The sequence below is a fragment of the Periplaneta americana genome, chromosome 13 (assembly GCF_040183065.1).
Source record: "Periplaneta americana isolate PAMFEO1 chromosome 13, P.americana_PAMFEO1_priV1, whole genome shotgun sequence".
NCBI lineage: Eukaryota > Metazoa > Arthropoda > Insecta > Blattodea > Blattidae > Periplaneta > Periplaneta americana.
The window spans coordinates 102,688,978-102,810,873 of NC_091129.1; the positions used below are offsets into that span (position 1 = coordinate 102,688,978).

The 121,896-nt window shown below is 34.8% G+C and overlaps 2 protein-coding genes across 3 annotated transcripts; one reads left to right on the plus strand and one right to left on the minus strand.

Annotated features, from left to right (window-relative positions):
- Positions 1–5,605: 5,605 nt before the first annotated feature.
- On the plus strand, positions 5,606–71,809 carry LOC138712181 (angiomotin-like protein 1). Of its 2 annotated transcripts, none has more exons than XM_069843677.1 (13): positions 5,606–5,745; positions 48,805–49,015; positions 51,393–51,612; positions 52,969–53,236; positions 54,647–55,092; positions 56,316–56,463; positions 57,907–58,189; positions 58,344–58,489; positions 59,656–60,032; positions 61,845–61,979; positions 62,484–62,686; positions 64,427–64,668; positions 70,501–71,809. In XM_069843677.1, exons 2-13 carry the CDS (start codon positions 48,937–48,939, stop codon positions 71,227–71,229), a joined length of 3,276 nt encoding a protein of 1,091 aa, XP_069699778.1. In that variant the 5' UTR covers positions 5,606–5,745; positions 48,805–48,936; the 3' UTR covers positions 71,230–71,809. The 2 variants fall into 2 exon arrangements, with proteins under 2 accessions (XP_069699778.1, XP_069699779.1); XM_069843678.1 differs by lacking the exon at positions 5,606–5,745 and adding an exon at positions 35,661–35,786.
- Positions 71,810–79,894: 8,085 nt separating this feature from the next.
- On the minus strand, positions 79,895–116,828 carry LOC138712189 (putative inorganic phosphate cotransporter). Its single transcript, XM_069843696.1, has 10 exons — positions 116,765–116,828; positions 112,750–112,940; positions 109,037–109,273; positions 107,037–107,121; positions 100,530–100,753; positions 96,077–96,226; positions 92,078–92,210; positions 89,816–89,971; positions 86,764–86,849; positions 79,895–85,128 (listed from the first exon to the last, which is right to left on the minus strand). The coding sequence occupies exons 1-10, from the start codon at positions 116,796–116,798 to the stop codon at positions 84,991–84,993; spliced, it is 1,434 nt and encodes a 477-aa protein (XP_069699797.1). The 5' UTR covers positions 116,799–116,828; the 3' UTR covers positions 79,895–84,990.
- Positions 116,829–121,896: the final 5,068 nt, after the last annotated feature.

Sequence of the window (121,896 nt, forward strand, 5' to 3'; positions counted from 1 at the left end):
GCGTAGAACATGTATGATCGTGTAAGTGATGTGTACAGTAATAGTTTGGTTTTGAGGGGAATGAAGCTTTTAAGTATTGGATATAATCCTAAGAACCTTACGTCATGCAATTTACAAAACAACTATATTGCGGAGACCTCTGTTGAGAAATATATTAACTCTCATATCCGTGCGAGTAGCACTTATCTACAGATAGCGCTACAATCATAAAATTACTAACTCTATGGCTATAATCGATTACAAATCTTTATACACGAACTGTAGTCGCTTATTCGTCATAAGGGCTGTAACCAGGGACGTTTCAGGGGTTGTTCACCCCATATACTTGTTTTTTTTTTTTTAAGATGGGACATGACAGTTTAAGGACCGAGCTTGGAACTACAGTACCATGTTGCCAACATGGACTACCAGCTGCCAGCTGATGGAAGCTAGCAATTGTCGTTAAGATGGCTGACGTTAAAACATTGACAATTGACGCGAAGGTAAGAAAACAATACAAAAATCGAGAGAGAATCAAAGACGAAACATACTAATGCTAACATTGTGTGCACAATAAATGTTTCCAAGAGAGCTATTAAACACTCGCCATGTGGGACCTGTAAGTTTGGAAACTCAACCGTTGTTACCATAGCAACAGGCCTACCACGCTATGTGATATTCAGTTGTTTTTCCGGTCGCAACGCTCCTGTCATGTCCAATCTTTCAAAAAAACAAGTATAGCTATGCTGCGAGTAACTTCTAAAATTTTTCTTAACCAGGTATATAATGTGTAATTTAACACGCAGTACTACTGTTGTCACGCCAGGAGAAGGCGGCTGAAGTACTTAGACGGGGCGGAGGGGAAACAGTCGCGCATGCTCACCGCGTTGTTCACTGCAATATTCCTGTTTCACAAACATCTACTGCACGTGTGTATGAATCTTTGCGACTTTGTGAAAATAATAGTGGGGTTTTTACTGTAGTGTTTTATTAGTTTCAACAAGACAATTGTTTTCAGTATACCACAAATCTTGTATTGCTTTAGTTATCCTTTGCTTTTCGTGTTAATAGTGTTGATAATAATATAGTTAATAGAATTTATGTTGTCGTATACTGTTATTTAGGTTTATAGCAGTTTTTTGTTTATTGTAAATATGTCGACAAAGAGGAAACAAGGATTGACAATCTATAGCGAAGAAAGGAATATTATTCGAAGTGCAAAATAATTCTGTGATGAAGAAAAAGAACAACAGTGCCTTTGCATATCTCTTACGAAACCTACAGCAAAGGTAGAAAAGTACTCTAATATATCCACAAGAACAATACAGCGTATAAGGAATGAAATGAAAGACTGCACAGAAGAAAGTGCGTTGTCGACATCTGAGGAAGAAAAAAAATGTAAACGTCCAGACTACCGAAACGCAAATGTAGATGACTTCGACGGGAGATTGACAAAAAAGATATAATTGAGAATTTTTATTTGAAAAAGAAAGAGGGCCACCGGCGTAGCTCAGGAGGTAGCGCGTTTGCCTGCTGATCTGCAGTTGTGCTCGGGAGTGAGTTCGATTCCCGTTTGCGCTGACTACCTGGTTGGGTTTTTTCCGAGGTATTCCCAAGCGGAAGGCGAATGTCAGGTAATCTATGGCGAATCCTTGGTTTCATTTCGCCAAATACCATCTTGCCATCATCAATTCAATCGACACTGAAGAAGCTAGTAGTTATTACAGTGTCGTTAAATAACAAGTAAAAAAATAGTACCAAGCTGCAACAAACGTCTACCCTTTTACAAGAGAAAAATTGATTTAAAATGAAAGACAACATTAAGACGAATACTGAAGAAAAACGATTTCAGGTGGAAGAAGTGTGCAGCAAAAAAAAAAAAAAAAAAAAAAGAGGAAAACACTGTAAATTAGAATACGTGAAGATATCTACAGCAAATAAGAAAGCTTAGGAAAGTGGAAAAACCGATTTTGTATCTGGACGAAATGCGGATAGATAGGCCTACCAATTTAACGTTTCCCAAGTTCTGGCACGATAAAAATGTTACGGGAGTTTTGACTACCGTAAATGTGTCCAGAATACTCATTGTTGTTCATCAGGATGGGGGCGGTGGGGCTAATGGCTTTGTTGAGAGATTCGAATTAATATACACAGCTGGAACATAAACAAACGATTATCATGGACAGATCATACTCCAGAAATTTTGAAAAATGTGATAATAATAGTCATAGCGACAGCACCAAAGATGCGGAATCTTTTATGTCTGACTCCGTTGCCGTGTAGCCAAGTAAGTGGACGAAGTTTTCAGGTCAGAGTGTAGCGTGAAGTTCCCCCGTCCCGCCTATCTACTCCCCGCGCCAACTCGTAGCGCGAAAACAGTAGAAGAACTTGAAAGAAGATTCAGCGATAATCGAGAGCTTAATTCAGCTATTACAGACCGATTATTTAGTCCTGACAGCTCGACGACGCGAAAGAGGGAAAGTAATAGGAGTAGTAGAGAGAGCTCCGGAGTAGAGATAAGGGCGAGCGGTCAGTAAACGAATGCAGTAGAGCTTAAATGTATTAGAAACATACCGCTCTACCGCACTTCTGACATCCGATCGCTCTGAAGGCAAGTGACTGACTAACCCAAACATCCCTTGTCGTAACTAAATGCACTCACCTGACTCAGACGCACATTGCTGGCGACTGTCAGGCCTAAATCGTACTTGCACGTAGCAGAAGACTTAAAGGAAGATACAGTAAATTATGACAGTCTAGTAGCCTACAATTGGGCATAAACATGCTACCGGTATCTAAAGAAGCGATGATGATTGCAAAACGTTATTTGGATAAGTTTAAGTGTGAGGAAGCTGCTATTCTTAAAACTATGACATGAAAGCTGTTTTCCTTTAGTTTATGATTTTCTGGCTATACCTATGTAGAATTTTTGGCTGCAGTACAGTAGTCTGCGAAAGCTCCTTTTCCATCCTTACCAGAAGAACAATAGTCAACGTGAAGCGAATTTGGTGTTGTTGGGCTTCGAGAAGAATAATCGTTCAGCATTTCTTCCAATCCTTTCCTGGATCTGGCAAACAGAACCACGTCATCAGCGAAGCGTAGATTGGTCAGTTTTCTTCCATCAATAGATAAGCCGTGCTTGCGACCCCAAGGTAACTTAAGAAGGACCTCCTCCAATACACAATTAAAGATCTTCGGTGACAAGGGATCTCCTTGTCTCACCCTTCGCTGATGTTGAATGGTGTTCCTTCTGTATCCAGTTTCACTTTTGTTGTGTTTCTTTGGTATAGCACGCCAGTAGAAAATAGTAATAATAGGCTATAAATAATTATTAAACACTTACCAAAACTACAGAAGTAGAGATTCTACATAATCATTACCATCGTCTTCTTCTTTTTCAATTTCAGCCGTATTTGTGGAAATGAAGCACCTGCAGTTACTGGTTTGTATGTTTCCATTGTTCCAGTTTTTTTAACAATATGTTCAGGCAAGTCAAAATCATGGCAGCATTTACCACACCGTCTCAGTGCAGTCTTAACTGTCAAAATTACCCCCCCCCCCTCTCTTGACACTCCATGTTCTTTAGACCACAAATAACGGAATATTTTCCGAAAATAAACTAATTAAACAAGTCATTAAGTACCGTTTGCCCTCTCTTTCATTTGTTCGAACTGGTTTGCGCAAAGCATCTGCATTGCGGATAACTCTCTTGTTTGATAAGCACAGGAACACCATATAGTAGCACTTTGTAAAACCACTCGGATAATGAAAAGGAACAGCTCCAGTGACCCACGGTAATGTATGCTTAAATTATTTTACCACAAATTTGGTCTACGTAAAATTTCAATTTTTACACATTTTTTTTTTCTTCTGGTGAGCATAATCACTGTGAAATGTTAAAATTGTAATGATGCCGCTTCTTTTGTTATTCAAATAGAGTGGAATAATATAATTGAAGACCTAACATTCTGAATGTGCCAATTCAATCGAAGGGAGGATCATCCATATGAAAATATCATACTAAATTGTCTTTGTCGTAGCTCAACTGTAAGTAATTCATTCGTGCGCCAAAAGACGGTTTTATTGGTAAAAGCGGAAACAGATACATTTCAATGAAACAAGACGATAGCTTGACATCTAGGGACAGAATTTTGAGACATATATTCTCAAGTTTATTATTATTATTATTATTATTATTATTATTATTATTATTATTATTATTATTATTATTATTAACAGAAATTTAAAATTAGATGTAATAACGTTTGCAGATGATCTTGTTTTACTGGCAACATCTGAAGATGATTTGCAATGGTTAGTACATAATTTAAATTTAATAGCTCAAAAATATTCAATGGAAATATCCATTAACAAAACAAAAATAATGGCCTTTTGTGGTAAATACCCAATACCAAGCAAAATTTGTTTAAATAACACAATTTTGGAAAGAGTTAATGAGTTTAATTATTTAGCATATAAAATTTCTTTTGTTGAAAATTTTGATTTATCAGAAAAAAATTGTAAAATTCAACAAATCAATGGGCATCATTAATAGAGTTTTAAAACCTTCATTAGTACAAAAATCAATTCGTACTCGTCTTTATCAAATAATAGCTCGACCAGTCCTATGTTATGGGAGTGAAGCGTGGACTATATGGACAAAAGATGAAAGCAGACTAACAGCTTGCGAGATGAGATTCATGCGCCGAACAGCTGGCTACACTAAATGGGATCGAAAGAAAAATGAAGATATCCTTCAAGAACTTAATGTGTCATCAATACTGGACTATATCTCCCGATATCAGTCAAACTGGAAGGAACACGTCTCAAGAATGGTTTCATCCAGGATCCCTAAGGCAATAATGAAGTATCGTCCAAATGAGAAACGGTCGACCCATGAAAAGATGGCAAGAAAATCGCTTTTTCAGGCCGTAACAGTTCTTTTGGGACGTACTTGACAGGATGATGATGATGATGGTGATTATTATTATTATTATTATTATTATTATTATTATTATTATTATTATTATTATTATTATAAATCTTGCTCAGGATAGGAACCGATGGCGGGCTTATGTGAAGGCGGCTATGCTCCGGGTTCCTTAAAAGCCATAAGTAAGTATTATTATTATGAAAGTGATGATGATGATGATGACGATGATGATGATGATGATGATGATGATGATGATGATGATGATGATGATGGTTACCAATGTCACATATACGGAGTTATTCTTAAAAGTAAATATTTTTGTATTATTTTCTGAGTATGAAATAAACTCTGCGTAATGTCGATATGTTACAAATTTAATATTGACATTTTTCGGCCTTCGAACTCGGCAGAAAAACAAAGATTTTTAATCATCGTCTTATGTTTTCCTACACAGCTATTCTGAAACTTCTGGGTATACATACTCGTATAACAGAGCCGCAATGTCGGCAAGGGGCTTTTAATTTAAAACGTAACTACAGACTATGGTACTATGGCACTCTCTCTAAGCAGGACTATAATTTCATACAATCAAACCTCGCGCGCAACAACGTGGAAGTAGTCTGTGGAACTGGAAGCACAAGATAGCCGTTGTGTGGTTTGAAACACGTGAGACTTCATTTCTGCTCGAGCACACCCAATGTTATGTTAACACCAGTGCATTCTGTTAGAGGAATTTCGAACTAAAGTATTTCATTCCGTTTCTTAATTCATACAAGTACGTTGATGAGTGTGGCAAGAGTTGAAAGGATATAAACGTTTTGGTTCTGACTTTTGTAAGTATTAAAACATAATTTTACTTAACTAATAATTATACAATAAGTTACAATCGCTATAGCAATATCGGTCACTGCAGAATTTCTCCACATTCCAAAACAACTCTGCCATCATTGCAGTGTAATAACAAGATCGTTGTAAATATTTGTGTTCCCTGGTCAAAGTAATTTATGTTGTTAACTTTTTAATTAGGATATGCGATTCACCAGTGTCATATTAATTACATTTTAAGAAAAATATGCGGCCAGTAGTGTTTGTAATTACGACATACATCTTGGAATGCAGCCCCTACTTCTCTCACCTCTCGTATGTGGTCGAAATATTTTGAGTGGTCTAAACCTTTTCAATATTCTATACGTTTTAGGCTAGTAATATTAATGAATGTAGTTTACATTTCGGTTGTGATTATTAAGCGCCTATAGTATAATTATACATAATTTACTATAGTTACGTGTTATTAATATAGACACCAACTTTAATTATTCCTTGCATAGAAATTTGGAAAAAGTAATTGTATTTACAAGATGTTTTAGACGAGTTTATAATTTTTACCGGTTTTATATAAGCTATATATAAATTATACATAATTATATGTATTATATATACAGTATATTAATATTATGCATGTGTTTAGTGTTTGAACTGTCATTCGGTTACATTTTATATTATTAACAATATGTTTAAAAAGTTATTGAACGTAATGTAACTTCATAAAAATATAGACCTAAATAAGTACCCATCCCTTTGTATAATTGGGATTAAATTTAAGTTTGGCATTATATTTTTTTTCTTCATTTGACAAGTTGACGATCTCTTCAGTCCCAACATGGCAGGATAGGATTGAAATTAATAATGTGATAGTAATTCCATATTTTAATAGTGTAGCCTGAACTGTAGAACTTCTGAGTGTTAAATACATTCTCTTTTACAATGTAGACCCTAGTCCTAAAAGTGTCATCTTCTAACTGAAGCGTTGGTAGTAGAAAGTTTATTCCTCATTGTTAACTTGTTTTTCTTTCAAAAGTATTGGAGACTAATATTAATTTTCAGAATATACGTGAACTCACTTGATAGTTACATTGAATATAGGCCTACTATTAGCTACAACTAAAATTTGACCTACTCATAACTGATCAGTTGACGGTTTCTTATTAGATGGTCTTGGTTTCGACCGCAACACATTTTGTAATGTAGATATTGTTTTAAATTATGCTGAATGTACTTTGAGATGATTTCATAATTCATTGATGTTTTAAACATATTTTCTTCACTTGATGATAAAATGTGGATTACTTTGTTACATCGTATTGTGAATGTTATTCATTATTTGAGGTCCAAAAATTAAATTATGCAGAGGGTGTAGTATCTTGCCATTCGCCAACTAATGTAGTAGAATTTGGATTCCAAGTAAAAAAAAAATAACTTAGAGAAATCAAAGCTGACAGGTAACGCCTTCTTTCCTGAAGACTAAAAACACACGCAGCGATATTAAACACGGAGATTAATTGAAAGATTTGTACGCTTCACACTCTTCTTTGAAAAATGACTAAATGGGGCACGTTAAATTCGATCGTGACGCATGTTTCATGTATGACAAAGTCATAGATAAATATTCAGGGACGTTTTAATAGACTGTATTTGGCTCGACCATTGAGTTAAAACTCGAAAAACACTAAAAGTAACATGAAGTAAAAAGTTATTATCGGCCCCTCTCGTCCTTCCTCTTTTGATTTGGCTCCCTCCCATGACTAAAGTTAGCTGCGGGTTCCGTCGCGTAGATCAGCTGAACAGCCGTTTCACGAGGAATGCGTGACTGATAGAATGTGGGAGGGGTCAGTGCGACACACAAGAACACTTATCACATGTTTTATCACTCTGGAATGTTGCCTATCAGTGTTTGTTGAAATGCCAATATGGAATGTCAAAGATATTGTGTGGAAAAAACAAACCAATCCGTCTTCCTTTAGCAGTCTTAGATTCTCTTTTGTGTTTCGTATTTAACGGTACTAAAGAAGTACGGCAAGGATTGTCATCATATTTAACATAGCTATTCGTAGACAAACAGAAATGGGAAGGAAGAGCACAACATGACAAACATATTGCCTCATGAAATGTTCAGTCAATTTTATAGGGCTATTCAAAAGCCATAATCGCTGACATTTATAAGTTCTCTTTTTTGGCCTAAGTGACCGGCATCCCCGTACTTTTTGTAGGTACTCTCAAAAGTCCCGTATTTTAATTTAACTTTATTTCATAATGTAAGAATCAATACTTTCTTTAACGCCATAAATCATTGTTGAAATATTTGTTTTATTTTTGTTTGCAAATGTTTTATTTTGAAATCAGCAAACATTAATGAACTTTGTAAGAAGGCTACTATTAGACAAAATGATAAGTGCAAAGTATTGTCAAGTGATGCAAATAAATGGACACAAATAAATGTTGTTTAACCCTTAAATTGACGAAGTATCCTATAGGATACAACAGGTTATTAGGCTATAATAATATATTATGTGATATAATTTTAATAGAAGAATAAAAAAATTGGTAGGAAAATTAAAATTTCACAATACTATAATATTGTACAACATATAAAATATGGACATTGTGATAGTTGTTTTCTTTACGGTCCGACAAGGTTTAATAAACTAGTGTGAAAAAAATGAAGCTTTGCCAATTTAAGGGTTAAAGGCAATACTGTTCTTACTTTTGTTAACGTCTTTATTTCAGTCTTACTTAATACATTTTTAATTAGCTTCTAACTTCAATTTCCTTACAAAAAAAAGTCGATAGTAAAAATGTCCCGTTTTTTCGTGAGACTTTCGTGGCAGGCTTGCTGAATTTTTATAGAATTTTAAAAAGAAAAGCATGAGACGTAACAGTACTCGTTTTCAGTTGTTTCGTATCGATCGCTTTCGTAACGTTTTGTTTTGCGGACGCAATTTGATCATATCGTCGGTTTACAAGCAAAACACATTAAGTAAAAAATATTACTTCTGAGAAAAATACAAAATCTTGACAAAACTGAATCCTCAATATATTAAATAAGTAGTTTATTTTTATGTGTATTACATTTTTCAGTTCTAAGTTTATAAGCTAAGTACATACATTATATACCGGTACCCCTTTTTTCTAAGAAGCAATATTTTTTACTTAATGTGTTTTGTTTGTAAACCGACGATATTAGACCTAACTTATAAATATTTAGTATCATCATGAATGAAGTAAAGAACTTCGCACGATTTTCGTCTGAATGCTGTATACTGTAGATGGAAAGAGAGCCTAGTTATTATTTAAGACCAATTGACGGTCATATTTTAAATGTTTATTATTCACTTTTTACATAAGCTTAAATAAATTGTATTATTTTGTGAATGAAAAACTAGGCACATTTGTTATTTTTATTTAAAAAGAAATTCAGCGATTTCAAAAGTGTTCTGACTTAACCTCATGTGTGCATATGAACAAATTTTTCTGAAAACTGATGTCTTAAGGAGTTACAGAGTGTAATGCATGAGTTGAACAAAATATTGATAGAATATTCGTAATAGAAATACTCACTTCTAAGTCAAAAAACCTGCGGGTTTTGTGGTAAAATTTGGGTAATTAACTTATTAGTATAAGAGAGTAAAATTAGATTTTATCCACAAGAGCATAAAATCTGTTTACTCTCATGTGCTATACCGCCTGGGCGTTAATACTCAATTAGGTAGCTTACTGCATTCCCCACTCCACATTCTCCGGCAGAGACAGTTATGTATCGGACTGATACGAGTAGACCCGAAGGCAAGCATTGCTGAGTGACGGATTGTATAAGGCATGCATCATAGCTTTCAGCTCTCGCTTGTCGCCTAAAATCCACTACTGATGCACAGTCCTTTACTATGTGTTCGTTTCTAAAGCTGTGAAGCGGAAAGGACATGAGCGGGGATATCTTCTTTCGTTTATCCTTCCCCCTTATGCCCAGGGCTGTGCTAAGTATACAATATTTTATCCATTACTGGTATCTGAATTTAATTTTAAATTTTAGGCCTTTTTCTTTGTAATGTGTTGTTTGTGAAGAAGTTACGAACGAATGAATGAATGAATGGATTTTATTGTTGTTAATGTGTTAGTTATCATGGAGAGAGTGATTTAAAAAAAATAATTCACTGCTATGATTAGAGACTGCTAAATAAATACTGGTTTAGATATCAGCCATGGTTAAAATTTAACTAACAGATTATAAGTTTCGAGAGTTATCGGGAGAATTTGGTTTCCTTCGATAGAAATAAAGTTTATGCGAAATTACGAAAGTCTAACAAAATATTTGGAGTAATTGGAAGTAATTTTGGACTGAGTATGTTTTACAAATTGCAACGCGTTAGCTAAACATAATTATGAAACATTCGGAATAAAAATATAACCTCGTGACGAAAAGAAAAAAAAATCTGAAGGATATACAGTATACATACGCCTATATTGAAAATCAAATACTAGGACAAGTTTCTTACTTTAATTATTACGTAGTAAGTTTGCTGTCATATTATAGAAATGGCGTTGATGCGAAATTACGTAAGTACCTGCAGGTCTACAGTAGAATAATTGAACGTGATTTTGGAAAGTACATGACAAGAAAGATAAGATTATAGAATATCTCTTCATAAATAATAATTGATGTGGGAAAGCGGAGTTTAGATTGTACAGAAAAGAGATGTTCAATAACTCATTAGCAACGCAGTTGAGATTCCTAGACCCACCCATTGGCTTTGTATGACTTTTTCTTCTGGGAAAGCGCATCCATTAGAAATAATAATAATAATAATAATAATAATAATAATAATAATAATAATAATAATAGTAAATTTAGGCCTACCTTATTTTTCTATGCTTCTATCTGGTTAGTGATTTTGTGAATGCTGAATTACAAACTTTGCGTTTTGTGCACTATGTGGGTCTAATGAAGACTTCCGGAAACAGTTCACTGCTTTGTCTAATTAGTTAGTAGTGATGAGTGCTATCCAATTAGAACTATCGAATAATATAGTTATTCACTGTTGCTTCAATCGATATTCTGAGAAGCTATTCGATGTTTCATTTAATTTTGAAGTGGTTTGAAAACAACTAAGTAGTACGTGGAGCTGATTGCCTTGACAATGTTACTAGCCAATCGTGTCATGCGGTTATACTATGCCTCTTCTTCTTGGAAGCATGCATTCAAATGAGATCAACATTTTCATTCACATTAATAATTTATTGTTGTCATGAGAGAAATGAAGTTTGTGAATTATAACAATTTCTCTAATTTCAAATATTTTTTCCTTTACTGTAGTCTCTTTTAAGTTAGGCCTTAAGCAGTTACAATATTTATGATTTAACGCTTTTGTCAAACTGTAGAGGGTTTTATTAATTGAGTAATAGTAAATGATCAGAGATAGTAGATTTTAGCAACTTAAAATTAGAAATTTAACACTCTAAAAATCAGTGTACAGCATCTTATAGCATTTTTATTGTTAAAATTTTAGCATTTTGTAATGTTTTTAGACGGAACATTTTTCATGGAAAGTTCGGTGCTAGAAATTGAATGTTATGAATGTGTTAACAGGTGCATTTTCTAGATTTTTCAGTTAAAATCCTCGAAAATAATAAGTAAAGGAACATACAAAATGACAATGAAATTATGAACATTAAAAACATGCCAAAAGATACAGTGTGATTTCATCCCGATCTATCTTAGTACTCAATCACAATCACACATTATCACATACAACTTGTCTGGGAGTGAATACTGGGCCTAAAGATATCGCATAGGCAACCAGCGTTCTACCACCAGCACCAGGTAGATTAGTTGAAAGCTTGAGATAACAGTACAGATAACATCAAAGAGTGTAGGCCACATACCTGTGCGGTTTATGTTGTAAAAGCTAACGTCTGTGTGACCAAACTTTGAAAAGTGTAAGAGCCTGTAGTCTATGTTATGGAGCTTTTTAGATTGTGATTTATTTTTTACAAAAGCACAAGTTTCATAAAATGTAATTTCGCTTTTATTTCGCATTTTGTAATCAATTTCGCATTTTATCGCTGATTAAAAAACTACACTAATGTACTTAACATGCTTTTAAACAAAAAATTATATATATTTTTTTTTGGCAGAATTAGCAAAATTTCGCATTTAGCTATTATGATTGCGAAATACCGTTTCTAAATATGGTACAATTATATCGGATGGTCAGACGGAAAAAAATTGAAATATAGTGATCATAAATCAGTTTAAAGTACTTCCCTGTCATTTTTATGGGAACACTAATGAAAACTACGAAAAAATTGCTACAATATCATCTATATTAGACCCGAACTCAGGACTTCCCTACTATCGCACTACTCTGCTGTTATCTTTGTTAGTAATTTAATTAATTGAAATTATAGTTTTTATTTTAATTTAACTTCTAACTCGACTTCATTTGTTGTATTGACTAGAATAAAATTTTAACAAGTTAATTAAATGTGTAACAACCATTATGAAAGTTGCTGTTATACAATCATTAACGTACTTATTTCTGTAGTAATGCAGGAATTAACGCAATGAAATAATATGAAATTGACAGAGTGATTCCAACTATAAAAAGCAGGAAAAGTAGTTAAGGTAAAGCTGTTCCCTACATACACCATGAAAACGCGTGCAGAGGGGGAGGTGGAAGTAAAAATCTATGCTTTCTTTACTTCGGCACTAGAATGAACAGATAAACTGCTTCAATAGTAATTATTGTTATGTAAAAGCCATATAAAATCGAGAGTTTTGCTGAAACATTGTCTAAAAGCGGTCACGGGCTCGAATCTTGATTGGGATGTTACCTGCTTGAGATTTCTTTCCAGGGTTTTCCCCTCAACCCATTAATAACAAATGCTGGCTAAATTTCGGCGTTGGACCCTAGACTCATTTCACTGGCATTATCGCCTTCATTTTACTCAGGCGCTAGATAAACATCGCATTTAATAATGGATCGTAAAAGAAACCAACTATAAAACACTGTAGTGTTAAAAATTAATTGAGGCATTAAGAAAATGTAGTCCACCGGCGCGAAGTACCTGCTAGCATATCTGATCATGAAACGAGCGGGCCCGGATTCATGTTGTGGTTGGGACAAGTTCCTGGTTGAGGTTTTTTCCAGGGTTTTCCCTAAATCCATTAAGAGCAAATGCTGTGTAACTTTCGGCTCTGGATCCTGCACTCGTATAGCTGGCATTATCACCTTCATCTCACTCAGCCGCTAGGTAACCATCGCAGTTGACAAAGCATCATAAAATAAACAAAATAATAAAAAGAAAGAAAAAACATAAGGGTTAATATGAAAAAAATTAACTTAATGGGAAACCTGAGCATATTTTTGTGAAATAATGTGAACAATTCTTGGCTTAACTGTTCTTATTACTATTTATTATACATTTTCTGAGTTTAAACGGTTTCGTATCTTACTTTTCATTTTAGTTAATAAAGTTAAAAAACTGGGATCATACAAATTATTTAGAGGCAAAGAGAAGCATTTCCGTCAAAGCGATGATGCACTGGCAACACAAAGTAAATTAGCAATATCGGGGTTCAAAACTCGTATCTCCTCAGTCCTGTCCAAGTAACCCCAACGGTACGCTTACCACTGGTAGAGAAACACTTGACTAGAATGTATTTAAAATTATTCTGAATGCCATTCTATTGAGAAGTATGCCATGCTTTCAGCTGTTGTTTGCAAGTGACGCATCGAATAGGCATTACAAATTGGGTATGTTCCCAGTTGTAGTCTACTTTTTGGCTTGTATTCATCATCCTCTTGAAGGCTTGCACCCTTTGGTGCGTTCAGTCTTCTTGTCAGGATTTTGAACTACCATGATAGCAGTGGTACTCTTTGGTTTTGTGGTTAGTATGGTTCAAAGCTATTGCTTAACACGTCACGCGATAAAACTCAAGGTAAAGGACACACTGGATTCCTGAGGGAGATAAAATAATCAAACCAGGGGCTATTCAGTAATGAATTCAAGAGGTGGTCTGGTGTGGAAATTTCTCTCTCCGAAGCTCAGAAACCTTTACTCAGAAATTTAACCCTTTCCGATGTTCAGGATCCGCCCCACGGAATTTAAGTTGCGACTAAGCCATTTTAGTTAAATTTTAGTCTGTTTGTGACATGTTAATTAAACAAATTGAATAAGGTTAACAAATACCTTATTTTTAGTCATAAGTGGATACATCAGCCTAAATAATATCGAGTTAAACAAAAATAAGCTCTCTGCTTTAGAAACTTGTGCATTAATATAAATTATACCCATCGGCGTAGTTCAGGTGGTAGACGCGTTTGTCTGCTAATCCCGAGCTGCGCTCGGGCGTGAGTTCGATTCCCACTTGGCTGATTATTTGGTGGTTTTTCTCCAAGTTTAAGGGGAGTCTGTACACCGAATTTTAACAAAAGAAATGAAATTTTGATTTTTATCGTTTTTCGGTAGTTTAATATGTGTAAAATGATAATATTAATTTATTTCTTCTAATTGTCAGCTTTTAGCCCTATCTTCAGCAAAAATATTGTAGTAATTCTTAATGCAAAAAAATATGATCAATGAACAATTTTTTCTTGCCACTCGCTCGGTGGAATTTTAAATTTATTTAGCCGATTGTATACATAAAAGTATGTTACATAAGCCCTATTTTCTCTACATTTGTATATTTTATAATTTTTATAACCTAAAATTGAGGAATTTAACATTGCAAGCTATGGAAACTTTGACATCATTTTTCTGCACTTATTTTTGTGATATTGGTTCACTTTTCTCAGAAAGTATTGTACCCAGAAGGTTGAAATTAATGTATAATATCAACGTGGTGGCATTTTTCACAGTAGATTAAAATAATTAAATTAATTTTTATATTCAGAAAAAACAAAAAAATAATTTGCAGTAATTCTTAAAGCAAAAAATGTTATGAATGATTTTTCTTTGCCAATCGCTCAGTGGAATTTTAAATTTATTTAACCGTTTGTATACATAAAGGTATGATACATATGCCCTATTTTTTCTACATTTGTATCTTTTATAACTTCTGAGAAAAGTGTACCCAAAATTGAGGAATTTAATTAACATTATAAGATATGGAAGTACAGACTCCCCATAAGGCGAATGTCAGATAATTATATAACCAATCCTTGGACTCATCCCACTACAAACTATAAACATTTCTATCGACGCTAAATAACAAGGTAGTGAATACGGCGTCGTTAAATAACCGATCAAAAATAAAAAAGTATATTTATAGAAACTACCGGTATTATTTTGCTTAATTTTTAATTAAAAAGTAGAAATAAACGTGACTAATTTAGAAAAGCGCATGTGTTATAATTACTACCGTATTATCATTGCTACTTACACTACAAATAATCTATACTAATAATAAATCTGTAAGCGAAATTTTTCTGGTAATTTTCGCTTTTCCAAAAATAATTGGTGTTAACATGTATAATTAATCATCCTGAAACCGAAAATCGCTTTTTTGAAATTTTTGTTTGTATGTCTGTCTGTCTGGATGTTTGTTACCTTTTCACGCGATAATGGCTGAACGGATTTCGATGAAAATTGGAATATAAATTAAGTTCGTTGTAACTTAGATTTTAGGCTATATAGCATTCAAAACACTTTATTTAAAAGGGGGGTTATAAGGGGGTTTGAATTAAATAAATCGAAATATCTCGCTTATTATTGATTTTTGTGAAAAATTTTACATAACAAAAGTTTCTTTAAAAATGATTTCCGATAAGTTTTATTCCAAGTAAAATTTTGATAGGACTGATATTTAAGGATATACAAGAGTTTTAAACAACAATACAATACATTTCCACCGCCGCCTCAGATTATAGTGTCGTTGTTCCGTAACTGCTATGTGCAAAATATTAAATTATTTAGTAGGAAGATAAATTTATTCATTGTATGGCAGTAGTGCATAGGAGATCGTGAATTCTTACATTTTTACACAATCAACTCTATTAATTTGGAGTGATTTATTAAAGGATGCATTCAAGACTAAGTTAGAAAAATATTAAACGAATTATATTTGCACCAAATGAGTGGTCTCTGGTCCAAAATGAAAGCATTTTAATTATTTAAATACAATTTAAATTAAGTAGCATATTAAACGATTTATTCTTCTATCAAACACGAATGTTCCCTGGACCCAATGTTCTATTTTAATTATGTAATTACTTTATATTTATTTCTAATAAGTGCAGCGGAGCGCACGGGTACAGCTAATAATAATAATAATAATAATAATAATAATAATAATAATAATAATAATAATAATAATAATAATAATAATAATCTGCCTGCTGAAGGATGCACTAGAAGAAATGGTGAATGGGAGAAAAGTTCGGGACAGAAGAAGAAATCAGATGATAGTATTAAATTATTTGGATCTTATACGGAGACTAAGAGGAAGGCGGAAAATAGGAAAGTTTGGAGAATGCTAGTTTTGTATGTGCAGAAGAACTATGAGTAGGCCTAATATTAGTAGTAGTAGTAGTAGTAATAATAATAATAATAATAATAATAATAATAATAATAATATCTAAATGGAATAACAAATTAATACCATATGTAAAATATCCTACGCTCATTAACACCATTTAGTTTCCTCCCTCTCTCGCTGTTTCATTCCCCTCTTTCCCGGAGGAAAAATAATCTAAAGTCATAACTGAATCGTATTCGTCGTTCGTTTTGTTTGTTGAATTGTTATTCTAAATTTATACATAAGATTTCCCGTTGAATATTTCCGAAGTTTATGATTTCAGTGTCAAGTCTTATCTTGATTGATGAGTATTTATTTGGCAGTGATCTATCGATTAATTTGAACGTTTCGCAATTTCTGTAGTACTAAACTTCAAGAGTGTAGGTATTTTTTTCAGATCTATCTTGATTGATACATATTTATAAACCTTCAAATCTGTTTATTCTGGATATATGGAACTGTTAAAGTGCAGTTCTATTGCTGCGTGGTAAAGCCTTGTTTTTTCTGAACCGACGCATGCGACGTGCAAGGCGGGCCTCGCACCTCGCACGTCGCATGTGTCGGTTCAGAAAAAACAAGGCTTTACAGTTGTGTCTCTAATCCCATTTATGGTAAATGATTTGACTACTATTAAATTTTGTTAGTAGTCCAGTATAGGCCCTAATATAATTTATTTGTTCTTTAGATGGGAGCGTGGCGTCATTCCAATTCCTTGTCATTAATAATTGAAATTCGATATTGTGTAATGTGTGCCTATAGTAAATCTATCGTATTGTACAGCGAGTGAGTTTACAGGAGGTCCTTAGTTCTTATCTCCCAAATACCATTTCACTACCACAAATTCCATCTACGCTAAATAACCAAGTAGATAATATAGTGTCGTTAAATAACCAGCTTAAATACGAAATAATTCAGCATTCAAAATAGTATCATTTAACTACAACAAGACTTAAATTTAATTAAAATGCATGTAATTTAGAGCGGATGTGGAAAAGGTTGGTGGGAAATAGGTTATGAATTCTTTCGTGCCGGGGACTAAGAGTATAAGTAAAAAAAAATTCAATTTTCATTGGTCCTCACAATACAATTCACTTAACAATAAGTATTACGTATAATTAAAAAAAACATACTATGCAATGTAAATTAATCAGATTCACAAAATGTTTTGTTTATTCTTTTTAAATCGTCGCGCGTTTATTTTGTCTAAATTTGGATACTTCAAACCCCTGTCCAGAAAACTAGCTATTTTGACTTACACTCTTACTCCTGGCACGAAAGAATGTGAGGAGCTGAGGGATTCTGTCCGCACTCAGATATCAGTGTATCTAAACTGTTTACTTTTAATTTTAAGCTATTTGTGATAAATTTAACTAAAACATTAAACTGAAACATTAAATAATCTCTTGTTTTTGTTCATATGCAATTTTACGACTTTTTTAGTTATTTAACGATACTGTATCAACTACTAGATTATATAGCGTCGATGGGATTGGTGGTAACGAAGTGAAGTCGAAAATTCGTCATAAATTATCTGACATTTACCTTACAGTTGGGAAAAACCTCGGAAAAAATTCAACCAATTAATTAGCCCAAACGAATCGAATCCGCGCCCGAGCGCAACTCCGGATCGACAGGCAAGCGCTTTAGTCTACTGAGCTACGCCGTGGTGTTTACGATCTTCGGACTACAACATGAAGAGAATAGAATAAAAATGTATGTTTCAATAATTGGGTTGGACAGAATTATAGTTGAAAAGTAATTATTTTCTAGAACTAATCTTTAGTTTCCATAGACAGCGTGCAGATATGCCATGCACACTCGGAATCTTCTGTGAGCATTTTTTCCCTCTCTGATCGCTCTTTTTGTAGCAAGAAATGATTACGCTATCTTACTACTTTTTGCTCATTGTCAGAACCAGATCGAAGTATGAGAGGAATGCGTTATCCACATTCTAATAATTTCATCATTATTGTCATAATTTATCCATCTGATACCGTGTATCAATTGGGTTCTTGCGGCTACTATAGTGAATCAAAACACCTATTTACTTCAGAATTACGTTTATCAGAATGACCGTTTCAGTAGAATTGTGAGATAAATGTAATTGTCATGTTACAATCTCTGGTAATTATTTAGGATTTTTTCTCTTTGTTTCTTCCGATGAGAATAGTACAGGCAAATAACGATTCGTCCACCGTGGACGAAAGAACTGAAAACGTAAAACATTACAGTACAGAAAATATCTGGCATAGCTGCGGTCGAGAAATCCCCATGGTCTCTCGCATGCCGCAAGTGAAGAATGAGTACATCCGTTAGCATTCGCGTCAGCAGGCATGAAAATGAAAGTGTCGTTCGGTTACAGTCGTATTAATGTATGCTACATAGTTTATTAGCAGACGTCACAGTCGATAAGCCCAAATACAGTTTATAGTTGTTGTTTTTTGGACTTAACATTTCCCGTTAGCATTTTTGCCTACACCCGAGCACATTTTTTCTTCCAGTGACGTAGAACGTCCGGTATTTCTTGCCTCCGGTTTGAAATATTTCTTTGTTGCGTCATGCTTCCAAGCACGGTAGAATCAGGCTTGTTATCCGAAACACATTGACCTTGGATTTTTTAAGAGCTGTTGTGTCTATGAAATAGTTGCATAATGGGCCTATTGGATTTTAGATGATGGGTTTTGATCTACAGCTGGCGTACGGCATGCGGGCACCAGACGGTATCCCCCAAGACCTGAATGATTAAGGACTGGAATTCAGATAATTGCAGCACAGTACACGTACGTTCTACGTGTAATGAATGGTCATGTGACGTCTTTCCACTGTAATTACTTCTACCCACATGGTCGATATTCTTGGAGTTACGAAATGTTACCATTTGTTGAAAATTCCAAAGCCGTTTAATGCATTAAATCAGTATGTTGAGAGTGTACCCACAAGATGATTTCCTGTTACGGCTGCGCCAACCATTTTATACATACCAGCTTATTAAGTTACAATAATATGGTTGATTTTCTAACTTTTTATCGTCCATATTGGTCCAATCCAGGGAATGCAGTAAAATCCAGCTAATCCGAATTAATTGGTACCGTGACATGTTTTATTGATTTTGATAAGGTCTGTGATACTCTATACCGAGAGAAGTTATGGACAAAAACAATTTTAAAGATACCGATATCTCTTATAGAACGGATAAAATAATATATTTTATAAGGACTGTGTAAGTTGTGTTAGGACGCCTTTAGTCACTTCAGGATGATTCTATACAAAGAAGAGACTCTAACAATGTAGCGTATTATCATCAATTCTTTTCAATATTGTGATGAATAATGTATGTTTGAAACTGTTGAAGAATAGAAGGAGGTCTGATTTAAAAACAGTTATACAATATAATGCAGATGACATTCACATTTGGGAAAGAGATGTCTAAGAAATAGAAAATATATTGTAACAAGTTGAAATGAAAATGCTAAAACTTTTGGCGTAAAATTAATTTTGAAAAAAAAAAAAAAGTAATAATAATAATCTTTATTAGCCATTAAACAATGCAATTATAATAGGCTTCGTCATTATTGAAATACATCAAATAAACAATCATTATGTATTAAGAAACTCATCTATGCTATAAAAACTACTTTCAATTAGAAAAGTCCTAACAGATTTATTAAAATTAATAGCTTCTTTTGAGTGTCTTGGTAATTTGTTATAAAATTTAACACCTAAAAAAAAAAACTAAACTAAAAATAGAAGACAGAGATATTCAAGAAGCATCCTTAGAACATTTTATGTAGGCTGTCTGTGAAGCAAAATTAGTAAATATGGTAACATTGAACAGGAGATTGGCAGAAGAATTTAGTCAAGTGTTCAACATTTTATTAGCTGATATAAGATTTGTTATGAAACAAATATACATCTGTGAACTTACTGTATAAGATCTATTACAAACTCTTTTGATGTATGTCGTTGAGAAATGGACATTTACAAAAAGACAAATTAATAGACTTCAGGCTGCAGAGATGACATTTTTAGAGGAATCGTAAGACATTAATGGATAATATAAGAAATAAAAAAATAGGGAAGAAGTAGGAGTTGAAAATTTACAGAACTCTTTAGAAGAACTACAGTTGAGATGGTTTGGCCATATGAAAAGGATGATGAGTGATGACAGATGACCCAGAAAAACGTTGGAATTAATAGAAATAGGAAAGAGACCAAGAGGAAGACGAGGAAGCAAATGGCTGACCAGATTAAGAGGAACGTCGAAAGAATAGGAGAAGAATGTCATGAAATTGATGGAAATCAACTGTGGAAGATAGGGGAAAATGGAAACTGTTGTCGAAACATAACCCTCTAAAGAGGACACGAGCTAGAAGAGCAATAAGTAGAAGACTTAAATTCTGATATTCATAAATAGGAAAAATATTGTTGGGAATGATTACAATATACAAGTAACTGTTTTATGTAAGACTGTTAAAATTAAATAGATATACAAATTATTAGCGAAAACACGGGAATTTTACTTGAAGCAAGTAAAGAGATAGGTTTGGAAGTAAATCCCAAAAAGATAAAGTATATGATTATATCTCGTAACCAGAACGTAGTAGGAAATGGAAATATAAAACTTGGAAATTTATCCTTGGAAAAGGTGGAAAAGTGCATATATCTTGAACTAACAGTGACAAATCTGTGGTGTTTGGGTAAAGGGAGATAAGTCATAAAAATGAGTTCGGAGATAAATAAAAATTAAACTTGGAACCCTTATTACAAATAATTTTCTACACAAATAAAACACGTCAATTGCTAGTATTCTTTGATTTTTGCACACCTACTTGTATAATTTAACTTGTGTGTTCATCTGGGGAACAAAATTCCACCTGGACAAAAAAATGACTTATACCCCTTTACCCGAACACCACAGAAATATAAATGACACTCGGGAGGAAATTAAACTCAGAATAAATATGAGAGATGGCTGTTATTATTCGGTTGAGAAGCTTTTATCATCCAGTCTGCTCTAAAAAATCTTAAAAGTTAGAATTTATAAAACAGTTATATTACCGGTTGTTCTGTATGGTTGTGAAACTTGGACTCTCACTTTGAGAGGAACAGAGGCTAAGAGTGTTTGAGAATAAGTTGCTTAGGGAAATATTTAGGGCTAAGAGGGATGAAGTTATAGGACACTGGAGAAAGTTACACAACATAGAACTGCACGCATTGCATAATTAGAAATATTAAATTCAGGTGTTTGAGATAGGCAGGGCATGTAGCACGTATGGGCGAATCCAGAAATGCATACAGAGTGTTAAGTTGGAGGCCGGAGACGTAGATGGGTGGATAATATAAAAATGGATTAGAGTGAGGTGGGATATGATAGTAGAGACTGGATTAATCTTGCTCAGGATAGGGACCGATGGCGGGCTTATGTGAGGGCGACAGTGAACCTCCGGGTTCCTTAAAAGCGATTTGTAAGTTGTATGGTAATTGTAGGCCTGTATATAAACTATGCAGTTTATAAATTAAGTGAATTTTATTTAGGCATGTTTGCCAAGAAAATAAACTATAAAAGAGGCAACATCTTCGCAACATTATAAAGGAACTGAATTGTTACTGAACGCATGAAACGTACGAGGAAGTGTGTGTTACCTTCGCAACTCTTTATAAGTAGTTGGGAACTCACTTTCTTGACATGGCCAGAAGCAGGTGAAGAAGGGTCCGTATAATATTTCAGAAGGGTAGGAAAGGAGGGAAAGAGAAATGTGTAATTGCTTAACGGATAGACCTACTGCTCAGTCGTGCCAAAGTAACGCAGCAATAAGTTCATGTGACATAATCATGATATGCTCAATAGCTTGATTGCCCTAATACAGGAGCAGCTGCTGACTTCAACTGACCTATGGTCTAGTCTAGGCCCCGGCCCAGTTTCTTCTGCATAAATTTCGTACCTACTATAGATTGGAATTTGCTCTTTCATAACCTGCATGATACCTTGTTCTCAGCATCTGCTGTAAAATTTTGACATGAAATTATGTTTTTATTTGATTCACTTTTTTGTTTTATTTTATTATCTTAGCTTAGTGTATGAAATAGTCGAATAGCTAGGGCGATAGTTTTCCACGGCAGGTTCGCATCTCGGCGAGAGTAAACTGAATCGGTGGTGTACAGAGATGGCATTGAATGCAGGTTTCGACGTGAACACGTTTTTGAAATCAGATCGAGGTACCAGGACGGAAACGGCAATGTAACCTTTGCAGGGTGTTCCATTCCGACACCATAACTTCGTGACTAATAATACAATTTGAAATAAATGTGGTCTCTTTCGATCGGGTATACTACTGCTACACGTAAAACCCATTTTTATGGGCTACTTCTGTTACCTCTACCATAATAATAATATTTCCCAGTCATCATTGCCATGGAAATCATAGGCACTGTTATCATCAATTTTATCATCATAACCACCACCACCACCACCACCTTTCTTGGTGCACCATGGTAATAAAAACCATCATTATCCCTTACCGCCATTAGCATTATCACCCTATCATCATCTGATCATAATCGTCTTAGATTTATAAATAACACCACCTTCACATTATGCAGCGCGGGAATGATATGAGCCGTTCTGCTCTGAACGGCTCAAATAAATAATATACAAAATACAATTCCTACTTTCTCTTTGTTTTTTTTTTTCTCTCTCTCAATCTCTCTGTTATTCGTATATACATTTACAGGCAAAATATATATTCATGTCATTTAAATTTGTATAATAACGAGCGAATCATTAGCCTAGTGTATATGAGCCGTTCAGAGCAAAAGTGGTGTAAGTCAAAATTGACTTACACCACTTCTGTTCTGAGCGGCTCATATTTTGTGTGTCATAATCAGGGGGCTTGCTATTTGCCGATTTGTTGAGGTAATGATTTTTCTCTGAGTGTCAACGTAAGTTCAAGGCCATTTTGTTTTCTTTTTTTAATTCAAAATAAATACTTGCTAATTTATCACCACCACCATTAAAAATGGGCTGAAATAGAAGTTACGAAAGGCATTTAAAATGCAGAGTATGAAAAAAGTATAAAAAGATTCAACTTGAAATTTCGTAGGCCTAAGGTTTAAATGTTTCTGAAATTTAGACTGAATTTTAATTGTAAGATTTTATTTTTAGTGCTTTTTAAAATCCCCTCTTCGGTTTTAGGTTGGCATTATGTTTTTATTCTCATCTTTATGAAACCTAGTGCCATCCTGAAACCGAAAGCGATATGAAATCTTAGAATTAAGAATCTTAGTCCAAATTTCAGAAATATTAAACACCCCGAAGTTTTAAGTTCCCTCCCCCCCCCCCACATTTTAACTTCTCTATGTCAGCCCATTTTTAAACTACAATATTTTCTTTAAAAAAATGCAGCTCCCTGTGTCCTTAAAAAATAGTAACTCTTGAACCGTTTCAACTATAGGATCTGTTCTTCCAGCAAAATCTTTCATTTGTAACGTAGATTGCGATAGAATTATCAGAAATTTGATATGAGGAGAGCATATGATCAGTAGACAAATAAAACGATTTGTAGAAGTGGTCTTAAACCTTTTTCTGGTACTGTATATGTGTGGAAATTTTAGAGTACTTTTAAATGAATGTGTCATTAACACCTCTCGCATTTTTGCACCCTTGAGGTCCGTGTGTGTGTGTATGAGCTCGCAAATTAATAAATACTCAGTACAAAGTGTACGATCTTTCTCCTCATATACTGTATTAGGAAGGAAAGTTATTTATAATAACATAGCGTGTGTAATTTCCATACTTCAACCTTTGACTGCTACGATTTTGAACATCCATTTCACTTTTAGTATAGTATGAGTACGTGCTCTTTACGTAATATCTGATCTTTGATTTTTTTACGAGCTGATTAGTAAGGTGACCTAAGAGGTTTAAAGATCTAAGTTCCGTTATCTTTGAAACACGAGGCTTTAGAGTAAATAGTAGTAATTTGAAGGCTGTAGTGTCAGACCTGTTTTACTACCGTTTTATAGCCAATGGCTGTTGAACAGTAAAGAATGGCACGTGGACTCCAGACAATTAAATTACGTACAAAAAGTCACACATGGACAAGAAAAATAGGGGTAAAGATGTGGAAGACAACATTTATTCCTTTTTTATTTGTTTACACAGCCGGCAACATTTAAGGCTCGCATTTCAACGTTACGTCGAAGGCACGGTTATGGGTTCAAATCCAGCATGGGCTAACAATACTTCTGTGTACAGAATTTAGGTTTAGAGCCGGTGTCGTACTGACGTCAAGGGATTCCAATCCTGTCTGTAGGTATGATGAACACCGCTGAGAGCCTTTTATACTCCGTCGGTCATTGTCGCTTCTCAGCATCACAACTACTAGCAAAACATAGGTTTAAATGCAGGCATTCAAACTTATGTATAGTATCGTGCATTACAGGCGGTATATTCGGTTCAAGTTTTTCGAGTATGGTGAAGTTTGAGATTCGCCTATGTTCGCTCTGCAGAAGCAGTTCTGCAGTGTTTGTTTCCCCTTTGATATAAAAATATTCGCTCTCCTCCGTTCCCATCCCTTCATGTTTTAACCGCTTAAGGATTTTAGCATAGATCTTGTCATTAGTTTTTCATATGAAATAAGACGAAGTTGGTAATGTCTTGGTTGCCTCTCTCGTGTTCGAACATTGCAGGACACTAATCTGAGCTACTGTGACTGTTGGTGACGGACACTTGCCATCAGCAGCGTTGCAAGCTTTGGTTTAGAAAGTATTCGAATTGTTCATGCAAGGCGATAAATGAAGTTCATAAGATAATCGCTGGCGCATTTAAGCCACACAACAGTGTCACTCGGAAACGCTGCTAAATGTCCGTTAGATGGCAACGAGGGTTGTAGAAACATAGATGAACTTATTTAATTATTATTGAACTATCTTTTTATACTGCTGAGACTGTTCAGAAGCATTATATACTTCGATACTTCTATGGAGATAATGTCCGTCATATGGGAATATTTAGCACGCTACGTACCGACCAGATGGCTGATATATCGCAGAAGACTGATAATGTGCGAAGTATGCTGATTAAGGATTATATAGCAGAGGTTCATAAAACTTTAGAATTCGAAGACCCCTTTCTTATGATGTGCATTTTATCGGACCCCTCAACATGCAGTATTAACTTCATATTTTGCTTAGTATAAAGTAACAAAATCTTCCCATGTATAAAAAAAAAGTCATTAATTACCACATTTTTATGAAAATTAAGATAAATTCAATGCTGGGATTGCATGGTATTTTTATTTTTAATTTTTCATAACGAAATAAATTTTAGTTTCTAAACTCACTTGTGGACTAAGTTCTCGGAGCTTCAGGGTTCCGCGGACCACAGTTTAAGAATTACTGAGTTGTAGGTTTGGATAGGAAGCTGATTGTGATTCTCTTGTAAATTGTACTGTCCCTCTATTTTCTTGGAAAGATGTGGGGAAAAAAAAACTCAGGATAGCTAGTGCATGGAATCGAACTCCGGACCTTCCAAGTACAAGACAGGTGTGGTAACTACGACATCACTATAAAATAGTTTTAAACAACATGTCTTATAGGCTGTAATATGTGCATAGTGCTTACTAATACCTTGCGATTGTTTTAGATTTTACGGAGAATTGAGGATAAATCCAGAAAATGCTGGAAAGGTAGCTACTTTAATTATGCCAGGAATTGAACCCCAAGTCGCACAATTTAGTGCTGAACTACCGCTTCCGTTAATTGTGCAGTTAAAAACGTTACCGCGTGGGTAAAAGCGGAGGATTGTAGTAAATTTATATTTAAACACGCACTTGTCCGGGGTTCGATCCCAGGATCTTTCTCGTTGCCAAACTTCCAGAACGGCCCCGAGGTTCACTCAGCCTCCTATAAAATTGAGTACCGGGTCTTTCCCGGAGGTAAAGGCGGTCGGAGAGTGGTGCCGACCACACTACTTCATTCTAGTGTCGAGGTCATGGAAAGCATGTGGCTCTACTTCCATGCCCCCCAAGTGCCTTCATGACATGTGACGGGGATAACTTTACCTTTTACCTTATTTACATAATATAATAATATATTGTCAGTGTTTCCTTTTGTAATTTCATGTGGCTAAAAATATACAGCATTTCTCATCACCGTCGTAGACATTTTGTTGGATTTGACCATTTTTGACGTCTTCCGTCAGCAGTCTTTGAAGTTGTTCACGCGGACGTCATCTCGGTATGCCATTGTTCCTCCTTCCCTTCGGTTAGTATTAGAGAAGTAATGGAATGCCATTCGGCTGCATTCTTAGTAGGTGAGAGTGCCAGTTCGTTCTGTGGTTGTCTGTCATTTCTCATACGAATGGCATTCCAAACTCAGGAACGCACACAGTCACTTCCTTCACAATCGCTTAGTGAGTAACCTGATCTACTGGGTTTAAAGTACGGTTCCGAGTTCTTTGTCCCAACTCAATCGCGACAACCGTTCGAACAAGGTAGCAAACAAAGACAAAGCGAAATCTTAGATGAAATGCTACTAGAGATAATATTAACGCAAGAAGCATGTGTCACTCACCTTATTCGCATTCTTTCAAAACAATTTTATTTCAGAACTGCAGCGCTTTCCCGATCACATTATGCAGTAATTATTATTATTATTATTATTATTATTATTATTATTATTATTATTATTATTATTATTATTATTATTATTATTATGCCACGGTGGTCTAGTGGCTAGTGCGCTGGACGTACAGTCCTGTGCACCCGGGTTCAGTTTCTGGCATGCCCCCGATTTATAACTTGTGTTGGGCAAGCCCGTAGTCCCAAGTGACACAGGTGTTTTCTCCGGGAGCTCCGGTTCTCCAGTGGCATCCCAACAAATCTCCATGATCTCATCTCATCGCGGGTGTAACGTAGACGAGTATTGGTTTCATTTGGGTAAATGACAGTCAGGTACCCGTCATTAGTAAAACATAGTATTATTATTATTATTATTATTATTATTATTATTATTATTATTATTATTATTATTATTATTATATTTGGGACTAAGAGGGATGAAATTACAGGAGGATGGAGAATGTTACACAACGCAGAACTGCACGCATTGTATTCTTCACCTGACATAATTAGGAACATTAAATCCAGACGTTTGAGATGAGCAGGGCATGCAGCACATCTGGGTGAATCCAGAAATGCATATAGAGTGTTAGGTGGAAGACCTGAGGGAAAAAGACCTTTGAGAAGGCCGAGACATAGATGGGAGGATAATATTAAAATGGATTTGAGTGAGGTGGAGATGCTAGGGACTGGATTAATCTTGCTCAAAATAGGGATCGATGGCGGGCTTATGTGAGGGCGGCATTGAACCTCCGACTTTTTTAAAAGTAATTTGTAAATAATAATAATAATAATAATAATAATAATAATAATAATAATAATAATAATAATAATAATAATAATAATCCATTATTGTGTATTTCTGTCAGTAACAAAATTACAAATATCGACTGTATCTCAAAGTATCATTTGATTGAAACGAAAATTACAAGAATAGACGCCATTGGTAACGCTCTAATGCTCCTCCTAGGGGTCATTAATTTTTCAAGTTCGGCTGCAATCTATAAAAACAAAGTGTGATATCATCTGCTAAACTTAAGTTGGTGTGTACCGATGGTGGCTGTGGAATGATTCGTTGGTAGTGCAACATTAAACAGTGGTAGGAAATGCCCACAGTAAATTCGGAAGTGCATATATTATGTGTAAACACAATTGATTCGTCCATCAATTATGAAATTGCCGTGTATGCACAGAGGTTGCAATTGCTAAGCTAATTGCTGTACATAAAGAACATACTAAGTAACTAGTCTTTGTCTCGTTGTCCTACCCATAATAGAGATTAGAGCACACAATATCTCGCAGAATACTCACCCAGTTTGGGAATAAAACTACATTTGTGTTGGTTTGAATGTTTTATTTTTTTTCGGTTTACAAGTGAAAAGTATAGATCTATAATAACAGAAGTAATTAATGAGTATACAATAAATATTTTCTCTTTATATTTTTGTACAATGAAGCGGCATTACGAAATTAGTCCCAGCTCAACAAACTTTTCAGTACGGATCACTCATAGTGTGTTGTACGTGTCTATTACTTTAATATTTCAGAACTCGCGATTGCAAATCAAACGAATGGTCGCACAGGTCTGTAACTGCTCTCGATGCCGAGATATTACTGAGATAGGTTGTGCGGCACTGCTAATTTTATACTCAACTTCGTCATTACGCGTGGTCAAACAAGTTACATTAGTTCTTGGACTAACTACTAATAACATTAGCATTCGACTCTGGCTTATAATATTGTTACAGAAAGCATTTGAAATTATTGTTATTTTTTTTATTCACCGCGGATACGGGTGCGGGAAAAGACGTACTGTATTCTACGTAAAAGAATCCTTACATGTTATCTCACCTGGCAACACTGAACTATTAATATGAGATGTCTGTAGGCTATTTTGTTGCGGGATGAATAGGAATGTATCACACTGTATTGAAACATTGGTGTTTCCGTAGCAAATGAGTAGTTATGTGCAAGGTCGCATCACCCACTCAAAAGCTACCGGCCAGACGTAGTCTTTGGCGCCAGGATAGCGGAGCGTAGCGAGGTGAAATTCGAAGGAAGTTGTTTACGAATTCCTTCCCACCTCAAAAAAAGTAAACAGTTATATATACCGGTAATTAGTTTTGATAGACTGAACAGTCGTACGGTATAACGAAAACTGCGATAATTATTGTGTTAAAACTAACCATTGAATGTTAGACACTAAAAATAAGACTTAAAGGTCCCTAAAAATACACTTGTAATAGTAAGGGAAAAAAGGACTGAAATTTTACAGTTTACTCATGCCTTTTACCGCAGTCGTTTGAAGCACTTAATAACTTTCTTTTTTAGTAATTTGCATTTCCGTTGTTTACAGTGTAGCCTATAACAAATAACTTTTCAAAAATTGTACTTTTAAATTCGTGATATCTGTTCGACGAAATGAACCTCCTATAACGGAGTTTTGCCAATTGTTAATATGTATAATTAAACATTATCGTGCCGTTGTCAATATTTAACAGAAACACACTTTTTCCCGTTCCTCATAGAAAGTTACGCTTTGCATATTTTAAATTTCAGTATTGTCACATACACACATCTGTTCTCGGAAGAAATCACTATTCTTTATGGTTCTATGAAAGTAAAACACATCGCCGAGTGGATTAACGCAGTGTTTCTTGGCCTTCTTGATGATGAGGTCCCTCTTTTCCTCACATTACTGTAATGCGATGCCCTGGCTAAGTTAACAGTTAGTGTGTCATGCATTTTAAATTTAAAATGTTTCGGTCGGTATTTTATGTCAGTTGTTTGATAAAGAAAGAATGCGACGTAATCAAGAGTTACAGTCTTATAAGACTTCAAACCTAAAGTATGTGATAAAAAGTAAGTCCATAGGCTTAATAGGTATCTCGGTTCTATGGAGCAGTTTGTATCTACATTGGACAATCTCTTGCGTTGGGCAAGCCTGTGGTCCAGGCAACACGGGAGTTTTCTCCGGACATTCCAGTGCCCCTGTGACATCCCAGTTCTCCATCATCATTAGAGATGGTAAATTTTAGCAATTTAAAATAAAAAAAATCGCTTTTAAAAATCAAATGTAGCATTTTATAGCATTTTTAATGTTAGAATTTAGTGTTTTGTAGAGTTTTTGGCTGGAAAAAATATTTTATGGAAAGTTTGGTGGTAGAAATTCAATGACTTCATTATGTTAACAGCTGCACTTTCTAGATTTAAATTATTCTTGAGAATAATCAATAATAAGAAAATGAAAAATATAAAACTACAGTGAAATTTTGAACATTGAGAAACATGCCAAAAGATGTGATGTAATTTTATCTCGACCCATCCTGTTACTCAGTCACCCGCTGCTACATAGGCTACAACCTATTAAGTGAACAATGAGTTTAACAAAATCGCATAGGCAGCCCATATTCTACCACAAGCACCAGATTAGTTGAAAATTCGAGATAACGGTACATATAACAACAAAGAGCGTATCAGGTAGGTCACATTCCTATGCTGTTTACACTGTAAAAGCTATTTGAAAAAAATATAAGAGCTTATATATGACTGGGCCTTTACATAGGTACTCAGTTTTTTTACAAAACATAAAAAAGTCTTAAAAAATGTAATTTCGCTCTTATTTCGCACAAACACGTACATTTCGCATTTTATCGCGGATTATAAAGGTACAGTAATACATTTAACATGCTTTTATATATAAAATTACTTATTTTGACATCTGGGCACATTTCGCATGTTGCGAAAATCTACTATGTCTAATAATAATAATAATAATAATAATAATAATAATAATAATAATAATAATAATAATAATAATAATAATCATTTATTACCAGCACAATGTAGATCTAGTGTGGTGAACTCTGGATAGTGTCTGACGAACTAAATAATCTACGCTTCCGGTATTAGAGACATATTGGCCATATATAGTAGATTCCATGTAATTGGTCCTGCGGTTAGTAGGACCAATGTTAGAGGGAGAAATACAGTATACGCCAATATAAATATAGCTTATTCCAGTTAGGAGGACCAGCCGCTTTATTCGATCCAAACGCATGGTTTCAACGTGGTCCTATTAAGCGGAATTCACTGTATATAATATAATATTATATATACATATATGTATAAAGGTAGTGCTAGCCTTCTGTACCGAGGTTGCGTGTTCGATCCCGGCCCAGGTCGATAGCATTTAAATGTGCTTAAATGCGACAGGCTCATGTCAGTAGATTTACTGGCATGTGAAAGAACTCCAGCGCGACAAAATTCCGACATACCGGCGACGCTGATATAACCTCGGCAGTTGCGAGCGTCGTTAAATAAAATATATTTTTAATATATAAGTTAAAGGTCACTCGAATTTCAAAGTTCACCCTCCTCCAGCGGGATAAAGACTGTTACAAATTGATACTATTCTCTCTACACCACCTTCGAATGCTTAGTAAGAAATGGGAGTTCTACCTACCTGATCTTTTCCCAATAGTCTTTCTAGCGTTATACCGTCACATGTTTGTGTGTGTTTTAATTTTGAACCTTGTTCGCCGTTCTTTTTATTATTAGTTTTACCACAAATTCTAATGTTTTTTTTTAAAACGATTGTGATTCATTAACCATTGATCTCATTCAGTTGTAGCAAGTAGTGATATGCGAGTATTAATAAATATTTCAAATATTAATTTGCGCAGATAATTTTAAGTTGTATTAAGTACACAGAGCTGTAAATATGAAATAATGTAGCAGATGACCCTGTTTCAAAATGGTTAGGAATTAGGTTTCAATAATTATTATCTCTAATCATTTATTTACTAAATGCTATCAGTAAATTCCAATGGAAACAGATACAGATAACAGGGACAAGAATGTGCAATGTTGTAATCATAATATAGTGGGCTTGGCTATTTGCTCGATTAAAACTGTTCCGGATTCTTCATTGATAGTCAGCTTCTTAAAAAAATTGTCCCTATTGGTCTAATGGTTACCACGGGCGATGGTATAAAACCTGGAGGCCCGCATCGTAAATTTGTGGCATATAGAATATACCTTACTGACTGACAATTGCAGACGAAATACTGGGCTATTGGTTGTCATGCTGAAATCGCGGAATTGCGGATGAGAAATGGCTTGAGACTCCGAGCCCCTGGGGCTTATCAGGCTACTCGTTTGTGAGTGGGACCTGGATCTTTAAGACGCTGAAACAGAATGGTCCACCTGTCAACGTCGAATTCACGATTGCTACCCCACAATGAAAATTAAACATAACATAAGCGTTAACTTAATGTAAACGTTACGGTAAAATCACATTATTCATGATGGGGACATAAACATAACCGCAAAGATACTTGGTAACCATGGAAACATAACAACGATGCCATTTCGTCATATTCTGTCGTATACTTCAGCGCTCCACGATTGTGTACTGTTTGCAAATCACGTAAGCATAAGCATGAAAGTTTGGATTTCGCAAACTTTCATGTTAACGTCTAACGGCAATGTTAATGTCAGTGTTTATGTGAATCATTGTGAATGATTCCATTTGGTATCCTGGGCGCAAACTTCTGTGTTTATGTTACGGTTATGTTTAATTTTCATTGTGAATGGGCCTTCGAACTTTGACAGTCATCGCATTGTATAGGACTCATTCGTACCTAAGTGTACCTGTCCCGGGACTAGCCCTCGCAAAGCCAAGACATTACTGTTTTCTTGCATTAGTAAAAGTTCAAGTTCTTTGTTTTATGATTATGCTAAGATGATTGTCATCAAGCAGTGACACGATTATTTGAAATCATACAACCACCAACCACTTAAACGTTCTACGCAAATTATAGAAATTTAACGAATCCCCTCCCGTCTTTTTTTTTTTTTTTTTTTTTTTTTGGGAAGTTTTTACTGTATCTTACTGTTCGTATTAGCATCCAATCTGTTGTTTAACCTTTCCATTACGATATCTGTATCTGTATGTTTGAGGAATTTCGACCTTATTTCTCAAGACTCCCTTATTAGATGGGATTCGAACCCATGACTGTGGCTTCTGCACAACGCTACAACTACGCCTTAGGCATCGCATACAACTTTCCTTTATATCAATAAGAAAGTAAGCAAGAATATTGTTTATCCTATAATTACACGTTGAAAAGCTACGACATTCCTCATGATTTACAGGGAGTGTAGTAGTTCCATTTTTTTTTTTTACTGGAATATGTATGTACATGAGTACATATAGTAAGCCTTGTTTACTCATTAATGAATATGATGCTGTGTGGAAGGGTAATTTTGTAACCACGCTAGTTGCTGCAAATTTGTGAGTCATAGTGACAGTAAATTGTTGCGTATTAGGTCAGCAGCGTAAATTGTTCTCGAGCTCCCGCTCAGCATTAGAATCACTCTCACTGTTTAGTACACCTTTATAATCATTACCATTGCGATAAACATTGAAATTTCAATGGAAACAAGCCATATGCATATGTCCGAGTTAGATATTCAGTCATAAAGAAACTTGCGCATTAAATTTGTTTTTATTTTTTATGATTGATTTATTTACGACGCTTAATCAACTGTGATGGTAATCTATTTTTAGTGAAATGAAGATGATAATGTCAGAGAATTGAGTCCAAGGTCCAGCGCGGAAAGTTACCCAGCTTTTGTTCTTAATAGGTTGAGAAAAAACCCGAAAAACACCTTAAACGGGTAACTTGTCTCAGGCAGGATTTGAACCCGGACCCGCTTATCAGACATGCTAACCGTGAAACGCTAGTAAGCTATACAGTCCAATTCATTATAAGTTGTGAAATCATCAATTTGATGTTTGTATGTGTAAGTGCGTGCTTGCATGTACGTAAAAGGGAATTATATTCCAGCCACTAACTAATTCTAAATATTTTGTTCCACTGTGATGAATATTTGGGATTTTTTTTTTGCCCCTTCCTCTCAATTTTACAGTCGGAGTGGGTTTTATACTGGCCATCTCTGAAGTTACTTTCAATGCCCAGCGCAAATCCGGAATATACAAGAGATAATGAGTGGTTTCTCTGGCTGCGACCTCTCATCTCGCAGTTACAGAAACCACTCACTATCTCTCGTGTAGTCTGGATTTGTGCGAGATGGGCCTTGCACCTCGTACGTCGCATGCGTCGGTTCAGAAAAACCAAAGCTTAGGAGAAACATTCCGCAGTATTTGGATTACTTCTGTATCTTCTGCTCTCCAAAGGCTATGAATTTCTCCTTTTAAACAAATATTTCAGAGCTAAGGAGACTGGAGATCTATCAATTGAAGCTCTGCACAAGGAGCCATATTATTCTGTTGAATAATAGTGATTTTTCTGATTTATTCCACACTGAATTAAAAGGAGTTACGTACCATGGAATACTGGAAGGCCCATCAGGTCTCTAAGATATTACAATGAATGGATAACACTATTTGTTCTGGCTTATATAACAAATTGAATTGAAAATGGACCTCTGGAGTGTTCGTGCTCGCGAGCACTTTTTTAATCTCATGACGAGAGCACCAAATGTCGTTGAAAGAGCTCCAGGTTGAGAACGCCTGTTCAAGAGCAAAGTTAAAAAGTAAAGGTGATAGAGGCAGTTTCTTCTTAGCCAGTATAATAACAAGAAAACAAACTGTATACCGAAATATCATTCACAGAATTTAGAAATGAATTATTGCGAAGCGCGTAATATGTATAATGAGAAAGTATGTGTTTTTTTTTTATCATTGAACAATACTATGTAGAGCATACCTGCACAAACAGCGCTCTTTCGGAGCGGGAGAGCCATGTTTACCGCTCGCCGGAACGGAGAGGAAGATAAGTCAGAATGACATAGACTTGCTTTGGTAGAGGAGAGGGAAACGACCACTCAGTTATCTAGTGGAATGCAGTGTGTAGGCCTATTCTCAGGAACTGTTTCACGTTGCTTACCTACTGCTACAGTACAGTATGGAGGAATCTAAAAGACGGAACATAACATTTAACGATTTACAGCTCGAACTTATTGATCTTCAATGTGACCTAAGGGCTAAAGATCGTTTGAATAATACTACTAGCCTGGTTGAGTTTTACAAGACTAAACATTAGCAATAATATCCACGACTACACAGGCTGGCTGTAAAAATGATTGCTATGTTTGGCTCAACATTTATGTTTGTGAGCAACTGTTTTCTGTAATCAACTTTAATAAAGGCAGACATCGAACATCTGTAACTGATATTTCATTACGATCAGTAGGCTACTGTTCCTTTCAGCTGCCAACAGCATAAAACCCCGTTTTGATGTATTGATAAATAAAAATATAACAAAATGATATTGTACATTTAAGTAGCTATAGAATTTCTATTATTTCTGTAAAATAAATATTTCTTTATTAATTAATAATAGTCCAAGATACAGTAGTTTTGCAAACACTGAACGGGAATTCATTTCATAAACACTCTTGCTAGTACTGTATTTCCTTTTGTACGAGATCACCCCTTCTTCCAGTCCACCCTTATACAGAGCACAGCTAACATCTGCATTCCGCTCATGAGCTGTGAGCCAGCTCGGAGAGCGCAAACCTTGTGCAGGCCTGATGTAGAGGATATAATATATCCTATACTATAACATTGCAAGGAGATACTGTGGAATCTGATCAATACATTTCAGTCGCCCTGCTCTATCACATGCATTTCCAAAGAGAACACGAAGTGCAAAATCGAAGCTCTGCGAATTCTGCTTTCGCGAGTGGCAGTCACGTGCTTCGCAAGGTTGTTAGGTTATCTGACACCGTGTTATCTGTCTCGCATAAGTGATGTAGATCTGTTAAGCTGAACTGTGTTTAGACTGGCGGTTATTTCCGTCTGTGGAATGTGCCGATCAAGTGTATGGTGTCCAATTGCAGGCAAGAATTTTTAAACAGGAAGGAAACATTGCAGGTATATAGTAACAAGATACAATGCAAATAGCGTAATATTATTAACTCTTAAGTGCTAAGGCATTCTTGTTTGAATCATGTTAACAAAATGTTTTTTCTTCACAAGAAAGAAAACTTTTGCTATCAAATTGTTTGTTTTCATCACTTAGGGTTGTTGCCATTTACATATCAATTCTTAGAAATCTGAACAAATTCTAAATATATTTATATAAAGAAGGTGATATACAGTAGGTTCTTCTGTTTCCCCTTACGATATCATCATCATTATTATCATCGCATGAACACAATCACTTCAGTCATCTTCACTCTACGAAGTCTTCAGCTAGGACTCCAGAACAAAAACGATACTAATGCTCTCTATCAGGAATACACCGACACGTAGAAAGTCTCTTAAGTTTCGCGAATGAAACTACAGTTGTGTTGGTTTGATTGTTTTATTTTTGTTTCAGTTTACAAACTGGGAATATGGTTCTGTGGTAAGAGAAGTAATTAATGTTGAAGGGCATGCAATATATTTTCTTTTCATATGAAACAACATTCCGAAATTAGTCTCGGGAAACAAAACATTTTTCACTATGGTTCACTAAAAATGTATCGTACTTGTCTATTATGACCGGGCAGCGCATTTTCGTTCCCAAACTAGTTAGGGAAGTTATCGATTAGTACATCCTAGCCATTTAGGATTCAATCTCTGACGCTAAATGCTTAGTCAGGACGCTACGAAAGGTATAACCTAGTTCGGTACATAATAATAATAATAATAATAATAATAATAATAATAATAATAATAATAATAATAATAATAATAATAATAATGGATCATGACAACTGTAAAGTGGGATTGCTACTAAATTGAAATGGTCTGTCCAGCTACTTTTAACCATATGAACGCACTAAAACTTCAAAACTAGCGCTCTACAAAATATTAGTGCTACATATAACAGAAAATATAATTAGATAATAATACTGAACTAGTATGTAGAATATTATACAACATAATAGTAAACATGATACACATTAACTGTATACAGAGTGTAAGGGGTTTAAGTGTCATTATGAGACGTTTGCCAACGTTGCTGGATGGGAAGGAGGGGGTTTATAAGTACACAGTACAGTTCAAGCGGGTATAGACATAGCGGTATAAAGCAGATGCTCTGTTCTAATGCAGGGGCGGACCATGATGTTGTTTACATAAAACTAGCAGCAAATACAAACTTTCAATCTCATTAAAAGAACATTATGGTAAATTTACATTTTATGTAACGATATTGCTCCATTTTTTTATTGTACGTCTAAAATATAAACAATAATCGTTTTCTGCACAAAATCACACGAACTTTTTTCTAATGCAAAATTTTAATCTCTCCCTCTTCCGTAAAGCAGTATCATTTTTAAACAAATTTCTGGTTGTATGATTTTCAAAACGGGGTAAGAGACTCGTAGTTTTTAAAAATCGTTGACGAACTGCTACAAAAGTTCGCCGATAAGGTAACCTTCTTTGAGGAAAACGTTGACGGCACATCCTTCTTGTCTCACTTGAATTACGACGACTTTCTCTATAAATTACTAACATGTCGTCGTTCCTGCAATAACTCCTATGTGACATATTTATCGATTTTCAGATTTTTGCTCTATTAAATAACTAAAATAGCGCTACAGCAAACAATAAAATATCCTATAAGTAATTATATTTCTTTCGAAAATGTAAGAATTCTCTTATGTAGGCCTACCACTGCCGTAGAATGAATAAAAGTGTTTTTCTTTCTACTGAAAAATTGTATATTTTGCACATTGAAGTTATTGCAGGAACAACGACGATATGATATTCCTAAACTATAAATGACTTCGTAAGTTGTTTATCGAATACCCTGTACTGAACTGTCATCCGCTCTGCAGTAGACCTATGGAAGGGAGCTTGAACTCAGCTGACTCGTACTTACGTCTGTATAGAATACTGCCTGCTGAACACGGTGCCACGTCTCACGCAAGAATATTAACAAATTTAAGCATGCATTTTTATTTAATTTCACGAAAACGTAATAGAACACACAAATATTTATTTAAACTAATATTAACTCTTTGTTAGATATACCTACTGATGTAATTGTTTTCGTAATTTTACTAATGATATAAGCAGTATAACGTAAATAAAATAAGAAAAATATTTTTTTCTGGGAAACTATCAAGTTTTGACCCTATGTTGTATGGGTATTTTTGATCCTGTAGACCGTCCCCGACGACTGTGAAAAGGACGGTACTTATACCCCCTACAACTTGTATACTCTATATACAATATATGCAATTAATTCATGCAACAAAATCAGTTGTTACGGTGAACAAAACATATATTCTGAGATTATGAAATTCATATCTTTTACCATAATTGTCGGTAAAAAATTTCTTTAAGCTAAGAAAATGTTCTTCCTACGTTACATGATGTTGCAGGGACACAATTATGAGAACAAAAATCAATATACGAATTAACAATATTTATATTTTACACAATATATACAAATAATTCATTTAGAGAGAGAAGGATTTGATTAATTCATCAGCCCTCCAGTAAGGGTGACCACAAGGATCCAGAATACAGAACAGTTATGTTTTTAAGTCGATTAATTAAAAAAATACTAAATTTTTGATTTGGGATTCGCTTGATGCCAAAATGTCATATTGGCAAAATTACCTTTCTTGAAAATATACAACCTATTATGCGTTGTAGTGAACGAAAACATACATTTTGAAGTTATTAAATGCAAATCTTTTACTAACGTCACATAAAATTTGTTTAAATTGAGAAAATGTTCTTTCTACGTCACATGACATTACAGGGGCATATTTATAATACATTATATCACAGCACAGATCATCATTTTACATGAACCAGGGTATGTTTCCATTTCTTATGCTGAAATAGTCCTTCCCAAATTCGAATATGATCAACTGTAACGTAGATCTTGCTGGAAGTATTCTTTTGAAAGAAATAAAATGAAAAAATAAAGAAATATTGTATAGTTTACAAATTAAGTTAAATTAATTTAGACTCTAGCGACATTGGAATAGGACAAACTTGAGGAGCAACAGTAATTACAAATTATTTATTATCAGCAATTCCATAGGCTACTTAGATATTGATAAAAATTAAATTCAACAAAATTAATAAGAAACAGTCTATTCCTCGTCCAACCATTCATTCCACGGGCCCACTTACAAAATTATTTAAAAATACAGTTCAATATTAAACACAATATAACATAGATTGATAAATTAAAATAATATTAACACAAAAGTCTGAATGAAAATTCAACTTACTCAGTATTAGAATCAGATTACAATGTAGTCGTAACTTGGTGTTTTACATATACATCATCGACGATGAAGCGTCTGTATTGTACTATGATTCATAGTCTATGCGTACCTGCTTGCAATTCTACCCTACTTATGCATTCACGTGACGTAATAGATATACTAGAAGAAACTATTCTATCCGCTGTACGTATGGGAACAAATGCGCTGTCTGATTATCACTTTAATATTGCAGAACTCGCGATTATAAATCAAACGAGTTTCAGCACAAGTCAGTAACTGCTCTCGATGCCGAAATATGACTGAAAGAGACTGCGTGGCACTTCTAATTTTATACGCAACTTACGCGCCTCATGCCCGTAGCATAGGGAGGTGGCTTGATCACGCTAATTACATCGGTTGATGATCTAACTATTAATAACATTAGCATTTGGCTGTGGCTCATATCTTCTTACGGCAAGGATTTGAAATTCTGCCATTTTTTGTATCCCCGAACGGGTGTGAAAACAGAAAAGATAATTTACGTAAAAAAGTTACTAGAAAACTAACAAGTTGTACAGTCTTAGACACAAAAAATTACCGATCTCCTGTAGCGTGAATGTGTCATAAGTCCACTTTGGACAGCGCCTGGTTTACACGACTAGGGAAAGGATTTTTTTAAGTTGGTTATTTAACGACGCTGTATCAACAATTAGGTTATTTAGCGTTGGTGAGATTGGTGATAGCGAGATGGTATTTGGCGAAATGAGGCCGAGGATTAGTCATAGATTACCTGGCATTCACCTTATGGTTGGGGAAAACCTTGGAAAAAACCCAACTAGGTAATCAGCCCAAGCGGGGATCGAACCCGTGGAAAGGATGTTTATTTGGCACCTAATTTACCCTTTGAAGATATCTTTATTATAGATAATTTATAACACTTGACAGAAGAAGCAAAAAGAAAACAAAGGAAAGATAGAGCAGAGAGCGGGACCGTGCAGTATACATTCTGCGACCTTGTCAGTCACAAGTGTTACTGTTCGGGGGTTTATTCTAATATTAGGCCTATGAATGAATTCATTAACAGGACTTTTTTGCTATAATTGAATTGTTACAGTTGGCCAATCAAATTTTCTAAACAATAATAAAATACTCCCATCTTATAATGTATTGACATAATTTGAATCACTCGGGATAAGGAAATTAGATTGTCTTCTGGCAAAATGTAACCAACCAAAACAAAATTTTACAGGTGAAGGGGAAAAACATGTTTGATAATTTATTATAATATAGATTTTGATGGACACAATTTAATGAAATTACCTCATTTTCCTTTAATCTGTACCTTGCAATCTTAAACCAGTGTGTAAAGAGGCTCAAAATGCATTAAAATAAGCGAAAAAGGAATTTTAGAAAAACAAAAAAGAGAGTTACGAGTTTTTTTCAGTATATCATCGTACTATTTTTCGTACCATTTGAGCTAATCAATGTAAACGTGCAGATCTAGCTTTCAGGTATAGTTCCCTGTGAAGCTTATTTGAATAATTTCAAGGGAAAAAATTGTTCCGGGGCCGGGTATCGAACCCGAGACCTTTGGCTAAGCGCACCAACGCTCAACCGACTGAGTTACCCAGGAAATCTACCAACTCAATTTTTCCCTTTATATCCACATACCTCAAAGTGGGTTGACAAACCGTCAAACATCCAACATTGAGTGCACACAAACTCTGTGTGACTTGAATTGTGGTTTTCTGTTAACGAACAGTGACTTGTATTGTGCAAATCTAGCTATCAAGGAAGCTGATTTGAATAATTTCAAGGGTAAAATTGTTCAGGGGCCGGATATCGAACCCGGAATCTTTGGCTAATCGCACCAACGCTCTACCAAGTGAACTCTCCAGGAACTCTACCATACACCGACCGATTAGCCAAAGGTCTCGGGTTCGATACCCGACCCTGGAACAATTTTTCCCTTGAAATTATTCAAATCAGCTTCATAGGGAGTTATACCTGAAAGCTAGATTTGCATAATACACATCACTGTTCGTTCGTTAACAGAAAATATTTTCATTTTATCTACTCTGTAATTACATTGTTGAGTGGATTAAATAAATAAATAAATAAATAAATTAATTAATTAATTAATTAATTAATTTATTTATTTATTTATTTATTTATTTGACGGTTTGTCAGGCCACTTTGAGGTATGTGGATATAAAAGGAAAAAATTGAGTCTGGATCTGGTAGAGTTTCTGGGTAGCTCAGTCTGTAGAGTGTTGGTGCACATAGTCAAAGGTCCCGGGTTCGATACCCGGCCGCGGAACAAATTTTTCCCTTGAAATTATTCAATGTAAACGTGTTAAAGAAACACACGCACGCACACAGGTAAAAAAAAATCATTGTAGAACTTCTTCTTGATACAACCTCGGCAGTTTAGGGGCAAGGGAATTGTGAATCCAAAAAGTTTGAAAGCCATTAATTGAAGGGCTGGTGTAAGAGGGAGGTAACTCCAAAATTTACAAACTGTAATTTATTCTGTCTACATACAGAGAAAATTAGTGGTATGTTTAGTACAAGAACGAGGTAGATCAGCTGAAAATTGAGCGTGTTGCAAGATATTGAAACTTACCTCGCTTATGTGTTTGGCGCGAGAGGGAAACAGTTAATCGTCTGTCCTGAGAAATGTGGTATCACCTCCTGTACCAGACTCTTCAGTTCCTCCTGATATTACACCTCATTCACAATAGTATAATGGTAGTGCTAATTTAACCCTTGTTATAATAAAATCATTAATGTTGATAAAGCGTCGTAAAATAACCTACTTAAAAATAAAAAAATAAATTAAAAATATTAGTGTACAATGAAGTCTGAACACTTACCTTTGCTGCAGGTTCGTTACTGTAGAGATGTTTCTTTTCTCTGGAAAGTACTAACGCTCGTCTGGGTCTAAATAAGTTAGGCGTCTTCCTGTCTGACAGTGTTGTTTCATGATATTATGAAGAACAGTTCTTATTTCAACATACAATTCTTTGAAAAGAAGTGACTTGGATAAGTTGGCAGTTCGTTAGTAGTAGAATATCTTACTTCAAGTAGCTGATGGTATGCTTTCTTTCACCACTGTTGTGTGTAACCAAAGTTCCGAGTCATCCTTCTTTAGAATTGACAGACAGATACTCTGCTTTGTCATCGAACTAATATTTGCAGTGCAACAGGTTGGCCACTGTAATCATTGTTGGGAAGTTGAAGAACCGTATCACTATTCTGTTCATACACATGTGCGGATATTTGAAATAATTTGTTTAAAAAACAGTGCCGACATTTTTGCGGAATTACACGTTTTTAGCATACGTGAAAAAGTGGTTTTGATCATTTCGTCTGTATGTCTGGCAGCCAGTCCGCATTTTTGTCTGTGTACAGCGATTTCTGTATATTGTTGGTCGGATTTGATTCATACAATCAGTATGTACGAATCAGTTTATCGAAGAACGACGCGTATGAAATATAGTGATTTCAATAAAAGTTAAATGGGCCAATATTTTAAATGAGAAAGACGCTATGGCACCCAACTTCGAGAATCGTCTGACGATTTTCTTTGGTTTTTATCTATTTATTTTACGATGCTTTATCACCTGCTGTAGTTAATCTAGAGTCTGAGCGAGATGAAGATGATAATGTCAGCGAAATGAGTTCAGGATCCAGCGCCGGAAATTACTCAGCATTTGCTCTTAATGGATCGAGGGAAAACTCCGGGAAAACCTCAACCAGATTTGAACCCGGGTCCATTCGTTTCACGGTCACACATGATTTTCTTTGTGATTTTTGTAGTGAGAGAAATTCATGTAGACTAATTATTACTACTTTCAGTTGAAAATTATGAAAGCCCATACTGCTGAGCAGGTAGAATAAATAAGAAGGTACCGCCACTTGTCCTCGAATTGATTGATGATAGTTGCGAGTCGTGAAAATAGTTATTACTCGTAAACGAACCTCATATCTATCAAGAAGGTAGGTTTATGTCTAATGAGATTCATTATGAACTACTAATATACAGGGCTTTCATTTCAAAACTTCCCAGTATAAATAACTATTTATTTGAATTAAATTAAATTTAAACAAAAACACGTCAATTTAGATATTGAGGAGGAAGTTTGAATCTAGTGTTAATTACATTTTAGATTTCACCTCATCTCTGTATGCGTTTGGCGCGAGAGGGAGATACTTAATCGTCTGTCCTGAGAAATGTGGTATCACCTCCTGCACCAGACTCTTCAGTTCCTCCTGATATTACACCTCATTCACAATAGTATAATAGTAGTGCTATATTAATCCTTATTATAATAAAATTATTGATGATAAAGTGCCGTAAAATAATCTACTTTCAAACTGGAGGTGGAGCTGAGGGGATGAAACCTAAAATGCAATTAACACTGGTTTTAGAATTTCTCCTCAGTATCTAAATTGATGTGTTTTTTTTTTGTTTAAATTAAATTTAATTGAAATAGTTATTTAGACTGGGAAGTTTTGAAATGAAAGTACAGTGTTTAGCGTTCTTTTGAAATGTAAGTACTGCTTTTCATAAATAAGGAAAGAACATTAAAATTAATTACAGTATACTTGTATATGTAGTTGTTTCATGTGAATCTAAGCAGAATTAATTACGTATGTACCCAATTTAAACGAAATTCACCATCTTACTTTAGGGGTATTTTTCTGCCTATTAACAGAGTTAAAAGAAAAGCTACCGTATAAATATTGTAGTAAAAGGAACAGAATTGTATCTAAATGCGTAAAACGTATAAGAAGAGATGTTTATGTATCACATTCGTGTCACTTAATTGTCAGTGATGAAATAATTTTTGTTTTGTTGTTTCCTTCTCTCCCCTCAATGGTATGATGTTTGTGGTTTTATATCAGTTGTCTTGTGGTTTTTAGATATTTTCATTTCTGATGAAACTGCGTTTGTTAGCAGGTGTTCCGTGTTCAATGCTGTATTAACTTTTCTATCCAACTTCTACTCTAAATTTTGCTAGTGTTTCTTTTCTTGATCTGTACAGATACCATGGACCATAGTCTCTCCCCTTCCTTGAGATGTTTCTTGTGCAGCTTATATAATACAGGGTGTTTCTAAATTAGACAAACTTTGGGATCGGATAGATAACTTAATTTAAAACAGTTTTCGTTAAGGAACCCATGGACTGCGACACTTCCTTTCAGAGCAAGAGGAGTTTGTCATTACATGGTTCGATCGTACAGGAAGGTATTGAAGTAATTTAAAAGTGAATAAACAAATCATTAATGTTACAGGCACAATTTATTGACCCAAACATACAGAAAAACATAAACAAGGCAAAGGGATGTAAAGGAAAAGCACTCACTTCAGTGTTAAATAAGAAGGATGGATCCATTGCTTTACTGTCTTATCACTACAAGTGTTGGAACACACGTCCGTTGACTTTCAGACAAGCATTGCATCGAAGTGACATACTTTTTCGTACTCTTTCAAAGACGCCAGGCACCGATATTCCCCTGATTTCAGCTACTACCCAGACAATGCGTGTTGTAAGATCTTCTTCAGAGTCAACAGGGGTTTCATAAATAGGCTGACCAGATTTTTTATGGTCCAACAGGGGGCATCGGCAATTTCAAGAGAAACCACAAACACTTATCTAGTCACTATACGTTGAACTGTTGCAGAAATTACATGTAACAGTAGATACAAGAACTTTGCACACTAAATTTGTAGAGTATCTTAACTTTCTGAATTAAATGAATAAACACACATAACTTCTATACATAATTATGGCTACTAAGAATTCAATTTCAGTACTGACGCATGTATCGAAATCTTTCACATGATATTGTACACACTGAATTCTAACACACATTTTATAAGTACTGATCTGAAGAATATATCTTTTTAAGGATCTGTTCATTCCCATACAGCTTCACACTAAGTTCTTCACATGAGAAATGAAAGTTTGTTTTCACTTGTAACAAAGCTGTTTCAACTTTCATTCTTGATTTTTCATCAGTCCAGATTAAGTTAATTGTGGGGAAAAGTCTTTCAGCTGACGAATTACTAACTGAAAGACACATGATTAATGACACTTTTGAGAAGATTTTCAAATGGAATAGAATTTTTTTTATGTTGGAAAACATCACACCAATTTTCACCTGTTGGTTTTCACAAAACTTTTCATTTTTTGAACTACTTAAAAATGGACGCTGCGGCAGTTCTAACACTCCCATGCAACGCGAATGAAGACAAAGTTGGTATTCGTATGTTCTTCTCAGAGAGTGCAGAATATCTCATACTGTGCTTGCTGGTTCTTCTGTCTCATACTGAGAACCGTTGAGAAATGTGCATGAATAACAGTAGTTTCATCACGATACTTAAATATTCATGTGTGAAATGTCATTGAAACAAAATCAAAATTTCTGGGGACAAAATTAATTTCCGGGGACAAAAAGGGGACATTTGCTCCCTGGGGACAGCAACTCAAAACCGGGGACTGTCCCCGGAAATCGGGAACGTCTGGTCAGCCTATTCATAAACTACAGATAGTAATTAAATTGGATTAATGCATGGTACCGAGCTCAGGGAATAAACAAACGCGGTCGAAGAATGATACTGCACTGACGGAGTAAACATCCTGTATGGTAGCATTAAACTCCTCTTGTACTGAAATGAAGCGTTTGAGCCCATGGGTTTCTTAACGAAAAGAGTTTGAAAGAAGGTTATCTATCCGATCCAAAAGTTTGTCGGTCTAATTTAGAAACACCCTTTATAATATAGCTCTTATGACATGTTTCTCCAATGCTCTGTTAACAGTATTGATTTCTCTCTTTTTCCACACCTGCTTTGTTCAGCTTGCTTAATACTCTATGTAGAGACTGGTACAATGATACTGATTACATAGTGTCGCTGCAGCTACTGCACATATTTGCTGCCATATTGTCTGTAGGAGATGGAGGGTGAACCATCTGGGGCTCTTTATGGGTCGTAAACTATGAAGGAAAGAATGCGCCATAAACAGCGAAGGGAGGAATCAGTTATTTATATGGCAACTTGGACGTCATGGCGAATGTGGAGTTGTAATAATTGGATATCAACCTGCAATAATGAATCAACTCAAATGTAATTCTGGAACTGAGAAAGACGAAGTCAAATCTGAATAAATAGCAAATAATTCATAATGGTTTTCATATCAGACATCCACAAAAAGCAGTTGTTCTGAAAAGAAAAATTATTTTTAGATGTAGTTTGAATGTATATGAGTAAATTATGTGAGTGATTCGTTTTCACGTGACATTATACGAAGTCTGAAGAGAAAGTTGTGTAAGGCTGAAATTGATTTTAGTTTTTCACGAAAATATATGAAGACTTGAAGAGTATAGGGGAAAAACAATCAAAGTTACAGTTTTCATAAAGGTGATGCCATCATCTAATTCAGTATATTACTGCAAACTTTAGTGTTTTTTTTTTATCAAAACTGGTAAAGAAGAATTATCACCATGAATACAGTCATCCTTTCCTACTTTTTTTTTTTATTAGAAACAGCAATACATTTTGCAGTAATATACTGAATTAGAAGATATCATCACCCTTAAGAGAATTGTAACTGACTGTTTTTCTCGTGTACTCTTCATAATTATGTTTTCAGCTTCCATGATAACGAATAAGTGGTCTTCGAAATGCCTTTCTTTTTGCTTGTGTAGTGATTTTTCCAAAATTATTTAACAGATTTTGTTCGTATTGAGCATAGGGTCAATTCATGAGAGACAGATTCATATGAAACGTAATACCAATAAAAAGAGTAATGAAACTTTATTTTAAAAGTACACACAAATGTATTTACCCAAAATCTGTTACGAGTTTATTTTTTATTATTATTATTTTTATTTGTTTAAGATAATGCGCTAAATGAAATGGTATAGAGCATAAACCTTCATTTTCTTCTTATTTATTATTATTATTATTATTTATTATTTACGTAATTATGCCATTAGCCGAAAACATTTTAGACAAAGATTTCAGAGCTTTAAGATATCTATAAGAATGAGTTTTGAAGTTTCATATCCTTAGCTGTTACGAAATTGAGCAAAGAGAGGTACTGTACTATGTTATTTATAGTATCTCTTCAAGAGCTGGGTACAGAATTGTGCCTTCACTTGGAACTTCTTCAGACAGCGTTTTAGATCAACGATTGAATGAATGAAAGGGGAAATGGGAGGAGAAATATTTAAAAGGTACATGGTAAGAATCGCGTCTTTGCAAGGACACTTGGGATTCATCTTAACCTTTATGTGAGCTCCTAGCCTAAAGGTAATTTGTCTCACTTCGTTCACACAATCCCACTGAAGGGACTTCAATAAATTTTGCAGAGGAAAAAAGTCGAAAAGACCGTCAACTAGTAGAACATAGTGACGTTTTAGGTCTTGAAATTACCGAAAAGAACAACTTTTCTGAATTAACGTAACACTAGCATTCGCAAAAATGTTATATAGAAATAAAAACCGTGTTTTAACTTTTTTTTTTTGGGTAGACTAAGTTGAAAATTAATTCTCAGAAATTTAAACTTGTGGCAAGAAGCAAAGCAAGGTAGAATGACGAAACCATTCAAGCTCACTCTTTTCTAAATGAATAGTCTTCATCAAAATGTCTAAAATAGCCTATAGTTTCACAAATTCAATGGTCTTATCCCTCAGTACATCTCGTTATTTGACTACTAAGTAAGCAGTACTAATAATAAACTTGTTATAAACCACTGATACTTTAATATTTGTATCAATTTTAAATATTGATTTTTGTAAGTAGCAATAGATGTATACTTGCATACTTGCTTTTTTTTTTTTTTTTTTTTAAGATGGGACATGATAGGAGCGTTGCGACCGGAAAAACAACTGAATGTCACATAGCGTGGTAGGTCTGTTGCTATGGTAACAACAGTTGCCAAACTTACCATTCCCGTGTGGCGAGTGCTTAATAGCTCTCTTGGCGACAATTATTGTGCACACAATGTTAGCATTGGTACGTTTCGTCTTTGATTCTCTGTCGATTTTTGTATTGCTTTTTTACCTTCGCCTCAATTGTCAGTGAATGTTATAACGTCAGCCATCTTAACTTAAATTGCTAGCTTCCATCAGCTGACAGCATGGTAGTCATATTGGCAACATAGCACTGTAGTTCCAAGCTCGGCCACTTAACTGTCATGTTCCATCTTTCAAAAAAACAAGTATAGTTAAAATACACGAACGCTTGGTTTTGTTAATTTGTGCAAGATTAATTATGTAATCTGCATAACTGTACAATTTACAAATTAAGTTAGATATCTCACTTTGTGGATTATAAAAATTCCTTGCACTTATGTGCTCTCCAGAAAACGAAAGCAGGCTACGAGTATATCATCTTATTGAGTGCTTAGTACATGATTTAAATTATCTTTTGAGTTATAGTTAAAACACTACTCGTATAAACGAAAATGTTATCTGCAACATAACAAAATAATTGAATTGCAGCAAAACTCGTAGGACGTAATATAATGAGAAAATATGTCAGACATCTCCATGGCACCAACTTTTATCACAGGTTTATTCCCTTCTCCAGAATATCAGTTGAATGTCTCGAATGGTTGCCATGTTAATGATGTTACACTTTCATTTATTCACTCTGTTGCTTTAAAGTAATTTTAAGCATATCATGTGATAATGACGTCTGTTCTCTTTATTTTCAGATGATTATTTACATAACAGTTTAAGAGCCATACATTTTGAAGTGAACTCGTGACGTCCATTGCCATGGTGTACTGACGTGTCAGCTGAGTATTCGTGTTGTTACATCGTATTCTTCCAATCCAACCTCGAAAATGAGCTCTCTGCAACAGTCAAGCCGTTTCATCCCATTCACCAACAGTGCACAGAGGGCGCAGCTTATACAAGGACAAGGTAAGGAAGTACTAATATAAAGTTTTTATTTGTTTGTGTGATTATATGACTTAACAAGAAATGGGGTATGATATTCTTATCAGAAGTCGCGGGAATGGTAATACCACGAGCATAGAATGCATTTCACAAAAATGTACTTGTTATTCAGGAAACATTGTGTCTTTCTCTCCTTCTCCATAGAATCACCATTCTGATCGAAGTATATTTTCTAAAGTTTAAAAAAGTCCTTGTAGTAGAACTTCGTTCTAGAATTCTGCAGGCATTGCAGCCCATTGGACTTACTCATTGGTTTTGAAGTTGTGCTGCGTGTTTTCTTTTATGAAATAAAACAGATTGTTCCAGATCTGGACTGTATGATGGATGGGATACAAATTTACATTCGCTGTTGGAAATAAATGAATTAATATTATGTGACTGTCTTAGAAAAAAGTATGTTATTCAGATATATAGAAGTAACAAAGCATTTTTAAATGACATTTCGTATTAATTTTCAAGTATTTGAAATTTGCGTTAAATTTTATGTATCAAAACGTAAACATATTTCATTCATGTCACTGAATATTCTTTTAAATATTAATGAAATTTCTTCCATCTATACAAAATAAGTAGATGTATTCTTTTACTGCAGTCCCAACAAATAAAGGCCCCAATGAGGGGTAGAATTAAAAATATCCGTTCTCTCTGTCCCTTTTATCTTTCTCCCATTAAATAACGTCAGCTTCGGTCAGCTTTCTTTTACTCCTTCTGCTAGAACTTACAGAAAGTAAAGTCCATTACTGCTTGTCTAACAAAAAAAGTTACTGGTGAAGCTTTTGTCTGTTGAGAGGGCAGAGTGGTGTTCGAATGGGTTATAGAAAGTATTAGAGGGGGAAGAAATTCAAGTAGCATGAAATGGTACTTTAAAAGTGATGGTGCTCTCACAGAAGAATAGTTGGGCAGACTGGAGTACTAGGTCATGACACTAAACAAAACACTAATAATATGCACAGAAAAATAACTAAAATGAACAGTGAACGTTTTTCATTCATTAGCTGAAAATAGTTCTTCATGGTTTTCCTCTCTGAAAGGGAAAGAAATATAATTGCTAATGATAGGTGGTTTTGGGGATAGAATGAGAATCTACGAAAGGTTTTTGATTTGTTTAATGAAGTACACACAGATAGAAATGTAACATAATATACATTTTCGAAAGTAGTGCAAACATTCAATGGAATAGGAAAGAAAGAATTAGCCAAATGGAAAAGACAAATGAGGTGCTCAGAATAATAATGGCAGATCCCAACCGACCTTCAATTTTGAGATAGATGTATGACTGTTCTCCTGCCATTTACCTTTCATACGGTGAATATCATATTAATTGGGATATGCCAAATATCTCATATTCCACATTGAGAATTAGTCTTTAGTGGGAAAGAAAGCTTTCTCAGTGAATAAATGGCATATCCCAACTGTGTGGGCTTTTGTTTGAGTTCACTATAAGTTCATGGCGTTGTAGTCAATATGATGGTGCCACTAACACTTTTACTATACATTCATATTGTTCTTCTTTAGATATACTTAGTAAAAATGAAAGTTTTCGATTTGATCATATATAGATTATTCGTACCAGGACATAGAAATAAAGAAAACTAATCATTATCCTGTCCTGCACGGTGGCGTTGCGGTCTAAAGCATCCCGCTTAGGACTCGCATTATGGAATGCGCGCTGGTTCGAGTCCTCATGGGAGAAGATATGTTTTCATGAAATTTCGGCCAGTGTATGGGACCAGTGCCCACCCAGAATCGTGATGCACTTGGGGAGCTGTGATAGGTAGCGAAAATCTGGTTTCGCTATAATGGCTGGGGGGATCATCGTGCTGCCCACACGGTACCTCCATTCCAGTTGGATGATCGTCCACCTCTGCTTCGGCATGTGGACGTGAGGCCAGCAGCTGGCTGGTCGGTCTTGGCCCTTCAAAGGGCTGTAGCACCATGGATTTACTTTTGCATCATTATTATTTTTTTATTATTATTTTTTTTTCATTTCCATATACCATGTTTAACTAAACCGCATAAAAACAGACAAACTACTAACGACAAAGGCTCAAGAATCTACAGGTAAACTTCAAGCACCATATTTAACAAGTCCTGAAAAAATGAAGTCTTAATGTTAAAAATTCGCAGAGCTTTAAAAACAAACATAAAGTGTCATTTTTATCAAAATGAACTTCAGTTGGGATTTGCCGTTATTATTCTGAGTGCCTCAATTACAGGAGGAGAAATTTAAGTGGGAAATATTTTAAGGGGCATGTATATGATTGTGGCCTTGATTGCTTTTGGAAACGAACCAAATGCCTATTTAAGCACATTATTTGTAAATTGTTAACTCTCTGTTCAGGTGGTGGGTTCTCTCAGAGCTTGAGTGGCAGTGAGACAGATGTGTCAACATCAAACGAGAATCTTAGTCATGAGGAGCGCTATGTTATCCGACACACAGCACGTCAGGAACCCCAGGGCCAGGAAAACCTCAGCTCTAATCGTAGTAGCCTTGATGTGTCTTCCTCTTCTTACAACACACTCATCATTCACGGAGCAGGGGATGAACCCTGGACTGGCAGGTAAGCAACTTTTATATTGAACTAATTTTAGGAGACTGAGTAGGCTTTTAGTTATTCATATTTGGTATGAAATACGTGGTGTAAGTGTACAAGCAAAATTTTAGGGGTTCTGTGGAATGTCAAAAGAAGTAATTTGACATAGGGAACCCTTGATTGAACTACTTTCTATATTCTCCTAACGATGGGTTGTTCGATGCTTTTTTTTTTCCTCTCTGTTTTTGTAATAGATTTATTTTGCTTTATTTTGTCTGCATTAATTAATTTTCCATCTCTTACTTCAGACCTGGGAAACTCAGCAAGAACACTCACTGAGTCTGTTGATGGTAATGTGCAGAGCACGAAGTTGTTGGTTTAAAATTAGATAATCACTTGAACTGGAAATCACATATAGAATATAGCCTATTACTCCTAAATTAAGCCCTCCTCTACTGGCGATATGGAACACACTTAAAATGGCGTAGTTTGTATACTTTCATTCTGTGATGAAATATGGATTAATATTCTAGGACAACTCATCAATGCTAAACGAATTTTTGTCTTACAGAAGAAAGCTATAAGAATAATGGCAGGTGTGTATACCAGGATACCATGTAAAAAAATTTTCCAAAATTTAAAAATTCTGACTTTACCTTGTGAGTACATTCTTTCTCTGATGATGTTTTACATTAAACGAACATACTTACTTACGTACTGGCTTTTAACGAACCCGGAGGTTCATTGCCGCCCTCACATAAGCCCGCCATTGGTCCCTATCCTGAGCAAGATTAATCCAGTCTCTATCATCATATCCCACTTCTCTCAAATCCATTTTAATATTATCTTCCCATCTATGTCTCGGTCTCCCCAAAGGTATTTTTCCCTCCGGCTGCCCAACTAACATTCTATATGCATTTCTGGATTCGCCCATATGTGCCACATGTCCTGCCCATCTCAAACGTCTGGATTTAATGTTCCTAATTATGTCAGGTGAAGAATACAATGTGTGCAGTTCTGTGTTGTGTAACTTTCTCCATTCTTCTGTAAAACCAACATACATTTATGGGTAGTACTAATCAAAACATTCATAGCATAAATGGAATGGAAATCTCTAAACTCAGCTGTAGAAAGGTTGGTGAAAGAGATTTGAAATATGACATCCATCTGTCATTGTCAATTGATAACTGAGATTTTTAAAGAAAGTGCCATCACAAATTTTGTAGTTGCTATGTTGAACTGGTACCTGGTATGGTATTTGTTCTGTCCTGGTTTATAGATATTCGATCTTTTCATTGTCATGATGGATATATACAGTTTAAAATTGCGAAAAGAGCACTGTATTGTTATTGACAGACATTATAAAGTTGATTAAATTTACAGGTTATCAGGTATTCGTGATCTTCAAGATTCAAATACACCAGGTTACTTGAACTCCCATTCTGGGAGCTATTCTGGGTCCAACACAACAGACACTGGAAAAACTGGTGTTCAAGGACAGAAAATGGGTTCTCATTCCCCCTCCCCGTCTCTGGGAGGGAACAAAGAGACTTCAAATCGTGCCAGTTTTGATGCTACCTCAAATAGGCATTTTGATCCCAGTGTTCGCGAAATCACAGACATTCCTGATGACTACCTCAATCAATCACAGGTAAGAAAATTTGTAGCAAAATGTTAAAATTACAAATTTATCTCGTACTTCAATACTCCCCTGTCAAGAATGCCAGGCCAGTTTATGTGGAAGGGCAGGAAAGAATTAACAGATGTTATGTGTTGAAATACAGACACAAATTCTTATGTAATCTACAGTTTAAAGTTCAGAAATATTTGACGCAATTCAATCATAAATGAACTTACGAACTTAACAAAGTATTTTATAGAACTGACTATATCAGCCAAAGCAATCTGTAAGTTGAATGTATCCAGTCAACAAGATTGATTGGCAGTAATAAGGTTAAGACTTTCAGTGATTTAAAGTAGTATTGTGAGTCCATGGTCATTTGTGTGTTTAATTCAGACTTTGGTAGTCAGTTACAAATTTTGAATATGCTGACTCATTTACAATATGATTGCTTGATTTGTATTGAATTAGAAATTTTATACAAATTAACTACAGTATTTGAAAGCATACAACAAAATATGTATTAAAATATTATAGTTAAATTTTTTTATTACATTCGGTTTTGTGTGAAACTCTTGGGTAATTGCACTGTTTTGGAAAGCATTAAACCTACATTTAAAATAGAATTTGGCCTTATCTTAAAAACGAAAGGGGTTGGTGTAATTGAAGATCCACAAAATTGAAATGCTGATGTAATAGAACATTAAGACCTCGGTTTTGTTTATATGATGTTTAAAAAACAATTGTTAGTTCCATCAAGAAGCTACTTATTTGAAAGTAATGTGTTAAACAACTTCCTTCTCACTCATAATTTAATTAATGTGTATGAATTACAAATAAATGCTTTAGTTTTTACTTTTAGATTAGTTTCTTTCTGCGTTTATTACATACATGCTGTTTAACATAGCTTCAATTGGTCGGCCTAGGTGGCGTAGTCGGTAGAGTGCTGGCCTTCTGTGCGGGTTCGATCCTGGCCCAGGTCAATGGCATTTAGCTGTATAGTTAAATGTGACAGGTTTATGTCAGTAGATTTACTGGCATGTAAAAGAACTCCTACGGGAAAAAATTCCAGTACATCGGCTGATATGACCTCAGCAGTTGCGAGCGTCGTTAAATAAAACATAATTAATTAAAGCTTCAATTAGTCAGACATTTTACAGTTTCTGTGGTAACTATCCTTCTTTCCCACATACTCTTTATACATTGTTAAACTCTATTTTAAAGCATTTAACAAGCTTATATGATAGCGAACATGTAATTCAATTTACTAAGTAATCATCTTCAAATTATAGTGACTTACACTGTAACTTTGCTACTGAAATTAAGCATACCTTATGACATCTTGGTCATATTACGAAAGTCGTCAGAAATAATTTCTTTTGCTATTTCAGTAAGGTGCAATTATCATTTATTAGGATTTTTTTGCTGATTTTATTGTAGGTGTTGAAGCACTTAGCAAAGGAAGTAAAAGTTGTTCCATCATCAACCAGTGGGCCTGGCGGAAGAGATTCAAATGCTCCTCTAGTTGAAGATGGAGAACCTTCCATTAATGAGAATTCATGCTTGTCAGACCAGTTGAAACGGTTGTCACTCTCCCGAGTCGGCCCAGGTGGCAGCAGTGTGAAGGAAATTCCTACGAAATTGGATCAAGAACCTTTCCTACCTCTCGACTATGACCTTTCCAACCTTCCACCTCCACCTGAATACCCGAAATGGATGGATTCGACAGCGCAGGCATTTGTGCAGAAGTATAGAATAATGACTCGTAACAATAAAGCAGCAGAAAAACTCAGTCTCTCACGTTCACAACCAGATCTGTCACGCCTTGGCACAGGAAAAACTGTGGGGGACATGACTGGCTGCCGTGGAATTGCTACTAGTCCAAGGTAGGATTAACTCTCAATTACCCTGACCGAGACCAAAATGGACTATGTGACTTTTTTTAGAAAATGAGTTATTGACGTCATTGGCAATTTTGAGTTGAAAACTTTACACAGTGAAAGGTTTAGTTTCAAAATGATTTATTTTAGATGTATAAAATGCATACAAAAAATCAGTACATAGATCAGATGTAGGAAATTTTTTCACTTTTCTTAAAATTTACTTTGGATAACATAGCTCATTTTGATCTCGGGTGCCTCAATTAGTAGTCATCAAGATCTGTATTTTAATGCCCTAAGAATTTCCAAATAATTACCTTGGAAATAATCCTAAAGTTCAAAATCATCTATAATTATTTATGTTAAAAATTACCTTAAAAGTTGAGTAGAAGTACTGTTTCCCATTCATTTCAAGACAGTGTACAAAACCTTATTTTTGTATCAAGGACTTAACCCCACTTTCTATGTTTTTAATGACAATTCTTAATATGAATATTTCAACATTTGTCCTCATACTATTTGGTATTGAAAAATGTAGGTTTTTTATTGTTTTGCTTTATGCTCCCAGGTATGCATTATTATTATTATTATTATTATTATTATTATTATTATTATTATTATTATTGTTATTGTTATTCTTATTGTTATTATTATTGTTATTATTGTTGTTGTCAGTATCACTACCAGTCAAATTATCATTGACCATTACTGCCAGTCTAAAGTTACAAAGCTATGTAAAATAATAGTTGGCATAGATATGGTTTGTTAATACACAATTTTTGAAGTTGAAAGGTCCCTACCTGTGGGACAAGTCATTAGGTTGGTGTGTGACTGAAAACAAGGGATTAGTTAATTTTTAATATAGATTTTGTAAGCTAAATTTATCATGAGTAAATTAAAATTAAACTAAATTAATTTAGGTGAAATCTCCTGGGAAGAAATTTTCCTCTTGAGCCACTCTCTGAATACATCACTGTTTAATTTTATTATTTAGCTTCTAGCAATCTTTTGGGGTTAAAAATAACAAATGGAAATGGCATGCATTTGCATTATACTTTGTTGGAATATTCTGTAAGTGGAATAAGGAAGAAGACACAGTTGTTCGAAAGATAGTTTTGTTTGTTGTGAAACATTGATTTTAATACTGTATCATTAACGTTAAAATAAAATTTACACCAAAAATTTCAAGAATAGTTGTCAAGATCTAATATTGTAAACATAATTTTCAGGCCAAAGACTCATGGCCGTGAGGATGTTGAATCTGAAGGAAGAGAGATATGGCCTCCAGCTGAGATGGTGGAAATATTAATGCACGAAAACAGCTCATTAAAGGCGGAGCTTGAAACTTGTTATCAGAAAGTTTCCAAGTCTCAGAAGGTATGTATTGAATTAATAGAATTGAATAAAATTTATCGTACTTTCTCCTGTAATCAGCAAAGCCTCTCTGTTTTGTGGTATATTGTGGGATGTCAGGGAGAGAAGTTCTTAATCTGCGGATTAAGTGTTGATATATATTCTGAGATTGAGGTGAAGACAAGATAGACGTAATAATTCAGTTCTTGAACGTTGGAAGAGATGTAATTTCGACTCTGTCCATTGCTAGTGACGTATATACCCATAGAAACTCGAGTAATTCGAAGGTTGAATTTGCCTTTATCTTTAGATGAACAAAATGTTGAAAAGGGTATCTGTCATACTGGTTGGGGTCATTACAAATGGCTAAATAACTACTGACTATGTAAATGATAATCTAATTAAAGGAACTTTTAATGAGCTGATGTCGAAATTTTCCCACAAAGTACGTAGAAAGATCTCATAGCAGATAGACAACTATAAAAGAAAAAGTGACATGGGATTTGAGAAATCTCTGTGATTGTGTATAATGTCTATTTAGGAATTATGGCAGTGGAATTAAATGTGTACAATTTGTTGTAAGATTAAAGTGTGCAATGAACAGAACAAAATAAGCTATAACACTCGATCCTTCAATAACAATAATGGATTTATCTATTTATTACCTTAAGTTTTAAGGTAGATCTTAAAAAGTAATTGGCATGTGTCTTGCTATTGCCTTCTGTAAGGTTGGCAACATACTGCATCAGACAGGACAATTTCGTCTCGGACCATCCGATACTAGACAAGATTGTTTCGGTCTGTCCAGGACTTTCGAATGGTCTGAAACAGAATTTCGCCACGATGTACATAGTTTATTTTCCCATGCTGCTACTCTCAGTAGTGACGTGACTGTAACCAATGACGAATTGTACCAGTGATCTATTTTATGTGTTTAGAAGACAAAAATGACACAAATAGAGGTTGTTTGATTCATTCCCTGAACCAAAAAATCAATGTACTTGGCTTTATAAATGCATTAATTTCTTTCAAAACTTCTTCGCTCAGTTTATCTGATAGGTCCTTCTTATGCTGTTTTTTTTTTTTTTTTTTTTTTTTTCAATTTGTAAAATAAAAAGTGAGGAACTAAATCGAATTAAAAATACTCGTAAATACAATGTAAGAATAAAATTATACCACTGAATATAACCCACACTGGGCAGACAGTATCGTGGTTGTCCAGGCTGAATGTCCAACGCAGTATGCTAGTCTCATAACAATGCATGTAATCACAGTCACATCGGACAGTCCCAGATAAAACTGTCCTGTCCAAGCAAGATGGAATGTCTGATGCAGTATGCTGCTGGCCTAACGATTTTCCCAGATAGTTTTCGAAGTTAGCATCAAATTTTGGTCGCTTATATGTTCAAGAATGTTTTAAATATGTTTCTTACCATCTGTTGAATTAATCCTTGTTGTATGTTGCAGTTGGAGCAGGAGATTGGGAAGGTTCATCGTGCACATGAAGAACTTGTCCAGTCTTCCGAGAGACGTGAACGTCTAGAACGAGCCGCAAGGGCACGCCTGCAAGGAGATGTTAGACGATTACAAGACTTGAACAGGAGTCTACGCGAACAGTTAGAACTTCTATCAACGCAGCTGTTGACGGGAAGGACTCAGAATCAGAGTGATTTGCCAGACATGGCAGCAGAGAATCTCCGCAAAGAACTTGGCAAACGTGAAATTTTTATAGCACAGCTTATAACACAAAGTAAGAACCTCCTCATAATGCAGAATTCTGTATGTAATGTCAGTTAATTAGACGGAATAAAGGATAAGAATAAGCTAACAAATACACGAATTCTTGTGTTTGCTACGGTTCTTATTAATGGACTTAATTTTTTGTAATTACATTTTGTCTACAGATAAGGAACTCGGAGCTGCAAAAGAACGACAGGAAATAGAACTAGCAGCTCAGCGTGCAACACTGCAGGAACAGCGGACACACATAGACATCCTTGATACTGCACTCACAAATGCTCAGGGCAATGTTGTTAGGCTGGAAGAAGAGGTAAATTAATTTTGTTTTTGTCTATAATCTTAAGGAATTTTTAAAGCTCCTACACAGGATAAGGAAAAAACTTCTTTCCTAAGTTACTTTCATTCTATGCCCTTCTCTAACATCGGAGATGTACTGTGATCTATTATTAAGAATACTTTGTTTACTTCAATAAATCCAATTAAAAGAAATAAATCAAAAGTATTTAAGTAAAAGAAATTATTGAAATAAGAAAAATCTTATTTAAATAAAAAAAATAACTGATTATGATTCTAATTTAAAAAAATCCTGATTTTTTTTTTTTTTTTCACCCTGATTTAGACAGCATTAAGGAAAACAAGTCATGTTTTACAACACCCTGGCTCTTCGTACTGTTTTATATAGCAGTGAATCTTGGACCATCAAAGCAGCAGACACATCAAGAATTAGAACAGCAGAAATGAGATTCATGAGAAAAACAGTTGATTACTCTTGGTCAGACTACAAAACTAATGCAGAAGTAGGAAAGAATTGAAAATAACCCCAGTTTTGGAAAAAGTTGCAAATCTTGAAACAGAATGATTTCGGTATGAAGACACAGTGGCAAAGGACAGCCTGCCGAAGATTTAAAGAAACTATAATTCAGTAAGAAGAAGACTACGAAGATGACCTAGGAAGAGACTACTGGACTAAAGCCTCAAGTAGGACTGGAACAGATTGTTGGCCAGACTTTGTGATAGATAGATGCTGTATAAATATAGATGATGATAATGATGATCATGACGAAAGAGGAGGAGGAGGAGAGGGAGAAGAGAAGGAAAAGGAAGACGAAGAAGAAGAAACTCCATCTGACAGCATTTTCTTTTACTTTTTCAAATATTATGTTTAATTATAATTATCTTATGCAGGGTTGTAATTTGCAAACTTCTTTCTAATAGTAGTGACTAAACTACTGAAGATACTAAGTTTTATTAAAAATAACAACTGTGTTCTGAACTTACAAAAAAAATTTATAAAAAGTATATATTGTCTTTGTAAACAGGACTAATTGATACAAATGTTGGGAATATAATAAGTATAAATTAATTGCTAGATAAGTAATACTAAAATGTATGAAAATATGTCACAATTTAAAAGAATATTGAAATACAATAGGTTAAAGATGTTCGTTAATTGTATTGTTTCATTTATGCTTACAGTGTCGAAAAAAGCAGATGTATGTAGAACGAGTAGCACAGTTGCAGAGGGCTTTATCGTCACTACAGCTGGCAAGTGATCGAAGAGAACAAACAGAACGTAAATTGAGGCTTCAGTTAGAAAGAGAACTTCGTAACGAACGAGCAAGAGCTGGAGGTGGAGGGGCAGAAGAAGGCGATACAAATTCTGGTGGGAACGGAGCAATTGGTTCTCAGAATGGAGTGCAGCAAGGGGAGACAGCACCCGAACTCAAACGCAAGCTTCGTGAGCGTGACGAGAAGATCATGAGGCTTGAAGGAGAAGTAGCCAAGTGGGAACAGCGGTACCTGGAGGAGAGTGCGCTCAGGCAGGCAGCTATTGACGCGGCTAGCATTCCTAAGTAAGTTTGATATTATAAGCATTGAATGTTTGGACTTCCTGCAATCTGTTCCATGTCCATTAAACTAAACCATCTTTTCAGCTTCTTCTAAGCCTTCCAATTTCTCTCCTTTCAATTGGGTGGTAATCAAATATAATTCTCAGCTGCATTGCACTATCCATTCTTTCTATACGATGTTTCCAATTTACTTTATTTCCTGTTTTTTTTTCTTGTCAGATTATTTATAAGCTGCTCGTTTCTTTTATCCTTCCTTACTGCAATTATGGTCCAGCAAGGAACATCCAACGACCAAATGTAGGAATTTCATTTCTAAATTCTCGATTCAGTCCTTTTTTTTATTTCTGCCTAGAATCCACGTTTTGCTTGCTTAAAGCAACATTAAACTACCATAATACATTTTATCATAATCATTTTCATCCCTCCAAGTATTAGGCCATGTGGCCAATTTTATAGAATGTAATTTAGGTAGCTTTTCTTGTTTTACGATCAATTCGTTTTATTGTTTCATACGTGTTGAAATTTGTGGATTTTATTGTATTTTAGGTAGCTTTTCTTGTTTTACGATCAATTCGTTTTATTGTTTCATACATGTTGAAATTTGTGGATTTTATTGTATTTTAGGTAGCTTTTCTTGTTTCACGATCAATTCGTTTTATTGTTTCATACAGTCATGTTGAAATTTGTGGATTTTATTGCATTTTAGGTAGCTTTTCTTGTTTTACGATTAATTCGTTTTATTGTTTCATACATGTTGAAATTTGTGGATTTTATTGTATTTTAGGTAGCTTTTCTTGTTTCACGATCAGTTCGTTTTATTGTTTCATACAGTCATGTTGAAATTTGTGGATTTTATTGTATTTTAGGTAGCTTTTCTTGTTTTACGAACAGTTCGTTTTATTGTTTCATACATGTTGAAATTTGTGGATTTTATTGTATTTTAGGTAGCTTTTCTTGTTTCACGATCAATTCGTTTTATTGTTTCATACAGTCATGTTGAAATTTGTGGATTTTATTGCATTTTAGGTAGCTTTTCTTGTTTTACGATTAATTCGTTTTATTGTTTCATACATGTTGAAATTTGTGGATTTTATTGTATTTTAGGTAGCTTTTCTTGTTTCACGATCAGTTCGTTTTATTGTTTCATACAGTCATGTTGAAATTTGTGGATTTTATTGTATTTTAGGTAGCTTTTCTTGTTTTACGAACAGTTCGTTTTATTGTTTCATACATGTTGAAATTTGTGGATTTTATTGTATTTTAGATAGCTTTTCTTGTTTTACGATTAATTCGTTTTATTGTTTCATACATGTTGAAATTTGTGGATTTTATTATTAATATTATATGTCACAAATAAAGCAGAATTCACTTACTGGATTTGAAGAGAGTTGGAGTTATAAATACATTTTACATTATGGTTTTAGGAATATTGTCAGATTTCTTGAACTCCATTCACATTAAAAGGAATCATTAGTATTTTTACGAAAGATTTAGCAATGAGTCCCTATTCTGGAATACATAGCTTTTGTCCTGTTGAGAAACATTTGGTTAAGATGTTCCAACGAATTTTGTGTCAATAGTTCGTTTCTGATATGTTTGGGGAACATAGTTGTTAACATAACTCTTCTGATCCATAAGAGTGTATTCTACCACGTCACAAAAAAATCTCATAATAGTTGAATCAATTTGTTTTGCTAGGTTTTTTAGCTGGAGTTCATTTAGTATAAGCCAAAGCTTTGTTAAGTGTTAAATGTGTTTAATTCCTAATTGCTTTCAGTGTATGTTAGATCTTACGTGTATGATATTTGTTTGCAGGGACGCTAAGATTGCTGCTCTAGAGAAGACAAGTCAGGAGACTGAGAAATTGATTGCTGAGGCCCGGTCAGAAAAAATTAGGCATATGGATGAGGTCCATGCTGCACAGAAGAAGGTTGCAGATCTGGAATCGAGGCACGTATACTGTCATCTTGTTTTTTATGCTATTGCACCAGGTGTTCGAATCATCTCCAGGATTTTATGAAGTTGAAAGTGTCCATTGATACTTAAAAAAAAAAACTGGATGTACAAGAGTTAGGTTTGTGCCAGCAAACAAGTAAGTAGGTCCAAGTAGCTCTAAATACTCTTCTGCTCTTGTTGCTGCTGTTCTTATTTTTATGATGATGGTGATGATAATGAGAGATGACGATGACAATGACAACTATGACAGTGTTAAATGACAACGACGACAGTGTTGAGAAACAAGAGAGGAATAGAGATGTAATTTTGTCAGTGCAATATAAAGTATTGAGCACTTAGTAATGTTTTGCTTATTTATTCTGTTCAAAACAGACACAGAGTAAGATAAGAGTATATAGTTCTGACACATTTAATGATCAAAAGAAAATAAATTACATTTCGAAATCAATTCTTGTATGAAGTAATAATATTTGTGTTATGATTGATTTTATATTTCAGAATGAAAGACCTTGAATCGAAGCTTGCAGAACGTGATGCAATGATTCGAGTTCTTCAGAAACATACCTATGAGAAGGATGTCTCCTCGTCTTCCTATCAAAGCATGTTAGGGCGTTCGCCTCATCACACCCCTCACCCTAGTTTGCATGGTAATTCAGACCTAGGAACTGTACTCGGAACATCTGTTTCTAGAGAAGAGTTAGGTAAGATACATTCTAAATACAAGACAGTAAAGAAAAATTATTGTTACTTAATATTGAAGTGTATCATACAGCCCATCGAACATTGTCAATAGAATGAGTATGTGATAATGGCTTTGATATTATTTTTACAGAGGTAGCATTTTTTGTAACATCATAAGAATGTAACTACGTACTTTTATACAGTAAGAATGTGAGTGATATATTTAACATAGGAAATATGTTACGAATACATTGTTTTAAGCTAAAGTAAAGGTATATGTTGATTTTATATTATATGTCTTTTATTTACTTATGAAACTATTTCACAGTTTTGAAATTAAAAATAAAGTATAGAACCAAATTCACGAAACTATAATGAAACATATATTTAACCCGTAAGTGGTGAGGTATTTTTCTAGTCACGTAACTGGTGAGGTGGGGATTGCACTTACCCCAACTTAGAAACTTGTATCGTAGCACTCAGATAATCAAACTGAATTTTTATTGTATATAATCAAGTACTTTTATTTGTTTTAAGTAGGTTTTCTTCAAAATTAGGGAAGCAGGCAGCATAATAAGCAATGAAAAAGAAAAAAAAATATCTCTGCACATCCATCTGGCACAGGCTTATTTTCTTACAATGGCTGGGGTATTCACAGTCACCACCTCACCAATTACGGATTAATGAAACTTCCTTCCTGACAAATTATATTTTTATTTTCTCTTTTTGCATAGTATAAAAACCCTTATAGTGACAGGTTGGCATAAAAGGTCATAATCTAAATCTATTTTTCAAAATTTAGATAACTTGACATTAGCTTGTATTATTATTATTATTATTATTATTATTATTATTATTATTATTATTATTATATACATTTATTTATACTTACTATTTACATTTAGCCACCGAATAGCTCAGTCAGCTGAGGTGCTCTGGTTCAGGAAATAAGAATCTGATTTGTCTGTTTTTTCTTGATCGCCAAATACCGTCATTTATTGGGTGAACATTTTTTCGGAGCATTTTGTTACTTTGTTCTCGAAAACTCTTAATTTATGTTCAGCCTGTTTTGTGAGTGTCCATATTTCCGCACCATAAAGTAGGACTGGCTGTATGATCGTCTTGTAGCATTGAGCCTTTGTAGCTGCTGATAGAATTTTTTATGAAAGGATAGACTTGAGTGCAAAGAAACACTTATTAGCTATTGACAATCTTTGTATTATTTCCTCATTCATCAGATTCTGATCTGATACTGTATGATCTAAATATTAAAATTTTCGGACCTTCTCAAATTTTAAATTTCTTATTTTCAGTGATCTGTTGTTTTGGTGGTTTCTCAACACTTCCATGCATTTAGTTTTTTCTGTGGGGGCCGACTTTACTTGCTTCTTGTATTAATATTAAAACTTCTGTCAGAACATTAATTTCTTCTTTGGTGTTTCTTAATAATGTATCATTCGTGTGTGTTAGAACATTATTTTTTATCCACTCCAAGTCCTGTGTTCTGCGAACTGATAGCTTGTAGTGTTTTTTTCAGAACCAAATTGAAAAGTAGTGGAGATAATCCATTTTCCTGTCTCACTTCGTTATTTATGTTACATTTTTCTGTTGCTAGTATACTAGTTATAAATTTCTTCAGAGTATGCTCAGGAAAGTTACAAAGTGAAGTACAGTATTTTTTATTCAATTTTTTTATAAGGAAGTTAAATAGGATTATGGGACTGAGATTTTTACACGGAGTTGTTCTCGAAATGTTGCAGATCCTGTGACAACAACAGGCGTCTTCTCTGCAGTAAGCAGTGTACTAACAAGCAGCTGCAGTACTGGCATCAGCTCATACGCTGGCAGTGATTCCGGGGCTTACCACCATCCACTGAGTACGAGTTACAGTACACGTAAATATGGAAGTACTACCAACAAAAGCTTTGACGACACAAAGAAATCATTGGACGACCAGCTCAAGGAGCTAGATTCTCAGCTTGATTCACAGCTTCTCAGTAAGGTAGGAGACTTCAGTCAGGTGAACTTTCTCTCTCTTCAATCTAAGAGAAATGAGGTTGCTACTTTTGCAGTAAATGTGTGCAGTTATGTTTGTTACTGAGTTTAACTAAATTATTAATTGAATGGATATTTCACCATAAAATGCACGATTTGAACCTGTACACTGTTATTAAACGAAAGCAACAAACTAGCAGTCCATCTTGTTCCTTGGAGATATGTCTATTTTCATATGAAATATATTACCAACGTGATACAGAAGTCACAAAAGAAATTGTATTCTGGTGAGTCTGCAAATCCTTTTTATGTTAACTCTGTGTAGCGCATCTGCCTCCAAAGTAGCTGGACCAAGTTCGATTTCCGGTGGGGACAGATATTTTCGTGTTAAATTTCTACCTCAGGACTAAAAGAGGTGGCAGTGCACAATTCTAATCACTAGATTGTGCACCAATATGTCTGGGTTAAATCCAAAATCTCTCCTCTGTGTTTTGAAGAGAAGGCGTATGTCACTGTTGGCAGTGATTTGTCTGTCATGGGGACATTAAGCCTAGTGGCTCCCTTGATCGTCTTCATCATAGGTGACCCTACACTACATTTACACTTACACATACACTCACCCTAATGCATGGCATAACTCTCCACGGATACACATCTTGCATAGCATGACCTGCCGAATTAGTATGCAACTTGAAAATGGGTCACAGTCTTGCCATCTATCCATAATATGTGGAACCCGAATCACGCAAGTGAAGTGGGTAGGCATTGGATACACACATATAAAACACATATTCTGACTATGCCATTATACCTAGAGTGAGAAAGTAAAATTACTAACCTGCATTATCTACAAGGATTTTCTGAAAAAGAAAATACCGGTAACACGTTTTTTTCTGTGGAACTGAAATTATACTATAAGAAACAGTAAACATACACCATTATTTCACAGAATCTTATATTTCTCAATATACATAATTTGTTCCAGCAATTGATAAATTTTTAATGCCAATTTTGAAAAAAATTAACATCTCATGATTTGTTGGTTTGCCAGTGCAGTAACATTGGACACACATAACCAGAATTATTGATAATGTTACTCCACAAAATGAATGATTGCACTGTCATCGTGAAGTTCTTACACTTACCTTACAGTCCAGACTTGCAAATCTTCAGAATATTGGTTCTTTGATTCCATTAAGAAACTTTATGATGGATTATATTACCGATACCTTACTTTTTGAAAGACTCTGATACATCATCTATAAAATTTTTGAGTTGTAAAGAGATGCACGATTTTTGTTTTATTAAAATTTCTTTCAATTGCAGAGGTTATTAATTTTAGTCTAGCTGTTTTGACAGTTCTTTAATGAATTGGCATGGGAGATACTCGTATAAATAGAGAAAACCTACTCTGCTTTACATTATGTTACATTGTCTAGTAGGAAACAAATTCTGATTTTTGCATTAAAAGGCATTCTCTGGAACCACATTTGAGTCTTAATTACCCTACCTATTTAGTTCGAATATTATTTGTTTTAACTATACTTCCAACTGCAGAGATTAGTCACCATTGAAATTCAGTATGGCCGAGAAATGGCTGGAAAATACTACCTGGAGTCCTCTCTCAGGGATAGGGTTTTTTTATGTGCTTTAAATCTACGATATGGGCTTCTCAGCTTTACTTATCTTCTGAAGGAAGACATGGTAAGGATTTTACCATTCTTTAAAATTCATTCATTCTTGGCTGAGTTTGAACCAATAAAGCTCAGATCCAACAGCAGTTACCATGACATCTGCTAGACCAACAAGGATAACAAGTTATTTAGTATTAATACTGTTTCACAGTTAAAATTTTCGTACTAATTTCATCTTAAAACACCTAATTTTTACACACTTACATACATATAATCATTATTTCTTCAAGGAACTTGGTGGCTGCTGACATTTACTTTTGAATTTCTATCCCTTCTCTCGCCCTGCCTATAACGGCATCCCAGAATAACAGTATTTATTTAGTATCCAAGCAAACCATTTCGAAGTTTTAAGTTAGAGTGTATAGTTCCTTTTCAATGAGATAACTTTACAGATAAAGTGTAAGAGAGATTTTTATTTATTAGATGGTGTCAATAACAGTATAACCTTAAGTCTGGCAGTAACAAAGTTCAAAATAAGAAGTTTCCTTTTGTTATTGTTTGAATTACTTTAAATACAATATCGTGATCTTGTTTTGAAATACGTATTTGTTCTGTGTAGTATGGCTGTAATAAACAAACAAACAAACAAACAAACAAAACCATTGATCTCATATTTAAATAACTGACGAGGAACTACAAATGATGTAGACACTGTGTTGATTTTGTGTACTGTAATCGTAAATCTAGAATGGATTAAATTTCTTATTTGTATATGAATGATTTATGCAGGAAATAATAAACAGTCACTGTAAACATTGCTCTGGAAACATACTCTCTCAAGGACATGAGTCTTTCTAAATGAGTTAAAATTCCAGAGATACTTGATTCAGTAGACTATTCTGGCTCTTTATCTATATAAAATTTATTTTTATTACCTCAAATATGTTATGTCCAAATATGTTGGACTGATGAGAGAAGAATTTACATACGGAGACTGGAAGAACAGAAACAAATGGAGAATGAAGATAAATTTGTAGCAAAGTGAGCTCAGGAAGATGTGAAAACATTGTACAGTCTTCTAAATAAATAGATACATTATTAAATGTTAGAAATATATTACTATTACAGCTTAAGGCTTTGTATTTCTTAACATAAAATCTCTTCTATAAAGATACATACTGTTAGTAATATTATGTTACTTACATTGAGCAGACATAAAACAACTATGAATGTGCTTTACTCAATTAATTGTTCTCTACTGTTGCTGATAGCTATCGTGGAGTGAGAAGGAAGACATCTCTTTCTTTTCAGTTCTAATTTGTTCTACTAAACGTACCTATTATGTTGTGGAATATTTGATGAACAAAAGAATACACTGGCATTGTATTTTTCTGTAAGCAAAAACGGCACATTACTAAAAATATATGGTGACAGTTACGTTCTAAACAGAATAATTAGACTTAAATTGGGGTTTATTGAATACGTTTGCAAAAATTCAATTTACTTTCAGAAAAGCTACAATAATATGAAATTATGGATAATGTTGTAAAAAACTGGAAGATATTAAGGGAAAGCTGGGTGCCATCAAATCTTCTTTTTACCATCTCGAATATATTCACTTTTTTTTCTTTTCTTTCGTGAATTAAATTAACCTTTTCTACGAGAGAGAGCATTTTCCTTTTGCGGCCATTGTTTTCTAATGATAAGTAATGGTGAAAACGTCCGTCTCTTCACTGTAGTAGTGCTGACACCCTCAGCGAGCACAACAAAGACAAGAAGTGACTGATACTGTAAGTTGTGATGGGTACACCGCTCACAGCTTTGTGTAGAAGAGGTGAGGGAGAGCGAATAGCGTGACTCACACCATTAACTTGTAACAGCAAGGCAGTAGCATTGTCAAGTCAGTGTAGGTACTTTACATTATTCGAGATTAAAAAAAATGATTTGAGGACACTATTTTAATGTAAAATAGAGATTTGACAGTAAAGAAACAAACGTGAAATGGAATGTAAAAAAAAAATACATTAATCATATGTAATAATTATTGGGATTGTGAAAATCTAACATTAAATGTGTAAAAACATTAAATGGAGGTTGCCTAAAATCAGGGTTCTTCTGTGTAGAACTTCACGAGTAGTAGTACTGTCACGTGCTTTACTACTGTTCGCTTTGTGAAATTATGTAAATACAGAAAAAAAATGAAGCAGCTGTAACAACCCATTATATCTCTTTTCTTTCCAGTATATTGAATCGACTGTAGCAGCTCCATATAGTAGACTGAGAGAGCAGAATGTGTATGTTTTGTCTTAATTTCAAGGGCAGGCCTGTCTTATAACTTTGTAATCGTAATGACATAGAATTTGAATAATTAACTTCAAAATCTCGAGCTCTGTCTCACAGCGCCATTGAAACAAACACATTACGTACAGTACAGGAATATGATACTCCTGATCGAAATAGTGAATTTGTTTTGTTTCGTTTTGTATTGTATTTTATTTTTATTTTAATCAAAAACTTTGATTTTCTATTACAAATGGAAAATGTTATTTTTTATTTAACAATGCTCTTAACTGCTGAGGTTATATGAGTGTCGTCGGTATGCTGGAATTTTGTCCCACAGGATTACAAATGGATAGAAACATTTCTTAATAAGTACATTTCAGTATACATAAAGGAAACTTCTTTCTTTGAGCTTTATTACTCTTCCCTGTAGTGAACAGAGTGTAATTTTATTTATTGCCTAAAAGATATATTCAGTAAACCATTTTTTAGTGCTGACAGCCCCAATAGATGTGAGTTCTTGTGTGTTAAAGAAACTTATAAGGATTAGCTTTCTACTATATAGACATAATTAATGCATTATAATTCTGTGTATATGTAAAACAGAAAAAGAAAAATTTCATTGTTCTGATTTTTTTTTTTTTTTTTTTTTTTTTCATTATGAATGTGCAAATCGTTGCATGATATTGGATTCTTTTTTGTGGAATTGTCCGCAATAGCATGGAATAGGCATGCTAGAAATATTTGTATGATATTTAAACTTTAAAATTTTGCAATAGCAGCAAACAATTTTTAAAACTTTCTGTTGGTTTAATTTGGGGGAAAATTCTACAAAATTCTTCATGTCTGTCTGTAGTAATGAAGTTTAGAGAACGTAGTGAATTATATCTTGCAAAAGATAAATTAAAGCTACATTTTGTTTTCTCTCCCTTTCCTGGATCACAGTTAACTTCTGTGCATTTTGCAGTTGTATTTTGAAATGAGCATTGCTTGTACTGGTACTTACATTTTAAATTTTGGTTCTTTCGATTCAAGTTTGCATACAATGAAATGCATTCTATTGGGGCAGTCAGTAATTTTATTTAGCATGTTAAAATGCATGACTTCATTGGATTTTTATGCAATGTTGCTACTCGGAATTTTATTTTAGTAATTTTAAGTGAATGCTTTACTTTATTTGGCTTTGTTTCTTATCCTTATGTACTGATTCTGTGTGTAACACCTTGTCCTGATTTGGGCTGTGCATGTTAGAATGTTGATTATTTTTAAATTTGAGAAAATTATGACGGTGTTTCCTGTCACATAGATTATTTCATAGAAAAGTATTGAAGATAACATAACTTAATAATAATAATAATAATAATAATAATAATAATAATAATCGAAACACATTACGATATTCAATGTTTGTAATACACATTTTTAAAATAAATTTCATTAAATTTACTTTTGCACACACAAATTATCAAATGGGGGTTAGAACGTAGATGTCAATCTTAAATATGTATTGCCATACATTTGTTATGTCAAAGATTCGGTTGTGTTAATAACTAGACATTTCTTTCAAAGTTAATAATAAAAAAGGAAATCTTTCAATAGATGAAACTTTTTTGATTGTTTGTTTTATACTGCAGTGTAGGAAATTAAACTGGGGACTGGGGATAACAAATGGCGTGATATTGCATGCAAGTAGATTCATGTTGGAGCACCTATGATTTATTTTTTTAAGTATGGTGGGGAACACAAACTTAGAACTGCACTTTGATGTAATGTGTGTTTTGCTTCATCCTTTAGGACTAGAAGTGCACAGCTCTCCCCTCATAACCTGCCCGGCGCATGCAGTGTGGTGTGCCACTAACCCTAACCACTCATCATGGCTCCTGGACCGTCCCAACTCTCGTTTCTCTTTCTTTCTTCCTTTTCAGCGGGGTCTTTGCTGTTTTCCAGGATTCTCTAATACAAGCACTACGCCGCGAAAAGGAAAAATACCCAAGCCATTATTGGCGGGTGTAGGGGGTGCCTCACCCCATCATCACTTGTTTGAACCTGGTTTCCTGCAGGGTTTAGTCCCTAATCGTTATGAACAGGGACGACCTGAGGAGATCCTGCTGCTGGAGAAGCAAGGTCGTAGTTCACAACAGCAACGGATGCAAGAAACTTGCTTGGGAGGGGCCCCCGCTAATACTCGTAACCGCTCAGGTAGCCTGCCCCCTAGTTCCTTGCCGCGTCCTCGTCGAACACACAAACCTGCAGGAGGCAAGGAGCGTCGACTAGGGGAATATGGTCGATTAAGTGACGGAGAAGGCAGGAAAACTCCTGCCACATCGTGTGAGGGATCAGATTCGGCTGGACCAAAGGGCCGCGATTCACCAGCTCGCTCAAACATCCCAGCACCAAGAAAATTAGGCGAGTATGGACGTCTCAGTGATGGTGAAAGTCGTTCTATTGGGAAAGCTGGCAGTACAACACGGGTAGGACAAGGAGGAACCCCTAACGTTGCAAAACCTGGAGCAGATGACTCAAAATTAAGGTTGTTCCCAGGTCCACGCACCCGAAGGGGTTCCTCCCTGACACGAGATAACAAGCCAAGCTCTGCTGATAGCAGTAGTGCCAAATCTGTGGCAAGCACTGGTAAGTATCGCATACAGTTTTGAGCTGTACAAGAGTGCCTTTTAAGGAGGAAGTCACAGTCCTCCATATTTAAATTGTATAAGAAATGTAAGACTGAAAACGTCCACGTAGTGGGTTATTTTATAATAATTGTCTAATGGTAGGTAGCAGCGAAGGAGCATACAACAGCTGGTTGTATGTCATATTTCTAGTCTTATTTTTTATGAGGCTGATTGATGTCAGTAATCATTATTTAACAGAGAATCGTAATTATTATGTAAGTATTTTATTCTGAAATGCTCTTGTAGGAGATGTATTTAAATATTAGAAACGGAAGAATTGGAGTAACTTGAATATCACGAACGTAAGATTTGCAGTTGAAGTTATTTGAATATCATTAACTTACGAATTTGAATTTAATTGAATGTCAGGAAAGTAAGATAAGTTATTTTGTTAATAGAAAGGCAAGAATGGAAGGTATTGCAGTATGAAATATGCAAGATGTGAAGTAACTTGATTGTCAAGAATGTAAGAATTGAAAATAACCTAACCAGGTCAGTAAGTGACTTTTTATAAAACCACGATGAAATGAATAAAGAAAATAAACACCTATAATAAAAATTACATTTCTAACATATTTGGATGGAACTTCATTAGTGTGCTGTCATAAATTTACTAACGGAGTTCCACAATCTACAACATTCCTTAATACCAATTTATATATAAAATATTCCATGTCCCGGAATAGATATCCTGGCCTTCCTTGAATTATTTCTCTAATTTAAATTTAAGCTGCATATAATATTATGACTGGCATGTGTTCTTTGCCAAAGAAAGGATGGCAAATTCTTGATGGTTGAAAGTCTATAGCATGATTCACATGATACCATACTTTGTCAGTAATTTGGAACAGCACTTGCCTGCAGTGAGACCAAAAGGCTGGATAAATGCTCTCTCCATGTCACCTCGGTGGCTCATATGGTTAGTATTGAAATGTAGTGTTGTTACTGGATTTAAAATCAACTTACCAATGCTTGTTAAATATATTTTAAATTTCATTGTTATTGTTAAACAGAAAAATCACTCCATTTACAATAACATTCATTCATTCATTCATTCATGCATACATACATACTGTTCTGCCCAAGGGCAGGTCTTTTACTTTCTCCAATCTTTCCTATTTCCTGCCTTCCTCTTTGTCTGCTCATGTGATCCATATATGAAGAGTCCACTGCAAGAACGATGGATGTCATTTGGAATACTGTACATTTCTCAGGAGAAGCAATTGAAAGTTTGAAATGCTTAGCACTCAAAGCTTAACTGTGATTTTTCCGATCATTACTGGACAATGACTATCAGTGTTAATGCCATATAACTATGTACATTCTGTATTTTCGACAAAAAAGTGACATCCATCATTCTTGCAGTGGACTCTTCATATCTTAATGTCATCTATCATCTGATATCTTCTTCTGCCCCTAATTCTTCTTCCATTCACCATTCCTTCCAGTGCATCCTTCAGAAGGCAGTTTCTTCTCAACTAGTGATCCAGCCAATTCGTTTTTCTCTTTCTGATCTTTATATGTATTGTAAGATCGTAATTATAATTATTTGTTAAAACATGTTGTTAAAATAAAGCCATAAATTGAATATTTTTCTACATTTCATTTATGGTTGGAAAGGGAATAAAAATAAAAGTAAAACAAATCATCTCTAGCTAGTTCATTTCTTTGTTATGAACAAAATAAAGAGTTTCTTTCATTTAGCTATCTAACCTCTTTATTACCTGCATTGTTTCGAAACTCATAAAAGAGAATTAGATTTACATTTAATAAGAATAAGTTTCTATAATATTTATATATTTTTTACAAAACATTAATATTTTTCTTGGAGTTTGCAAGTGAGTTTCGGAACTAATTCCATCAAACCAAATAGAGTGAATTTAAATAACTCACGTTACATGTATCTGTGCTCATGCGCAGTGTCTTGTGTCTGGGACTTTGAATATTCCAACAGTCCAATCTTCTCTCTCTCTCTCTCTCTCTCTTTTTTTTTAACTACTGAACATACAGTATTACGCTTGGGTGTATCTGTTATTAATGTATAATTTTGTTTTATTAATTCAAGTGATTGAAATCCAAAAAATAAATAATAATAAATAATAATAATAATAATAATAATAATAATAATAATAATAATGGAAAAACTCCTTGAAACTGAAATATTATGTGCCTACTGATGGAATGTTGAAACTAACCCCCCCCCCACCCTCCGCAGAACATAGACCAGTTTTGTATAAAAAGAATATCCCGAGCTTGCAAAAGAAACTCTTAAATTTATGATAACATTTGCAATTCCGTATTTATGCTAAATAAGTTTCTCGTGTATGATTGTCATCAAACCAAAAGCAAGAAATCTCCTTGAACTTGAAAATGACATCACTGTGTGTGTATCATATTTTGCTACTTTCTGAAAAACAGGCACATTTATCACATTAATTATTTTTTACTTTATAATTACTGAAGCACTTTTTTGTGTTAAACATTGTTTGTTTCCCCATACAAAATAAATTTATTTTAACAAAAGATTTTTTTTTTTTTTGTTTTGTGTTAATCTCTCGACCCTCAGCCCTTTATACGACTCACCAGGGGGTGGCCACCTCCCGCTTCGGGAACCACTGGTTTAGACAGTTCAGTTATTTAAATATTCGTATATTCAAGAACCATTCAGAGTGCTGAAGTAAACTAGGCTACTTTATGAAGTGCATAATATTATAAACATAAAGAGAGAAAAATGCATAGGTCTTTCTGTATTAAAAGTGATAGGGGGTTTACTGAATACTTTTAATTACGTGTAACATGCTGTTCATGATAGTTATTGTAAGCGTGGTTGGGACTGCAAAAGATGTTTGGGATTTAAAATAAAACTTTGATTTTCATTTATGTCTTTATACACTCTGTACTTAAATTTAAGATGGAAGTGCCTTCTTGTTAATTATTCAATAATTTCTTCCTCATTCTATGAGGTGGTCTCGAGACAATGCAATTTATAGACGATTGATAGGATTCATACATTAGTGCATTGGAAATTAATACCACAGAATTATACTATTTCCATGTTTATACTGCCCGTATTTATTAACCACAAGCCACTCACATGAATAAAATTAAAATTACATATTCCCAACGTGTGCGGAACATCGCGGCTCTTATCGCTTTAGTGATGTAGCGTGCTTAGATGACGTCGTCATAGTAACAGATTTTTGCAAATGTGAAGCGCACGAACTTTTCACCAAAACGAATAGAATAAATAAATTCTGGTTTCACGCAAAAACCATAATCACATTAAGATTGATGCGATGACATTGGCGTCATGTCATCGTCTGTTCTAATTTTAATATAATAATAATAATAATAATAATAATAATAATAATAATAATAATAATAATGATGCAATTTAAAATATTAAATGACAATATTAATGTGTTGTGTACGAACTTATTCAATACAAGAAAATCTTATTACAGTGTGTCGTAGTTTGGCTACACAAATCTCTTGCTCATTTACTTCATCAAGTTCTTAAATTCACCACAACGCTCTGCCACAACTCATCGCGCTTCTAAACTTGGAACAACGTGGTCGGAACAATCTATAACGTCACAAGCATTCATGGATGAATTACGACTGAATTAAGAAACATACCCATACGCCCATTATAACTGACTTTTGGTGCCATTTGTTTAGAATCTTCAAGTTTCAATCACTTTCAATACTTACGGTGGCTTTGCTTGAGATTTGTTACGGTAATTGCATTTCAGGAAACATAAGTTCGCTCACAGAACAACAGCGTGCTTGATTCATCGTACCAGAGGCGAATTATTTCGGTAAGGAGTTTAACCTGAATTTCCAGTTTATTTCATTGTAGTACTATATGCCAATAATTTATTTCTTATGCTACTGTAGGTTATTATACTGTGGTTATAGGTTATGGCATGGGTTTTTTTTTTTTCAACTTAAAATGAATGGGTGGCATAATAGCAATAATGCAGATTTATAAAGTAAAAAGCTTTTCTCCTTCGAAAACCACTTGCATAGTGTCCGTCCGGAAGTTTTTCAAATAACTCAGAACATGGAATTATTTATACCGTTATTTTTATATCAAAATTACAATCTTCATGGAATTCATTGTTCATACAAGTACTCATTATCTTTTTTGTTGACCGGAAAAAAAAAGTAATTTCTGTGTCTTTTGGCAACACATACTGGTACTGTATGTGTGTCAGACTAAATAAAAAAAAAAAGTAATTCGATAAAATGAAGCAAACTACCGCCCACAACTTAATTATTGTTTTTCCGCTGCCTTTGAGCTTATTATATTTCCGACGTATGGCGTGTTAGAAATATTTTTTTACACATCTTTACGTAACAGTAGGTAAGCCAAAGTACTGTAGACCTAGTAATTGATAGAGCATCGTTAAATACGTAATTAAGGAAGGATGTGAAATGAAATACATGTATAGGCCTAATATACGTTTTTGATTCGTAGCCTGACGTAAAATAATTAATCTAATCTACACTGCTCACTCAGCTTGGCATTATATGATTTTTCGTTTATAGGATATTGTACCTATAGGATTTTTGTCATATATGTCAACGTTCCATTTTACTTATTCTGCATATCGTAAGTGTGCCTACATTGTTGAGTACAAGAATATGACTGCAATTCAAAATCGAAGTCTCTTCCTATTCAATTCGTTCTCTGAATCTTGTATGTATGTACTTCTCAAGCAATTAGCGTACGTTCATTGAGATTTCAGAAATGTATTGTTTTACAAATTGCCCATATATTTATATGAAGAGTTTGCGGAAAAAACGATGAATGTCACATTTCTGTTAAGGATTACATAATGATCTAATTGAGCCTATAACTGCAAGATGTAGTGCTGTTTCTATAGAAAATAAAGGAAAGGATTACTGTATTCGTGGTGATAATTTTCCTTTTTACCATTTTTCATAAGAACAACATTAAATTTCTCAGTGATTCATTGAATTAGATAATCACATCAACCTTAAGAAAACTGTGACATTCATCGTTTTTCCCCGCGAACTCTCCATATCTCTGCACCAGAATTGTCAAGAGGCGGGTATTATATTTTTGTTACAGTTTAGGCTTACATTATTGACATTTTAAATTTTGTATATTATTATTATTATTATTATTATTATTATTATTATGCTACGATTATATTTAATGAATATCCTTATAAAATCTTTCGGGTCTATATGACTATAGGATATCGGTAGTGTGTTTATGAGAATATACTGTATATGTCGGCTAGATTGGAGAATGGGGTGATGTCATGTGGATGACGTATGTGAGAAGGTTAGTGGGTTAGTTGAGGTGATATCTCAGTGACATGAGGTAAACTTATGTGAGAAGGTTAGTGGGTTAGTTGAGGTGATATCTCAGTGACATGAGGTAAACTTATGTGAGAAGGTTAGTGGGTTAGTTGAGGTGATATCTCAGTGACATGAGGTCGACGTATGCGAGGAGGTTAGTGGGTTAGTTGAGGTGATATCTCAGTGAGTTTTATTTACCTTCCCTTTTACTGTATTTTGCGGGTTGTATTTTATATGACGTGATCTTTGTCGACCACTGCCTTAGAGAGTATGGTAAATACCGATAATGTTTTTGTGAAGAACAAATCCCAATGAACGCTTGGTTCCACCATATAGTTAGACCCACTGTAAGTTATGCTGCTTAAATGCATCTAATTACTAATTGTGTCTCCAAAGAATCAACTGATATTGATGTAATGAAATCTTCATGGAAGTAAATAATTCATTCTTCTCCTGTTCATTTAATTTTAGTTTCTTTTTCTTCCGTTTTGTGAACATAGAGTTTTGTTTTCTTGTTTTTGCATATTAATAGATTTGTCTCTATAATCTAAGGATAGATACAAACAATATCATAAATATTACAGTGAGTTAAATGTGACAATAGGTATAAGAGTTTTAAGCTCTTTTCTTAAATCAGAATCAGTGTAAAATCCATTTAATCAAGTTTATATTTTAAGTTACACATTTTTTAAATTGATTACATACTTATCTACATATTTTGCAAATTTTGGCTACATATTTATGTACATATTTCTCACTTTCATATTACATAAAATCTGGGCTCTGCGCTTATCAGTAACAACATATGACCCACTTGATCCCCTGATCTAACCCCCTGTGATTATATCTCGGGGGAACATAAAAATATAATGTGTACAGGACCAGTAGCGTCTCGTAGTTAAAGGCTCTTAGGCGGAGCCGCCCATATAAAAGTCTACAACAATCTTGACATTTGTTTGTGTTTGGTAGTAGAATAAAGATTTTAAATAGAGGAGAAACATCAAAATTTTGCTCGGCTCGTTCGTTAATAACGGTCAATATATTTGGAACTGTTGATACCGATAGATGTTTTTGAGGTAGGTTATAGGCTATACCCTAGTAATAACAAAGGCTCAACATTTTACTGTCTCTTCCGCACAATAGAAACAGGACGGGGTGGTTTAGTGGAGTCTGGCTAACAAGGGTACTTAATATTAATAATTAATAAGGGTACAGCTAAGGCGTAAAGATCTTACTCCTGAGTCGTTGCCAACATTTTCTAACTCTGAGTTTTAAAAAACTCTCTTGAAGAAGAGAAAAGAAACAATGTCTGACACTCTCATTCATTTTAAGATAAGTCATAGGCATAATTGGCAGTTTAGGATAATATTGCGATGATACGATGGAATCGTTTAGTTATTCGTTGACACAATTGGTATCCCATAAAGTGAAAGTTTTTCAAACCTCCGTCAGGGACGGGAAAACAACACAATGAAAGTTCTAACGTGCGAATTAGTTTTGGCTTGTCCTTCGTAATACGAGTATCGGTATTGTATGCGGATGTGAACTTATGATTGTGAGAACCGTTTGCGAGTGTTTGAGAACAATGAATTGTGTGTGTAATATATCGAAAGAGAGGAGGGCCGATTCCGTCTACAAGCAAATGAATTAAGGTAAGTCAAGTGCCCGTTATTATAATATTATAATAACTTATTGTTAAAAATTCCCAGTTATGGAAATACTCGAATAAACAAAATATAAAAAATAAATACATATTTATGCTCGAAGCCTTGAAAATTTGCCATTTTAGCCTAGAGCCTTCCTCAATTTTAGAACCACGAGCCACGACTGTACAGGACAAAACCACACACTTTAGACGAACTGAAGCGTAACATCCATCAAAAGATTAATTCAGTTTCTCAAAGATAACTAAGAAGGGAAATGGATAATTTCATATTCAGATGCAAAAATTGTATGGAAAATGAAGGTCTGCATTTGACCACCGTCTCCTTACGTGACATGAAGGAGTACATAATTTATAAGTGCAAATAAGTAATATTTTATTATACAGTCACTTTAGTATTGCAAGTTATCTACTGAACAGTGAACTCTTGTGCTGCCAGTCGACCGTGAGCATAGGTTCTGCAGCTCATTAAGTTCTGCTGCGCACTGAGTAATTTACTTAGCGCGAATTAATATTGGTTCAAAGATGAGGGCGAAAACAAAAAAAGTTTAATTTCGTCTGATATACTGAGCGACCCGGTAAGTAATCGACTGTCACATTGCACCAGCATTAAAAGTTGTGGACCAGAACAAGGACGGCATGTACAATTGGGTTAAAAATTGGGCTGGCACTTGGTAGTTTAAATGTAAAGTTTTTAAGTTAGGTTCATACAAGTAAACTTATTGCGTTGGAAGGCAATGCTGTGATGTTTGTTACGGTTGATTATTTGATTGTGATCTGTCTACAGTGCAGCAAGTGCTATGATGTGTAGCGTAGGGGTAAGGTTTCTGATTTCGAAACCAGACGTTGTAAGTTCTCTTTCCGGCAGGGTTGACTTTTTTATTGCATTATTCTATATTTTTAATAACAAGTATTAGTGAAATTTGTTAATAAACTTGGTTATGCAAGTCTTGCAAACATATTATAGCCCGTCATTCTTATTAGACACGACCTGGCCTGTGTACAAAATTAATAGTTTATTTGCTCCCTGAAAAATCAGAAGCACATCAAATATAAATAAACAAAAATTATGAAAAAAAAAAAAGTAAACGATCAAATTCGAAATGCAGTTGAACAAGTGGACAGCTTCAAGTACTTGGAGTGTACTATAAGTTGTAACATGAGCTGCTGTCAAGAGGTCAAAAGAAGGATAGCAATGCAAAGAAAACTTTTTAATAAGAAAAGGGACATTTTCTGCGTATCTTTGGAAATGAACTAAGGAAGAGACTAATGAAGCGCTTTGTGTGGAGTGTGGCATTGTATGTGGAAGAAACATGGACATTACGACGAAGTGAAGAGAAATGACTAGAAGCATTTGAAATGTGGGTATGAAGAAGAATGGAGTGTTTGAAATGAAGAGACGAAATAAGAAATTAATCTGTGCTAGAAAGAGTAAGTAAAGAAAGAATAATTCTAAAATTGTTTAGGGAGAGAAAAAGAGATTGGCTGGGACACTGGCTAAGAAACTGCCATCCGAAAGATGCACTGGAAAGAATGATGAACGGGAAAAAAGTTTGGGAAAAGAAGATATAAAATTATAGACAGCATTAAGATAATATGGATCATATGCGGAGATGAAGACAATGGTGGAAAAGAGGGAAGATTGGAAAATGCTGGGTTTGCAGTGAAGGATCTGTCCTTGTACAGAAAATTATGTATGAATGGAGATGTAGACCCCAACTATTTCTTACAATGAATGATGCTTAGTTTCATGAGCAGGTGCTGAAATGTTTCTGGAAGAAGAGGATCGACACTTTCAGGATCTCTTCGCGTAGCGGGGTAAGTTCATAGTCTATATCAGAGCACTGTGTCGTCATCAAGCATTGCCCGCTCGCCCGCTGGGCAAGGGAAAGTCGTAACAGGGCAGGTAAGACGTTCAGCGGCGGGACCACAATATGAATTTACTGCATAGGTTCAGTGGCGTATACTGGTTTAAGGGCCTGGCTACCACTGACCCTATTATTACACAAAATATATTTTAAAGTCCCTATAATAAAATTCCTTATCTATTTATATATGAATTCCAGACGTCTTGATTGGGACGAAAATACTTTGATGACTTCGTCATTGAAATTACAGTTGGGCCGCTTGCGAAGTTTCTGTAGAAATGACTTTTCAATGGACATCAGTGCCAAGCCGGATAAACGTTCTTATGTATGAGTTGATCTACAGTAGGATTTTATTCTCTTCAACGCAGAAAATGTTCTTTCTCCTGATGCTGACGTAGCTGGTATTGTCACAATTAATGTTACCAATTTAAGGACTTCAGGAATAACTTGGCTCAGCTGGTTTTCATATATGGCAGATAATATTTCATGGATAGGTTTGTTCGAAAAATCAAAGACCTCTGCTGAATATATTACACTTAATTCGTTTTTCAAACGTACTTGATCAAAGTGACCGTTATAGGACTGAAATAATTTGTTTAGTGCCTCATTCGGGAAGTTTTCTCTATAAGCAGAAAATTTTTGAGAATCTAGAAGATATGTGAACTGAAGCTTTCTATAATCAGAAAATCTATCAGTAATTTCCATCTGCATACGATCTAGTATGCTGTAGTACAGCTGCCTGTATTTCAATTCATCATCTCCTTTTCTTCGCTTTAATGGTGGTTCCATTGTATTGGCTGAAGAATTTTCATTTTCCATATTACTCCATATGGACGGAAACCCACTACGTCTGAACTCGAGTATAGTATTTTTTAACTTTGATACCTCTTGGAAGCAGTATGCTATGTCTAGACTTTTTGTCTGAAGAATATTGTAGAGCACATCTGTATGTGCGAACACTCTAGCATTGACTTCAAGAAGAAATATATTCTGAAGCTGTGTGAAAAAATACAAATATCCTTGAGCCTGCACAATTACATCATCAACCCAGTTTTCTTCAGAGTCATTACAAATTATATTTTCAAAGAAAGCAGTCAGTTGTTCTCTGTATTACTTTACTGTATTTACAAGCCGAGATGTAAAATTGCATGTAGTTGGTGCTACTTTTGGGAGTTTCTTTTTCAAAAATTCTTGAGTTTTTCTGATCTTTTAGGAGATGATGAGAAAAATGCAGCTAAACCCGACAGTGTTTTGAAAAAAAATGCGGCATTCTGGAATGGATGAAGTAGTTTGTTGCAAAACTAAATTGAGAACATGGCTGCAACAATGGACAAATAGTGCTTGAGGATACTTTCCTTTAACTTTTGTTTTTAAGCCATTAATATTTCCCGCCATAACTGAAGCACCATCGTATGTCTGTGCAATTAACTTATTGCCGACATTGTATTCTGCTATAACACTTCCACATGCTGAAACCAAGCAGCAGCAGTTTTGCCCGAACTGACATTTGTGAATACTATAAACCGTTCTTGAACATTGGCAGTACTATCGACGTATCTTAAAACAGTGGACAATTGACTCTGATTAGAGCAGTCACTTGTTTCATCAACAACAATGGCCGCAAAAGGTGCTTCTTCTATTTCAGATTTTATGTTGTTTATCATAACCCCACTTATAGCAAATATTAAGTCATTCTGAATTGCGGGAGAAGTACCACGAAATACTGTTGAACTCTCAAGATTATTGGCCAGTAAATGGTCAAATTCACTTAAGAAACTTAAATATTCAATATAATTTCCTCTATTGTCTGATTCCACACTCTCATTATGATCCCGAAAAACCAATTCTTGTTGCGTTAATAAGATGCAGTAAAATCTCCCGATTTTTTTTCCACAGGAGCATTGTGTTGGTTGATATGTAGAGCTTTTTGCTTATCTAGCTGTAAATCAATTCTTGTTTTCCCAAAGTTTGCAAAGTTCATGCTACTACAAATATGAGCTTTTGATTTGTCGTGTTTTAGGACTGCCGTTCGAAGGTAGTTGATATTAGAAAACCCTCTTTTGACCACACATTAGTTTCGCGGCTAAATAACAAACATGGCCAGCAAAATAGTTTAGACAGTTTAGAACTACCACACAACCAATTCCACTTACCATATGACGTTGAAGTGAAATGGCGTGTGTACTCACGCTGTTTTTCTTTTACGTCCATGGACAAATTTAACTCAGGAGTTGGTCTTTCCATTTTCACAATTTCAACTTCCTCGTTGTATGTACGACGGTTAAAAGGCATTTTTAATAAACCTTGTATTACACAGTCATTTTCAACACAAACCTCTCCAGAAACTTGTTCTGCCATATTTTTCACAATATCACTTAATTGGGAAATTAAAAACTTAATAATTCACAATTAATATAACTCTTAGACACTCGAACAAATCACAAATTTAAAATACTGTACTGCAAGAACACAATTACATTCATGAGCTAGCGTGCTAAGCGTATTGTTGCTTGGCGCCTGCGAAGAAACCGATCACGAGAGCGGCAATTCACCCGGCCTTACACTGCACGATGGAAACAGAAGAGAGCGGGGGGATGGGCAGTTGTGCGACTGGACAGCGTGCGCGGTACGGTCACAGGCTACCTCACGTAGCAAGCGGTTTCTCCAGCGATGCCGCCTTGACAACTTGTTTCTTTTCGAGAGCAGAGAGCGCATATAAATCTAACAATTACTTTAATTTTAATTACTGTGGTAAAACTAATAATACAAAATTATTACATTATGTTATATTATAAACTTTTTCTTTTGTAATTTCCTTGGGCTACCGCCGGTAGCCCCGGTAGTCCGCAAAATACGCCCCTGCATAGGTTTATGATTGTTTTCTGACGATAAAAGATACGGGCTAAATAGAAATAACTAAATAAACTATCTTAAGCAATTTGAAAAAAAAAAAAAAAACATGGTAGCCTATTTTCAACAAAGTTAGAAGTTAATAAATTTATAATTACTTTCAGAAATGTAATACATATTTCATGTTAATTATTCGGGCAATGCATAACAATTACTGTAAATTAATGTATAAACTGCTTCTGTTAAAGAAAACGTCGAACAAAACATATATAAACCCTAGGAATAGTAATGTAGAAATTAACTCCATTCAGTTCACTCAACACTGGCATTAGCACTTATTTTTCAGAATTTGTTTAATTCTCTTTTCCCTCAGCAATTTCTCAACGTTTGGAACTATTGTTTGTATAGTGCATAATGTGACAGCATATTTTAAGTTGTGATCCGATACTTGGCTTCCATGACATGGCTTGTTTATCTTCATCATACGAAAAAATTACTGTTCGCACACATATGTGAATCCGAAAATGCATGTCTGTACAATCGGGGAAATCTAACACATGGAAAGTTCATATAAAAGTCAGATAACTTCTTTTATTTTGACATTTGCCCTTCAATTCACTATCGTAAAGTAAATCAATATGTTTCAATTACAAATAATAATCGAAAATCAAATTGAAAATTTTCCTAGTCCTTCAATCTAGAATCAAATTCCTGGCGCAGAGCGCATGATGTGTGAATATATTCTTCGAAATCCAAAGTCTTAAGAAACTAGTATGCCTATATCGTTGTTAATTTCGAAAAATGTGCTGTAACTTATCCTTTTAGTTAAGCTAACACTCCACAATTAGAGGTGGGTTCATACTAAACGCCTTTACTCTGTCTTATAATAATCTTGTTCTTACCTTGTCGAAAACAATTTAAAGCATTCAGATAATTCCATTAAGAAGGCAAATTCACAAATCCATTTTTTCATTTTTCACTTATGATACAGGCTTTTCTTTTTTCTCCGTGAACAATGCCAAGTTGCCAACGATATAAATTTATTCCAAGGAAGTCCAAAATAATTTCTACAACCTCTACATGAAAAATCGGAACCAGTAGTAGTATCCTTTATGAGAACAATATGTAAGAGCTCTCCTTAATCTGAAGGTTTTCAATAACGCCTCTTACAAAAATGACCAGTTGGGGATTATCGCTTACATAAGTATTTTCTTCTACTGTCAAAGAATAACAAATGAAAGGTGACAAATAATTACTAGTTGCACCTGAACATCCTCGGCTAGACCTCGGATGGGACGCATCATGGTGGAAGGAGACAAGCTGAAAGATTCAAACTCCTACACTTGTGAGAAGTTGTTCAGTTGTAATTAAACATTCTTCAAATTTTCAGTCTTCAAAAGGTTTCTAATATCTTACTATTACAAGTGAAATTTTATAACTGATTCGCACAGCCGATTCACTAGTATTGTTATCTTAAACAACTTCTAGCTCATTTTCCTTCAATTGTTGTATTAATGCTACGCGCTCTTCTCTTCGTATCTGCCATATTCGTTACTGTGAGTTGTATAATGTATCTGTAAGTTGTATTTCTTCAGTGTGGCCTATGTTTTGAAGTGTTTTCTGCTCCTCACGTCTCTTGTTTGAATGGATGGCAAGAATCGCCTCTGTTCACTACAACGCAACATCACAAACCGGTCCTCTGCCTGGTACAGTAAGCATGCGTCAGCCAAGCATTGCCCGCGCCCGTTCATACGCGAGTTGATGATCACTGGTCTATATTGTACTCGTATAATTTATTATGGAACCAGTTTCTGTTGCATTGCATTAAAGAGAGTGAGTAGCTTGCATAGCTAGCATGTACTGGCTTGAATGCTGCTAATGTACTCTCTTGCGATCGTTTGCCGAAGGATAAATAATTCATCATTCGTTATTTTCTCCAATAATAGTTATCGTTTCTTTATGTCTCCATTCTCCACAGAGTCTCGTTCATTTTCCAGCCTCGGTTCCATTCAATTTTCAGACGTGCTAGTTTTGTTCAGCAGAATCCTCTACATCATTCCATGGTTGTCTTTCACCTGTTCCCCAGATAAAGAAGACTAGAGCCGTGAACACGTAAACACCTCCACCAATGTCCCAGATGAGTTGCCACTCTGCAAGTCCACTCTGAAAATATTGTTACAAATTTTAATCTAATTATAAATAAAATAATGGCTACATAAGGCTACAAGTACACTAGGTAAAGAGACGAGTTAAATAAATAACTTATCTAACTAATTGTCTGGTTAGGAAACTTTTTTTATTTTTGGCACCATAGAATGTTCTTCTTTTACTTTGTTATTTAACGACGCTGTATCAACTACGAGGTTATTTAACGTCGTTGGGTTTGATAGCGAGATAGTATTTGGCGAGATTAGGCCGAGGATTCGCCATAGATTACTGACATTTGCTTTACTGTTGGGAAAAACCCTGAAAAAAACCCAACCCGGTAATAAGCCCGAGCGCAACTCCGGGTCGGCAGGCAAGCGTCTGAGCGCCGACTGAGCTACGCCGATGTGATGCCTAGAGTGCTATTTTAACCCACTATGCAGCATCTACTACTCTAGTTTCTGTGCCAGTTCTAATTCCAGTGAGTTCTGATAGATTTTGCACAGAAAAAGAACTGTGCTGTGTTAGGTTTTCGGCGTACTTGTCATCTTTTCATTATTTTTATGCTCGACCATGCCAAAATGTAGTAATTATACACCTGGTAGTAGCCCTTTAATGCACCTCATTGAAGTACACCTATTCATTATAGTTCAGTTGTTCAGCCAATGAGAAATCACTATTGTACCATTATAAAACCGCAAGTATCGATTATTCTCGGATATGCAATCGAAAGACAATTAGCGAAACGTCACGGAGGCTGGAAATCCAATACTGTCGCAGAAGGTTATGTTCTGTTACTATAATAATTAGCGTTAATTGTAAATAATATTCAAATAAATTCAATTTGTCATCTCGTTTTTCAATTCTAAATCAATTTCCAGGTTATATCAATATTAATGTTCATGTTATTCTCTAGATTATATCAAGGTCAGTGACATTCGTCCCTCGGAAAAAATCAATACTTTCGCGTCTGCGCACATCTCACAATTTAGGTCAGTTCCGCTCTTCACTTAGATAACCATAACATGAATACTTATGAATAATTTGAAGTTAGAAATATGGTCGAGCATAAAAAGTCGTATGAAACTTGCCTATAATGGTAATTAAGACGCTCGTATGAAAATTATGAAACTCGCTTGCGCTCGTTTCATAAACAAACATACTCGTGTCTTAATTACTACCATTATAGGCTCGTTGCATAATGTACTATTTCATAATAGACAATCATTATTCTTATCACGTAGGTCTACACAGAAATAGATAAATTGTATGAGAACGTTATTCTAGAAATGTCTAGAGTTGGTGCCGTTGTTCTTGTGTAAGTTATACACACTGAAATCAGTGAAATTATTTAACAGTTTTAAACAAGAGTTAAGGAAATTAAAAAAAAAATGTATTCTTGTAGTAAATATTACTGAATTATAACAGTAATGTAAGTATATAATATTGTTCAAACTTCAACAGATAATGAGTGTTTTTATAAGACAATGTGGAATGACAGACACTTCACACAGTTATAAACTCTACTCAATAATGACGATGTTAGAAATATGAGTATGAAGCTCTTTATAAGAGATGACATGAGACTAAATGCACGAGAATTATGAAGTGACTTTCGACATAGCTTAGCAAACAGTTATTTCTGTAACGTACCTTGTCCTTCGTTATGGCTCCTGCTATGAATCCGGAAAATGCATTAAATAAGGAACCGAGTGTAGCTTGTATGCCAAATATTGTTCCTGGAATCACATAATTTATATTTAAAACGGTAAGAACAATAACTGTTAATAAAAACCCCTAGAAGCAATCATTAGCAAATTCTTGTACATCTCGTTACAAAAACTCTAAAGAATGACTAGAAAATTCTTACATAGTATATATAGAATTCCCGTTAGGAAATTGTTAAGCGAATTATATTGAAGTATTATTTAAAATACATATGTAAAATCTGTGGAACTATCTTTTTATATCTATAGAAGAGTCAGTAGAAAATCCTTGTCTGTTTAGGTTAATTATTATACATACAGTAGCGTGCAAATTAATCCGAACACGACATATTTTTACATTTTGTGTCATTGTTGGCCTCACAGCTGCTCATACCGCTTTTATTGACATCTGTAGTACATGTAATTCCATTGTTGAAGGTCTGTCGTTATTATTTTTTTATAATATGTGACATTTTGCCTGTCGTTTTGTACTTATAAGCATTTCAGTTGTGTTGAAGACTTAATACTGCAATCCTGTGTACATTCTGTCGTCTTCACAAATGGATACAACTCCACGAAAACGGTCTAAAATTATAACATTAGCAGAGCATTCTTCTATGACACAGAGGCAAATTGCTGCAGAATGTCACATCGGTTTGGCTACTGTTAATTCGATCATAAAACGATACAGGGAGACTGGATCCATCACACCCCAGAAAAAAGGAAACTGTGGCCGAAAAAGGAAGACTTCACCTGCAGATGATCGTTTAACTGTCAGGAAAAGTAAATTAAATCCTAGACTAACTGCTGTCGACTTAACCCGCGAGTTAATGGCTACCACTGGGGCGAATATTCACGTCACAACAGTGCGGCGTAGGCTTTTGGAAGCTGGACGAAGGGCTCGTAAGCTTATTAAGAAGCAACTGCTAACCCCTGTTATGTGCAAAAAACGCTTAATGTGGGCAAAATTACATCAACACTGGACAGTGAATGACTGGAAGAATGTACTTTTTCCGATGAGTCTCATTTCGAGGTCCACGGCCACCGTGTTTCTTACGTACGGAAAGGATCCGAAAAAGTAACAGCAGCTCATCTCCAACAAGCACCCAAATACTCCCCTAAAGTAATGTTTTGGGGTTGTTTTACACATGAAGGGCCTGGAGCATTAATACCTATCAAGGGAATGATGAATTCTGACAAATATATTCACTTATTGGAAACCAGAATCGTACCCCGGCTGCAAAAATCATTTCCAGATGGCAGAGGTGTGTTCCAAGAAGACCTGGTACCATGCCATACGTCTCGAAAAACTACAGAATTCTTCAACAAGAAGAATATTCAGGTACTCCCCTGGCCAGGCAACTCACCCGACATCAACCCCATTGAGAACTTGTGGTCAATTTGCAAAAGAAGAATGCAAAAAAAATGGACTGTTCTACAAAGGAGAAGATGATTTCTGCCCTCATTGGTGTATGGTTTCGCGATGAAGAAATGAAGAATATTTGTGGGAAATTAGTGGAATCCATGCCAAATCGTCTCAGAGCTGTTATTAGGAACAAGGGAGGCCACATAGATTACTGAGGTATGTCTTAGATCTTTTTTTTTATCCCGTTTGAGTGTTTTTGCATAAGTAATTACGTTGTTCGGATTAATTTGCACGCTACTGTATAATGGTGATTAAGTAACTAAACGTCTAAAACTAAGTAGCTGTTGTAGCATTGTACACTGTGCTTTGTGATAATTGGAGTGATCGTAATTTTTCGTCAGTAAGTCTATATTTACAATGTCAAACTCTCTGCTGAGGTCTAATAGTATCAGTAGGCCTATTGTAATTTTACATACGTCCATAGCTTCTCGGATGTCTTCTATTGCTTCCAAAAATGCAGTCACTGTACTACTATGTTCAGTCCGAAAATCCTACTGATAGGCTATTTGTTAAGAAGTTTATGTCTGGTGTACCATATTTGGAGCTTACATTTGAATTAATTAATCCGTGCATATAAGGTACCTGTGGGTATTAAGGCCCAGCATGTTATAAGGCCTGCTACCTAGTTTTCCCATTAGTTATACACTTTTTAAAAAGAGAGCAACAGCTCTTAAGACCTATTTCTTCTTGCATTCGAGTAAGGTATAAATAAATTAGATTCTCGTTCTTGTTTGTAGCTGACTGGTGGCAACAAGTTATGTGTGATTATTTCTGCTTTCTTCATAAAATTTTGCAAAATTTAAGTTGATATTTAATCGTTTTACTGTGTGTTATTAATATATTAAATGTACGTTATTGTGTAAACATTAAGAAGTTTGGGACTACCGTGAAACGTTCGCTAATGAGCATATGAGCACTCCATAAATTAAAATTGGCACGTAGTAACAGAGCAGGAAATAAGGCCCATGAAATAAATACGTGGAAACGCCCACAAGTTCATAGAAGTCCCTGAACTATAAACTTAAATCTCTGAAGCACAATCTTTTTTGCAAGAAGTGAAACAAACGAAAGACTGGCAATTCCTAATACAGAAAGAGCATTGGATGAAATATCAACTTCAGGATTTTTAAACATCCAGGGGATTCGGATGTGTTCTGTCTGCAAAGAGAATTGTTGTAGATATACATGTGTGAATGTTGGGTGCACGACGAATGTGTAGGTCTCACTTAGGAGAAAACTGAAGACTTTGTATACCCAAATTGTGGTCAATATTTATATTCTTTATTGTGGGCCTTAGTATCTGTCACAGCAGGATATAAGGCCCAGTGACATGATGTTAATTTTCACTGCTCACAGAATTTATGTATCTGTTTGAATATTTATTTGAAGTAAAATATTATAGGATAACTATAAAAGTATGCTATTCCATTACTAAAAATTACTAAACGTCTCCATTTCCAAGAAGGAACATTGTTTTCCTTAGGTTACCTTATTTCAGTTTCGTATTTCATATTTCTTGATTCGTCATATTTCTTAACCGTTTGTAGTTACGTAGGTTGCTTATTGTGCATACCTGCAAAATTTGGTGCTAGATCGTGAGGGTTGGCTACAGAGCTGCCCACAGAAGCACCATTGAAACCCAGACTTAGTGTAAGGCAGATGATGGAATAGTATGGATTGCATCCCATTACAGCCATCAGAAACAAGAAGAGAGCAGGCACCAAGTTTGCTGTGAATAATACTTGTGCTTAGAAAATCTCTGACAAGTCCTAGATGATTACTTTAATGCAATTTTAAAATATTAGAGATAAATGTAAAAATGTAAAATATGAGTAAAATATAATAAGTTATTTATTCAACAGATACACTAGTGTGTGTATATGAGTATGTACGAGGGTAACTCAATAAGTATCCGCATTCTCCTTATTTATTACAATAGAAAACTTACAATTATCTCATTTTTCAACAGTCCCCCTTGCTTCTCAATGCACACGCTTCCTGATGCCCTCAGAAGAAAAAAAATTGGCTGATTTTGAGTAGCATGCCACGTATGCAGCGCTTCACTTCTTGGTCTGTGGTGAAATGAATTTAAGTGGACCAAAAAGATTGAAATCTGACGAAGCGAGGTCGGAACTGTATGCACGATATTCCAACACCTCGAAACCCCGTTTCTCAATAGTTTGAGGAGTATGGACAGCAGTATGTGGGCGCGCATTGTCATGCAATAAAAGAACTTCTTCCGACTTCGCGTTTGATTCGAATTGTAGGCTTCAGCTTGTTGCTCAGCATCTCACTGTATTATCGCCGCGCTCTCATGGTTAACATGTCGGCATCATACAATAACGTGCGGTGTGCTTTTAAAACATAATTTTGCCGACCGATTGTTGCTCTGTAGAGGCTCATTCACAATGAAAATTAAACATAACGTAAGCGTTAACTTAAGAATATAAACGTTACGGTAAAATCAAGAAGTCTTACCATCATTCACGATGGGAACATAAACATAACCGCAAACATACTTGGTAACTATGGAAACATAACGACGCCATTTCCTCATATTCTGTGGTATACTTCAGCGCTCCACGATTGTGTTCTGTTTGCAAATCACGTAAGCATAAGCATGAAAGTTTGGAGTTTGCAAACTTTCATGTCAACGTCTTACGGTAATGTTTATGTCAATGCTTATGTGAATCATTGTGAATGATCCCATTTGGTAGCCTGGACGCAAACTTCTGTGTTTATGTTACGGTTATGTTTAATTTTCATTGTGAATGGGCCTTAGGTTTCACTCTAAGCGTCACGTTGTCACGTCTACTTCCTCGATAAGAATAAGCACTAGTTTATGTTGTTAAATGACTATTATTATTATTATTATTATTATTATTATTATTATTATTATTATTATTATTATTTCATATACGAGTACGTTGACATTCTTAACTCTTAATGATAACTCTTTAATAATAATTTTTAATCACAACCTTAATTAATTTCATATTGTGGTGTGCCGATAAGCTATTAATATTTGACTATATTTGTACTATATGGACTGCAAATGATTTTAACTAATGTAACATGTGTATTATAGACCAAATTAGGTTAAGCTAGAACAATTCACTTTAGCAAGATCCGAAAATCATAATAAGTTCCATACCATAAGGAAAGGTTTTCATCATAAATGTTCATTTAACACTTTACATCTGAAGATGATACAAATGTATCGAAAACGTTAATGTAAATTATTAACTTTTAAGATAAGCAAAGGTGGCATAGTAAATAAACAATTATAGTCAAACACAACCTAAATGTTCGTCCTCACCACAAGACATTGCAACCTCGGTTTTAGTCCACGTGAACTAGACAAGTAGGTGTCATTTAATAATGGAAGCACCTTATTGGTTGCAATATTGAAATTGAGGCGAGTGAATGGAGCGGCAACATAAGAAATTGAAAACAATAATGCAATTAAATTTCAAAGACCTGCCGAATGTTATGCACGAGGCCGCTCAAAGACCTGCCGAATGTTAACCATGAGAGCACGGCGATAATAACGTGCACTGTTTATTGTTGAGCCCTTCTCCAAGTAATGTTGCAGTAGGCCTATTGGCCTTTGTAAGTTCCAAAAAAGTGTGACGGTGGTAACGGAGGTACGAATATTTTTCCCTCTCACTTAAACGCTCCACATTAAAAAATATAAGGCCAGTAGGCAAATAAAACAATTAGTAGGGGCGGTTTTAAACCTTTTTCCGACACTGTATATTGCATACAGAGAGGCAGAGAAAGATGGAAATAAATTCAGATACAGAATGTATTGACAATTTTATGGAATACTTACAAAAAATGGCTATTATTTTCCTGAGGCAAGTAGTAGATATAATTTTTCTTGCACCAACAGCATCCGTCACTTGACTGAACACTATTCCAAATAGAAGTCTTGCTAGGTATGGCAGTGCTATCAAACCTCCTGTCTAAAACAAGAAGTCACATAGTTCGTATTCGAATGAAAAAAGACATTATTCTTTGAAATATGTTGCTATAATAATATATTCGTCATCGTCATCAACATCACACTATCATCATCACCAGTGCTGTCATGGAGGCTATACGGGGCTATACAGTTTTTTTTTAATTAATTGTATAGGGAAAAGAAAATTTTGTCTCTACGAAGCCATATGGCATATGGGTGCCTAAGTTTTGCACGCGGAGATCTGTACAGATCTTAGATCAGCCGTGGCGAGAACGTGACTCTCGTGACATTGTGGCTGGCAGTGATAGCTGTGCATTTCGCTTGCTTCTAACCTCCGCCAACCCCCACCCCCTCACTCACTGGAGTCAAACTCCGTTCCATTTGTATTTGTTTCTGACCTGCGAGTGAATATGTCTCTCTCGAAGCCATGTACGAAAGTTCCAAGTAGGATGAGAGGACGCATTTTTTTTTTTGCTGTCAATATGATGAGAATATTAAATGTATGATTTGTTCACAAGTATTACGAGGAAAACGTTTGTATAACATAAAATAGCATTATACTACATGTTACTGATGAAACATTAAAAGGTTAAGTGTTATTGTTATCATCATCATCGTCATCGTCATCGTCATCGTCATCGTCATCATCGTCATCGTCATCGTCATCGTCATCGTCATCGTCATCATCATCTCCTCTGTACGTCGACCCTTTTTCAGCAGATGTACGAATAATGCTGTTAGCTCTTCAATTTGAACTCACTGATTTACTGTGTGATGTCAAATGAAAGCTAGATGTAAGGACTTGACAAATGTTGAATTTTCAAATCTTTGCCAAAAAATAAATATCCGAAGCTTCGTTCTTTCGCTTGCTCTGTTGAAGCCATTTTCGCTACAACTTACGTTTGTGAAAAATTATTTTCAACAATTAAAATAGTAAAAACCAAATTTAGATCACGACTGACAGACAAATACTGTACCTTCGTGATCAACTACGACTGACAGTAAGTGACATAATTCCTGATTTTGAAACTTTGTCGCAGAGACATTCTGAAGACAGTTAATTTTAGGTTGTGATATTGTTCATTTATTGTTCATTCTTTCTTCGTTACACGTACTAAACATTAGTTTGTAGCCTTGTACTGTATAAAATTATATTTAAGTGCTTGACGTAAGGAAAATGAAAATCCGTTAATAAGTCAGACAGTTGCTTCACTTCCCCTTCGGGTGTCCGCCTTCCTCCACAGGTGCTATGCATGTTGCAGGTTACACAGTGGCTCGGCGCACGATTACATTTTCGCCACCGCTGTCTTAGATCATCTCTTGCTGTTTCTAATGTATTTTGTTTGATGTTTATAAACAAAAATTGTCCACCTCTGCAGCACTGGAATCCAGAATTATATAAAATAATGGTTGAAAAACAAGAAGTGCTGCAAATACACACTCCAAGCTTCATCGAGACAAGCGTGCATCTGCGGTGGGGCTACATGTGTATTCTTTAAATCAAGCTTGTTGTACAATTAAAATGTAAGGCAAAACAATTTCTTTACGTCTTCTTTAATATTAAAAAAATCATTAAATGACAGTCGGAGATATAGAGAGAGGAGAATAAAATATTTTTCATGGGAGAAAACAGGGGGTGGGGCGTATGGCAAAGAGAAAAATTATCATGACAGCACTGATCATCACTAAATTCGTCGTCGTTGTGTTGCTAAGGAAAACAGCATAGTAGTTTATTTTTCTAATAGTGATAATCAAAGACCGAAAGTTCAGACATTATAAATCTTTAAAATAGGCAGGCAAAAAGACAATACAAATAACTAATATAGGCGAAGAAGGCAACAAAGAGAAATATAATATTAAATTTTATATATTTAACTATTTACCTGGTTAATCAATCGGCATATTTATATTGACTTTGTGGTGCATGTTTTGTTGTAATTTTTAAGTTTGAAATGTTTCTATCTATACTTGACAACAATTATTGTATTTTTTTATTGATTACACATTACAACCAAATGTTTTTTACGAAAAAATTATCTCTCAACATCCACAAACGTTATAGGAGCAAATCGGAAGCACAGCAACATAGAAGGGTATATTTAAACTTCAATACATAACTGTATTGCATAACTGTCCCTTTGTAGAAGTTTTTTAAGTTTGTTCAAATCATAATTTTTGAGAACATACTCTCTTACATTTTTCCCTTACGAATAAACCCTTTTGCCCCGTGTCTAATCGTTTCACTGCATCTTCATAAATTTCACTGACTTCCACAGAAGTTCTTCTCTTTCTTGAAGTCGAGTGACAACTTCTCGTAGGAAACCCAACTCAGCTGCAATGAAAGTTACACCATTTTACACCTCCGTAGACCCCAGAAGTTTCTCAGCTGCTGTGATCGATGGTGCTTCAGAGCACTGACCACCTTACTTATAGTCGTGAAATTTGAAACAAAGTAAACTACTCTTGAAATCCATGTTCCCCATCTTGTTATGGTAGGCTTGGGAGGCAGAGCTACACCTGGAGCAACGTCTTTAAATGTCTGAATTCGTGACGGGGATTTCAGAAAGATTTTCTTAATACCGGAAACCAATTTGTCGACATCTGGAAAGAAGCACCGAACCTCTTTTGACACCCTGTGGAATCCATGGGCTATGCAGGTCACATGAAGTATGTTTGGAAATAACGCTTTAAAAGTTATTCCAGTCTGAGGTGTGGCAACAATGGCCCGTCTCGCGTTACTTTGTGATCAGCAAGACATTGGGCTTAGAGGTCATCGTGAAACTGTTTTGGATGACGATAATGATAGATAATAATAAAGCGAATTTTGTTGAAATTTTACAACTTATTGACCCTCACAACTTTGCTGCTCTAGAATTTCATGCTACTTATCTGGGGTCTTTTTGTCGTTAATAATTATAGAGATTGTAATTATTTAAGTTGTGTCATGTAATTAATTGAGTTGATATATAATTAATTAAGTTGATATGTAATTAAGATGATATGTAATTTAGTTTATATGTAAATAAATTAAGGTGATACGTAATTAATTAAGATGATAATGTAATTAAGTTCGTATGTAATTAATTAAGGTGATATGTAATTATTTAAATTGGTAATAGTTGGGTGAAATAGAAGTACTTATAAGTTAGATTTACTTTTGCTTATCGTAGGCATTATTATAGAATAATTTTTATTTATAGTCCTAGGTTTATTGCATCTACTATTTATAGATTTACGTTTATTTTATTTTATTTCATTTACGTTTATTTTATTTTATTTCATGTAATTGTATATTATATACCACTACCACCGGGTGTATACCCAATTGTAGTGTTAATAAATACATACATACATACCCAGACAGAAGAAAGTGCGGTATCAACTAAATTGCGAAAGTTGTAGAGTTTGAAAAATGTGAAAATTTTCAGATGGTAGATATTCGCAGTCGCGATAAATGCGAATTACGTAATTGTGCCTTAAAGAGGGAATTTCATACCTTACGGTGGTTCTCTGATCCGCGATAAAATGCGAAATATAGGAGTTTCTGTGAATAAATGCGAAATTATAATTTCATGATTTTTTTTTTTTTTTTTTTTTTTGTATGCACTTTGGTCAGCCTTTAAATTTTTCTTGCATTTGGACATCCTTTGGTGTCTGTTCCAGTCCGCCTCCCCCCCCCCCAGTTTTAAGCGTCTAGAACCACAACTGAGAGACAGAAAAAAGCAAATTAATATTCCCATTATTTCAATCCCAAAGTTGTAATTTGTACAGATTCAGTTTTAAATTTAAAACAGTTGTAACACATTTAAAAAAAAAGGCATTCTGCTATATTTCCGGTCATTGGTGATAATGAAGTCTATATCTTACAGCGTAGATGTCAAATCCCAGAGCTTCTTTTAAGAACTTGGGTCCATAAGTAGCTGGGAACAGTATTCCCCAGGCATCACCAGTGAAAAGAAAAACCAGTGCTATGACGTGTCTAGAAGTAAGAACCTTCTTTGCTGGGAACTTTGGTACCTATAACAAAAAGAATGTGAAGATTATGAAACTTCCATCAATATAAATTACATTATCTTGCAAGGTTTCCCGTTCTCTCCTATAAATTTAGTCCACCTGAAGACGTTAAATCTTGAATAAAATTGATTAATCCGTTTATTTAATAATACGATTTTCGTTTTCCACGCACAAAAATATGCATGTATAGTTCGACTCATATAAACCATTACCATTTTAAAGTTTCAATTTCTCTTTTATAGATATTATGATCTCTGTGGTCCTGGGAGAATTTATATTGGTACCACTGGCACGATTGTCCATTGTTGACATTGATATGGTTATAATTGCAGAACGTATGTGGTGTTAGTTCGCCTTAATAGTAGGCCTACATACAGTCACGAAGTTTGAGTTGTTGAGGATACTAGGAACAATAGACTGTGCCAGTACTATTTTGCATTGTCTGTGATGAGGCGATAGTAGCGATTCTAGTGGTTAACAATTATCTATGGATGCATATTCCCTACGTATTGAGCGTCGTGACTGTATATACTAGACAGTGGTAATATCGCAAAAATGCAGTACTCACTTCGACAGCGTGTTTTGGCAATATCAGCATTTGTATACAATGTAAGAATTCTGTAAAATAAAAAAAAAAAAAGAACAAAGAACTTATTGATATTTTTATTTCTTTAGAACTTTCTTGAGCCGAAATTACTCCGTTGACACCGCATGAACTCTGTTGACCTGATTCTACGCCTAATACCACGAGGATATCTCCGTAAGAGGGCGTTCTACATATTTTTCACTGTAGTTCACTCAAAGTGTGTCGTGCGTGTCTATTATCACTTTAATAATGCAGAACTGGCGAAAAATCAAACGGATTGCCGTACAAGTCTGTATCTACTCTGAATTCCGCAATATTAGTGAGAGAAGCCACGCAGCACGGCTAATTTTATACTCAACTTTGACGCTCTCATGCCCGTAGCGAGAGAAGGTGGCGTCATTGGTTACACCTAGCTACTGTCACGTCGCTGTTATTTCCGGCGTGGCTCCGCCTCTTTGCTTACGTCCTAGTAAGAGTAGGTTCTATGAAGAGTAGGTACATATAATCGTTCGCCATTTTAGTTCTTTCATTGCCAGTTGCGGTTAGCAGACGACGCTATTTTCCGCACCGTTAAACATTATCACGTCGTAGCACCTATGATAATCGCATTGTACATTTTAGGTTTCATAGATAAATATCTAAGGAAAGCATAGAAAAAATTCGAAATTAAAAATGTTTTTGGGAAGGGAGAAAAAATTACTAACTTCGAAGTGTCGTGTTCAAAATAGACATTGACACCGTCAAAAATTTTTCTATTTTTAACTTTAGATGGGAGTCAAAGCGAGAGAAATGTTCAGAAAGAATTACTTTTAAAAGAGATTCCTATTCGAAATCTGTACTGTATTAGTTTCCCAGTTACTGGGAGTAACATATGAGCGGACCTCAATTTGCAGAGTAACAACTTAGGTCGGTTAGAACTGTGGATTCTCATAGAAAGTCCGGCCCTTCGGCGGGGCAAGTGGGGCGGGTCACCCCAGGCCCCGCGCTTTGTGAGACTCGCTGCCGGAAAAAAATTCAATCTGTCGATTACGTTCTTGTTATAATATTTAATGTGAGAAACTTAAAAATAAATAGCTAAGTGAATGTTGAGATAGCTTTTGTATACCTACAATTGTGTTGATGTTGTTGTTATCTAATGCCGGGCTTTGGCAATGAAGCCATTAGCGTTCTTGCTCTCCAATATTTCTCTGTGGTGGATCCATCAGGTAGAACTTCACAGGTTTGTAGATCAAATGTTGCACTGTTTGTTGAAGGTTTAATTACCAGAGTATCCAGCTGCATGGGTCTAAGTCGATTGTTACCCTTGATTCTATTATTATTATTATTATTATTATTATTATTATTATTATTATTATTATTATTATTATTATTATTATTTTAAACAAATACACCTAAAAGAGCGCGGAATTAAAATTTGTACTGTTGTAAATTCTCGTCTGCTTGCTGCAAACGGCAAGGAAAGAACAAAAATGACGGACGATTATACCTAGTATCTATAGAGCCTTAGGAAGTCCATAACGAAATCAACAGCGAATGACAAGACGCACATGTTTAAATGTAGCCGACTTGCAACATGATTGGCTGCCGGAAATAAGAGCGACGGGACTATAATAATATTAGCATTCGGTTGTGACTCATAGCGTTGTTACCAACCCCGGGCTATAAGCTTGAAACGGTGGAACCAAAAAGGTGTACTAGTATGGCCGCCAAATTACCCATAGTTCATCTCTTTTTTCGGTATGTTAAACAGCTGTTATGTTCGTGGTATTACGATTACGACTTCTGTTTTGTATTGTGAATATTTTGAAAGTCTAGTAAAATTAAGCGGGTGTTATTTTTATAAAAGCTAATATTCTTTTCTGTTGGTTAATATAGTGAACACCAATAAAAGAAAGTAGAAATGAAGTGTTCAGTCCATGTAACAACCATAATACGTTCAATAAAGCTACAGTGAAATGTACATTAATGTAATAATCTACTAATTTACTCCTGTTCTCTCCACATCCATTCTAAGCCATTTACGTAAGACAAAATATAATTTTTGAAGCGTCATATGTTAGATGAGCATAGGTGGACATATTGTGCTGTTGAGTCTAATTTTTTAAATACCCGGCTTTATAAAATACCGCAAGTTACTATACAGAAAAGTACATTTTTATAGTACAGGGTGAAGGTCAACCATGACATATAATTACGTAAGGTTGTTCGACAATAAAATATTATAGGCTGCAGTATTTTCAAAGAGTGTAGGCTATTATTTTTATCGTGCAGTTGCTACATGGCCTAATACTGGTAAATTACATTATTTTTTAAATATAGGCTATAAAATATTTTATATTTTTATATACAGTACAAAGAATATGTACAGTCCTATTATAATGCTAAATTACATCTTTAATGATGAATTATTTTATTAATAAATGTTCAGAAAAGTGTAGGCCACATTTTTATATAGGTTATGTAGTAGGCCTATCTTGTTATAGATGGACCATTATACGGCCTAACACAGTACTAAGTTATATAGCTATACTTTATCATGTCTAAATTTACAGAAAAATGAGAAAAGTGTGCATTTGTTACATAGGCTATAGCCAGTGCTTTTCTTCTGGAGAAAAAAGTGCTGGAATTCTGTGTAGAATTATAACAGACTGGGAGGTGATTACTATCCAGTGTCGTTTTTAACCTCCTTTTCGCCCAACTTTCTTGGTGTGTCAGAGTTTGATGACAGTTCTGATGATGTTGAAATTATATAAGGAACTTCTTTTAGAGTCTCTGGATTATGATGCCGAACCTCAAAGGGAAGAGAAAAAACTGGGCTAATTTGTATATGAAATCTTATAGACTATAATTAAATGCACTGTACTTCATCATTGTTAAATTCTAAATTTATATAGGTGGATGATATGCTTACATTTAGTCTTTCCACATGCAAAGTTGGAACTGCATTTGATTTCAGTCTAACACTAGAGCAGGAGGAGGACCTGTCAAAACATTCTTCCAGGAAATGTTGCGAACAAATAACGCTTCTTGCCGTTGGTTGCCAATTTGGCTTATTTATAAATTTTAGCCATTCATTTTACGACTTAAATCTTTCGGAAATCTGTAAAGAACGTAAGCCATAATGGTTAGGCCTACATACTATTATATGAATTACATTCATTATACATAAATATAACAATACAATGCTTAGATATGAAAAGTCACGGCATTTCCTGAAGATTTTGGTTTAGTTGTTACACCACAAACGCAACAACTAACCATTATAAAATGTGAATTAGACATTTAAATTTCGCTATGTGACATAACAGCCTGTAGCAAAATTAAATACTTGGTGGTATTTCGCGGAAAATTATGGGACAAAAGGTGTAGTTTGACGTCACATCCGTCCCATTGCTTGCAAGCATTTCCTCTTGGATCGCTCTCTCCTTTCTTTTTATCCTCTCAGGTTGTTACAGTAAGTAATTGAAATTCTACCGTATTTTGTTTCACCACGGATGCTGAAACGGGTAGTCCATACTCGATGGGAGGGAAGAAGTAAGAAAATCCATTGCCCAACAGCTCATGTAGGCTAGGCTTTCCTGTTTTAAATATGATTTAAATTAATAGATGAAACAAATTAGATGTTACTGGTAGGAAGACAATGTATATCCTCAGCATAAGAGATAAGACAAAGATTTGTTTAATAATTAGCACACCTGTTAAAATAAGCCAAGTACTTACTTTCGTAGTAGAAAACTTGTAGCCTAGACTTCCCTCGATGTATATGAGTTCTCTCGCTGTTATTCGAGGATGCTGTTGTGGTGTGTTATGCATCAGGAAGAACCAGATGACCGCTATTACAAACATGATTGCAGCAGTAATGTAGAATGCTGCCCTCCAACCCCACTCACTCATGATAAGTGCACATAATGGATATGTCACTATAGGGCCAAATGCACTACCACCTAGAAAACATTACATGGTTATGTGGCTCAGTTTTACATATTCCTCTATTGACCTGGAGGACGTGAAAATTCTAGAGAAGGTGATAAATAGGGGGTTGATTCATATGCACTAAAAACGCAAGTATGCGGTTAAAAACTAGGATATAAGTATGTACTAAAATACAGTGGGGTAGCATGAAATTTTGAGCAGGGGAAGCTAACTCAAATTCTCTTCCATATACATATTGGAAAAATATAGTCTTAAAGTAAATAGTAGTCAATGTCAAGTTAGGAGTCCGAAGATTGGTTGGAACCTCGTAAGTAATACCAATAAGGCATCACCTGAAATGGTACGTAGTAAAATATGATTTCATGGTTTGCACATATCTCTAACAAATAGACACGTATACGTATAATTTAACACTAGCTCACTCTCTGTCATATTTAGAGAAATCACAATATTAACGCTCAATAAATTCAGTATTATACAGTATAGTAATTACATAATTATGCGTCTGTCTTGGTTGTGTCCTTCATTGATAGCAAGGGAGTCGGTCGTTTGTTTTTTAAATCGCACTTTTGTTCATAAGTCAGTTTTGATAATGGAATTGTCCTAAAATTTCAAGTAAATTAGTGTCAGCAACAGTTATTTCACTCATTATTTATTATATCAGCCACAATACACACTAACACTTCAACTAAACACAACTCACGAAAGGGATAACTCGGAAACTAAATTCTTTTCAATGTTAAAGCTAGCTTCTTGAGAGCCTTGCGACCAGGGTAATTTTGTTAGAAAGAGATGGAAATTCTGCGGGTAGGGATACATAGAAGAATGAGGGGATCGGAAGCTGTTGTGTGCAGACTTCATGTTTACTGCTGCATCACAAATCATCCTGAGCTGCCGCATCACAATATTTAACGCGTAAATATAAATTGTATTAAAATTAATAAATAATTTTGTTCATAAACTGCAGGTTTGTTATGAAATTATTATTAACTGGGGAAGGTGAGCCTTTTAGCTTACATTGACGCTACGCCACTGCTAAAATAACAAAATATGCAGATAAAATTAAAAAGAAAAACTTAGTTTCTTTTATGCAATTGCTTTTATTGATTCTTCTTTCATTCACCGATACTATGTGTCTACACCTATTTATTTGTGTATGCCTGTGTGTGTAGTCGGTGAACAACAGGAATACCACTTGAATTTAATAACAACATTAACGAAGTATATATTTAAAGGAAGGTTATATGCAATAAAAGAAAAATTTTACTAGAGATAGACGAAAAAGAAATAAAAGCCAGCCCCTTTATTTTCAGTAGCCACCACGTTTCGTCCAGACATACAAAGAGGAAGCCATGCGGGCTAAGATAAAGATACATTTACTGAAATATATTAAACAATATTAAATATCTATGCAGTGCAAACACACGTTTTCAGAGACGCAATGATATTCATTTAAAAAGCACATTCGAATTTCTTCCTACAACCGCTTTTGTTAAAATTGTGTGTTAGTCGTAGTGCCATAAAATAAATCGAAGTCTTAAAACATTTTGAATTCAATAAAATACAATTCAAGCGGCACATACAATTTTTGCAGTGGTTTTACCTTTACGAGTTCGTTTTGTTGTCGTTCAGTGCTCTTGCGAATGCATTAGAAAATATTCAAATGCATTGAAAGGGTTTAATAGGTTGAGAACGAACCCTGCTCTGTAAAATTATTTCGTAAGCTGGTAAACAAATTTGAAGAAACTAGTTATCGATAAAAGCGATCGAGTAGACCGAAATTAGTAGGGAATAAGAATTTTTCATGTTATAACAAACTCCCATTTCTTTATGAACAAATTGGTGTTTTTATTTTTGCAGAATATAAAATTTTTCCAAAGTTATGGTCATTTGAAACTGGGAACTTACTTTAGAATAACATTATAAAGGGAGAGATGGATGTATAGGGAGTTGGGTGTGTGGGTGAATAGGTAGGTAGATGGATGGAGAGATAGTGAGATGCGTGCATATGTAAGAGATAGATAAGTAGATAAATACAACAATGTACAGTACATGGAAGTTTAGTACGTTATAATAATATTCTAGATTTGAAGTTCATTATATAGAATGTTCCGCATTACGAAAGCATAAAACCGGCAATATCGTGATCATAAATAAATAAATCTAAAATTGGCAGAATTTCTTACACTAAGTACTTTTAAATCAGCCTCTTATTAATTATTACATTATTAGGTTAAATGAAGGTATTAACGCCATGCAGTTTATAACGCCATCTAATATTTTGTAATTAGTTAACGTGAAAATTTGCGTTGGCAACCTAGTCAGAGAAGTGTGGTGTTTGGAGGAATCTTTCTTAACCCTGCGTTGGTGACGTGGGGTTTGACACACCACACCTTGCTTTGTTTTTTGTTTGCTACTAGATCACTCTGGTTTGTTACGTGGGGATTCGTCTAGCTGCTTGCAATACTTCCTTTAGTATGTTCCATTTATATTCAGTAAAAAGCCAAAAAATGAAATGGTCTATCTCAAACCCCACGTCACTACTGATGTAATTTTTTTCAGGTCACCAACAATGAAACGGATTTCCGTCTTTAGTGCGAGTTTAACAACCTTTATGTTCGACCATGCCGAAATGTAGTAATTATACACCTGGTAGCAGTCCTTTAATGCATGTCAATAAAATACACCTATTCATTAAAGTTCAGGTTTTATATGCAATCGAAAGACAACTAGCAAAACGTCACGCAGGCTGGAAATCCAATACTGTCGCAGAAGGTTATGTTCTGTTACTATAATAATTAGCGTTAATTGTAAATAATATTCAAATAAATTTAATTTGTCATCTCGTTTTTCAATGTCTAATTCAATTTCAAGGTTATATCAGGTTTAACGTTTATCTTACTCTCTAGGTTATATCAAGGTCGTCGACATTCGTTGCCCGGAAAAAAATCAATACTTTCGCGTCTGCGCACATCTCACAATTTACGAGATTGCACAAGGTCAGTTCGCTCCCCAGTCACATAATAATAACATGAATACAGTACTTATGGATAATTTCAAGTTAGAAATATGGTCGAGCATAAAAAGTCGTATGAAACTTGCCTATAATGATAATTAAGACGCTCGTATGAAAATTATAAAACTCGCGCTCGTTTCGTAAACATCCTCGCGTCTTAATTACTATCATTATAGGCTCGTTGCATAATGTACTATTAAGTGAAGATGTTCGCGCTTGAGCTGATTGTCCAATGATGTGAATATTGTATTCTGCATGAAGTCAGTACATATAATTGAATTTAAAATATAGTAAATGATAAAATTTTATGATAAATTTGTTTATGTGTGTTCTTGAGTTTAGTGGAGTGGTGTTGGTTTAAAATTTATAATATTATATTATGGTAATTATTCGTTTAAAATAGGATTTGCAACTGCAGTAATAACGCCATCTCGCTGCGAGAATAAACTTTGATTTAGTATGTAATAATAGCAGTTAGTTTAATCGTCTCCAAATTAAGGATAATCGACCGGTCTTGGATACCACGAAACCTGCGATATAAGTAGCACAAAGAAAACTGGATTCTTCACTATGTGAAGACGATTGTGCATCACTTAATGACAGTGACCTTGATTTAATTTTTTTAAGTTGTGTGGTAATGAGTATTGAGACATTTGTGTTGTCCCTAATCATTTATAGTTTAATTCTACAGTATGATATTATATTAGTCACTTTGCTTATAAACTCGTTTCTTTGTTCTAAAAAATAAATATCTTCACTGCAGGTAATAGCGCCAGTATGTGTCATAGTTTTTATTTACTTGTATTGCTATAAAACTTCTTGACAATTACAATTTTTTAAATGTGCATTCCATATGAAATGATACAAATGATTAATATCTAAAATAGTGGTTCCCAAACTTTTCGAAGGCGCGACCCACTTTTGGCCGAGACTTCTGTATGCGACTCCAACTACCGAATTGGTAGGGTACTTAACCCTATTCGAAAAATTCAAATCCCTGTAAAATCGAAAACAATGATAATTTTACTCAAAATTAGTGGATAGACCTACCACCCAAAGGGCGACCAAAATAGAAGAATATAGTGCTACAGTAACACGAAATTTTACAGTCGAACATAATTTCCTGTATCCTACTTTGCTGATATTTTCGATCACTTAACACTTTGAATAGTAGTTTTCAAGGCCAAGATATTAACATAACAACCTGGGATAAAATCAAAGGCTTTATAAATAAACTTGATTTTTGGTCGACATCAATTGACAAAAAGGAACGTGATGCATTCCAGTGCATTAAAGAACTCGTGGAAAATTTAGCTACATATGATACGACAAATAGGTACTGAGTTTGTTTTTGCGGACATGCAATTATGTTTGTTGAATATTTTCCGGAGGACACTCAAAACAATACGACAGTCACAGATGGATACTAAAGCCATTTTTAGACAGTTGCGTTCAACTGGATAAAATTAAAAAAAAAAAACTTCATTTCTGTATGTACGTACCTACTGATGGAATGTTGAAACTAGGCTTTTTCGCAGAGTGTAGACCAGTTTTGGATCAAAATGAAAGTGATATCACTATGTGTGTATCAAATACAGAATCCAGATTTGAGAGCTGCTTTCTGAAAAACAGGCGTATTTGGGTGAATATTCTGAAATGGGTAAATGTATATCCCGGCTGATTTAAGGAGTTTCTTGAAAATATTAACTGATTACTTTTGCGTTTAATTAACTAACTCTCACATGTTTTAGTTGTAAACAAAGTATAAAAGGATTGATTTTTAAATTTATAATTAAAAAATAACGTTGAAACGTCAAAATGTAACTACGGTCCCTATGTCCCCAACTACATTTTGTTCTGTTTTACTAAGTTTTTCTGGGAATGTTTCAATTTGATTTTATTTCCTCGGCCAAGATTATAAAAATAAATAGTTAAAATATTTATGAAAGACAGGAATTGTTGTTTGTTTAATTCTGAAAGGACACGACTTTAACGTAAAGTTTGTCCCCAAAAATTTCGTAACGCCGGTCCCTCGAAATAAAAAAGCTACACAAAAGACAATTTTGCTTCATGTGGTAAATTTTAACGGTTGGTAATGATGAGAGGTTAACATGGCGCCAGTTGAAAAACTTTTCGTCCATTATCGTAATTTATTTTATTGAAAAATACAAAAACCATCACTGATGAATGTTATGTTTTCTATTGGTAACACCGGTCCCAGGTGGCATTAAATATAGTTACTGTATACTAAACTTTCGTAGTATATGCAAAACATTACAATGTTTGTCGACTAAAAAATCTAACCTCCATGATATTTTTAACGATTTATTTTGTCAGAACTATTGCGGAAATTATACTAATTTGTAACAACGGTCCCTGTAACATCGGTCCCTTTATTGTAGGACGAGGTTTCATTTAACATACAATTATTAAATATTGGTGTATAAAGTAACTTTGAATATTATTTAATGTGATTGTTTATAGGAAAGAAAAAAAAGTCTGATGATGAAAGTAGGAAATATGAAAGGGAGAAGATACGTAGGCAGAGGGCAAATATGACTGAAGAGGAGTTGCAGAAAAAAGGGACTAGGCAAAGAATATAAAAAAAGAAAGAAAATAGCAGATGTGACTGATCGTGAAAAAAGAAATGTTCGAAGACAAGTGAAATATGAAGTACAGTTTAGAAGATACCTTAAACAATGGGCTGTAAGGGAAAGATAACAATCCCTTGGCTTTTTTTTTAATTAGAAAATCTCACATAAAATTTTTTTAAGCTCAACTGATACCAGAATCTTCAATAATAGGAGCAAATGTAACCAATGTGAGAAAAAAGTACACAATTTAATATAATAGTATTTTTTCCAGTTTTGTTATTCATATTTGCCCATTTCAGAATATTCACCCATTTGTCGCATTGATAAAATTAATTTTTACTTTAGTGTATAGGCCAAAATTTTTATGTTAAATGTTTATGTTGTGAATACATAGTAAGTGTATGTTAATAATACATTTTTGTTTTATTTTATAAATCGTCTCGCGACCCCCCTGAACCATTTACACGACCTCTCTTGGGATCACGACCCAGTTTGGGAACCACTGATCTAAAAGTTCAATATTATTTCTGGATAGTTGTAACCCATTTTTGAATTGATGGCGTTAGTACCTTCATTTACCCTACAGCAAGACCACAGCTTTATATGAACGAATTGAGATAATTAGGATATATTTAATTAGGATAAATGCTAATTAGAGACAATTTAATAATTGTAACTACTTACCTATTATGCACCAAAGAAATTTACTCTTTTCATTTAATGGGACCCAACGAGCAATGGTAGCGTGTGCGGCTGGATTTACAACACCCTGTACAAATTAACAGATTTGATTATGACTTGTAGACTGCCGTCCATTAGAATTCTCTGGAATAGTCTCCAGGGAATACGGCGGGGTAAAGGTAAGTAAATAAATAGCCGGAATAACATTAACTACTATAGTCAGTTGAGTTTGCTCTGTGGTAGCGCGTCTGCCTCCAGGCTAGCCGGCCAGGGTTCGATTCCCGGTGAGGTCAGAAATTTTCATCAGAACTCAGCGATTACCATCTTTTCTTACACCTCAAGAAATGCCTGTTCGGTCAGCATTTTCACAGTGACAGAGAGGTGCAGACGGCTATCACACACTGGTTCCGAACCCAGGCGGCAGACTTCTACAACACAGGGATACAAAAGTTGAACCCACGGTATGACAAATGTCTCAATTCTGGTGAGAAATATGTTGGAAAATAGCTCAATTGCTGTACCTGTTCCAATAATTCTTTCCATGAAATTGTATTTTCTTTCTCTAAACGGCCCCAGGGGAACTTACTTTTTGGATGAGCATCGTGTGTGTTTATATTCGGCCTGGGTGGCGCAATCGGTAAAGTGCTGGTCTTCTGTGCCCGAGGTTGCGGGTTCGATCTCGGCCCAGGTCGATGGTATTTGAGTGTGCTTAAATGCGACAGGCTCATATCACCAGATTTACTGGCATGTAAAAGAACTCCGGGACAAAATTCTGGCACACCGGCGACTCTGATATAATCTCAGCAGTTGCGAGCGTCGTTAAATAAAACATAATTTACAATTATACATACATGAAGCGGCCGGGTAGCTCAGTTGGTAGAGCAGCTGGAAGGTCCGGGGTTCGATCCCAGGTAGTGACAGGATTTTTCTCGTTGCCAAACTTTCAGAATGGGCCCGAGGTTCACTCAGCCTCCTATAAAATTGACTACCGGGTCTTTCCCGGAGGTAAAAGGCGGTCAGAGCGTGGTGCCGACCACACCACCTCATTCTAGTGTCGAGGTCATGGAAAACATAGGGCTCTACCTCCATGCCCCCCAAGTGCCTTCATGGCATGTTACGGGGATACCTTTACCTTTTATATACACATATGTACAGTAGTGCCAAAGAAACCGGACTGGTGAAATTCATGTTCTGGGAATAATAAGCTAATTAAGTAGTAAAATATCGCTGCAATCGAAAAGTATTGGGAATAAATTTGAATAAGGAACAAAAAAGTTTCCTTCCCAGGATTCGAACCACGAAAGTCTTAGTTACCAGTCTGTCGTGCTCTGGAGTGAACAAGGCTCTGAAATCAGCTACAAGGGTCGGTCTGGTTTTTTTGCCACTGCTGTACATATCTGCACACTCTTATGACGGCGTTATAAATCGACTTTAATTTTATTCTATTTTTATAATTTAATTCAAGTTCTAATTTGTTTCCCAGCTAACCTTAAAATATAAGTAGGCCCTAATCAATCATGTAACTTTATTTTCAGAAGCTTGTAGGTTGTTTACAGCATAAATAACGAAGCGTTAACTTCTTAGAGGACCAAAATCAGAACTCTTTAAGTTGCAGAGAATGTTTATGAACGTTCTTGTAATTTTACATCGGTACTTACAGGACCATTAAGATTTCAAGAACGAATAAATACGGTTCGTCGTTGATTTTATGAAAATTCCTATGTGACAGTAGAGGCATTATTTTTTTTCAGGAGGAAGAAAAAAGTAATTCAATATCAATAGGCCTACAGAAGAATATTAGATAATTCTGTAGAAAACGCTGGTGAATGTGATGACATCATCGAGAATGTGTATAGGCCAATCGATGTTAATTAATTTTTTCTTCCTCCTGAAAAATAATGCTCTGAACTGTCACATAGAAGGTTTCATAAAATCAACATAGGTTACGAAAGTTGTTGCTTCTAGTCTAGGCCTGTAAAATGCAAAACAGCAACATATCTTACCCCAGAGAGACCGACGATGAATCTATTTATTATGACAAGGGAATAATGGCCTTCAGCGCATATTGGAGTTAAAGCTGTGCATACAGCAGAAACTATCGATGCCCAGAATACCACTCCTCTGGCTCCAAACTTCTCTGCCAGTAGCCCTCCTGGAATGTGAGTTACAGTTTGTCCCAAGTGATATATGCTCAGTATAATTGATTGCTGAACTTGACTCCATGGATACCTGGTAGATATCTGAAACATAGTGTGCATTTCGTGTAATTTGAAACTTTCTAGGAGTGAGTGTTTTTGGGTACTTGCACCGTGTCATAGATGAAAAATCATGCAACGTTGCGTAGCTATACAGGGTGAAAGTGAAATAACCCTGCAGATTTTCAGAGTGAATAGCTCATGTTGTATGTAACAAAAAAGTGTAATACCATATTAGTGGAAAGTTCATAGTTTTCTCAGAAAAAAAGTTTTTTTCCCAAATATTTAAATACCTCTTATTCAGTAAATATTGCGAGTAGGTTCGTCATGTTTGTCCATAATCTCGATAGAAAATATAATAATAATTTATCTCTCTGGCGTATTTCATTAGCATGGACGGTTTTCGTGTAAATTTAATTTAACAACCCTTACTTTCAAGCCATTGAACGATGAGAGCAGATTGCAACGTCCGTCGGAGAGAGAGAGAGAAAGAGAGAGAGAGAAAGATATATATATATATATATATATATATATATATATATATATATATATATACGTATACCTGAGTTCGTTGACTCCTTACATCAGGGGTCGTCAGCACAGAGCACGCTGGGGCTAGCCTCTCTTACAGCGGGGACAGAACAACTAGAGGCTTCAGTGACGTCACTACAGAAGAACCCACACAGCAGAATTGTTCGTTGCACTATAAACTGAAAACGTTGACCACTTACTTTCACTGATCCAGCTGCGCTCTCACAATACAATAACTTCCGTTCAGAAAATGTTTTGCAGCTGAATGGTACCGTACCTGCTAGTGTGGGAGGAGGAGGTGGTCGGACCGCTTAAAAGTAACGGTCTCCAAGCTTCTAGATCAGGCCTGCACAAGGTTTGCGCTCTCCGAGCCGGCTCACAGCTCATGAGCGGAATGCGGATATTAGCTACGCTCTGTATAAGGGTGGACTGGAAGAAGGGGTGGATCTCGTACAAAATATACACAAAAGGGAAGTACTAGTACGAGTGTTTATGAAATGAATTCCCGTTCAGTGTTTGCAAAACTATCTTGGACTTATTAATTAATACAGAAATATTTATTTTACAGAAATAATAGAAATTTTATACCTACTTAAATATACAATATCATTTTGTTATATTTTTATTTATCAGTACATCAAAACGAGATTTTATGCTGTTGGCAGCTGAAAGGAACAGTAGCCTACTGATCATAATGAAACATCAGTTGCAGATGTTCGATGTCTGCCTTTATTAAAGTTGATTATAGAAAACAGTTGCTCACAAATATAAATGTTAAGCCAAACATAGCAATCATTTTCACAGCCAGCCTGTATAGTCGTGGATATTATTGCTAATGTTTAGTCTTGTAAAACTCAACCAGGCTAGTAGTATTATTCAAACGATGTTTAGCCCTTAGGTCACATTGAAGATCAATAAGTTCGAACTGTAAATCGTTAAATGTTAAATGTTATGTTCCGTCTTTTAGATTCATCCATACTGTACTGTAGCAGTAGGTAAGCAACGTGAAACAGTTACTGAGAATAGGCCTACACACTGCACTCCACTAGATAGCTGAGTGGTCGTTTCCCTCTCCTCTACCTATTGCAAGTATATGTCATTCTGACGTATCTTCCTCTCCGTTTCGGGGAGCGGTAAACACCGCTCTCCCGCTCCGAAGGAGCGCTGTTTGTGCAGGCCTGTTCTAGATGTTCTGTCCCCAGTGTACCCGCGGAAAACGCAGTGCACTATAGTGCTGTCGTAGCTGCTGGCGGGTATGCTCTCTATCTCTCTCTGTTACACGACAGTGCATATGGGACGGCACCGCGTACCCCTTGCACATTTCAGCGAGTGCTGACGACCACTGCCTTACATCTTAATTACGAGACGAAAAATGACTATGTTAACGGCGATGTTACCTGAGTTCCAACTTAATTTTGTAATTAATCATGCATTTAATCACAAAAAGTAGGCCTAATATAGGTTTTTTGTTCCTTTAAGTATACCTTATCGTCCCTTTCACTCTGCATGGTTATTTCACTTCCACTCTGTATATATTATGTTCTCTATCATAAGAAAAAGGGTAAGGAAAATGACAACCTAGATGCTGGGTGTAGAACGCTTCAGACCGCCCAACTTTAAAAGATAAGCGTGGAATGAGATCTCTGCCATTGATTCAATAGCAATTATCCTTCGATCTCTCTCTCTCTCTCTGCAATTTTTACGTCGCCTGTCAGACATTATGGAACGAAGTATAGTTAGTTATGTTTACTCGTAAATTCATTATAGAAAGGAATCTCCTTCCTTAATATTTCGTTACTTATTTCTTTCTGTCGTGGTTACATATATGTTACGTGGTTTGAAGGTCGTTTTCAGAATGTAAAATTTATATGTACAGTAGTGGCAAAAAAAAAAAAAAAAAACCGGACCTACCCTTGCAGCTGATTTCAGAGCCTTGTTCACTCCAGAGCACTATAGACTGGTAACTAAGCCTTTCTTGGTTCGAATCCTGCCTGGGAAGGAAACTTTTTTTTGTCCCTTATTCAAATTTATTCCCAATACTTTCCGATTGCAGCGATATTTTACTACTTAATTAACTTATTATTCCCAGAACACGAATTTTACCAGCTATCGAAAAGTATTGGGAATAAATTTGAATAAGGAACAAAAAAAGTTTCCTTTGCAGGCAGGATTCGAACCACGAAAGTCTTAGTTACCAGTCTATCGTGCTCTGGAATGAACAAGGCTCTGAAATCAGCTACAAGGGTCGGTTCGGCTTTTTTTTGCCACTACTGTACACAGAATGAACTGTAAGGAATGTAAGTAATTCCAGGGGTTATTCTTGGAGGTATTTCAAACAAAAACGTTTAATACAATTTTGCTCGTTTTTGCTTCCTTTTCGGGATAAAAATTGTTTTATATTAAACATTTCAAAGCGTATTTTGTGAAAGACCTTGATTTAATTCCCAATATGCTCAGTGAATTTATGATAGTAAATGATTGAAAGAATTTTAGTTTTGTCCTTTAAATGTGCAGAAATTTGATCCGAACTAATATAATGTTGTAAAATTCAGAACGAAGAGTTACATTTATTCGCATAAAATTCCTGAACATTTAAAGGACAAACTAAAATTGTTTCAATCATTTATTATCATAATGCACTGCTCTTTTAAATTGACTGATAAATATTGGGAATTAAATTAATGTCTTTCACAAAACACACTATGAAATATTTCATATAAAAGAATTTTTATCTCCAAATGGAAGCAAAAAACTAGCAAAATTATATTTAACTTTCTTGTTCGAAATATCTAAAAAAAAATAACCACATGAAATTAATAACATTAATTACGGGTCACTCTGTATATTCAAAAACTCGTTCTCAAAAAATGTAGCAAGGGAGAGGAAATATTACCTTTGAGATCTCTCCTTACAAATTTGCACCCTGATTGTCACTTTTAACTTTGATTGAAGTCGTACTTATTGTCATTTTTTGTTAAGGATTTACCTACATCAGGTGGCGGTTCAGGTGTGGCTTCTAAAGTATCGTTGCCAGTCTTACATTGAGGATCCCCAAATATCGATGTCTCTGGAGGTATTACTATTTTTACAATGATTATTGGCATGCTAGAAGTAAGCATGGTAGTTATAGCTGAGATGGAAAACAGAAGAATGCCAAGCACGACTCGTGCAGGAATCCAATCTGTGAAGAAAAAATGTTTTAGTGACATAGCATAAAAGTCAATATTGAGGAAAACTTGCAGATCGAATTTTAAACTGATTTTTTTCATTTTCTATTGTATTTTAAACCATTCTGTAGGCTTACAGTGACTCAAAAAAGTTTTCATACACATTCAATTTTTAGATAAAATATTTTTAATTTTCTTATCTCTAAGAGACGTCAAGGATAAAAAAAAATAAATAATATTCCATAGTAGGCTATAATATGTAACTAGTCAGCGGTGTGTACAATGGAGGGGGAAATAAACTGGCCACCCTATCCTATTATCTCCTGGATTAGTTGCCTCGAGTGATGCCTTATTGGTGTCACTTATGAGTTTTAGACCTGTCTTCGGACAGGTGACTAAACAAACTATATATAATTTGGAAATGGAAATATTTATTAGCATCATTATGTGGCACAAAAAATTATTTTCTTTGAAAAAAAAAGTTTTTATTTCTCTCAAAATTATCACATGAAAAAGTATTCCTACACTTTGTGCATTTCATCCACTGATTTTCCTTTGGCTTTTATCACTGCTTCCAGTCTCCTTGGGATGGAATTAACTACTTCCCTCTTTCGCGTCATTGAGCTGTCAGGACTAAATAATCGGTCTGTACTTTTTCACCTTTTCATTAACTGCTCCAGATTTTGTATGATTAATCTTTTTTAGTTGAATACCGATTTTCCCGGCAGTGAAATGCGGTAAGAGCGACCTCATTCTAGTGCTGAGGTCGAGAAGGCATGAAGCTTTACCTCAATCATGTCAGTATGAGCCCGCTGTGTGTAAGGCACCCGCCGTGCAAACATTCCGGCTCGCGTGCAATCAAAGACGTTGTAGTTATATATCTAGACACACAATAGGCGCTGGTGTCGTTTACAAATTTGAAACCTCTCGCGCAGGTTCGCGCGGCGCCATGTTTGGGGAGCACGAATGATTGTTTCTATAAAGCATTCGGCGTTTAGAAAATACCATTCAGTATATAGGCGTTTTCTTAGTGGATTTCTTCCTTCACTGTAATATAACTAAACTTATTTACGTATTTTATAACGTATAATATAAAATAACAGAAGTAAATTTAAATAATGTAACTAAGCATTACTTTAAATATAAACGCCTTATATTGCTCATAAATAGACTTATTAGTTTATTTCTATTTCCTATGATCGAATACATGGAATATTTTTACTTATGTTATTTTATATACGTTAGAAAATACGTAAATAATTTATTTAAATTACATTACAAAGCCTAGGACTCGCGTTACGAAATGCGTGCTGGTTCGAGTCCTCATGGGGGAAGAAATTTTCTCATGAAATTTCGGCCAGTGTATGGGACCGGTGCCAACCCAGCATCGTGATGCACTTGGGGAGCTACGATAGGTAGCGAAATCCGGTTGCGAATACCAGCTATAACGGCTGGGGGATCATCGTGCTAACCACACGATACCTCCATTCTGGTTGGATGATCGCCCACCTCTGCTTCGGCATGTGGGCGTGAGGCCAGCAGCCGGCTGGTCGGTCTAGGTCCTTCACGGGCTGTTGCGCCACGGATTATTATTATTACATTACAAAGATAGGGATGTGTGCTAAAAATGTCTATATACCCAATTTTCAAAACACCTAATGCACTGTAATAATAATCCTCAGTGTTTTGAGAATCAGAGGCGATGTGGATCTTCTACTGCAGACATTGATTGCAATTCCCTCATTCTTACATCATTCTCAATGACACAATATTGTCAAAATGTGATTGTGTTCATTGCTGGATTAGTTGTTAAATCATTAAGGAAAAAATAGTGTAATAAATCTAAAGACTCAATTTATGGTACGTAGCCTTCCAGCAGTAAACAAAATCTCTTTTATTTTTTAACGAAAGAATAATGGGAGTCTTGTCATATTTTCATCTGAGATTATAGACATATAGGCTACCGCTTAAGTGAAAGAGCGATTATACAGATGTTGACAGTTTAATGGCATATTACCACTCAATCTTACATCTTGTGAAAACAATGTGCTCTAGAAGTAGAACACTTGTACAATCTTTCTACACTTATAGGAACATGTTTTAGAAAATGGATCCCAGATTCCTTCTGAGAATCATATTTCAAACTTGTTAAACTGACCATAGAAGTACATAAAGATCTACTGACGTAGCTCAGTGGGCTAAGGACTGTCGGTCCGGAGTCGCGCTCGGTCGCGGGTTCGATTCCTGCCTATTTCCTGGTTGAGTTTTTTCTTATATCCCCAACCGTAAGGTGAATGTCAGGTAATCTATGGCGAATCTTTGGCCTGGTCTCGCCAAATATCAACTCGCGATCATCAATACCGTCGATGCTAAATAATGTAGTAGTTAATAGAGTGTCATCAAATAACCAAATAAAAGAAAGTACTATATAAAGAGCAGATGTTAGCACACAGCTTACGGTTACCAGTACAACACAACTTTACATTAAAATGTTGTAAGATAATATTTAACGGAGTCAATAATAATAATAATAATAATAATAATAATAATAATAATAATAATAATGAATCAATAGGCAAGATGTTCTGTACACTAGGCCTGAGTTCTATTATATGACTAATTCATGCATGTGACATTTATTTCATACTACAGCTGTAATAATAAGCTATTGCACGGTATGCCTACTTATATTTCTAACTAAAATATTAGGTACGTGTTTCTATTTTACAGATGTAGGCATATATTATGTGATATGGGAGCGAATAAATAATAATAATTGTTCATTTCTCGTCCACATCAAAGCAAACGTGTTTACAATATCGACCTAATGTAACGTCTTATACAGGCAGTGTTTTGTTAATAATAGTTAATACTAATAATTTTCTTTTCATCTGAACTATTACTACAATATGCATTTGTATTTCTGTTCGTTCTATATGTTGTCAAATAACTATACAATATCTTTAGTTGCGGTATGAAATTGCTACAGTTTTCTTTCGTTTCATGTCAAACTAACGGTAACTAAGCTTGATTATGTCTTTAACGTGGTCGATTTAAATGTTAATAGCATTATTTTCATTTATCCATTTATAAGAGACACCAAACATATATATATATATTAAACATTCAGCATTGTATAGTGCAGCCGTCTGCTAGCCGGTGCTTCTCCCAAAGCATGGCGGCGGACGCAAGCTTCAATTTGTCCCTACTCTAAACTTCTGCGCAGCCTCGGCTGTAGGGGCTCGCGTGCAACGATGCTTTTGCCCTCTTACGCTCACTCAAACCACAACGCTAGCAAAGTACACTTTGATAGACAACAGTTCTTAACCTTGTCCGTGTTCTTGATATTACCTGCATGCCTCTGAAGCTCCTTCATGGCGTGCATAGGGGATATCTACCCTCCACTATGTTTAGAGCCTTTGGCATTTATACTTCAGACGTTTCCAAACAAGTTATTGCTGTCGGCAAGTAATCGAAATTTTTCTTAATGAAATATAAACTAAAGTTCGACCTTACATTTGTTGTTATTACTGTTAGGGATTGTATTACCAGCAGATAACCGTTACATTTCTTTACCCACTGTCTTTATTCATGATCTTCGTAACGTAATTGAGGCTTTTTATAGAGCCCTATACGTAAAGCTTCCATCCCCGCATTGCTTACTTGAATTCATGGAGTCGGTTTCCTCAATACACGCTCTAATGATTATTAAATTGCTAATATAGGTGGTTGAACTTGTACACTATTCTGTCAATCTGTAATCCGTAGTAACAGATATCTTAACTCTGAAAATTATTTAAACTTGAAGAATGTATATTAGCTGATTAGTCTTACTTACCTTTTTTCTCTTCACGTTGCTGCTGTTCTGGCATTATATTTCCAATTAGTCTTAATCACCTATAACAAAACAAAAAGCAATGGATCCTAAGTTCGTGTTTTAATTTGTTCCGAGAACGTTATGTCTCTTAAGAAATGAAGCTATACTAAAAAGAGTGGATGGAGAAAGAATTATACTGCAGCAGCCTCGCTTGTTGTTTGCCTCGCGGTTTTATTTTAGTAGCGAGACAAAAACGCAAATTAGAGTGAGCCACCAGTTAATGCATGGAAATTGAGGCAGTTAACATCGGATTGCATAATGACATCTTTAAAAACGAACAGCCCACATAGAACGAGTTAAACACTAGGAGGCACCTTTTATTGCATCCAAAAACCGATTGGAATTGTCTCATTGGTGGGGCAGCCTCGTACCCTTGATCTGCTCTTGGGCAGGCAATAATGAATGGATATGACTCGTTGCATTATTACGATAGCGTGAAACGCATTTAGATTTGAAAAGTTTTGTTAAATTAGGTGCTGGAGTCTTAAAATTTTCAGAGGGTGTATATATATTTTCAGCAGTGGATATCTTCAGAAGAAGTAATATTTCATTAAAGAAGGAAGTAAAAAAATAAATGTGATACATTATTATAGTTACTTATAGAAATCACAATGAAACACTGTACCCAATTTCAATTCTTTTCAGGAAGTCGTACGTAAGATTTGTCTCAGATCCTGTTTTTAAATCCCTTTTACGAAGCACAAGAGAATTGATTCTCGAAGATTGTGATATGTGATAACCAGAGCTAGTAAGGTCGTACCAAAGCAGTAGATTTCAGTTGAGTACAGCGAGAGTATAGATGTCACCCGCGCCTCGCCCTGCTGCCGCTCGCTACAGACGATACACAGTATGTTCACAAACAACGCGTAGTGGCATTCTGTGGAGATGTGTAGAGTCGTGAATAGTTTGAAGAATATTTTAAATTTATATTAATATTTTAGGTTCTGAACAAAGTGAGCTATTCTGTTATTATTGTACTATTTACGTAATGTTAATATTATGCATGATTCCAAAAAAGTAAACTCATCTGTTATTAAACAATTATGGAAACACGAGTGTGTAACACGTTTTTTTTTCCCGGATTATTCTTCGTTAAATGTTGACGTCTCGTGATGCTGTGCGTTTAGTTGCGTTACAGTCCAAATTCAACATCGGAATTACGTAACGAAATTCCTAGCTATCATTACAATAAAAACGGAAAATTTTCTTGGAAACAATTTACCGTATGGGTTTAATATTATGTCCCACATACGAGATACACTATTAGATTCACGAAGTAGTTTTTCACCTGAAAATAGTAATAATTCCTGTATTATATTTCAGATTTACTCCAGTAACGTCTTGTGACGTAGAGCGAATATTTTCAGACTACAAATATTTGTTTGTTTGTTTTTTTAACCTAAAAGGGGTATTCCTTTTGATAAAATGAAAATGTTGATTGTTATTTATTATAATGAGACTAGAATCATAATTATATACTTTGTATGTTATTTTTATATGCATAGGTAAATTAATTTAGATTGGGAGTTACGAAATTTATAATTACAAATTATTGTTTTTATATATGAAGTCTTGGTACTGGTTGACATGAATATTAATATGCTTCTAATATGACGTATTAGTATCAGTTAACATGAATATTAATATGCTTCTAATATGAAGTATTAGCACTGGTTGACATGAATATTAATATGCTTCTAATATGAAGTATTAGCACTGGTTGACATGACTATTAATATGCTTCTAATATGAAGCATTAACAGTGGTTGACATGAATATTAATATGCTTCTAATATGAAGCATTAGCAGTGGTTGACATGAATATTAATATGCTTCTAATATGAAGCATTAGCAGTGGTTGACATGAATATTAATATGCTTCTAATATGAAGCATTAACAGTGGTTGACATGAATATTAATATGCTTCTAATATGAAGCATTAACAGTGGTTGACATGAATATTAATATGCTTCTAATATGAAGCATTAGCAGTGGTTGACATGAATATTAATATGCTTCTAATATGAAGCATTAGCAGTGGTTGACATGACTATTAATATGCTTCTAATATGAAGTATTAGCACTGGTTGACATGAATATTAATAAGCTTCTAATATGAAGTATTAGCACTGCTTGACATGACTATTAATATGCTTCTAATATGAAGTATTAGCACTGGTTGACATGAATATTAATATGCTTCTAATATGAAGTATTAGCACTGGTTGACATGAATATTAATATGCTTCTAATATGAAGTATTAGCACTGGTTGACATGAATATTAATATGCTTCTAATATGAAGCATTAGCAGTGGTTGACATGAATATTAATATGCTTCTAATATGAAGTATTAGCACTGGTTGACATGAATATTAATATGCTTCTAATATGAAGTATTAGCACTGCTTGACATGACTATTAATATGCTTCTAATATGAAGTATTAGCACTGGTTGACATGAATATTAATATGCTTCTAATATGAAGTATTAGCACTGGTTGACATGAATATTAATATGCTTCTAATATGAAGTATTAGCACTGGTTGACATGAATATTAATATGCTTCTAATATGAAGTATTAGCACTGGTTGACATGAATATTAATATGCTTCTAATATGAAGTATTAGCACTGGTTGACATGAATATTAATATGCTTCTAATATGAAGCATTAGCAGTGGTTGACATGACTATTAATATGCTTCTAATATGAAGTATTAGCACTGGTTGACATGAATATTAATAAGCTTCTAATATGAAGTATTAGCACTGCTTGACATGACTATTAATATGCTTCTAATATGAAGTATTAGCACTGGTTGACATGAATATTAATATGCTTCTAATATGAAATATTAGCACTGGTTGACATGAATATTAATATGCTTCTAATATGAAGCATTAGCAGTGGTTGACATGACGATTAATATGCTTCTAATATGAAGTATTAGCACTGGTTGACATGAATATTAATAAGCTTCTAATATGAAGTATTAGCACTGCTTGACATGACTATTAATATGCTTCTAATATGAAGTATTAGCACTGCTTGACATGGCTATTAATATGCTTCTAATATGAAGTATTAGCACTGGTTAACATGAATATTAATAAGCTTCTAATATGAAGCATTAGCAGTGGTTGACATGAATATTAATATGCTTCTAATATGAAGTATTAGCACTGGTTGACATGAATATTAATATGCTTCTAATATGAAGTATTAGCACTGGTTGACATGAATATTAATATGCTTCTAATATGAAGCATTAACAGTGGTTGACATGACTATTAATATGCTTCTAATATGAAGTATTAGCACTGGTTGACATGAATATTAATATGCTTCTAATATGAAGTATTAGCACTGCTTGACATGACTATTAATATGCTTCTAATATGAAGCATTAGCACTGGTTGACATGAATATTAATATGCTCCTAATATGAAGTATTAGCACTGCTTGACATGACTATTAATATGCTTCTAATATGAAGTATTAGCACTGGTTGACATGAATATTAATATGCTTCTAATATGAAGTATTAGCACTGGTTAACATGAATATTAATATGCTTCTAATATGAAGTATTAGCACTGGTTGACATGAATATTAATATGCTTCTAATATGAAGTATTAGCACTGCTTGACATGACTATTAATATGCTTCTAATATGAAGTATTAGCACTGGTTGACATGAATATTAATATGCTTCTAATATGAAGTATTAGCACTGCTTGACATGACTATTAATATGCTTCTAATATGAAGTATTAGCACTGGTTGACATGAATATTAATATGCTTCTAATATGAATTATTAGCACTGCTTGACATGACTATTAATATGCTTATAATATGAAGTATTAGCACTGGTTGACATGAATACTAATATGATTCTAATATGAAATATTAGCAGTGGTTGACATGAATACTTATATGATTCTAATATGAAGTATTAGCATTGGTTGACATGAATATTAATATGCTTCTAATATGAAGTATTAGCACTGCTTGACATGACTATTAATATGCTTCTAATATGAAGCATTAGCAGTGGTTGACATGACTATTAATATGCTTCTAATACGAAGTATTAGCACTGGTTGACATGACTATTAATATGCTTCTAATATGAAGTATTAGCACTGGTTGACATGACTATTATTATGCTTCTAATATGAAGTATTAGCACTGGTTGACATGAATACTAATATGATTCTAATATGAAATATTAGCACAGGTTGACATGAATACTTATATGATTCTAATATGAAGTATTAGCACTGGTTGACATGAATATTAATATGCTTCTAATATGAAGCATTAGCAGTGGTTGACATGTCTATTAATATGCTTCTAATATGAAGTATTAGCACTGATTGACATGAATATTAATATGATTCTAATATGAAATATTAGCAGTGATTGACATGACTATTAATATGCTTCTAATATGAAGCACTAGCACTGGTTGACATGAATACTAATATGATTCTAATGTGAAGTATTAGCACTGATTGACATGAATATTAATATGCTTATATTATGAAGTATTAACACTGGTTGACATGAATATTAATATGCTTATATTATGAAGTATTAGCACTGGTTGACATGAATACTGATATACTTCTAATGTGAAGTATTAACACTGGTTGACATGACTATTTATATGCTTATATTATGAAGTATTAGTATTGGTTGACATGAATTTTATTTTCCGGTTGCATGCCTCTAAAAACAAAAGAAAAATATACTAGATTAAAATAATAATTTATCATTTAACAAACTGAAACTTGAACATTGCCAATTTAACCAAAGCGCTAAAAGAAGTTGTAAAATGAATCTAACGGTAATTGAAATAATCAATAAATTGATATTTCAGTGTTCTGAGACACTCTTTTAACTGCTCTTCGAATATTTATGTGGAGTTGATAAAGACAGAGGAATGAATACTAGTTAACTTCCGGTTGATACTAAGTCACCGAAGTTTTCCTACTGGAAGCCTGTGGTTGGAATAGTGAGCCATACCTATTTTATGTTCTAATTTGAAATACCGGTACCTATAGCATACATTTTATTCT

What these genes read in the sequence shown, in the direction of transcription:
- LOC138712181 (XM_069843677.1), top strand. Translation starts at nt 48,937, where the DNA reads ATGAGCTCTCTGCAACAGTCAAGCCGTTTCATCCCATTCACCAACAGT. An exon ending in GCAGCTTATACAAGGACAAG is followed by an intron (nt 49,016 to 51,392) that starts GTAAGGAAGTAC and finishes CTCTCTGTTCAG; the next exon opens with GTGGTGGGTTCTCTCAGAGC. An exon ending in TTGTTAGGCTGGAAGAAGAG is followed by an intron (nt 58,490 to 59,655) that starts GTAAATTAATTT and finishes TTATGCTTACAG; the next exon opens with TGTCGAAAAAAGCAGATGTA.
- LOC138712189 (XM_069843696.1), bottom strand. Translation starts at nt 116,798, where the DNA reads ATGCCAGAACAGCAGCAACGTGAAGAGAAAAAAG. An exon ending in ATTTCTTTGGTGCATAATAG is followed by an intron (nt 100,754 to 107,036) that starts GTAAGTAGTTAC and finishes AATGTTTTCTAG; the next exon opens with GTGGTAGTGCATTTGGCCCT. An exon ending in GAAAATAATAGCCATTTTTT is followed by an intron (nt 89,972 to 92,077) that starts GTAAGTATTCCA and finishes TATTATTCACAG; the next exon opens with CAAACTTGGTGCCTGCTCTC.